This window comes from Acomys russatus, chromosome 21 (assembly GCF_903995435.1).
Source record: "Acomys russatus chromosome 21, mAcoRus1.1, whole genome shotgun sequence".
NCBI classification, from domain to species: domain Eukaryota; kingdom Metazoa; phylum Chordata; class Mammalia; order Rodentia; family Muridae; genus Acomys; species Acomys russatus.
In genome coordinates, this window is record NC_067157.1 from 29,539,706 (window position 1) to 29,665,405 (window position 125,700).

At 43.0% G+C, this 125,700-nt stretch overlaps 1 protein-coding gene across 1 annotated transcript; it reads left to right on the top strand.

The window, feature by feature from the left end:
- Positions 1 to 8,837: 8,837 nt before the first annotated feature.
- Enpp3 (ectonucleotide pyrophosphatase/phosphodiesterase 3) lies at positions 8,838 to 80,971 on the top strand. Its single transcript, XM_051164311.1, has 25 exons — positions 8,838 to 9,050; positions 12,878 to 12,953; positions 16,828 to 16,950; positions 18,339 to 18,464; positions 22,733 to 22,793; positions 28,116 to 28,213; positions 35,903 to 35,982; positions 37,864 to 37,983; positions 38,544 to 38,653; positions 39,665 to 39,730; positions 41,257 to 41,329; positions 47,725 to 47,833; positions 48,774 to 48,902; positions 49,236 to 49,267; positions 52,606 to 52,733; positions 56,957 to 57,023; positions 58,502 to 58,589; positions 62,271 to 62,449; positions 65,372 to 65,423; positions 66,933 to 67,087; positions 75,321 to 75,456; positions 76,213 to 76,293; positions 77,140 to 77,272; positions 78,830 to 78,986; positions 80,758 to 80,971. The coding sequence occupies exons 1-25, from the start codon at positions 8,973 to 8,975 to the stop codon at positions 80,926 to 80,928; spliced, it is 2,628 nt and encodes an 875-aa protein (XP_051020268.1). The 5' UTR covers positions 8,838 to 8,972; the 3' UTR covers positions 80,929 to 80,971.
- Positions 80,972 to 125,700: the final 44,729 nt, after the last annotated feature.

The following is a 125,700-nucleotide window of genomic DNA, read 5'->3' on the forward strand; positions in this document are numbered from 1 at the left end:
TGGAAGCTTCTAACCTCCGTACAATCTAACCTAGGCCTAGAATGTTTTCAGCCTGTGAGACTCACTGCTTAATGAGCTCACCCTTACTTGTTCTTTCTGAGCTCTGGGCTGTCTGGTTCAACTCAGCTGTACTGGCTCAAACTCTTCTCCCAGCTGACTTATTCAATCTGGCTTCTCTCTTGGCCCAGGATTGTTCTGCTTGGCCTCAAACTGACTCAGCAATCTACTGTAATCTTCTGGCTTCTTCTCATTTTCTAGCTCATTCCATCTTCACTTGAGTTCTGCCTCTGCAGCCTATCTCTCAAAACTGGCTCTTAAATAGATTCTCTTTCCTCTTTCTTCTCATAAGAGTTGGGTGTATCCTATTCTTGGAATTCTTCTCTGATTTGTCACTTTTTTTTCCCACTCAATTAGACATCACTTTCAAACATGAGTGCTTCCTTCTACAAACCAACTTTACCTTCATTGTTTGGATTTAAAGGCTTGTACTACCACGTCTGGACCTAAGCTTTTCTTTACCTGGTACTTGCTCTATACCAGGCCAGCCTTGAACTCATCTGTTTGTTCTGTCTCCTGGATTAAAGGTATGTTTGTATTCCAGCTGGATCACACAGGTCTAGAAGATCTTTGGATGTGATCTCTTGCCAGAACAGCCATGTTCTGAATTAACATTCCTCTACACAAGAGTGTGGGCTCCATGTATAGGTTGAAGATTATCTTCTAAGAAGGCACTGTTCTACTGTCCTCTTTCTTTTGTCATGGCTACTGGGGAATCCTAAACTCTTGATTCTAGATACTTTACAGGTACCTACTTTTATTCTTGGCAGAAGCTTGGAAAATCCAAACATCACTACACAGTGTTTTGGTAGATATCTGTATTTTATTCATTAACTGGGCATGCAGTGGCCCTCAAAGCCATCAAACACATTTCCTTTGGTTCTAGAGAATTTTCTTCAGCTGTTTTGTGGGTGATTTCCCCCTTTTTACTTCTGTCTCACTTCAACATTTATTACTCTGATAGAGGCTAAACTCTGTGTGTTAAAATTCCCGATGTTTGTTATCATATGTATTGGTTAGTTTTTGTCGACTGGACACCAACTCGAGTTACGCAGGAGGAGGGACCCTAAAGTGAAGACTCGCCTCCATCACATTGGCCTGTGCATGTCACTAGGGGGCATTTTCCCAATGAATGATTGATGTGGGAGAGTGCAGCCCACTGTGGGCAGGGCCACCCTTGGGCAGATAGGCCTGGGTTGTAAAGGAAAGCAGGCTGAGTGAGCTGTGAAGAGCAGGCAGTAAGCAGTGTTCTCCTGCTGTTTCTGCTTCGAGCTCCTGCCTTGAGTTGCTGCCTTGGCTTCCCTCAGTGACAGAGCATGGCCTGTAAGAGGAAATAACCAACATCTTCACCAAATTGCCTCCGGTCAGCGTTTTATTGCAGCAGTAGAAAAGCAAATCAGAGTACCAAGTATCTAAAAGACACTAAATTTTTTTTCTCTAAAAATCCTCCCTATACTTGTTTTGTATTTTCCTTCCTTCCTTCTTTTTTTCTTTCTTTCCTTCTTGACAGGGGATCATGTAGCCAATGCTGGCCTCAACTCAACATGTAGCTGAAGATTATCTTGCCTTGAGTGTCTTGCCTTTTTTTCCATCCCTAGTGATTGATTACCACACCCTGTTTATGTGGTATTGAGCATTGAACTCAGGGCTAAGTGCATGCTAGGCAAGCACTCTACCAAGCAACTTACATCCCCGGCCAAGAATCCATTAATTCTTCATGTGTTTGCTAAATTGTGCAACCATTAGTACATTTAGGATTTTATTACATGAATACGTATCACTAATAAGGGTAGAGAGTGTTTCAGACCCGGGACAAACAGCTCCAGGTTCTCCCAGCACTCCTCCGTCCCTATCTGCTGCAGGACATGGCTGGCATACCCCGACCTCTACCCTGAACTTTCCAGGGCAGGAGCCAAGAGCTGCTTCCAATGAACCTACGTTTATATACTTTAACTTTACCTTGCATGAAAGGCAGTCCAACAGCCTCATTTTTTTTAATTATAGAAAAAGGGAGGAATGTTGGTATATAAGTTGCCTGCTTCTTGGTTGCTTAGCAACCTCTGACATCATCGCCTGCCTGCCACCAGGTGTGGGCCCAGGATATAAAAGGACAAACCCCACTACCCGTCACTCTGCTCTCTTACTTTGTCTCTTTCCTCTTGTGCTTCTGTCTTGCACTTTCTCTAAGGGCGCTCCCTTTTTTTTTCTTCCTCTCTCTGTCTCTACCCTCATGGCCCACTCAGGTCCTAACTCCTTTCCCTTGCCTTAAATAAATCTCTCTGTATCATATCAGTGTCACGCCATCTCATTTTTACCCCTAACACAGCCCATTATATTATAGCCTACATTACTCATTTCTTCTGTAAGTAAATTCAGAAGGTCAACGTTCTTGTTCCTGCTAAGTCCCAGAGCAACGTCTGTGGCTTAGTGGCTCTCATGTTTATTATTCATTACTCTAGACAACACAAAAGCCTTCAATGTCCCTCTATTTCTTTGACATAGCTTCTTCCAAAGTAATAGTTAGTTCTAGAATTCTGGGTGTCAAGAAAGATTTGGATCACTGACCAAATTATACGTACTAATGTATTGCAATTTCATTCATTAGACATTTGTGTGTGTGTGTGGGGGGGGGGGGGCTTAGATCTCTGAATTGTTACTAAAAATATTTTTTAATTAAAAAAAAATTTAAATTATTATTATTATTATTTTTGAGATGGTGTTTTTCTGTGTGGCTTTGGCTGTCCTGGACTCATTTTGTAGACCAGGCTGGCCTTGAACTCACAGAGATCCTCCTGTCTCTGCCTCCCTGAGTGCTGAGATTACAGATCTGTACCACCATGCCTGGCTGTTACTAAAACTTTAAATAAATCTTCCTTGGAAGTTGTGTAGGTAGGAGGCAGCCCCACAAATGAAAAGCAGAAGTGATTTGATTCCTGTCACCAAATAGTGGGCATGCCAGAAAGAAGTCCCAGGATTGAGAAGAACCACTCAGCTCATCCCAGGTTTCAAAGGTGTGACTGTATGTGGCCCATACCTTAAACCACGGCATGGACTGCCCTGGGTGGGGGTGGGGACTGCTCTCCAGTACTGTGGAGCACTCAGTCAACACGGTGTCTCTAGACTATTTCTCTAGGAGACTTTACTAGAATTTGGGTCATTCATACCTGTGATAGGAGACAGTATGATATTGTCTTGCTATGATAAAGGATTGCTTATAAAGCTTTATGTGGAATAGGCAGTATTACACTCATTTCACCCACAGTAAAAATATTAGCAAAAATGAATTAAGAGACATGTGAATGGAGGATGGTCTTCCTTCCTTGGTCCTTGGTTAGCTATTCTTACAGTTCTCTTCTGCTTGACTGTATTAGTTAGACCTGCTAGAGAGGCAACACATTCAACCTTGGCCTCTATCATGACCACTAATTTTTCTTTAAAAAAAAAAATGAGACAAGAGGAGATGTTGGGGGCACAAAGGTTCTATGTCCACAGATCACTAGGGAAAGCAGGGATATTAAACACGCAGGGGCCTCATCTCAACAGAGGGCGTATAATACCTGATTTCCTGACCAGAAAAACGGGAGTGGATTTTGTTAATGACCTGGTGACCTCTCTGTCATCTGTGGAGGCAGACCTCACCCACATCCTCCAGACTCTTCCCTCCCTGAGCTATTTCCCATCCTTAGGGGTGCTGTCATGTGTACTTTATGGCCTGCTGGCCTATATGCTATCTCAGTCAGGGACCACATCAGATTCTCGGCTGTTTCCATCCCATGTCTTTGCAGGCTCAGTTTCCCCGTCTGACACCTGCAGGGACTCCCTCATCTGTTTGGTATTGTTTACGCTTCCAGAATATAAAAAGCTCCTCCTCCTCTCTTTGCTTCCCTGCCGGCCTCAGGAGGTGAAGAGCTTCTTTTATCAAAGCATCTTTTATGTGACCCAAAGTCACAAGACTGACTGGCATGGTCAGAAACCCCTGGAACTAGGAGATAAAATAAACCCTTCCTCCTGAGGTGATCTCAGGTACATTGTGACAGTAGCAGAGAGCTAACAGAGAGGATGAGACTGGCAAGGAGAAAGGAGGGGTCTGCAACATGGGGTGGTGGTGGTAGTTAAATGCATTATGAAAACATGGAGCCGGAGCCAGTGGGGTCCTTTGGAACTGAAAAGTAGTATCCGAAGACGTTGCTGGGGTCTCAGAATCAGCAAGCACTTGGGGGCAAAGGCGTATGGAGTGCCAAGATTGGAAACTAAAATCAAGGCAGTGGTTGAGAAACCTGGAACACAAATCCTCATTATGTTTAATGAGACAACTTTGCTTCGTTTAAACATAAAAAAAAATAAAAAATAACTAATTGGGAGCAGGGGAAATACAGGTGTCAAGGACTTGGTTCACTGTCCTGGAGGGTGGTATGTCCAAAACCCACAGAACTGACCAGACAGGCCTGCTGGAGAGCAAGCTGAAGCTACCATCTCGAGATCAAATATCCTATCTAGTAAATTCTTGCTTTTACTCCTTTTCCCCCATTTATTTTGGTTTTGGAAGACAAGGTCTCATGTAGCCCAGGCTGGCTCTGAAGCCCCAGTGTAGCTGAGAACACTTCTGATCCTCTGGACTCCACTTCCCTAGTGAACTATAACGAGTGTTTGCCACCACAATGCCTGGTTTTATGTGGTGTTGAGAAATGAACCTAGGGCTTTACAAACCCTTGGTAAGCACTCTACCAAGTGAGGTATGTCTCCGTCCCTAGGTTTTACCCTGATCACCTCTGAGTGATGAACAAAGGACCACTGTGGTGGTTTGAGTGGGAATGGCCCCCATAGCCTCCTGTGTCTGAATGATTAGCCTATAGGGAATGGCACTATCAGGAGGTGTGACCTTGTTGGAGGAAATGTGTCACGGTGGTGGTGGTGGGGAGGCCTTGAGGTGTCCTATGCTTAAGCTATGCCCAGTGTGACATACAGTTCACTTCTGCTGCCTGGGGATCAAGATGTAGACCTCTCAGCTCCTTCTCCAGCACCATGTCTGCCTGCACGCCGCCATGCTTCCCGCCATGAGGATAATGGACTAAACCTCTGAAACTGTAAGGCAGCTCCAATTAAATGCTTTCCTTTACAAGAGTCTGCCTGGTTGTGGTGTCTCTTCACAACAATAAAACCCTAACTAAGACCACTTACATCACCACCACCACCACCACCACCACCATCATCATCATCATAATTTCAATATTTATGTTTATTTATTTATGTGTATGTGTACTTATGAATGCAAGCATATGCCAAGTGTGTGCAGGAGACCACAGAAGCCAGAAGAGGGTGCTGAATCCCCCGGAGCTGGAGTTACAGAGATGGTTGTCTGTCAGTAGCCTGATACAGGTGCTGGGAAGCAAACCTAGGTCTTCAGGAAGAGCAGCAGCCACCCTTGGCCACTTGGCCACCAGAGACATCAGCAGCCACCCTTAGCCACTTGGCCACCTCTGCAGCCTTTACTTACGCCACTGAAGGTGATTTCTTTAAAAACTAAACTGATTATAGTAGTTACCACAGCTACAAAATACCATCACAATAACATCCTAGAACAGGACTTGATCCGATAACTGGACTTTACAGCTTCTCTAAGTTGAACATTAAAATTAACCATCACAGATGCAAGCAAGAGCCTCAAGAATGCCACAGGTGGCTGATGTTTTCAGAACTCTGAAGCCTGCAAAAGTTCAGGCCATATGGCAAGTGCTTATGTATTAACACTCAATTGCTCCCCATTTTTAAGGCACACGCTGTTACAGGTTCAATCTTTCCCCAAATCATTATATTGTATCTCATTTATGAGATATCTCTGGGCAAGTGCTCTTGGGTGTATAGGAAGCCAGGATGAAAAAGCAGACCACTAAGCAGCACTCCCCCAGGGCCTCTGCTTCAGTTCCCGCCTTGAGTTCCCTTCCTGATTTTCCTTAAGCATTGGTTGTAAAGTGGTAAGATGAAATTATCCCTTTCCTCCCCAAGTTGTTTTTGATAGTGGTGTTATCACAACAATGGGAAGCAAAATAGGGCATCTACTATCTTGTTAACGAATTAAAAAACACAACAGACAGTTTGATGGCAGATGACTAGATAATTTTGATCCTATAATTAATGGGTCACACACACACACACACACACACACACACACACACACACACACACACACACACACACACACACACACACAGACAAAACCCAAAACAAACAAACTAAAACTCCAGTGCCCAGTATGGAATACTTCCATGGAAATTGTTGGTCAGGGAGGCTCCAAAGGCCCCTCCCTCAAATGTAGGCTTTTGTAATTTTACTTGATTGTCCACTGGAAATAGATGAGAAGAGTCTGTTGCCAGAAATATCTTGAATACAAAATATAAGTAAACCAAGCCGTAAATGAACTAACTTCCTTTTTTGTTAGATAGCTTCCATGGTATCTGATGATAATATATAGCCTGTTGGTGTGTGTGTGTATGTGTGTGTGTGTGTGTGTGTGTGTGTGTGTGTGTGTGTGTGTGTGTGTGTGTGTGTGTGCGCGCGCGCGCGGTGGGGCTGGAGGTATAAATTATCTTACACAGCTCTCAACACTGTGAACTAATATGCCCACTGGTGCAATAGTGGCACAAGTATTATGGTGGTAATTAACTACTCCTTGATTTGATTAATGACCTACACTACAAGAGGGAATCCATGCTCAGATTGTAGGTAAACCCAGTGAAGAACTCATGACTGCAGAGCTCTTAGGCTGTAGGGGGAAGTCAACTAGTGTTACTTGGCTAAGTCAGTGTAGCATCAATCTTCCTTACAAATATCTGCATCTATACCTGCAAGCAAAAGCGATTCTTAGCCTTCACCAGAGAATCTTTTGATTGCAGTGAATGGAGATGAAGGTAGAGACCAATGGCCACCCACTTATACCTTTGTACCATCTCTTTAAGGCTCAGGGAACATTGCAGAGGGGAAGGCAGAAAGTGTGAGCCAGAAGACAAGGTGAAGAGTTGTGAAGTGTCATCTTCTAAGCATTGCATAGCGCTTTACTTACTTGTGTATACGTGTATGTGTGTATGTGTGTGGTATATGTGTGTGTGGGTGTTGTGTGTGTATGACCACAGGAGCTCTTGGAGGTTAGAGGCTGAAAATCCCCGAGAAGCTGCAGTTACAGGCACTTGTGAGCCTACCGAAGCAGGAAGTTCATTCTGGAAATCCTAACGGAGTCCTGTGAAAGAGCAGTATAAACTCTTAACTGCTGAGCCCTCTCTTTAGCCTCTTCTTCTTCTTCTTCTTCTTCTTCTTCTTCTTCTTCTTCTTCTTCTTCTTCTTCTTCTTCTTCTTCTTCTTCTTCTTCTTTCTTCTTCTTCTTCTTCTTCTTCTTCTTCTTCTTCTTCTTCTTCTTCTTCTTCTTTCTTCTGTGTCCCTAACTGGGACAAATATTTCTTTCTATTTTTTTTTCTCATGCACTTTTTTTAAATTGAAAAAAATAAAATTATTCATATTACATCTTAATTGCTATCCCATCCTGTGCATCCTCCCATTCCTCCCTCCCCCCTCCTGCTTTCACCCCTTCCCTACGACTGTGACTCTTATTTGTGTGTTTGTGTGCGTGCATGGGTGCTAGTGCTCTTGGAGCACTGTGTGTGTTTGTTTGCATGTGTGTGTGTGTGTGTGTGTGTCTGTATATTTGTGTGCATGCATGGGTGCTAGTGCTCTTAGAGCACTGTGTGTGAGTGTGTGTGTGTGTGTGTGTGCACGTGTGGGTGCTAGTGCTCTTGGAGCACTGTGTGTGAGTGTGTGTATGTGCATATGTGGGTGCTAGTGCTCTTGGAGCACTGTGTGTGTGTGTGTGAGTGTGTGTGCATATGTGGGTGCTAGTGCTCTTGGAGCACTGTGTGTGTGTGTGTGAGTGTGTGTGCACGTGTGGGTGCTAGTGCTCTTGGAGCACTGTGTGTGTGTGTGTGTGAGTGTGTGTGCACGTGTGGGTGCTAGTGCTCTTGGAGCACTGTGTGTGTGTGTGAGTGTGTGTGCATATGTGGGTGCTAGTGCTTTTGGAGCACTGTGTGTGTGTGAGTGTGTAGCTGTGTGCATACATGGGTGCTAGTGCCCGTGGTAGCTAGAGGAGGGCAGCAGATCCCCTGGAGCTGGAATTGCAGGCCCTCCTGAGCAGCCTGAGCCTGAGATGCTGAGATCTGAAGTGTTTCTCTGCAGCCGCAGAACACAGTCATAACTGCTGAGCCATCTCTCTGCCCCCCCCCCAAGCACTTTATTAAATGCACTAGTTTTCAACTGCAACATGAAATCTATATAAATGTACAAACTCCGTGTCACAGGGCTTCTTGTCAGCACTTGGAAGACTGAGAAAGGAGAGCTTTGGAAACTTGAGGCCACCCGGGCTACTATGGTATAAAATCCTGCCTAAAAACAAAAACAAAACCCAGAAAATATCGAGCTGGGGTGGAGTTCAGTTGGTATGAAGCCCTGGGTTCAATTGCCAGCACTTCGTAAATAGGACATGGTGGCACACGCTGGCTGTCATCCTCGTGCTCAGGAGGTAGCAGTGACATGACATCCTGCCACAAACAAACAAATAACCAGATTTTAAAAGGTTTGATTAACGTATTATTCTTGCTATCTACATATCCTGGTTCCTACAGATGATTTCTTCTAAGGCTGTAAAGATCAGCTGTCCACAACGTCTGAGAAACGAACTTTACCCTGTGGACAATACTGTTAGACAACGGCGTGTCCCTACCGATTGCCCAATCGCTACACAGCTCCGCTTTTCGCCTGTATTTAAAAGGCAGTCACAGCTGTGGCAGTCAGGACAGTTTCCTTTTCCTTGACTAGAGGGAAGAAAAGACCATTATTGTTTTCTGGCTAAACAGGTTTGCAAAGCCAAGGGAAGAATGGATTCCAGGCTAGCGTTAACCATGGAGGAGCCCACTAAGAAAGACAGTCTCAAGAAATACAAAATCCTGTGCGTGGTGAGTGCAGTTGTTAATTTTAGTCTTACAAGCTTGGTGGCAGATGTGAAGTGCACGCCTTTCCACTCAATGTTTGTTTGTGTTGCTATTCAGGTTAAAATGTTAAGTAATTGTGACTTTATCATTTCTAACTGTAATGCAAGCTAACATTATTAATTACATTCCAGCAGAACTTTTAATTATAACAGGTTCGTACTCTGCTAGACAGAAATCTATGAGGACGCTTTGCTGATTTTTTTTTTTTTTCACCATGTGTTTATAATTAGAGCTCAAGACATTTTTGATTGTAAGAGCAAGGCTTACCGACGGAAATCACTTGGCACCTATGTTTTAAGGAACTGTTGATTTTTATCTTATTAACCTTCCACTTGCATTTATCTTACTTTGCTTCCTTCCTGCTTTTCGTCTTTTTTTGTGGTTTATCTTCCTTGTCTCAAAATATAAATGTTAAAAAGGTCTCCTTGGTTTTATTAGTCTGTTTTTATCCTTCATCATCAAACAGGAGAACTGGGGGACTCTGTCCAGCACCCTGATTTCTCATGGCACATGCAAATGTGTGCTCTGGTTTTCTTTCCCCATAATGACGAGTTCCTTTAGCAGCAGATCCACCTCTCCCTGCCTTCCAGGTTCCAATTGAATGTCCCTAATAACAATACAAGGATGTTGGAGTTGGTTTGTTTTTTTTGTTGTTGTTTTGTTTTTGGTTGTGTTTTTTGTTTTGTCTTGTTTTTATGTTTTCTCCCCTTGCTTCCTTGACAATATTGAAATGCTCATATCTAAGACTTACTTGCCTTTTGGCTGACTTACCTTTACCTTCGTTGAATGTTTCTCATTTCCTGACATCTTATCTGATGGTCTTTTCTTTAGGCAATCTCTGTGCTCTCGTGTATCACTAAGTCATACCTTCCCCCAGCCCAAGGCACAATCTCTGACTTCTTGCTGGGACATCCTTAACTTCAGCTGTCTCCTGCCTGACTACTCACCGGCATCTCAAGCCCAAAGCAAATGCAGTAATTTTTCACATCTGCTTTGCTTGCAGCTTTCCTCTGACTACACCAGGCTAGCACATCTCACTACTCCTCAAACAATGCATGGGCCTTGAGCCCAGGGACTACAATAAACTAAACCTTCAATAAATCCCCAGTGGTTTATCTTTCTAGGAATTACAGAGACTCCTTGCCGCTTTCGTGCTGTTATCTATGTCATCTTGTCAACTCAAAGAATCAAAACACCTTGGGAGCCAAACTTGGATTCTTTGTGTATTTTTCTGTGTTTCTTTTCCTTTTCCTTCTGAGATACCCGTGGGTACCCACACAAGCTTAGGTTTTATCTCATAGACACGTCTGCCTCATTTCCTTTTCTTTTCCTTTCTTCCTTCCTTCCTCCCTCTCTCTCTTCCATTTATTTATTTATTTAGTTACTCAATCACTTCCCGGTCTGATCCCAGCCTCCTCCCTCCTCTCCTTGAGACAGATGCTGCAGCCACAGGGGTATTTCCCTGTCTTCTCTAGCAGTGCACATCAGCAGGCCACATTCTTTTGATTTGGGTTCTGGGAATTGAACTCATGTCCTTGTGTTTATAGGGTAAAATCCTTTGCTTACCAAACTATCTCTTTAGTCTGGGGATTTAAAAAAAAAAAACTTTCTGTCATTTTTTTGTTTGTTTTGTTTTTTGTTTTGTTTTTTTTTTTTCTTCTTCCTTTTGTATTAGGAAGTTTGCTAATTTAAAACCAGATCTCAAAAAGAACCCTAATGGTTCCATTTCTTTTCTTTTTTAACAAGTTTCAGTTAAATTTTTGAAGGTTTCAGTGGGTATTGTGGTGCATGCCCATAATTATGATATTTAGAAGGTAGAGGCAGTAGGGTCAGAAGTTCAAGGTCATCCTCAGCTACAGATGCAGTTTAAGGCTGGCTGGCCTGATGTCCAGAAGACCGTAAATCAAAAACAAAAAACAAAACAAAACACATTTAAAGGTTTCTATACATTCCTCTTATACTTTATACAGTCCAGCTGATGCCAAATGTTGGGTTCTCAGAACCTTTCGGAGTCCAGAACATTTTTATTCCTACTTTGTGTTCAGCATAAGGTAACTTAAGATGCATGTGGACATCAAGAAGGTTTAAATAAATTACACACTGAAGGAAGAAAGGAAGGAAAGAAAACACAAACACCTGATATAAGGACAAAAGCCTGAGAAAATATAAATTTTAATATTACAAACATTTAAAGCATAGTAAGGATAGACAGTGACTTTTAGCAAGTTTAATAGAAGAAAGCACACGAGGTGTAACAGTCTGTAAATCTATAATACACTTGGCTTACCATAAAAAAGCCGCCTTTTATGCTTTCTAATAATCCTGGTAGGGGCTGTCTGTGGATCCTGGCCACTGTGACTGGAGTTAACTACTAATGATCTTTTTCTGATGCTGCTGGTCTGCTTTTCGAGCCAGGGTTTTCTGGTGTACCCCTGGCTGTCCTGGAATGCACTCTGTAGACCAGTCTGGTCTTGAAATCAGAGACGCACTTGCCTCTGCCTCCGGAAATGCTGGAATTAAAGGCGTGCACCACCACTCCCCTCTAATGCTGTTCTTAAGTAGTTGTTTCCACTCAGTGCCCTTCATTGAGCAAATATGCATTCGAAGATCTCTCACTGATAATTGGGTGCAATTTGAGACTTCTTGGGAAAAGTTACGGAGGGGGACACATCCCTGCCGCAGCACATACACAGAAGTCTGAAGACAGAGTACTTTGGGGACTTTGTTTTTCTCCTTCTACTCTGGGACCCAGGGATCAAACTCAGGATATTAGGCTTGGCAGCTATCAACACACACACACACACACACACACACACACACACACACACACACACACACACACACACACCCTGTTACCAGTCTGTACAGCTTACACAGCCCCACTAGCTAGTATTCTTATTGCTTGGATTCATGGCTTAGGTAAAAGAGAGAATCTGGTCACCCCACATTTGATCTGATTGAAGCACCGAGTCTCCCTGCTGCACAGCTTTGTCAGACAGTAGTGACCCCAGTGACCAGAACAGTCTCTGGTCAAGAAAAGCCTCCAAATCATGTGACGTCATGTGTGTGAACCGAAGAGCAAAGTAGACTCTCTCAGTTAATTGCTCGTACACTGTATGTTGACAAATGTTAATCATTTTTCTGGTCTTTGGGCTAATTAACAATAAGACATTTAGGGATTGCACAGTTCTACTGGATGTCAGAGTAATCTCCTACAAGTACTCTCCAAAGGGAAGCCTAGTCAAGAAAAGGGGGGAAAGTGGGAAAGATGAAGGTAAACAGCGTCCATGGGTTTAATTCCTGCCTCTGTCTTAGTTTGGAGTTAAACTTAATGCATTTGAATTATGAAAATGTGTCCATTTGGATGTCTATAATAAGTGAGATATAAAACATTTTCTCATGGGGCTAGGATGCATGTCACTCACTTGTCTGGCACACGTGATATCCTGGTTTTGATCTCCAGGCATGGTGGCAGAGGCCTGTGAATCCCACCCGTGGGGAGGCAGGATGGAACAGAGTTTAATATCCTCCTTGACTACACAGTAAGCTTGAGATTGGCCTATGCTACATGCGAACTTGTTTCAAAAGCCAGATACAAATCAAATTAAATAATTATTTCCCCAAATCTCTTTTTATCCGACATTAAGTATAACAGTTGTTGCATCTGGTCCCTTTTGTATTTCTGTAGTTCGTAATTAGCATGTTGCCTGCCCTTGAAAAGTACTTACCTGTTATTTTGTTTATAGTTTTAAAAAGCCACAGAATGAATGACTTCTCCTTCTCTCTAACAGGTTCTTCTTGCTTTATTGGTGATTATGTCGCTTGGATTAGGCCTGGGACTCGGACTCAGGAAGCCTGAAGAACAAGGTATATACCCCAGCAGTTTTAAACAAACAAACAAACAAACAAACAAATAAACAAAACACCAACCAACCAACCAACCAAGAAAAAAAAAAAATCCCAAGCCAGTCTCTTCTTTCTTCTGATTTTAATTCATTCAAACTCCCAGTCACACATCCATTTAAGAATTGACACAGTTCTTCCATGCAATATGGGAACATGGCAGAGATTTTTTTTTAAAAGTTAGTATTAGCTGGACAATTCCTATCATTTTGTGGTCATAGCCTGCTGTATCTCTGGGGGCCATTACTGTTTCTGCTGGAGTGAATGTTGGCAAGCTGTTTTAGTGGTATCCTTCTGTGGTTGAGGCATACAAGTGGGCAGCATTTCTTGACTATCCTACTCTCTAAATTGCATAAGTTGACTTCAAAAGGCTAATCTCTGAACAAAATCTCCGATTGTCTCAATCTTTTCTTCCTTTCCTTATTTCTTCACGCCGACTGGCTGGCTTCGCAGAGCCACTCTTCTTCCTTCTCTTCCCTTCATCTCATGTTCTCAGCTCTTCTAGCAGCAGCTCAGCCTCTGTCTGCCAATCAGGGCCTCTTCAGCCTTGTTCAACGTGTTCAATATTCCTTGGCATGTCGCATACTCAACCCGTTTATTATCCGTTCTTGTGCCTCATCTCTTCTGCTGAACCCAAACCCTTACTCATTTGCAATGTAAAATTGCAATGTGTGGATTTTTAAATTGTATACGTATTCTTGCAAAATTATTGTCATGTGTGCACTTCTTTTTAACTTGCTCATTAAAAATTTAATGTTGACTTGTGTTCTGTGCTTTTCTAATTAGTATCTAGTGATGAAGGAGACAGACAAAAGTCCTTTTAGGAGTGTACATTTCTAGGCTGAGGGTGTAGCCTCATTGGTCCTGTTGGTCCTGTCCTTGCCTAGCATGCGTGAAAAGCCCAGGAGTTGGTCCTCAGGACTGAACTAATTGGATGTGACAGGGCATAACTATGGTCCCTGCCCTGAGAAGGGAGTAGGTGGAGAGATCAGATGTTGAAGGCCATAGTGTGGTGGAGGAGAGGGGGAGTTTCAAGGAATCGATAATGAGAGAAACCAAGAAAAAAAGAAATGAACTGTTGTCAGGCTGGCATGTGAGAATGCATGTGGCTGTGAAGCAACTCCTGAATTAGGAGCTCAGGGAAGTGAACAAGTTGGGTCACTCTCCAAGAAGAATATTTTAGGTAACCAGAAACAACAAATAAAAAGGCCTAAACCTAGGGGCTGGAGAGATGGCTCAGAGGTTAAGAGCACAGCCTGCTCTTCTAGAGGTCCTGAGTTCAATCCCTGGCAAGCACATGGTGGCTCACGACCATCTATAATGTGATCTGATGCCCTCTTCTGGCCTGCAGGTGTACATGCAAATAGAGCACTCATATACATTTTTTTAAAAAGAAGAAGAAGAAAAAGAGGCTAAACCAGGAGAATGGCAGCTGTGCTCCACTGAAGGGGTAAGAGGAAGGGCATGAGCTGGGCCTACCAGGGCCAGAGGGAGGCAACCACGGGATAGGATCAGCCAGGTAGAAAAGCGAATCCATAGAGAGTGGCATATCAAAGCTTGGTCTTGGATTTGGATCGGAGAGTTCGAGTTGAGGAATGAAATAAGCTGATTTGTTCCCAGCTGTATCGTGAGCTAAGGCTGCTGTGTTCTGAACATGGAAGAGTGAGTGTAGATGCAGAGGGGACAGTTACCACCCTCCCAAACCTCGTCTCGAAGCAGTGGCAATGTATATTTGAATTCTGGAACCATTTGCATGGGTTAGAGCTCATATATTAACAAATGGGGTATAAAATGAAAATGAGTTTACTCAAGAATGACCTTATTTGTTTGTTTTGTTTGTTTGTCTGTTTTCTGTTTTTGCATGAACATCTGGAAATACCAAGCTTTCATACTTGAGCTGGGGATTGGGTGGAGGTGGGGCTTTGGGCAGCACTAGTTTGTATAAAAAGATTCAGTTGCTCATTTTTGAACATGTTAAAATTGACATTTTACTTAGATATCTGAGTGGAGGCATTGAGAAGGGCATTGATATGTGAGACTGGCTTCAGGGGAAACTTTTGCCTAGACACACACTTTTGGTGATATCAGCTTCCTCCAGTCACATGACTGGAGGAAATGAACTTCATCATCTTGTCTTCCTACTTTCCTTCCTTTTCAAACTTTTTTTTTTTTTTTTGGATACATTTTTAAATGAGTAGTCTAGAATACTACCCTTGACTTACCAAGGCATTTATATTGTTTGACTTCTACATTTACTCATTTTTATATACAACTGGCTTCATTTCTCCCTCTGCAACTGATCAGTTGTCCTAACATAAAGAAGCTCAGTATTATTTCATCAGCACCATTTGTTTTAGAAATCTTTTATTAAAAAATAGAAATTTTTTATTAATGTAATATATCTATGGCTATGTCTCTTTTTCCCACCATTTTACTCTGATACACATTACAATGTTTGAAAGATAACAAAGCTAAAAGATCACTTTTGTGTGCTGGGGCTGTAGCTGGTAGACTGCTGATCTTGTATGCTAACGGCCATGGGGTTTAAGCCCAAGTATGGTGGCACATGCCCCAGTAGTTGGGAGGACTAGGAGTTCAAAGTTACCCTTGGCTGTTTAGAGTTTGATACCAGTCTGGGCCACATGAGATCCTGTCTCAAAAATATAATTTTGAGTGACAAATAAATAAAATTAAAATTATGTCATGGTTTCCAAGGAATGGAGATAATGCTGGCAGAACTGAATTCACCCAAACATGCTACTATGTACTCTTTGCCTTCAAGTGACTTTCTGGGAATAAAAAGCAGATAAGGAAATTGTAGATAATAAGCATTTAGTTAGTCCACACTCAATCTACAGTCAAGATAAATTATATATAACTTGTCACATACTTGGCTCAGGAAACTTCAAGGAGGAGGGGCAGAAGAGTCGTTAGAATCAAGGTCGGGGATGACTGTGGGGAAAGTGTCCTCTGGACCCACAGTGGCTGTTGAACTGCCTAAGAGCTGAGCAAAGTCACAACTGTCAACAGGCCAGGATGGGCTACAGAAGGGAGGGAGGCGCTGGGGAGGGGGTGTGAGTCCCCACTCCCAGCTGAGAAATTATTGACCACTGATGGTTGATAAGGAGGGCTTACGGTGTTCAAAACCCTTGCCCTGCATGCTGGGAGTCCTTCTTAACTCTTCATGAAAAACAAAAAACAAAACCAAAAATCTTTTCTCAAAGTTTTCTTTACTTTTTCTAGATTGTATTTGTGTCTTCTTTGTGTATACTGCTGTTACCTTCCTTCCTTCCTTTAGACTCTGTCTGTCTGGGTTCGAATCTCCTGCTGGATTTGAAAGTTTCCATCCACTCACTCTCTGGCACGTATTATCTGAAGCAAGTTTCTAAAATGCAAATCTAAGTTGCTTTTTTTTTTTTTTTTGCGTGCCCTGTAATGACCTCCCCTTAGCGCAGCTGGGCCTCAAGAGCACCTGTCCTCAGACCTTTAGAACTATTCCTGTTAGCAGCTCTAAACTACACATTGGCCTCCTTTGCTTTGCTAATTTGCAAATGCCCCGCCCCTTTCCTGATACTCTGTGGGGTCATCCTACTCCTTCCCCCCTCCCCCTCTTCCCCTCCCCCTCACTAGTTTTGTTCTACCCGGTGGCGATCACACTTGTGTTTATACACTCATGTCTCTAATTCAGCGCAGCAGCAGCAGCCACACATCCTCCATCTGTAGACATCCTCCATCTAGTCTTAGTCTGCACGAACTGCTTCCGTGTGGTTCTCACCTTCCAGGGATGAAAGGCTGGCCGACCTCTAAGTGCTGCTGTTGTCTGCCTTTCCTTTGACAGGCAGCTGCAGAAGGAAATGCTTCGACTCTTCACCCAGAGGATTGGAGGGTTGCAGGTGTGACACAGGATGCTCGGGCCGAGGAGACTGCTGCTGGGACTTTGAAGAAACCTGCGTGAAGTCAAGTATGGGTTTTCACTGTCCGTTCACTAGTGTGTTAGTTATGCAGCCGTCATGCTGGCATCATGACCTTCCACCACGTGTTAGTTTCCAGGGCTACCGTAACAAAGTACCACAGCCCAGGTAGCTGAAAACAAAACAAAACAAAATAACAATAGCAACAACAACAAAACCCCAAACAACGTCCTTTCTCTCAATTCTGGAAGCTAGAAATCCAAGATCCTAACATTGGCAGCACTGACTGAGGGACAAGGGTCTCCAGCCTCGTTTCTAGGGCCTTGTTGGTCATTGGCAAGCTTTGACATTCTTTGACTGGCAGTGTCACAGCTTCAGACTCTGTCTTTAGTGTCACAGGATTTTCATCTCCTCACATAGCCTTCCTCTCTCTGTGTGTCCCTCTCTCCCTTTTGTATAAGCAAATCAGATGAGAGCGTATCTGTAATCCCAGGACTCAGGAGGCCAAGCAAGAGGGACTGGGCCAGACTGGGCTCTACAGTGAAGGCTTATCAAAGGACAACAGCAGCAACGAAATAGAAGAAGGGAAAAGAGTAGAGAAAAGGAAGGGGAAAAAAAAAAAGCCAGCCATTGCATTGAGGATTGTCTTACCTACTTCACTTTTCTTGATTCTTTGTGAATAATTTGCACATATTTCCAAATAGAATCATATTTGCACAGAACAGAAATTAGGTCTTCATGATCTCTTAAGAACACACAGTTCTGAGCTGGTGTGGCGGCACACACCTTTAATTTCAGCACTCGGGAGGCCGAGGCAGGTAGATCGCTGTGAGTTCAAGGCCAGCCTGGTCTACAAAGTGAGTCCAGGACAGCCAAGGCTGCACAGAGAAACCCTGTCTCGGGGGGGCGGGGGGGAAGAATGCACAGTTCGACACATAGCATCTTTCTGGACATCTACACAAGGTAAATTATTATCATAATTAACAGTGCACAACACAGGAGTCCACTTAGTTTGACTGCAGTCGAGGGTTATCTGTACAGAAAGTGAAATGGGGTTTCCATAGAATTCTAAGATGCTCCTGTCACTTCTGCCACAGCTTTCTTTTCTTTATTGGCTTGTCCTTAGACAAGGTTGCGTTAGTGCTGGTGAAGCCTCACCGTGTGCAGTTCCTACACTTGAGCGGGAATAGGATCGAGGCTCAGACCATCCGCAGACTCAGAGTACAAGTTCAACATGTGTAGCCACATTTCTTTCTGCCACCCATACAAGGAAAGGGGGCTGCAGCTTCTTTTTGTTTTGTGCAGTGTATTTTCATGTATTCAATCAGATGAATCAGGGGTCTGACCGTATTGGAACAGCACAGGGAGGAATACGAGGCATTTGTGGTCTTTGTGTTGTGCGCCTCGGCACTCAGAACTGCACTGCACGCTCTTTCAGCTCAAGTGTGGACGTGCAATTCGTTTCGTTGTGGGGAGAGCAGGCTGGAGAGCAGCCTCTGCTCCTGCGCGGAAGACTGCTTACAGAAGATGGACTGCTGCGCCAACTACAAGACCGTTTGCCAAGGTAAGCGGGGGAGGTGCTGGTTACCGCAACGCTGGCTTTCTCAGGGCTATCCTGAGCTACAACGATTATCTTAAGGCAGGAGAGGATAGTTAGCTCATAGTCCACACAGGGGTGAGATGAAATGTGTTGTTTTTAAATTACCAGGACGGCCTAATAATTGTTTATTATCAGGCCTATAATTATTATTACTTCGGTCAACCCCCCTAGCAATCAATCAAGAGACAGACACCTGCTATATTTTAAAATAGCCTTAGTTAACCTGGGACAAGGCAAAAAATTAATCCTTTTGGGTTTGGTTTTTCAAGACTGGGTTTCTCTGCGTAGCCTCGGCTGTCCTGGACCCACTTGGTAGAGCAGGCTGGCCTCAGACTCACAGAGATCCGCCTGCCTCTGCCTCCCTGAGTGCTGGGATTACAGGTGTGCGCCACCACTGCCTGGCTTCCTGAATTTATGTTCTTAAACAAAAAGAGAGAAATCAAATTGGATCCCACGTTCTGAAGCAAGAGATAGAAGTCAGGGTGTAAGTATTGCTACAGCTGGGCTCTCTAATCTAAAGATGGAAGAAACAAAATATGTCTCCCATAGCCACAGGAATTTGAATACAAACCCAGTTTGTAGTGCTCTGGTGGTGGTGGTGGTGGGAGGCATGTCAGGAAGTGTGGCCTTGCTGGAGGAAGTATGTCACTGTGGGTGGGCTTTCAGAGCTAAAATCCCTTTACTACTTCCAGATTGCTCTCTCTGCCTTGCGTTTATAGTTAAGGCTGTAAGCTTTCAGCTTTCTGCTCTGGTTGCCATGTCACTTGGGTTTAAGCCTCCCTGCCACAGCAAATCCGTATCCCTCTGGATCTTTAAGCCCAAATGAATCATTTCTTCTTGAAGCCGTCTTCGTCGTGATGTTTTATAGCTCTGACAGATTACAAGCAGAAAAGCATGGCTACCAGAGAAGCTCCCATCTAGATGTCTTGGGCGAGCAAGGGGTTTTGACTGGTAGAGCGCCTGGTCCCCACTGGCCCATGGCTGAGCTCAGCTTTAGGCAGCTTATTGGTCAGCAGTGACTTCTAGGACAAGCCACGTTCCAAGAAGCGTATTCTGTTTCTCCACGAGTGGGGCATGTTTGTAACTGTTGTGTGTTTAACACAGGGGATGGAGCCATGCCCGGGACCCTTAATTAAGTCCTTATTCATGGCTTTTCTGTGAAAGCAAAAAAATAAAAAATAAAATAAAAAGGGGGGCGTGTAATCCTTGGGGCTCCGTCCTAGCATATGACCATTTTGTCCTTCATTCATGTGACTCTTACCTGTCTTAGAAACATTACTCAGTACAGTCCAGGAGTATTGGTATTGTATTGGTATATGAGTCATTTTATATGAAAAATGATTTAAAGTAACCAAAACCAGGATTACTAAAAAAACTGGCCTGAGTTGGAAACAGTTTCCAAATACTTCTTAATAGTGACAATTGAGTCATAAAGTTTTTTGTTTGTTTGTTTGTTTGTTTTTGTATTTAGAAAAGCAAGTATGGTTTCTGGCTGGCTTAGCTTTCCAATTCCACTGAGTGTACTTTTTATTGTCTTTATATTCTCCTTTCTTTTGACCCAGTTTTGTATTTTGGGTTGTAAGCCTAGCCTTTAACAGCTGAGCCATCTCTTCAGCCCCTTGACCTTGTTTTGTAACTTTAATATTTTATCGAAAGGCTTGTGCTGAGGTCATGTAAATTTTTTTTTTTTTATCTGAGTTTGTTGCTTGACTGTAACAGGAGTAGCAGTTGTTACAAATATATTGAAGTTTAGCCTTATATACATTCATTAGCCTTCTGGGGCTGACCGCTTGTTTATTTTCAAATTAAATTTAATTCCTTCTCATTCTAAAGATATAGATTTTTAGATTAAAAAAAAAAGTAGCTTCAGAGAAAAGTTTGAAGGAGTTTGAGTGATTTTGGAGTAAGAACCTGCTTGTAGCTTTTATATGTTGGCAAATTTAGAAAGCTTTAAAAACAAGGATTAATTTCTGTCAAGCAGAGGTAGAGAAAATCAACTGGTGTTTTCCTCATGTCTGTCCATCACTTATTTTCATCACGTATCATTTCATGGCCAATCCCATCTCATGCTGACAAAGCATAATTTTTATAAAGGTAGCATGACCTGCAGATAAGTGCAGACTGAGCAAGGGACAGGTTTGCTGACTCAGGAAGATAAGCAACTGGATTGTAAACCTGCTTCAAAGAGATGAGCGTATGCATAGAGTATTGGAATAAAATCACCGAAGTTGTAGCCTCTGGTAGGGTTCAAATTACTCATCTGCCTACAGGGCAATTTCTTATTTATTTGCTATTAGCTAAGAATTCTATGTTATCTCCATCTGTTCTCTGCTAGTTGACTGTTATCTTGAGCTGTAAAAGGAGAGACCCAGATAGATTTGCATTTATCTAGGTAATTGAGGCATAGACCGGCCTCTTAGATGATTACCAGTGTGACACTGGCATGGAGTCTAGGACCATGATCTGTGTATCTCCATATCTTTTATTTCCTTCTCTTTTTCATTTTAAAGTCGTTTTGTATGTATGAGTGTTTGCCTTCATGTACGTCCACATACCATGTCTGTGCCTGTTCTCTGAGAAGTCCGGAAGAGAGTGACAGGTCCTCTAAGACTGGAGTTAAAGATGGTTGTGAACCTCCATGTGGGTTCTGGGGATCAAAGTCTGCTCCTCCTCAAGAGCAGCTTTTAACTGCTGAGCCATCTCTCCAGCTTTGTATTTCCTGTTTCCCCTTCCAGACAGGTTTCTCTGTGTTCTGGAACTCACTCTGTAGAGCAGGCTGGCCTCCAACTCACAGAGATCCACCTGCCTCTGCCTCCTGAGTGTGCCACCATGCCTGGCCTAGTTCCTTTTTTGTGTGTTTTGGTTTTTTTTTTTTTTTTTTTTAACTATACACATCATTTTCTTGTCATCTTCCTTCTCTTCGTCTCTGCCTCTCTGTCTCCATCATTGTCTCTCTCTGTCTCTGCCTCTCCCTCTACTTTTTCCTCTCAAGAGTTTAGATTATTTCAAAACTTGCATTTTGCTCAGGAATACTTTCAATATGTGTCTAAAAAAGATAAAGATTTAATAACGTTATAATGCTAACTATAAAAATCATAATTACTTCTAATCCTCAAATCTATGTTCAATTTTGACTCTTTGTTTCATAATAGTTTTTAAAGGATTGAAGCAAAATCCAGTAGGTGCTAGTTGTTACCACTGATTGATATATTTCAAGCCTTGTAAAAAGCTGTGTTCCTCCTGTTTGTGCCTCTGACATCTTATATGCTGGAGAAATGAGGTCATTTGTTCTAGAGAGTTTCCTAGTCTAGGTTTTGTTGTCTGAGTCTTTTGTGACTTAGGTAATTTATAATTCTATATACTTCCAGAAATTCCAAAGTCAGAGCCATAGCACTTCTGAAACAATAATATTTATTTATTTATTTATTTATTGCAAATTCTACTTTTAATGAATGGTGTTTCCTTCATCATGATGTGTGTCATGTTGGTTTGTACCTTCTGTGGAGGTGTCACCAGAAGTTTCCTCCTGTATCCTCTGTCACTTCTACTTTGTTAGTTAGCTAGAATGTTCTGTGAAGGAAACCATTCATGCTGCAAACTTTGTTAAGATTTAAAAAAAAAAAATTGCTTATTTATTTATTATGTGTACATGTATACCTTCAAACCAGAAGAGGGCATCAGATTACATTATAGATGGTTGTGAGCCACCATGTGGTTGGTAGGAATTGAACTCAGGACCTCTGGTAGAGCAGCCAGTGCTCTTTACTACTGAGCCATCTTTCCAGCCCTGTTGTTAAGATTTTTAGTTCAGTATTTTCCATTTGATACCAACCATTCCAGTTAGCCATTTCTTTTCTTCCTGGTTTTCTTTTTCTCGTCTCTAGGTTTTGCTTATTCTATCTATTATTATTACAGCCATTGTGAAAAATCCTTGAGGTGAGAGTGTGAGAAAAACAAACCCATTAATAAAGAAATATTATTTTCCCTCGAGAACTATGTTTTTCTGGATGGGGTGGCTTCGCTTCCTGGCACTCTGCAGTGCAATCACTGATCTCATGTCTTTAGAGGACACTGCCCTTGTCACCATGTGAGATGGAACACACTGTGTCCTGGAAGGAGTAAGTCATCAGAGTGGCAACAGTTAAGCAGCTGGAGAAGACACACCCAGCAAACGCTTGCTTCTTTCTGTTGATGTGGCACAGCTGTCTTAAACAGTATGGTCTCCTTTGCAGGAGAAGCCTCGTGGGTGACAGAAGCCTGTGCTACATCCCAGGAGCCCCAGTGTCCAGAAGGGTAAGCACCAAGGGCATGAGTGAGGCTTCATCTTCCTTTAATAGGAGGAACATGATGCTGTAGTGGGGAGGCCAAATAGAATTTCCACACTTTCCTTTCAAAATATAATTGTTAACAGAAGTCTGGACTCCTTGCAGAGTCGCAGTCAACATTTATTTGCTTTGCTGTTGGCAAACTACCTTTGTGTATTATCGTGTTATGTTCATGCCTCACAATGACTTAGCCCTATTTGCTGGCATATACCAACCTTCCCAGGATCCTATGGGCAAGACTGGAGTTCAGACTAAATTGGCTCCTGCCAGGATGCTTTTCAGCCACTTAGCATCCTTACAGTAAAAGCATCTTCCAACTGAGGGGGGGGGGGGGGGGGAAGGGATTCATGGAAGGAGAGGCTCACGGTGACAGGAGGATCTTAGCTGGGCATGCCTCCCCTCCCATGTGGATGACCATTGCTCTGCTGGTGTGCAAAACCATACGTGACTCCTGTTACTCCCCATCAGAACAAACTTCCCTCCCCTCCTTCCCCCATGCCCCCGCCCCACTGCCCTCACTTTTCTGGGCCCACTAGTTAGGGTGGCAGTAGGGTGACAAACGATGAAAAGAATGCCTGGCTTTATGAGGAATAAGCATTTTAAAATAATATCATTTTAGCCGGGCGGTGGTGGCACACGCCTTTAATTCCAGCACTGGGGAGGCAGAGGCAGGTGGATCCCTGTGAGTTCGAGGCCAGCCTGGTCTACAATGTGAGTCTAGGACAGCTAAGGTTAACACAGAGAAACCCTATCTCGAAAAACCAAAAAAAAAAAAAAAAAAAAAAAAAATCATCATTTCATTTAAAAATATTTATAGATCCTGGCACATGGTATGTCAACATAAGTACTCCAAGCCACTAGGGAGGCTGAGGCAGGAGAATCACCTGAGCCAAGGAGCTGGGCCAGTTGGAGCAACATAGAGAGATGATGTATTTCTCTAAAAACAAACCAACAAAACCAAAAAAACCAAAACCAAACCAAAACAAAACAAAGAAACAATAACCAAGCATCATACTAAATTACAGCTCTTCAGATGGACATCTTGGAAATAAAAGGTCTACATTGGTAGTTACGAGCCCAGAAAGACCAGGTACTAGGATAAGAACCCACAGCTTTCAGCAGCAAAATTAGGTAGAATTTTGAAACACTTCAATGGTTCAGAGGAGGGAGCAGGGTATATTTAATATACAATATATTTAACTAACGCACAAACAACACAGAAAAATGGAGGAGGCAGAGATAGGATCTGAGTTAAGTTTATAAAATTTTATTAAGTATACTAAAAAACCATGGTAATAGGTTTCATGTTGACGTTTCCATACATAGACATACTGTATTTGGATCATATTCTGTTGAGGTCACAAAGGTCCCACGTCCACAGATCACTAGGGAAAGCAGGAATATTAAACACAGAGGGACCTCTCCTCCTTGGAGGGGATACAAGACCTGATTTCCTGCCCATAAGGCTGGAAGTGGAATTTCTTAATGACCCGGTGACCTTTTTACTATCTAAGGAGGCAGACCTGATTCACCCTTTAGCTCCCAATTAAGAGAATCTGTCATTATGGGGAGATGTCACCTCTTCCTTATAGCCTGCTGACCTCTTTGCTAGTCAGAGACCACCAGATTCTAGTGCCTTTCACTATAGGGCACTCCTCTTTGTGAAGGAATTTCTAAGTAGTCGTGCCTTAAGCTTTATTGCACACCAGGAGCTGGAACAATTCTTGCCTGGAAACCTGGAGTGTGACTGTTGCCTGAAACTCCCCCCCCCCCACGACCCCCTGCCGGAAATTATGCTGCAATTTAAGTATCAGTGAGCCGCCTGGCATCAGACAGCCTCCCGGAATTTGACCCAGGTGGACAGAGCCAATCTGAATGGAGTTTTCATTCTCACTTCTTCACGGTTTGCTTCGCTGCAGAGTCTCCCTTAGCATCCATGCCCTCTTGTCCTTTTCCTCCTGCTAAGCCAGGTTTCAATGTCTTTTGTGTGTATGCCTGTGACCCAGTCTCATTCGCACTGTTTGTAAGAGCGTAGGTGGGACTTGGTTCACAAGAGCTCTTGCCCTCGCTTATGCCTACATCACTGAAGAAAACGCCTTTCCTTTCCCATCAACCATTATCTGTATCTATCCTCAGGGGAGGAATGAGGCCCAGTGAGCAGCTCACCCTCCATGCCAGGCCTGGCCTTATAGAGTTTTTGTGAAGGTCATCATGTCTGCTATGAGTTCAAGATTGCAACAGCCATGTCTGGAAGTCAGTCTCCCTCTCTGTCTGTTTGTCTGTCTGTCTGTGTCTGTGTCTCTCTCTGTCTGTCTGTCTGTCTGCCTGCCTGCCTGCCTGCCTGCCTGTCTCTCTCTCTCTCTCTCTCTCTCTCTCTCTCTCTCTCTCTCTCTCTCTCTCACACACAAACACACACATACACACACACCTACCTTCATTGGCTTTTATACTGTCTTTCCTCTTTGCCATGATATTCCCTAAACCTTGGGATTTGTGACTAAGCATTTGAAAATTTATTCTCAGCACTTTGACCAGTTATGAGTCTCTGAGTTAACTGCTGACCACTGCAAAAAGATGGTTCTCTGACCAAAACTGATAACAGCGCTTTCTATGGACAACATAAACATGCCTACTTAAGACGATGATTTTATATACGTGTCATGCCCATTTATACAAAAAACATCACCTTTCCCTACATTCAGAAAGACCAACGGTCCTTTTGTTTTGGGCCTGCTACATCGGTTAACATCCCCATCTCTTCTCCCTTCTCGTGATTAGGCTTAGGGAGACCCTCACTGAGGGATAAAGAGTCTGACTGTATGTCATGCCAACTCTTAGCTTCCCTAGCTCTCTTCAGCAGCCAATGAAAGAACAGCAAGGATGTACAGCCACGTTTAAGTACTGACTTTGTCCATGGGCCTTTGCATTAGGCACTTCTCTGAGCTTTTCTTATAAAGCCAAATAATAATGATATCAGGCAGGAGAGGTGACTTGTGGTGGCTAACGTACTTGATGCTGTTTTAGGACACCCAACTCTGGTGCCCAGCACCCACATCTGTCCATCTCAAAGACTGCCTGTAACCCTAGCTCTAAGCGATCTAATGCCCTCTCTGTCCTCCACAGACACCAGCAACATGCAAAACACTCATGTACACATAAATAAGCATAAAAATATGAATGTTGAAAAATAATGGCAATTCCAAGTTCAGAAGGCCTTCTGTAAGAATTAAAGGATTTAAGGAAGGGGAGAACATTTGCTACTGTAATACAATGTACATAATGAGAGGTGAGCTGATATATTTCCCCACTGAGCCCTGGTTTGGACTTTCCCACCAATGGCGACATGTACATCCTCTCACACTGCCTTTTCATGGTTGAGGGAAATGTGTTCGAGCCTCATGCATGTGTTTGCAGGTATCAGCTGTGTCTGGTACGTATGTGTGCAGGGTCCTGCCCTGTTTGGACCCTAGTCCTTTCTCTTGTGTATTTTCTGTTGGTTCTTTAACAGCCACGCCTCCTAGAAATTCCGGTCTCATTTTACAGTGATTTAATCTGGCGTCCTTCTGTGTGCCTGACTCTGTACTGAGTGTCATCCCTCTCTCAGTTTCACTTCCCACAACTGTGACTCCTTCATACCATTAGACTCAGCATCTGGCACAATATCTTACTTGAAAACTTGTTGTTAATTACTGTGCAATACATGACTATTCTAAGCAGCCAAACACTCTGTCTTTCTAGATTCCCTTTATGGCTTCTTCACCACACCAGAGCAATAGTCAGTCATCCTGGTAACTTTTCTAGCTTTACTTAGCCATATTGAGGAAGTGGAAACCATTTTCTTTCCTTCCTTCCTTCCTTCCTTCCTCCCTTCCTTCTTTCTTTCTTTTTTGATTTTTCGAGACAGAGTTTCTCTGTGTAGCCCTGGGTGTCCTGGAACTCACTCTGTAGACCAGACTGGCCTCGAACTCACAAAAATCCACCTGCCTCAACCTTCCGAGAGATGGGACTAAAGGCTTGCACCACCACTGCTCGGCTGCCATTTTCTTATTTCACCTGGCATCAGGTTTCCTACCTTTGTTTTCAGTCACATTTGGGTAATTTATTAGAATTTTAAGGATTTGCCCTAACCAAATCTCTTTAAAAGGTATGTTTTTTGTTAACAGCGGTGGAGTACACAGCTGCTTGAGCACAGATGTGAAAGTTGCTTTGTCATGCCCATTCTTAAGGCACTATATAATGAGAAGCAAATTTACTGTCTTCATACTTGCTTCATAGTTCATGAGAAACCCACATCAGAAACACCCAAATGCCTGTGTTGTGATTCACTCATGCACTGGGAGGAACCAAACTGTTGTTACAAGAGATGTTTTATAATTTTAAGTCACAAGATAGATAAATCTCAAAGGCAAAGAATGGCAAGCAAAAGATAGCGGAGCCCACACAATATACACTATGTGATTTAATTTGTAAATCTCTGTATCAAAGTAGGAACAATTATTCTTAAAAGTCAAGGTACTGCTCATTCTGTTGGGGATAAGGTTTGCTGAGCTCAGTAAAGGGGATGGTGGGGGCGTGGGGTTGGGGTGGGGGTGGGAATCAGGGCAGTTTCTGGGGGTATTAGTCACGTTCTGTTTCTTGGTGTCAGTGATGGCTACATGGCAGAGTTCGGCTAAGAAAATGTCTGTGTGTATGTATCTGTCACACATAAATATGCATAATCATGGAAGCAAAAGTCAAAAAGCAAAGATAAATATAACAAATTTTAAAACTACAGCCTATGGCTGTGACTCCAAAATTACAGTTGATCATTTTATGCTAAATACTGGTCTGAAAGAGCTTTAAAATGTGTGGCTAGGGGCTGGAGAGATGGCTCAGAGGTTAAGAGCACTGACTGCTCTTCCAGAGGTCCTGAGTTCAATTCCCAGCAACCACATGGTGACTCACAACCACCTATAATGTGATCTGATGCCCTCTTCTGGCCTGCAGATGTATATGCAGGCAGAGCACTGTATACATAGTAATAAAATTAAAAAATAAAAATAAAATGTGTGGATACATGTTAGTACCCTAAGATATGAGTATAAAAAAAAAAAAAAAGCTTTAGAGTAAAGAACACATCAGATACTAGTTACCAAGTCTGTCATGGAAGCATCCAAAAGACGCCGGGGTTCAGTGACCCCCTGCTTGACCCAGAACTGTTTTCTTATCGTATTTTTAAATGTTTTTCTCACGTAGAGAATGGTTGACTAGTCCCAAGATGGTGGTTAAAGTGTCTGTTTTCCATCTCCAGGTTTGATCTGCCTCCTGTTATCTTGTTCTCCATGGATGGCTTTAGGGCTGAGTATTTACAAACGTGGGTCACTCTGATGCCGAACATCAACAAACTGAGTGAGTGCTGACAGCCAGCGGGTGATGGAGACGCTCTCTGCTCCCTCCTTAGGAGGAGGCCTTGCCCTCTGGCACCCTTGGTGGTTTGTCTAAGCCCTGGGTCCTCAAGACCCCAATGACTTACTCCTGTGGTCTATATATTTTCACTAGGGAAGCAGTTTCCTCCGTGTTCGCACTCCTTGACTTTTTCTTAAGTAGCGAGCTCACCCACCGTGTTGCTTGTCTTGATGGGTTGCTTGCTTGAACGCAACTTCTGAGCTATGGGCATCTGCTGGGTACACCAACTCAAACGTGATACTTGTCAGGACTGGGTTGAGCCTTGACGGGCGAGGTGGCTGTGACTCGGGAAGACAATGGCCTGAAGAAGTCTGGGTAGACCTGGCATCTACTAACACTCCAATGAAGGCTCCATCTTCACTTATGGTATCAGATTGCTTAGAAAATGGCTCCGGCCACTCACAGTGAGACCTCAGGCAAGAAGGTTCCCCTCCCCCTTGAAAGACCAGTTTATTTGTAAGATGGTCATTTCTCAGTGGATCAATGATGCATGCTGTTCTCATCATCGCCTTTATCACAGCGCTATGCTTCTGTGTTAGGGCACGTGGCTTTCATGAAACTCAACACAATAACCATAAATAAAAGCAGAACACTTGGGGTCATAGCCTGAGAGGGAACTCTGGGGGCTCCTAGCATTCATTGCTCTGCAATCCGGGTCTTTCATTTCCTTTTGCCCAGATTCTCTTTTATCTCCAAAATTCTCAAATCCAATCACAATTTTATTGTGTTTTTTGTTGTTGTTGTTAATTTGTTTGTTGTTGTTGTTTTGATTTTTCTTCAAATTATTGGGAAATGTGACTCTTTGAGCCCGAGTAAGCCAGTTAACTTTTCTGGACCTCATTTTCCTCACTGTTAAAACGAAAAGACAGGATGTGATGATTTCTTCAGTTAATCCCATGCCAAGCCGACATGGAAAGGCAGGCCGTCTCTCTCCGCAGCATGGTGGGCCCATGCCTTCAGCGCCTCCCTCATTTGGACAGACCTTTGGCAAAGAGACTGAAAATTTTTCCAAGTGCAGGACTTGCCAGTCTTCGCTGAGCCACTTGGGTCTGGAAAGTTAACAGATACCTCTCCGCTTCCACCTCATTATCGAAATTTATTTGGGTACATAGCTATGAAGTCCTATGTTCAAACAGAAAGCTGACAGAAGGCCGAAGTGAGTCTGTTTTCATGTGGAGTTAGTTGAGTCTCTTGTCCTACTGAGAACTGGAAATGGCATTTACAGGTATTTCAACCACAGCTTTCCAGTTTCTGCTTAAACCACATTTTTAGTCATGTAGATACCATTTTGTTAGCAGTGGATCAAAACCTTACTGCTTGAGCCAACCCAAACTGCCTCCTTGTTATCTTGTAAGGTCCTAGGGAACTGGAGCACTTGTGTTTTGAACGCTTGGGTCTCAGCTGGTTTTATTGCAGGACGTTTGGAAACTTTTGCAAAAAAAAGTTTGGAGCCTAGCTAGAAGAAGTACGTAAGCAGGTCCTTGGAGTGCTGTTCCCAGCTTCTTCTTGCTTCTTCCTGACCGGCAGGAGGAGAATTTCATCTATTACACATTCCTGAGTGCTCTGCTCAACCTCACTGAACCCAGTAGCCGAGGCCTGAAAGCTCTGAGCTGCCTGAAAACATAAGCCGAATTAAATCGTTAACTCCTGCTTGCTGTTTACCCAGGTTTTGGTCACACTGGCAGAAAGCTAATCTGTGGATTGAGATCAGGTGTTCTGAAATTGGATCAGCATTATGGTAGCATTGAGGTGAAATAGGTGTCACTCTTGAGGAAGTCTAGGTCTCTCCCATCAAGCTGCTGAGGGTTGGAACTTCAGCGGCTGTGGAAACTGAGCATGAAGGCAAACCACAGAGCAGTGAGTCATATCAGCAACTACTGAGGGAGGAGGATAGGGCTGCCAGGCTCATACTGTGGTCGACTTAGGACATTAGTGCATCTTAGCGTGGAAGGCTGTAGACAGATGGCTAGAGACAAGACCCGGAATGTTTACAGTGAGATGGGATGGATCTAGTTGGAAACTGCCTTCCTGGGAAGCTAAGTCAGACAAAATAAGGCAAAAATAAGACTATGAGTATCATGTAGACAGTAAAAATTCAACTGATCCCTTTTGCAGAACTTTCTGGAGACTCAAGTTGTCAAGGTTGGCATTCACAAACAGTAAGGCTCTTTGGTCTCTGCAGCAGGCCATTGGCTTCTACCATCCCTTGTATTTCGATAAGACACTTGGCACTAGATCTACCGTTACACGTGTAGGAGACAGCGTTGTCTGTGAGTACACTGTTTACAGAGTACCTCTGAGTGCACTCAGTTTACATAGCAAGTTTTGCATGTATTGCTTTTTCCATCCTACCTGTGTTCTTAAATCTAAACCAAGTCTTGCAGTTAACATACACTTGGGTTGGGGATATATATATATATATATATATATATATATATATATATATATATATATATATATATATATTTTTTTTTTTTTAAACTACTCTTTTTTTTGGGTGCTTACATTTGATGTAATCAGTGATACGGGATGATTCATCGCTGCCATTTTATCCATTGCTTTTGTTCAGCATTAGTTTTCTTTTTCCTCTTTTCTAATATTTTATGCTTAGTTTTTAAAATATGCTTTGATTTTTTCATTTTGTTTTTCTGTAATTTCTGTAGATCTTTTCTTTGTGGTTATCATGGCACGCATGCACACACACATTTATCTTTTGATTATAACAATCTAGTTTACAACAAAAAACTTAATTGAGTACAAATCTCAGTACTTTCCCCCCAGCATACAACTTACATCGCAGTTTACACCTAAGCATATTGTATATTCATCTTAGTTACTTACACTATTTCATTTCTACCTTTTATGTTGGAACTACATGAGGTTTACTACCACTTGCACAGAGTTAAGACACTCTGCATTTGTCTGGATGCTTACCTCTGCCCCATGAGCTTTCTTAACTTCTTATGTGACTTCATTTCAGCACCCTTTTCAAGACAAGTCTTGTCTTAATGAACTCAGTTTCATCTGGAGTCTCTCTCTCTCTCTCTCTCTCTCTCTCTCTCTCTGCCTCTCCTTATTTCCATCTCTCACTTCCTGTTATCTTTATCTTTCCACAAAAGACATTTTCTAGATACACTGTTCTTGCTTGGTAGATTTTTAATCTTCTTCTTTTAGCACTTTAAATTCATTATTGAATGACTTATGATTTTCTTATGAAAAAAACAAGCTACTTACAGTCCCCCCACCACACTCCCTCATTCATTCTAGGCCACTTTTCTTTGATGCTTTCATTTCTTTTTATCTTTTGAACGTTTTATTGCATGTACAATGGCGTACCTTGTTTGTTTAGGTTCGTGTCTTTTGGATTTCTGCGATGTTCTAGAATGGGTTGTATTTTCTCTTTGCCTGATCTGGGTGTTTTAGCCTTCATTTCTTTGAATAAACTTTTTAGCTCTTTCTCTTTCTTCTTCTTCTCTAAAAACCACATGGTGTGTATATTGTCCACTTAATGATGTAACGCAAGACTCTTCATTTTTATCTTCTCTTTGCCATTATTGCTAAGTTTCGTTATTCTGTATGAATAATTTCTAGCGAGATCCTTGAGCTTTCTGACCTTTTCTTCTTAGTCTAGTCTGACTTGCAGTTCACCTTCGTGAAATTATTGCATACTTTGGTTCCGTGATTTCCATTTGGTAAATCTGAAATACTGTCTATCTCTTTTATGAAGTCCTGATTTTGTCTATGTATCAGTAATGAGCATCTTTGTAATAAGGTATCTTTAAACTATCTGGTTGATAAATTATACTTTGCTGCTTCACTAAGGCTCAGCTTCTGAAAAGTTGTCTTGGTCCTTTGTTTTGAACTTGTCCCCTTGTTGTTCTCATCTTTCCTTTATTAATTATAGGCTGTATTCATGTCTATACTTAGACAGGACAGTCGCTTCTCTTGTAGACTTGGCTTTGTACAAGAGAAACTTACCAACAAACCTGATTGTCTCTCTAGAGGCCTCTCAAAACCTCATGTTAGGTTATTATTTCTGTTTTCTTTGTTCTTTGGAGGGTGGGGGGAGTGCCAATACCAAATATAAGCCAGATCTCATCAGGGCAAGGAAGACCGAAACACAGATTCATCATTAGACATTTCTCTAACTCTTTCCAACCCCAGAAAAGTAAGTTGGAATCCTGGATTCTTTGCCCACTTTCTGTGATTATGGAGACAGTGGGCCAATCAGTATAGCCGTACAGCTGATGTGTCTTTTGTCGCCCGTCAACTGGCTTCCAGGTAGGCAAGCTGGTTTCTGTTAGCACAACGAGGCAGGTTGATGATTAATCTCAGTTGTCATCTCACTGAGACGTAGAACCATCTGGAAGCTTGGTCTTTGGGCATGCTTGGGATTCTCTTGATCAGGTTAAACTGAGGCAGGAAGACAGACATGAGAAGGGCAGTAACATTCCTGGAGATAGAATCCTGGACTGTATGTAAAGAAAAAACAAACAAACGAACAAACAAAAAAACTGAGCCGAGCAAAAGCATTGGGCATTCTCTGGTTTTTGTTTGTTTGCTGTTGTTTTTTAACTTTGAATACTATGTGGTCAACAGTCTCTTGCTGCCTTGAATCCCCCACAACAAAGGACTGTGCAGTGCCAAAATGAACTCCTTTCCCCTTCAGCTGCATTTGTTGGGTATTTTATTTTAATATCCTGAAGAGGAACTAAGACAGTGGGCAAAAATGGAAGCCATTCCTCTGAGGGAAGCCTGAGAACGCAGGGCTGAGTCATAATCCAGGAGCAGCCCTGACCAGGGTGCGCTCCTGCCTCACACTGAGCTCAGTCGGCATGAGGAACTGGGGTGAAGACCAGGTCAGTCCTTCTTGTTCTCTTTGGTTCTTGGGGGTTAGTATGTACCACTTGGGCTTTAACTGGGAACTTTGGCCCCTGCATGTGCATCGTAGTTCTCATCCTCTGTGGGGGAGGCTGGGATCTGGAGGTCCCCAGCGGATCATATGGGGGTGCTACTGTGTCGCATGAGAAGGAATTACAGCGGTTACCACATGGCCGTCTTTGAAGAGGGCTCTGGAGCTCTCACACATACGAGGAGGTTGAGTCATGTGTTCTGAATGTCTGTGTGATGGCGAGTAACAGGGCTTCCTTTTTTGTGGACCTCCTAGCATTGCTCTCGCTCTCTCTCTCTCTCTCTCTCTCTCTCTGTCTCTCTCTCTCTCTCTCTCTAATCCTTTCTTCTCCGTGGGCTTAGACACTTAGATCAACACCCTCCAGGGCTTCCGGATTCCACTGAGTCAGCCACTTGGCTAGTCTTTCCAGAGGGCACACGAGATGTGAAAAGTGAAAGGCACACATCTCTAGTCTGTGGCTGTATCATCAGTGTGTGGCAATATCTTAGTCCATATTTTATCAAGACTGCCCTTAACCTCCATTCTACACAGTCTTTGACTTTGTCCCTCATTTAGTTTTCTCTCCTTATACTCGTAGGGGCTGTAAGCCTGGTTACATGTACTTCTCCAGCTTACATTTTGGAAATTATTTTTTGTTTAGAGTTTTCTTTCCTTTCTTGTGTTAGCATATGCGCTTATGTGTTTGTGTGTGCTGCGCACACTTGGGCTTAGGCTTGTAGAAGCAGAAGTTAATATCAGACATCTTTGTCAATGTAATTCCATCTTATTTTCTGAGATTGGGTCTCTAGTTGAACCCGGAGCATGTCAGTTCACCAAAGCTAGCTGGCCAGTGACTTCCAAAGATCTACGAATCTCTGCCTCCCCAGGCCTGGGGTTAAAGGTACATCCAGCCACTCCTGGCTTTTTCTGTGGGTGCTCAGGACCCAAACTCAGTTTCTCATTCTCATGAAACCAACTGAGCCATCTCCCCGCCCCTAGACTTTTGTTTCTCTGAAAATGTTTCTATACGTATATGTATATAGTTAATATTTTAGGCAACATTAGAAAGTATGTAATCAAAACAGCACTGTGCCTTCCTTTCCCTGACAGTGACCCCTCATGTCCTGCTAGAGCCTTTCTATTGGGCCATGATCTAGATTCAGAAGAGACACTGCTCGGAGGCAGCGCTTTCTGCAGACTGTCCTCTAGTGTCCCGCTTATAAAACAGGACGCAAAGCGGTAGCCCTAGTCTGAAGACAATCACAGGTGTGTCCTGTTTCAGGCATCGTAGCTAGGGTGGTGGCCATTTAGTTACACTTCATTTACACCCAGTTTTGTTAGGCACTTACAAACAAGTTCTCCCACCCATGTTCTAGGGAAATGAAAACAGAAACTGACCATTTCTGTTCATTGTATAGACTTTTCTCTCATCTCATTATTTTAGTGCTGAAAGTAGATTAGAACTCACTCTATTTTATCATAAAACTTCATGGTAATTTGAGTTTATGGTGTCTGAAGCAGGAGACACCACCATCTCTTCTCTTCGGGACAAGGGCCTCACACAGTGGACTCTACATGGGTCTCCAGGAGATTCTGAAAGAGGAAACTTCTGAATTCTCTTTTAAAAAACACAAACAAAGGCTGGAGAGAGAGCGCGGATCACATCCGTGTCTGTTTGGGAGGACATTGTTGCCAGCTGCAGAGCCTGTAACATTTTGGCCACCTACCAATCTCGCTTTGTGTTTTAAGGTAAATAGAATGTATTGTGGGAGCGCTGGCTTGCAGAACCAGAGGTCATGAGACCTGGGTACGGATGCATCCCAGTGCTTCATGGCTGCAAAGGAAATGGCAGCGCGCTCCAGACCTCCTTCCCATGGGGTTACTGCTGAACAGAAGAAGAACAATGGAAGCACAAATAGTGCCACACTTTGTGAAAAACAGCTAGCAGGAAGCTGCGTAGATCAAATGGAAAGGGAGCCAAAAACAGCAAGCAGTAGAGTGAACTTATTTTGCAAACATTGCTAGGTGGCATGGGTTTTTGTAGCTGTCCTCCTCAAACGCCTCTTTGGGTGTGTAGATGGGTCTGGTGGTTTTTGTTATGCTGAGTATTTTAAACATAGGATCTGTCAGCTGAAAGCTGTGTGGAAATTGTTCCCATAATTACCAGATACATAAAGAGAGGAATCAAAAGAAAACTATGCCGGGAGGGTATAGTTTAGGGTACTTTGTATCTTAGGGTCAGCAAGCCGGGACTCCTGAGCTAATTCTGACTTTAGTTCATTTTGTCCGATATATGCTAAGAATCGGGTTTATTATTATTATTAATGTTATTATTATTATTATTATTATTATTATTATTATTATTATTATTATTAAGAGAAGACAGTTTTGAAGCATATAAAATTATATAAATTTCAAATTTTGATGTCCTTTGATAACATTTGCTTTATCTTGGCCATACTCCTTGTGTGTGGGTTACCTGTGGTGGGGTGGAATAAAGCCAGAGCTGAGATGCTGCAGGACTGCAACAACCACATGGCCTTGCAGAGTCTAACCCCACAGCTGCCTGGATCTTCCTAAAACTGGACTTTTTTTTTTTTTTTTAAAGTAATGGACAAACTCTAAGGGCCAGAATTCCAACCTCTTCCCATTTTTTGTTTTCTGGGAAACGTGTTGAGATTTAGCCATGCAAAATATTTCTGAGAAATGCCCCTCTAACCTCTTACTATATTTTCTTGCAGAACAGTGTGGAATCCATTCAAAATACCTGAGAGCCATGTATCCTACCAAAACCTTCCCAAATCACTATACTATTGTTACGGTAAGTGCTTGGCCCAGTGGGAAAACTGCCAGGAAACTGACTACATTACATGGGCATTGTAGAGGAATGTTAATTCAGAACATGGCTGCTCTGGCAAGAGATCACATTCAAAGACCTTCTAGGACTATTTGATCCGGCTGGAATACAAACACGCCTTTAACCCAGGATACAGAGGCAAACAGGTGTGAGTTCAAAGCCAGCCTGGTATAGAGCAAGTTTCAGGTAAAGAAAAGGGCCATGCATGGTGGTACATGTCTTTACTCCCAAACGAAGGTAAAGCTAGTGTGTAGAAGGAAGCACCCATGTTTGAAAATGTTATCTAATTGAGTAGCAGAAAAGGTGATGAATCAGAGATTTGACAGAATAGGATATGCAGTTTTTCAGAGAGAGGAGGCAGTTTTTACCAGGACAGTAATGGAGAGATGGGTTGCGGGGTGGGGGGGGGGGGGAGGGAGAGAGAGAGAGAGAGAGAGAGAGAGAGAGAGAGAGAGAGAGAGAGAGAGAGAGAGAGAGAGAGAACTCAAAGACAGAATGAGCCACAAAATGAGAAGAAGCCAAAAGATCAGAGCAGATTGCTGAGTTAGTTTGAGGCCAAGCAGAGCAATTCTGGGCCGAGAAAAGACAGATTAAATAGGTCAGCTGGGAGTAGAGTTTGAGCCAGAACAGCTGAGTGGAACCAGCCAACCCAGAGCTCAGAAAGAACAAGTAAGGGTGAGCTCATTAAGCAGTAAGTCTCAGAGGCTGAAAACATCCTATACTCAGGTTAGATTATACAGAGGCTAGATGCTTCCAGAACTAGCTAGGCCTAGGCCAGCAGAAGGAGGTGGTAAGCATCCCAGACAAGAATTGAGCCAGGAGACTAAAAGTTACTCTTACAGGGCATGGGCATACTGAGTAAGAACTGGGCAACATGCTGGAAAGGCATGGCTCAGTGTGAGTCATTAATTAACCACCCATGCCCAGCGTTAGGCTAAACTCACCTTTGTGAGGTCCTGGCCACTTCTGTCACGTGAGAAATACCTTTCTCCTGGACTTTTTGGTCACCGTTTACTTAAATGAATGTCAGCTGGGAAGGGAGGCAATACATAAGGACAGATACTTTTATGTCGAAAATTCTGGACTCTTCTAGAGTTGTGCTGGTTATTTTGTTCATTGAGGTGACAACATACCTGACAGAATGCAATTTGAGCAAGAAAGGAAGGGCTTCTTCTGCAACACAGGTTGAGAGGATGCATTCCCTCATGGCAGACGGCCCAGTGACAGGAGCTCGAGGCCAGCGGGTCGAGTAGTCAGGAAGAAGAGAAAGAACAGGAAGTAGGGCAGGGCTATGAAACTCCAAGCCTGACAAGATAGCTAGCCAGTAAAGGTGCTTGCCACCTAACTTGACAACTCGAGTTCTCGGCTCAGGACCCATGGAGTGAAAGGAGAGAGATGGTTCCTGAAAATTGTCCTCTTACCTCTTTGTGCTTGCTGCACGCACAGATAATAAATATATAAACAAACAAACACACCCCATTAGCCTCTTCCCACTTCTTCCATCGAGGCTTTGCCTTCTAAAGGTTCCACAACCTTCCAAAACAGTGCTACCAGCCAGGAACCAAGTGTCAAAACAACTGACCTTCTGTGGGGCATTTAACAGTGAATCCAGAACAGCAACCAATACAAACCACCTGTTTTCTGTCGGCCATTTGCCACTGAAGCCAAGAAATAGGCATATCTGGTAGGAATCTGTGTATCTTCTTGATATTTAGTTTCGATCTGGACAGTTAAATTGTAAAGTATGTGGCATTTCTCCCAGTACAGATCTGTTGTTCCTGCAACTTGCCTGTATTTTACTAAGGTTCACTTCCTCATACTCTCATTTTGTGATAAATATTATAGGGCTTGTATCCAGAATCCCATGGCATCATTGACAATAACATGTATGATGTGCACTTCAACAAGAGCTTTTCACTTTCTTCAGTGGAGAAAAATAACCCCGCCTGGTGGAATGGGCAGCCGGTATGTAGCACTCCTCTTGGCCTCCAAGCCTGTTTTCACATAATAGCTCAATCTTCTCAGTTTTCCCTGAATTTCTCGTCGTCCATGTAGTTTCTAATGGCTGAAAATGTGAAGGTTTCACTACTATTTCTTCTTCTTCTCCTCCCCCTCCTCCTCTTCCTCTTCCTCCTCTTCCTCCTCCTCCTCCTCCTTCTTCTTCTTATTTTCTGAATTTTTGGAAATATCCCTGGCTGCTTACGCAGGAGGTTTTATGTTGAAATTTGGGTATAGTGTCATCAATAGACAAATACTCAACTTCTCTCAGAAAGAGATCTGTTGTTCCCTCATGCTGTTTTGCAGTTTCTTCAAAGGTGAAGAATTACACAATCTTATCAGTGCGGAAGGAACAACGAACGGTTACTCTCTTACTACACTACTTTTTTGAGGCAGATTGACTGATTATACATTTTAATTTACTGTATAGTATAGATGAGAACACATTCTCAGTTAAAATAGTTGTTAGCAGTAGGTTATGGTGCTGGTGCCTAAACAGTTACTCTATTGCCTCTCACTCCCTGTAGATCTGGCTAACGGCAATGTATCAAGGTTTAAAGGCGGCTGCCTACTACTGGCCTGGATCAGATGTGCCTATCAACGGCTCCTACCCTACCATATACAAGAATTACAGCAGGTACTAGAAGTGCCTTCAGATAAGGATCCAGCTGGGCAGAGGTCTGCAGGACCCGTTTCCTTGTTTATTTATTTGCCTGAAAGATTTTTCCATGTGTTTATTTGGTTGAATAGTTGGTGTGCATGCGTGCATGCATGTGTGTGTGTGTATTGCACTCACCTGTGTCAGAGAGCGTATGTTGAAGTCAGAGCACACGTTTTGAGAGTCAGCTCTCTTCTTTTATCATACGAGTTCCAGAGATCAAACTCAGCGCCTGGCACCTTATCTGCTGTTCTAGTTTTGTTTTTGTTGTGGTAGTAAAATACCCTGACATAGAGCAACTTGTGAGAGAAAGGTATTTATTTGAGCTCATGTTTGTGGGTTAAAATCTGACGCCGAGGGGTGTCACAGAGGTAGGAGGACAAGAGAGCTGGTCACGCCGTATCCATAACCAAGAGCTGAGAGAGAATGAATGCTTGCTTTCATACACGCTCAGGTCCATCTGCCTAGGGATGGTTCCACCCACAATGGACTGTGCCCTCTTACATCAACTAACGATCAAGAAAATCCCTTGTATATATACTTATGGGCCGACCTGACATAGACAGTACTTTAACTGAGAGCCTGTCCACGTGATTCTAAGTGACAAGCTAACACATAAAGCCTACCATCTTACTATGTTGGCCAGAGTAAAAAAAAAAATCTTCAAGGCCTCTCACTCAATGATTTAATTCCATTTCAAATAAATGTACACTGTCTGTCAACAGACAGCCAGTAAGTGTGAATGCATGGGTTAACTTGTGGATAATCGATGGTTTTCAATTAAGCTGCGGAAAATTAAAGGAGAAATGAGTAAGTAAGGAGGAGAGAACACAATCTGTATCTGTTGATGATGGAGCCATTTGAGTTTGCCACCCTCTCAGCATTTTCATCACAAACCGCAGAACATATACCTAAAATTAGTAACTCCTCTCCCTATGGAAGAATATATTGAAATTATTTGTTTAAATTTTTTAAAAATATTTTTTTCAGTTCTGTCCCATATGAAAGGAGAATCTCTACATTGTTAAAATGGCTGGATCTGCCCAAAGCTGAGAGGTAACAGTCTTCCAAAGAGAGCGCCGTTGTGTAAACCAAACATTCTGAACCATCACGGGTGCTTCCTTAAAAACCTTGGAATTCCCTGTTTGTCTGACTGTCCTTCCTTCCTTCCTTCCTTCCTTCCTTCCTTCCTTCCTTCCTTCCATCCATCCTTTCTTTCTTCCTTCCTTTTTCTTCTCTTTCTACTCTTTGTTTTCTTCCTTATTTGTCTATCTTTTCCACACTCATATTCCTCTTTCCTCCTTCCCTTCTTTCTCCTCCAAACGCCTTCTGGTATTTGAGAGATTTAGTCCTACTAGCCTAAAACTCACTATATAGACCAGGCTATCCTGAAACTCACTATATAGACCAGGCTAACCCTGAACTTGCAGTACTCCTGCCTCTGCCTACTGAGTGCTGAGGTTACAGGTATGAACAGATGTTTCTAGAAAGAAGTTCCTTTTTTCCTTCTGAAACCTTCTCCAAATCTGATTAACTGATTGGTGCTAGTGTGGAGAGCCGGGAAGGTCTAGAGCAAATTACAACTTATTTCAGGCCACATGTAGCCCAACGGATAGCCTATTCTTGTCCATCTCTGTGTCACATCTAACATCCCGTGACTAACATGGAAAAATCCTTTCAGAATACATTAACTTAACAAAACCCTAGTTTCCACCAATTGGGGGGCTAAGAATGTCTTTAATAAAGTCTAGAGCCAATAGCACAGTTGCCCCAGTTTCTGATGTTCCTAACAAATATATTGAAAGTGTCTTGATTCATGACTTCCTCTGCTCTGTTACTATAAAAGCCCCGTGAAGATGCTTCTGTGTGGGGAGGTAGAATTTGAGGTGATTTCAGCCCCCCAATAAACTTTCCTATCTTCTTTGAGGTGAGAGTTGCGCTTGGAGATGACAGGGCCTGTGCCACTGTAGCAGCTATTGGCATTGCTTCTTAATGGGTGCTTTTCAAGACTTATTCCTGAGAATAGGTGCTCTGGGGGGGGGGGCTTGTTGTCCTTAACACTAGACATAGGGTTGGTCCCCAAAAGGAGAGGCAGATTTCACAAGATATTGGGGCAGGAGTGATAGAGGCACTTGTTTCTGAGGACAGGCTTCTGGAGTTGGAGGGGCTGATGCAAGGCTGAGGCCACAGAATTTGGTCAGAGCGTATTGAAAGAACGCATCAAGTAAACTCCATTTTAGAAACCAGCGCATGATAGAAGAGCCAGACATAGAGCAGAGAATCAGCCAAAAGCCAGGCACCAGGAAATGGAAAGGGCTGGGCGCATCAAGAGAGGTCTTAGCTACCAGAGCAAAGTACGTTTCATAGTTGAGCCACAGTCGTGCGTCTATCCGAGAAGGTGTCATTTACTTCCGGTTAGGAGCCGTGTCTCTACTCAAGCCAAGTGTATCCCCTGGCCTGGATGAAGAGCTTACAAGGAAAAGGAGGCAGGAACAGCCAGTATGGTCACGATCCACAAAGGGCCAAATCCACCCTTTCATGCAAATTATTGATGTCTTCTCTTGTTTCCGTTTTACCCCTAGACCCAGTTTCTATACATTATATGTGGAAGAACCTGACTCGGCTGGACACAGCGGCGGACCAGTCAGTGCGGGAGTGAGTCGGGGGTTTGGTGGTTGTTGTTTCCAAACAGATGGAAAATAATCTAGGCCTAACCTGCAGCATAAGACAGGATTTAAAAAATCTCTACCAAGAGCTGGGCGGTGGCGGTGTATGCCTTTAATTCCAGCACTCGGGAGGTGAAGGCAGGTGGATTGCTATAAATTCGAGGCCAGCCTGGTCTACAAAGTTAATCCAGGACACCCAAGGCTACACAGAGAAACCCTGTCTCAAAAAAGCAAAAAAAAAAAAAAAAAAAAAAAAAAAGAAAAGAAAAGAAAAGAAAAGAAAAGAAAAGAAAATCTCTACAGAACACACACACACATTTAAGAAATGCACGAGATCAAGTAGTTAAAAGCCTAAAATCAGTGTTTTAGTTTAACGGTTTAATCACGCATTGTTAAATTCTGGGAAGGATAACTGCCTAATTAACTGTATCTTAATTCTTTTGATCAGCAACCCCGATTGAGGACTCTGATGTGACAACATTAATTTATATACTAAAAACTCAAGGCCAGATACTGCGTGGCCACTCAACACTGTAATGTGGACAGAGTGAAACCACCTGCTGGTCTCTTGTGGTGTGCCCCAGCTGTGCACCACACACACAGTGCCACACTCCCAGCCTTCACAAGCATCTCAAGCACTGATTCTTCTCAAAGGCCTCAGTATCTCTGGAGCGGCCGCTAATATCAACTTCCTCACTAGCCAGGCCATTGTTGTACAACTTTCCCACGCGACTATCATCCTTAAATACTGCTTTCGACACGCAAAGCCATTCTGTCTTTTAACCACCCCACCTCCCCTGAAGCGTGTGTTGTTTTTGTCCATAACGCGAAGCTCTAAAGCTCCTGGGATTAAGATGCCCTGTGGAAAACTCACCTAACAGCTGCCTGCTGCTGGCATGGGGGCATGCTTGCTTGGATCTCTTCTTCTTTGCTATTTACCAGTAAAGTCCTTTTTCCTTCTTCCTTTGAAGGCCATGTGGGTCCCAGTGCAAGGCCCTGCCCACTTCTCACCTGCTGTGGGCCTCTCAGCCCCTTGGTACCACTCTGAACTTAATGGGAAAGTTTACACTTACTTTGGCGGCTCTGAGAGTGAATGACTCACTGAGCACACTAAATGCTGTTTGTGTGCATTTTCTAGTGTAGCTGTCACCTATGTGACAGCTCTCTCTGTGCATGTTTGGTAAGACTCATCATTTGAGGAGGAACACAGATAGTCTTCACGTTCATCTGCCTCTGTGTCTGACTTAGACTAGGCACCACTAACTTTTTCTTTTTCTTTTCTGTGATGTAGTTTTGGTTTTGTATTTGTTGTTTTGTTTTGTTTTGTTTTTTGGTTTTTAGAGACAGGGTTTCTCTGTGTAGCCTTGGCTGTCCTAGACTCATTTTGTAGACCAAGCTGGCCTCGAACTCACAGCGATCTGCCTACCTCTGCCTCCTGAGTGCTGGGATTGAGGGATTAAAGGCATGTGCCACCATGCCTGGCTCCATCTGTGATGTAGTTTTAAAGGCATCTAATTTTAAATTTTAAGAGTGATTATGAAAAGTGCTGCAAAACCTGAGCACTCAGAGGTGTCTCTGAAGAGGTCTTGCTTTAGTAGATGTGTGTTGCCGGGAGAGCGTTTTGGTCAGGGTTCTCAAGAGAGGCAGAAAGAAGGGGATGGAGAGTATACACGCACACACACATATACACACTTGTATATATGCATCTGTACATACATATGTATACACTTATACACACACACACACATATAGTTTATTAGGTGAGCTTTAAAATATTAATGGCAGCCAATTCACACCCGAGGACACCGAGAACTCAGTGTTTACTCTATCCTTGAAGCTGGTTGCTTTAGTCACTGGAATAGTCTCTGGATGGATGGCTGTCTCTTGCTGGGGAGCCACAGCTGCCAGCTACTCTGTCCAGAGGGCCAACTGCCTCAGTGGTCCCAGTCAGGCACCAACAGGGCAAATATACTCCTTGTAGAAGGGAGGGCCGGACAAGCAAAGGGCGAGCTGCTCTTCCTTCTGAAGCACCCCTTTTGTGTCTGGCCAGCCACCAGCAGGTGCTGCCCACCGTCACGGTGGACCTTCCCACATGCATCGGGACACACCTCAGGTCAAGCTTCCTACTCAGACACCTCTCATTTGAGCCAAGTTGACATTAAGACCAGCCACATTAGAGACTGTCCCCTGAGTAACAGAAAGGAGACAGACCTGGAAAATGGCCCGGCAGGCAGATGAAGGAGCTGAGTACGTAACCACAGGAACACACAGAAGGGCCACATGCAGACACTACTGGCTTCTTCCACAAGCAGACAGCACTGTAACGGTAAAGGATGGTGATGGCAGGCAAATGTTACTGTGAGCTACTCAGTGTTCAGTACTCTTTGAAGTGCAGTGTGAATAGTATTGGCATCCTGGACTAGAGCACTGGGCGCCAGAGAGAAGGCCATAGAGACACTCAGGGAGTGAGGCAAAGCGAACCATGCAGATCTCTACAGGCCACAGCAATGGTCAACAGACAACCACGCCTCCATAGAGAAACAGGAAGTATTGGTCAACAGGAAGTACTGAGGCCCTGCCATTAGGAGAGTGGAATGGCCAGGCCCATGTGTATTTAGAGATCATTTTGGGGGGGGGGGGGGGCGGAGGCAAGAGAAGGAAGGAGAAACATTAGTCTCTGCAGTAGTCCAGAATAGAGAGGGTAGTCTTGAACCAGGGAGGAGGCCAACAGCAAGGATGAAGAATGATGTATTTGAGGTTCAGCTAGAGGATGGATATGGCATGACGTGACAATGGGATGGCTAGGGGTGGGAGAACAATGGTTCATTGCTGTTCTATGTCATATGCAAATGAGGAAGGGATGGTAGTTCCACTGGCATTAATAAGCTTGATGCAGGGGGATGGTTTGGGGGAGATGCTCATCATACAAGTAGGGTGACTGCAGTGTCCAAATGAGTGTGCTTCCAGATGGCAATTGACTATGTTTGGAAAGCTGAAAGCAGGTAAGGAGCTGGAAGTTGGAAGCTTAGAGATGTGCCCTGAGTGGGGAGTGAAGAGTGACAACAAGACAAAGCCTAGGGAAGACTCACAACAAACAGGAGAAAACGGGCAGAGGAAGTTTGAAGGCTTTGCAATTTTATTATTCTTATTTGTAATCACTTTTTAGCACAGAGGCCCTAAAACCTGTGAATTAATAAAACAGAACCTATCTTACTGTGCTTTGGCTCACACACTAAGTTAAAAGCTCAGTGATTTGTTCTAGATATCTCACTCATCATTTTCCTGTGCTGCTCTGAAGAGTGTCTGGTGGGTCTACATGCTAGGCAGTCCTACGTGTGGGGAAGAGAACGCCTCAGCCTACAAAGCCATCTTGAAAGAATAAAGAGTAACGAGCTAATGCCCCTGGATTTTTTGCTCTTAAAGAAAGCCTTCTATATTGGGATTTTTTATTTTAATTACTGAAAATGTGAAAGCTTAAACGATTTGTAATGGAAAGTCACACTGAGAGAGCTGCATGAAATCATGGTTTAGAGGGCGCTCGATTTGGCCAGAGAGGACACCACAGGAATCTGGAAGCTTCTTTTCCCTTTCTTCCCACCTTCTCCCCTTTCTTCCCCATCTCCCCTTTCTTCTTCTCTTTCTCTGATCTGCTCTCCCCTCCTTGTCCTTTATCTTCTTTCCCTTCCTCCTGTCTTTGCTTCCTTGCCTTCCCTTCCCTTTCCTTGCTTACCCTTCCTGCTCTTCCTTCTTGTTTCTCTTCTTCCTTCTTGTTCCTCCTCTTCCTTCCTGCTCTCTTCCTCCTCTTCCTCTTCCTTCCTGCTCCTCCTCTTCCTTCCTGCTTCTCTTCCTCCTCTTCTTCCTCTTCCTTTCTGCTCCTCCTCTTCTCCAGCTCCTCCTCTTCTCCTGCTCCTCCTCTTCTCCTGCTCCTCCTCTTCCTCTTGCTCCTCCTCTTTCTTCATGCTCCTTCTCTTCCTCTTGCTCCTTCTCTTCCTTCCTGCTCCTCTTCCTTCCTGCTCCTCCTCTTCCTCGCTGTTCCTCCTCATCCTTCCTGCTCCGCCTCTTCCTTCCTACTCCCCACTCCAGTTTCTCTCTCTCTTTCCTTCCCTTTTTCTGCCCTCTTCCCACAGAGAAACACTATGTAATTCAGGCTGTCACTGAACTCTCAATGCTCTTGCCTCCTGAGTGCTGATTTGTTGTCAGGATTGCTTAGTATGGAAGACAAAACACTCACAGGCTGGCCTTCTTCATAAGTCAGTCAGGGTCACCTGACACTCATTATCCAGTAAGGAATCATCTTCAGTAGAATGGGGAGTTGGGGGAACAAGTCTTTCTTAGAGACAGCCTGGTTTCAGTGCTAGTAATGCTCACAGACATGGCAGAAATTCAGAGCCTGGGTGAGCTCTGGGAGAAACATGTGGAGGCAGGTTACATCTGAGAGGATGCTGGGTCTTTGGGAAAACTTGACTGTGTAGAGCTTCAAGCCAGCAGGCTCATTTTCAGCCTCCAATTCAGTTTTATAGGGAAGAAACTATTGCTCCTAAGCACAATTGCTCACTCTAGTCTTACCAAAAATTAACCAATTATACCAGAACTTTATGCACCATTCCCACAGTGTCCACTGTGAAAGTCAAGGCTCATGATTCCATGCAAAGCAGAATTTCCATTTTCTTTTCTACCCCTGGTGCTAGAAAACCAGTGCCCTGCATTTGTCTGCAAAAGAGAAGCTAAGCTCTAACATCCAAGCCACAGCTATACACATGCTGTCCTTTTTCATGAGTGTCACTTCCAAAGCTGACAGAATATACATTCCTAAAAGATGCCAAGGTGAGCTAGTATATGTGTGGCAAGTCCGTGAATATGGTCCCCATCCTGCAAGAGCTCACGCCGACCTTGGGGTGGGAAGAATACAGGCATGAGTGGTTTCAAGGTCATGGGATTGCCAGTGGCAGCCGTGTTTCAGGTGCTGGGAGAGGAGAGAGGATGAGAACCAGCTCTTGGTGTGCTTGGACGGTAGGGTAGGATGGTGATGTGGAAAGGGATGCTGGAATCTGGCGCAGTGATGGGCACACTAGATGGTTAACGCCCTGAGGCTAGGAGTCAGGCGAGCATCTTGGAGTTGGGGGTAGATTAATATAAGACAGGTGGTGGCTGGGTTCACTTCTTGTCTCTTAGTAACTGTGGGCCCGTGAGCATCCTAAGGTTCAGAGGAGCACATTCCAACAGCAGGAGCCACACCCCACGAGTGTTTTCTGTGAGGTTTGCATGTGTAAAGTGCTGATGCCCTTAGCTCTACCTGATTTGCAAAGTTCTGTCTCTAAAGAAAACAAGGACAGTAGCTGCAATGTATGAGAGACAAAATGCCATGATACCTCCCTTTTCACTTAAAAAAAGAAACTGAAAAATTACAACTTTGAAATTTCATTAAACTTTAGGTCAGTTCAATGTCTAATATTGGAAGAGTAAAGAAAGCTTGTGAAACACAAAGACTAAACAGCTAAATGGAAATGAACCCCAATTCATTAGTCAGAGACAAGCATTGTTTATATAATTTGACATATTTCTGCTAATTTCTTTTTTTTCTTTTTTCTTTTTTACTTAGAAAGGATGAGATACTTATATATAAAACCTGGAGTATGTAATATAAATGGCTGAATTTATAACTTGATTTTCTTTTATTGTTTGACCTGCTATTATGAATAGTTTCCTATTGTATTATTTTTTTTTGTAGAAATGTTTTTATGGGCAGGCAGAGTCGTTCAGCTTGCCTACCGTGTTTGTGGCTGTCAACTTGGGCTCCAGCAACAACACACGCGCACACGCACGACACACACATTGTAAGGACTATAGTGTATGCATCTTAAAATGTGTGCACGATTTATTTTTCCTAGAATTAAAATTACAAGTCAATAAGATATTAGGTTCCTTTGCATGCAATATTTGCATAGAAACAGAATCATTTGGTTGTGGAATATGCTGGAGTGGAGTCCGGCTATTACTGTCACATGATCTTTCAGAATGTGTGCAACTCTTTGGCTCCTTTAGAGGCACCCAGACTCATGCCTCTACCATCAGGCACTCTTAGGGAAACACCTACAGCTGAGCGTTGTTTGTTGATATACAACGTCTTTCATACGTTATAACCCTTTAGTCAGACTTTCTTTATAGGAAGCATGGTTCCGCTTTTGCTGTTGTTACTTATAGACGCCAGGGGAATCTGTCCTTGGTCACGGGTGGTGATGTAGGTGGCATCTCTGGTGTTGTATTTCAAATCCCAACAATTTTAGAGAAGAAAATATGTCTGATTTTTCCCCCCTCCTGATTGGGTAATTATTTAGTTAACTGCAACAACTTAAATGACGACTTCTGACTCTGATTTCTTTTTAGGTGGTTAAAGCCTTGCAGCTTGTCGACGATGCCTTCGGCATGTTGATGGAAGGTCTGAAGCAGAGGGGTTTACACAACTGCGTCAACATAGTCCTTCTGGCTGACCATGGTATGGCGCCTTAAAAGCTCACGCTGAGTCCTCGGTTATGCTTTATAGATGAGACAGGAGCCATGGTAACATGTTTTAGGCCTGAATTTCCAGCTGTAGGTGGCACCGAAGAAGCACAGAATGGAGTCTGTGGTGGAGCATGAGGGAAAGAGAGAAGAAGGTTTAAAGTTTCTGCCTTAGTTATTTAATAGCTCTGAATGTCCGTCCATACGCTCTGCTTTCTGTGACGTAGCCCTAAGTAGAGTTAATAGTCGTGGACAGGACACAGTTTCTTTGCAGCAGTTGCTGGATCGGCTGCTACACGTTACCGCATGGGAGGCGGGGCTTACCAAGCTCCTTAAATTATATGGAGAGGTGGTTGTCAGCAAGAAGCACCATTCTTGTCTACCAAAGACCTATCTCCTCTCGAGTCCCAGCTCGAGGTCAAGTCTTGAATTTGCTTGTTCTAAATAGTTAATGTAGGCGAGTCCCCCTCCCTGCGCGCCACGTGCTTACTGCGCAAACTCCTCCTGCTCCGCTGACTCCCGGGGTAAAGTGCCTTGAAACCACGGGCCGAGCTTTTTATGTACGTTTTAATAGAGGGAGGTGTTAAAGTTAAGCTTTTAGAAGAATTCATTAACACCTGGCTCTAGAGAACATGGTGTTCATATGAAATGAACCCCCAAAAGAAAATGCTTTTGAATCCTTTAACTCATCTGCTTTAAACAGGTGAGCTGCTTAATTCACTGCCGAGTCTCACTTCCTGAACATGGTTCTTCTGTCCACTGCCTCAGTTTTCAAGTTCTGCCATTTACAGAATGACGGCAACGGAATAAAGTTTACAAATTCCCACCTTACCTGTTTTGAGATTTGTAGCATAAAACATCTCCTGTTTGACATTACCAAAGACGGACAGTTGTTGCACATCCAGTGAGGGTTTTCATTTCATTTTCTACCTCAGGAATGGACCAGACCTCCTGTGAAAGAGTGGAATACATGACAGACTATTTTTCTCAAATAAACTTCTATATGTACCAAGGACCTGCCCCCCGAATCAGAACTCTTAATATACCCCAGGACTTTTTTACTTGTAAGTATGAAGAGGACAAAAGGGAAACGCTGAGGGAGCGACCATAGCCACCACGTTCTGAGAGCATGTTGACCTCTGATGCACATGAGAAATGCCCATGGTTCAGTGTGGTCGATCCACGTGGCCTGTGGTGCTCTCTCACACTGCTGGGCCAAAGCTACATTCTACTCCGGTCTTTAATTCTAAAGTAATTCCTTGATTTAAGTAATTTTTTTTAAATCTCACTCCTCAAGATTGTTGACAATAAGTGCGTGGGTCAAATTGCAGAGTTGCGTGCGTTTTCTTTGGCAGAGATTTGTTTGTAATGTGATTTCTCCTTTTGTTTTGAAACAGTTAATTCTGAAGAAATTGTCAGGAACCTCAGTGTAAGTCCGTTTTAGAAATTTTCATGATGTATTTCTATGTTTAAAATCTATTAATGTATTATTAGTATTATTATTGTATTTAAAATATGGTGGCTGGTATATTCCTATTGTATGGAATTTATTAGTTTATTATCACTAAGAATGACACTAAATTGTTTTATGGGTGTCAAGCAGTCAGAAAAAAAAAGCCTGGAAGATATAGTGTAAACTATTGAGGATAAAGAAACACTGACTACACGGTGGTTGTTGTCACCTGGAACCTTAAGGCAAATTCAATAGGGTGCTAGCACAGAAATGCTTCGGAAACTGATGAACAACCTCGCCCCCTCCTGGTGAGCCTGTGAATTGCATACATGCTGTGCTCAAACAGGGTAGCCTGGTATTTCAAAGTTTCTTTTCTTTCTTTCTTTCTTTCTTTCTTTCTTTCTTTCTTTCTTCCTTTCTTTTTTGTAAATTTTCTTTTTCTTTTCTTTTTTTTAAACATAGATATTTATTTTGTTACACATGAATAAAACTACATACAGCAGGGAGAACCATGAGATGAACATGAGTTATATAAATGTTACATTCATAGTGATTTGGCTATTTGTATTTGTCAAACTTTAAGTAAACATCTTTCCTATTTTGTTGGGTATACATTTCTGAATGAAATACAATATCTATCATATCTCATCTCTATTAACTTAAATCCTTTATCTTGATCTAAAAGGATCTTATCCTCTAACCAACTAAACTTGATTGTAAAAGTTAAACTATCTGGTCTTTAACACCACCACCCCACCCCCACCTCAGAGACTTGAGAAGGAATAAAACTTAAATGCCTGAGTGAACCAGTAGTGCAGGTTAGCAGCTTCCAAAATGAAAAAATGACTGAGACAGTTTACGGCCTGAACAGTCACCCAACACTCTTCTGTAACATTGGAGCCTCATCTTCGGCCTTCTAGCCTAATATCTCTGCCAGACTTATTTGAGAGGCAGGAACTATTGAGGACTTGCTTACCCTATCTTGGCAGAGTTCAGCCGTTGACTCTGCCTGCATTTAAGCTTGCCCATTTTTAGGCAGAATATTGCCTGTGGCAGAAACGAGCACATTTTGCCCAGTGGCTAGTTTGCCATATTTGAAGCCAACTCCATAAAGAAGTTCTTTGATGCTCATCATCTTCTTTGAGGCAGGCTGGGTGTCGTCAGGAGTTAACTTGTCTTGTTGCCAAAGAATCTTTAGAATAATAAAAACCTCTTTAAATGCCATATTCTGTGGGTCTCTGAGGCTTTTGAAGACCTTATTTAACTATTTTACCTTATATGTCTATAGAATCATATTTATCTGTTAGACTTAGGATATATATTCTTTTTTTTTTTTTTTTTTTTTTTCGAGACAGGGTTTCTCTGTGTAGCCTTGGCCATTCTGGACTCACTTTGTAGACCAGGCTGGCCTCGAACTCACAGCGATCCGCCTGCCTCTGCCTCCCGAGTGCTGGGATTAAAGGCGTGTGCCACCACGCCCGGTTTAGGATATGTATCCTTTTGCTAAATAATCCATGTACTGTTGTTTCTGTGTTCGATCACTTAATGTGTACACAGCTGAAGTTCTCTTGGCAAAGGAGAGCGCATCTCTAACATCTGAGTGGCTCAAAGGGTTGAGGAATGCAGGCTTTGGGATCCTTTTCCAAAGCGTCACATGTGCAGGCTGGGCTGCGGGCTGAGGCTGGAGCTGCTCAGCCTGGGAGAGCCGGGGGCTGCAGCTCTCCGAACTGGGCCCTGACTCATGGGAAAACGCAGCGGCGCACTTTCAAACATTTTAACCTTAAATCTGATGTCTTTGCACCAAATTCTCAAACACAAAGAATAAGCACGCGCTTCCTGGGAAGCGGGTGGGCGTTCTAATCCCGGCGTTCTCTGGATCCACCCCAACTGAGCACCCTGAACACCGGAGAAAACGTGTGATCAGTGAAATTACCGGCTGCTCTCAAGCGAGCTCTGCCTTCTTGTGGGAAGGTGTGCTCAGCATCGCCTGCCAGCGAGTGACTAACGTACTGAGGTAGAAAGTAAGAAGTCTGGAAAAGATGCCAAAATAAGCAAATAACAAACAAACAGACAACAAAACAAAACGAAACCGGTGGAAATGTGCAATAAATACTCCCCCTCCTCTTAGATTTGGTAATGTCTCCTTGCTCTCCCACTGCCTGGATTTCTTCTAAATTCTGTTTCTATGTCACAGCTCATACACAGTTCCTCATCTTTCTCCTGTAAATTGCCTGAGATAATAGTGACACAAGCTTGCTAATAAAGATGGGATATTATGGTTTAAAATATATGAGGACAAGAAAGAGAGGAATTTTCGTTTTCTCATATTCTTACTTAGGTGTTTTATTTTTTTCCTCGTTTTGTTCCACATTGAGTTTATGAAAGTCCCTTTGCAATCTGTTCCTCATTTCTTCGTCTTTATTTGGCATGAATAGACGCTAGTGTGTTTTTCACTTTTAAAGTTTAAAATAGTGATTATTGAATGGCTTTTAAGTAAAATGTTACTAATGTGTGATGAACTGGTAAGCTTTTCACAAATAAGAGAGTGTATTTACTTTCAAAGGCTGTTTAAGTGATTTGAAAGCTAAGGAAAGGTTGGATAAATCAGTTCTGATCAGACTTTTGGTACAACTCAGCTGGTTTATGTATTTGTGGCCATATCTACTAACAGATGTAACGTAGACTCAAGGTTAAGGTTGTCAGTATACAACTGCACATGCTTGACTTTCTGTCAAAAAAAAAAAAAGGGGGGGGGAGGGGGAGGAGAAACTTGTAGTGACTTAAGATAAATACCCAAGAATACAAATTTAAGAAAGACACAACACTTAACCAAAATACAAATTTCAACATAATGATTACAGTAATGATAAATATGATTATTAAATTTGGCTGTGTGAGTAATATCAATAGCAGAACATTGCTAGTTGATTAGCTCATCTTAAGGGCACTAATTTTAAATTTTTTTATTTTAGTATTTATTTATTTATAACTTACGTGTATGGTTTTCTGAATGAGTATATGTGCCCATGCACTTACAGGATGCTGAGTGAGCCAGGAGAGGGTATGGGATCCCCTGAACTTGAAGTTACAGGTAGTTGTGAGCCTCCATGTGGGAGCTGGGAACCGAACCAGGTCTTTGGCAGGTACAGCAAGCGCGCTTCGCCTCACTGCTGAGCCACCGTCACTCCTGCCCACATCCACTTAACTTCTACAACTTGCTCAAGTACTTGCCTTAGGTAGACTTTTCAAAAGTCACTCTGCATGTTTGATGTACTGGGAGGTATCATGCTCTTTTTTTTTTTTTTTTTTCTCAGTGCCGGAAACCCAATCAACATTTCAAACCCTATCTGACTCCCGATTTGCCAAAACGACTGCACTACGCCAAAAATGTCAGAATTGACAAGGCTCATCTTCTAGTGGACCGGCAGTGGCTGGCTACGAGGTTTGTGTCTGCGCAGATGCTCCCAGCAGAATTCTTGGACTGTGCGTTTGTTTAGCTTCCCCTCCAGTGAGGGGCGAACGGCTCTGACCTCTGACCTTTCCTTGGCCGTTTCATGTCACCCAGAGATTGTTCACTGCCGATATTTTTGTCAGATGGTTTCTGTTAGCATCTTAGTTTTCATAATACAGAGCAGAAGGTAGAAGCAGGTTGGAGACATGGGCAAGAGCACACTCCCCCCCCCCCTCCGTCCCCCCCTCCCGCCCCGCTGTGCTGCCTCTTAAGAGACAGATAAAAGTTAATTAAGAGGCAGGTGGTGGTGGCCCAGCACTCCGGAAGCAGAGGCAAGTGGATCACTGGGAGTTTGAGGCCATCCTGGTCTATAAAGTGAGTCTGGGACAGCCAAGGCTACACAGAGAAACCCTGTCTCGAAAAACCAAAAAAAAAAAAAAAAAAAAAAGAGTTAATTAAGGCTTTACTAACATGTAGGCTGAAGCGACGGATGGAATGGTTAGCTGGATCTTTAAGATCATTGTCATCTTCCTGGCTTTCATAAAAATAACTTTTAAAAAGTTATTTTCAAAAAAGATTTATTTAGTTTCATTTAATGTATATTGGTGTTTTTCCTGTGTGTAAGTTTGTGTGAGGGTGTCAGATCCCTTGGAACAGGAGTTACAGACAGTTGTGATCTGCCATGTGGGTGCTGGGAATTGAACCTGGGTCCTCTGAAAGAGCAGCCACTGCTCTTAACTGCTGAGCCATCTCTCTAGCCTATAAAAATAGTCTTCGAATGGCCAGGGTCACTGATTGGTGGTGGTGCTTATTTCTTTTTTAGTGTAAGTCATGATGATCACTGAGCCTTTGTAAAGTAGAAATACTCCAAGAAAAGATAAAAGCACCCGGATCCTCCATCCTAAACAACCCATGAGTCCCTGGACCCACCCAACTGTCCACTGTTGCCTGTGTGGCCAGGCGTTTGGGACACAGACACAGTTCCTACTGCAGAGACCAACTTGGCAGGAAGCATGCAGATCTACTTTCTTGTCCATAAGTGATTCTGATTTTTGTTTTGTTTTGAGCCAAAGTCTCACTATGCAATCCTGGCTGGCCTCAAACTCAGCATGGAGACCAGGCTGGCCTCCAATTCGTCTCAGCAGCCGCCTCTTTCTTCTCAAGAGTCCTGGAAGGAAAAGTGTATGCCACCACACCCATCCTGATTCTGATTTCTAAAATACCATTTTAGTATTTTTTTCTGTATGCATGAATGCCTATAAACAGAATCAGTGTCATCCTGTATTTTTTGGCATAATGGGTGTTTAGTGCCGTATAACTACACTAAAGAAGATGTAAGTGGCAGGGGAACAAGGGTTAAAATACATGTCCAGCAGGCAGATATCTGTGAGTTGGAGGCCAGCAGATGTACAAAGTGAGTCCAAGACAGCCAAGGCTACACAGAAACCCTGTGTCGAAAAAACAAAAACAAAGAAAAAAGAATGGAAGTTATTTTTTAAAAATACATGCTCAACAAAGAAAGAGAATAGGGGCATTGGTCTTAATATGTGTGTGCAGGAAGAGAAATTGGGGGCTTTGGCTGAAATTTTTAAATTAATTTATTCATATTACACCTCAATTGTTAGCCCTTCCCTGTTTCCTCCCATTCTTCCCTCCCTCCCGCTTCCCTCCTTCTCCCCTCCCCTATGTCTATGATTGAGGGAGACCTCCTCCCCCTATATATGCTCTTGGAATATCGAGTCTTTTCTTGGTAACTTGCTATCCTTCCTCTGAGTGCCGCCAGGCCTCCCCATCCAGGGGACGTGGTCAGAAAAGGGGCACCAGGGTTCGTGTGAGAGTCAGATCTCACTCTCCACTCAATGGTGGAGAATATCATGTTCATAGGCTAGGTCTTGGTAGGGGTTCGAAGTTTAATGCCTATATTCTCCTTGGCTGGTGCCTTAGTTTGAGGAGGACCCCAGGACCTAGATCTGCCTGTCATAAAGTTCTTCTTGTAGGTTTCCAGGACCCTCTGGGTCCTACTATTTCCCCTTTCTTCCATGCTACTCTTGCCTAAAGTCTCAATAGGATGTCCTCTCCTCTGACCCACTTTCTTTCTATTAAAGTTTTTCATGGTACGTATCCCTTGAACTAGTATTTTGATATAAGTGAGTATATACCGTTTGTCTCTTTTTGCTTCTGGGTGAACTCACTCATTATGATAATTTCTAGATCAATCCATTTGTCCACAAATTTCGGGAATTCCTTGTTTTTAATAGCTGAGTAGTATTCCACCTTGGCTGAATTTAATCTGTAAAAATAACTTGGAAATGCAGTTTGACCAGATGACTGAAGTTCCCCACTTTGCCACTAGAGGACACTAGTCTTCCCCTCCAGAATGGGTTTCTTAGCCAGTCAGCTTTAGAGAAAGGTGGTCTCTAATACTGTTCCCTGAAAATATGTGAACCAAATTGAACTACTAATATTAAACACAACATGTTAGTAATCTGACGTGCAGACGTGTACGCATGTGTACAATTATGCCAGGCTTTTATATGAGTCCTGGAGATCTGACCTCGGTTTCCCACGCTTGTGCGGCAAGCTCTTCACCAACTAAGCCATTTGCCCATCCTGGAAAAGTTAGTGTTTGTCTTAATCAGGGTTTTATTGCTGTAAGGAGACACCATGACCACGGCAACTCTTATAAAGGAAAACATTTAATGGGGCTGGCGTGCAGTTCGGAGGTTTAGTCCATTATTGTTACGGTGGGAAGCATGGCAGCATGCAGGCAGACATGGTGCTGGAGAAGAAGCTGAGAGTTCTGCATACATCTGGATCCACGGGCAGCAGAAGGGGACTGTGAGTGAGTAGACTTGAGCTTCTGAGACCTGAAATCCCATCCAGTCAGTGACACCCTTCAGACCACACCCACTCCAACAAAGCCACACCTCCTCCAATAAGGCCACACCTCCTAAGAGTGCTACTCCCTGTGAGCTTATGGGGCCATTTTCTTTCATATCACCCAAAAGTGAGCATCAGACACACTGGGACTGGAGTTACAGACACTCGATGAGCCATAGTATGGGATCAAGGTTTGAACTCTTTAACCACTAACAATTTCTCCAGTGCCCAGAGTCAGCTTTTTATGTCATTAAATTATTTCCCTGCGTTCAGGGTCAGGGTCAGAGGAACATCGTTACACAGAGTCTCTCTCCTTCTCCCTCTCCTTCCTCTTCACTCTTCTTCCCCTCGCTGTTTGTTGTTTGGGACACAGAGAGAGAGAGAGGAATCAGATGACAAGAACCCTCCCAGGGCATTTTTTGAAATTAAAATTTTCTTCCCTTCAGAGACCAAATATGAACCGGTTTAATACTGTTTTAAGGAAACCTAAGTTAATTTATTGCTATTTTTGTCTGACTAGCTGTATATAAAAATAGTAGCACTCATTCCAAATGCTAAAATATTAAAAAGTTGTCAAAAGACAAATTGATTAAATTTGAAGAGTTATTTAACTAATGAAGTAACTGCTTATGGAAGAGATACCAGGAAGTCAAAAATAAACACTGACCTTAGAGAGCATATGGTCTTCTTACATGTTATGAGCAGCTTGACCGAAGTGTTCTTTGTTCATGGCTTCCTAGTTACTGTTCTCCTAGGCATCTCCACTGTATGACAGGAACCACTATTTCCCCAAGTTTCAAAACTTAATTGCTAAATTACTGGATTCTCAATCGTGTTGAGCTTAATGTACAAAAGTGAGTTTGAAGGTGAACTCTTACATTTTAAAAAATTGTACCTCATGTTTTGTTTGTGTATGTGTGTAAGTGAACATGTGTGCCATGGTGTGTGAGTGGAGGTAGAGGTCAGTTTTCATGAGCTGGTGATTGACCTGAGTTCAGTCAGGCCTGGTGACAAATGCCTTTATCCGCTGAGCCATCTTTACCCACTCTGAAGGAAAAACCTTCAAACCTGTGCCTGTTATTGTTTTTCCTTTGTCAATGTCCTAGAGCCAACAATCTCTGAATTCTCTTTGTGAAAGCTAGAATTCTCACTCTCTTTGTCCTACTGTCCCATTTATCAATGGTGGTGAATTTGAGCATGAAAATATACGTATTTGGTTGTCAGAAAATTTTCTTCGAAAACAGAAGCCATATAACCATCCATTAAGGCTTAACTTAGGGTAGCATCTCGCATGAGCACACTGACTGGTGTATAATAATGTGACCTCTTCACAGGTACAAAACAAATTCGGGCTGCAGTGGAGGCACACATGGCTACAACAATGAGTTCAAGAGCATGGAGGTAACATCCTGTACCTTGTACAAAGAAACAAGTCAACAGCGAGATAAGAAATAACTAGAACAGCAGGCGTGTGTGGCTCAGCACGGTGGGCTAAGTGCTATGGGGGTACAGAGAAAGAGTAGAGTCATGAGGTGCTGTGGAGGGTTGGCCTTAGGTACCTTTGAGGGTTGTATACAACTTTAACTAGTGTAAAGAGCTGGATATCCCGGGGCGACATTTGAGCAGAGACTTGAAGATGCAACATTTAATTTTTCCAATACTAAGAGAACAATGAGTGTCCTATGCAGAAGAAATAACCAACTCAGAGGCCCTAGTTTGGGGCTCATCAGTTTCTTGGGGACAAGGGAGCCTTGACAAACTACTGAAAGGCATTCTAGCATGGCTGCTGCTGATTTGGAACAGGAGAGCAAGGGAATAAATAGGTGGGCATATGAGTCTGAAGCATATTAAATGCGCAACAAGAGATGCTGAACAGCAGTCAGGAGTCTATGCTAGAAATAAAGACTCAAGTCTTAAAGTAGAAGCTGTTTAAAATCTAGCAGGTTAGGTTTTATGCTCGGGAGTTGAGGAGAGAGAGAGAGAGAGAGAGAGAGAGAGAGAGAGAGAGAGAGAGAGAGAGGAGAGGGGGAGGAGGGAGGGGCTCAGTGCAGGGGACCTCCATATGAAGGAGCTGTGGAGGAAACGGTTACAAGCAAAGAGACGTAGACATGGTGATATGAGGAAGAAAACAAGGACCTTGTGATGCTCTGAGCCCAGGGAAGAAGCCGTGCAGAAGAGCCACAAGAGAAAGCCAGGCCCACACTCCTCCTCTGGAGCAAAGCCTTGTAGTTCCTGCGACCTGATTCTCCTGCCTTTGAAAACCTAGTTGTTGTGACTGGTGCCTTAACTGGAAAGAATTCTGTGTTTGTTACTTTACTTTGGTTGTTGGCGATCTTAAGTCACGAGATCTGCTAAATGATGCCATCTTAGAATTGATGAATTAAACATGAAGAACAGTATTTAGGCCTCTCTATTCCACAAGTAAATAAAGAGATGTCAGAGGAACAGGTGAGTGGGGAACGTGTGCCCATGTCTAGTGCTCAAAGCATCAACCTGCTCCCCCCCCCATGCATTAGCATCTTTGAGCAGTGATACACAAGAAATATGGAGAGTGCGTAGTGTGACATGATGAATTTTTATGGGTGTCCTCTAGATGTAGGTGTCCCACCTTGCTTGCTTCCTCCTAATCTGGTGTATGTGAGATGTTGGGGAAGTGGGCTGAGACAGAAACAAATGCAGTTGGGATCCCAGTGGAGCGGGACTGGTGCAGGTTGCAGGTGGAGACTGCTTTAAAGGACAATGCTCATCCCTAAAAGAAATTCTTAAAGAGGCCTGAGGAACAAATAGAGGCCCTCCCAGGAAGGAAACACATGCACGTCTCAGTCTCCTACTTCGTGAATTTGATGCCATCTAGTGATAATTTAACTCTTGCCATGCAGGCAATCTTTTTGGCACATGGACCCAGCTTCAAACAGAACACTGTTATCGAACCGTTTGAAAACATTGAAGTCTATAATTTACTGTGCGGTGAGTATGCCTAAGTTGGCCCATGGCAAAGGGGTAGAATTTTTAATAGGCTTCTAACTTCAAATTGGGAACACACACACACACACACACACACTCAGCCAAAAAGCGTTTTCATGTAATTACAAAGAGAAACCTTCTGGAAGTAAAAGGGGTAATAAATTCTTATTTAGAGAGACCATTGTTATCACAATACATGTTAAAAAAAATATGTAGAATTAGTGTTTCAGGAAGCAGATCTTCTACATGCTTGCCTTTGTCTGTAGTATCAACAGCTCATCTGCTTAGACAACCCAAGACAACCCAAGAAGGAAGCTAAGGTTTTGCTCTCAGATGGACACGGACAAACTCTGTGTGTGTATGTGTGTGTGTGTGTGTGTGTGTGTGTGTGTGTATACACACATATATATAATCTTGCTGCTGGCTTGACATCATTGAATATGACTTAGGAGAACAAAACAAGGTGGGGTGAGACAAGGTGGGGTGAGACAGCTCAGTGAGCAGAAGTGATGGCTGAGTTCAGTCCCAGAACATACACGATAGAAAGAAAGAACCGATTCCCACAAGTTGTCCTCTGGTTCCTACATGCACACTGTGGCACATGTACCTCTCCCCCATCACAATAAACAAAGAAACAAACAAATACATGCATGCATGCATGCATACATACATACATACATGGATAAGAAATACATAAATGTAATAAAACTTTAAAGACAATTTGTTACAGTCTTAATGAGAAACTGGCCTTGTTGAGATGGTTAGAAGAAACTGCATAGGACTCAGGAGGTCGTAGATGGTAGAATGTGTAGGGAATCTAAGGTTCATAGGATTGGATGCTCCACAGAAAAACCAAATTGAAGAAGTCAGTGGAACGGAGCTTGTTCATTCAAACTAGCCCCAGACACGACAAAGGAGTCTCTGCCTCATATCTGTACCTATATCTCGGGGACTTTCGGGTTCAACGAGCTTTTAGGGGTGGAGACCACTCAGAGAGACAATGGGCAGAGGACTCTATGCGCTGGGTGTGGGTTTTGTTCTAATGGGAGCCCCTGCAGTGAGTAAGCTTTGTCTCTCTGCTCTCACCAGTCAGTTGTCTGTGGTTGAGGGTTCGTTAGCTCTACCTAGGTGGAAATCCTGGGAAGGCAGAAGGAGCTCTTCAAGCACTAGCTTCTGGAAGCTTCCTGTTCCTACCAGAGTTTGGTGTGTAGCAGCAGCAGCAGGTATGTCAAAGCAGCAGCGAGTGGCGCCCTCTGGTGTCTCAGTCCTCACGCAGGCCTTGCGTATCAAGCCTCTTGGCGCTTGGCAGCAGGCATGTTACAGCTCTCAGGCAGGTGTTTTGAGACCCTTGGTTGTGAGATTTGACCATCCTCTGGAACTCATTTGGTGGTCAGGGCCTGTGTGTTTCTCTTCTTTGGCCCCATAGAGCCATTTATGCTTTTGCTTCTTCTTCTTCTCCTTCTTCTTCTCCTTCTTCTTCTTCTTCTTCTTCTTCTTCTTCTTCTTCTTCTTCTTCTTCTTCTTCTTCAGTATTTCCTGTCCACTCTCTCGCCATGTGTATCCTGGTCTCTGTCTACCACCCTTACTGGACCAGGCTGCGTCTTCCGCTTGCTTGGTACTGGACTACCCAGGGTGGCTGCTTCTGCCAGGACTGTTTGGGCCATCTAGACAGGTTGCTCAGGAGGCTGGGGTCCTGCTGCCGTTGTCTTCTTCAGCTGTCAAGCAATCCCCTGCCTCAAGCCTTTCACGGCCTGGTTTGCGGACTGCTCACTTCTATTCTGTCGCCTCTGGAATTCCGCTGTCCCCTCTATTGCTCTGTGACTGCTTTCTTTGTGCTACAAGCTCGACCTGCAATGGTGACGATAGACAGAAACAACCACTCATGCAAGCCATCCTTTTCAATGGGCCTGATACAGGAGACTATCTCCCAGCCCATTCATGGAGTGACCGCAGCCTCTTTGGACCAACTCACAGACATTTGTTTGGATCCATCACACATCTGCCTCTTAGCACCAGTCACAGTGTTTTGAGACTCGTGTCATTGTGGCACTAGTCATGGCATTCTCCCTGTTAGAAAGCAAGGGATGTGGCACCTTTCTGACCCAGGTGTGGATGAGTGCAGGATCAACTGCATGGTGACTTGTGGCAATGCAAAGTCCATTAGGAAGTATTTGAAGTAGCCTGGCTGCATCTCCGCCTTTGGGAGCTGAGGAGATCAGCCACTGCCTTTGGCAGGAAGTATATCTGTGGAGTGCCTGAGATAACGGGTGTTGGCATGGCAGCAATTGTGCTGGCTGTTGGAATGAGTCCTTTTGCTCAAGGCAGGGAGGCCAGCAAGAAACAGTCCAACAGATGCCAATTGGGGACCTGTATTTTCCTCCCTTCCCCACTGTCTTTGCTTATTTAGAGGAAAAACAAATAATTTATTATCAATACCAATAGTGATTTTTAATAGATGTAAACAACTTTGACAGTAGCTACCTGCTCAATGCCTAAGAGAAAGCTGGTTCCCCTCGTCTCACTAAAGCTAGTTAGCTGGACCTGGGAAAGAGCCTCTCTTCACTAAAAAGGGTTAGTTACGTTTCAAATGACGTCACTACCATTTGGAGCTCCTAAAAAGACAATGACTATAAAATATTTGATATAATTTGTCTTTATAGGGAAAATAGAAAATGTTCATTAAGTAAAGAACAAAATTTACTGCTTAATTTTTTTATTGTGCCGTGTGTGTGTGTGTGTGTGTGTGTGTGTGTGTGTGTGTGTTCCACAGAGCACCTGTGGAGGTCAAGGGGCAAATTAAAAGAGTCATGTGAGTCCTGGCGATCAAACTCAGGTCATAAGGCTTGGCAGCAAGTGCCTTTCTCTATGAGTCATCTCACTGGCTTCTAATTTAAGTTTTAAAGAATACCCATCCTTAGAGAATTTTTATGTAATTGCATAAATAGAATATAGCTAAGAGTTTAACTTCAAGAAATGTATTTTATTAAATAGGATAGCTTTTTAAATGAAGTTTACTAATTTTTATATGTGCGTCTACATGAGCTTTTGTGTACCATGTATGTACAGATACCTACAGAGAGACTAGAGGGTGTTTGGTTTCCCTGGAACTGGAGTTAGAGGCAGCTAGGAGCAGCCATGTGGGTGCTGAAAATTAAACTAGGGTCCTCTGTGAGAGCAGCAGGTTCTTCTAACCACTGAGCCATCTCTTCAGTCCCAAGAACAGAGTGTTTTTTCTTTTCAAGCATGGTGGCACATGCCTCTAATCCCAGCACTAGGGAGGTAGAGGCGAATCTCTGGAGTTCCAGGCAAGCCTGGCCTATACAACTAGTTCCAAGCCAGCCTGAGATCCTGCCTCAACAGAAACAATAACAAACAGCCAAGAGGATAGCTTTTTAATACCGAACACTCATGGTATGCTTAAGGGGCGAAGCGAGTGCTTAAGCAATGACATTCATGCCAGTTCGTCACGGAGATGGTCCTAGTTGGACAGACTGACTAAATAGAGGCCGGAGACTTTGGGGGATCAAAGTCGGTAAATTAAGTCACATCTGTAAAGTGTAACCACACTGCAGAAGAATTTATAGCAGGCAGTAAGGTGTGGGTGCCTTTGTCCCCCACATCCCACAAAGGAGTCGTTGCCTTCCGTTACCAAGCTACTTCGAACTTTTTTTTTTTCCTACACAGATCTTCTACACATCCAACCGGCACCAAACAACGGTACTCACGGCAGTCTAAACCATCTTCTGAAGGCGCCTTTCTACCAGCCATCTCACGCAGGAGAATTGTCAACGCCTTCTGGCTGCGCCTTTACCACTGCTTTGCCTACGGACACACTAAACTGCCTATGCCCCATGCTACAGCCTGTGAGTAACAAGTTCATTTCTTTACAAGAACACGAAGCGGCCATCAGGTTTGAGTTCTGGCTTGGATACTTACTGAGTAGATGCCTGTGTCTTCCCTGAACTTTATCGGGAAGTGAGAGATTATGGTGCATGCACCACACGGTTAAGTGTGTGCGCATGCTCCGCTCTCCTTAATCATTCAAAACAGCAACCTTGGCGCTCTCTCTGAGCTCCCTCTTAAAGCACTCAGATGATAACCTTCAAGATGTTTAGAATAGAGGGGGCAGGGGCTGTGATCTGGTTAGATACACTGTGTATGAGCTGTGCGGCATCTTTTGAACAGTGGTGCAGGATCTATCAGGAGGCAGTTGAACTGGGCACGGTGGTGCACACCTTTAATCCCAGCACTCGGGAGGCAGAGGAAGGTGGATCGCTGTGATTTCAAGGCCAACCTGGTCTACAAAGTGAGTCCAGGAAAGCCAAGGCTACATAGAGAAACCCTGTCTCGAAAAACAAAACAAAACCAAAAACAAAACACACACACACACACACACACACACACACACACACACACACACACACACACACATACACGAGGCAGTTGAACACTGTAAAAATGGCAGTGTGCACCGAGACGGTCTTTTTAATAGAGTAAACTCTGGGTTGAGTCTGAAGTGAAGCTTCCGATCCCAGGAGACTCTTGATAAGGCAAAATTCACAGGTAGAAGAGACCCCAGGACAAGGAGTCAGAAGAGAAACTTAGATATAAATGGTACAGGTAGGAATTGGTCCTCATCGCTAGGGATGCAGACTTTAAAGGACAGAACATCCAGGAAGACTTCTCAAAAATTGCTTTTTTTTTCAAAGAAAATAAAAAATAGTTTAATCAAGAACCAATTTGAATAGCCATATCCCAAGAACACAGATTTAAGTTAGCCCAAACGCCATGTTCCAACATGGGAAGAGTTTTGTGAAGGTTTTAAAGTAACAGAACAACAACAACAAAAAAGTCATAAATCAAGATGCATTAAAAATGTTTTGGTGGAAGGGCTAGAGAGATGGCTCAGAGGTTAAAATTACTTATTGCTCTTGCAGAGGACCTGGGCTTGAGTTTTAGTACCTACATGGCAGCTTACAACCGTCTATCACTCTAGTTCCAGAGGATCTGACACCCTTTTCTGGCTTCCATGGGCACTGCCTACACATGGTACAGAAACATACATGCACGTGAAATAGCCATCACATAAGATCAAAAATAAAAATACATAAATCTAAAAAAAAAATGTTGGTGGAACTAGATGTGATAGTGTACACCTTTAATCCCAACACTCAGGAGGCAGAGGTAGGCAGATCTCTCTGTGAGTTCCAGGGCAGCCTGGTTTACATAGTAAGCTTCAGGCCAGCCATGGCTACAAGGTAAGAGCATGTCTTTAAGAACTGATAGGAACATACCCCAGGAAATAGCAACAGAAAAGAGAGGGAATCTCTTTATAGACCTCAGATGTTATCTGATGGCATTGAAGCCTTCAGGTCTATGGAAGCCAGGGATCTACTTGGACATTTCACAAGGATGGACATTAGGTCAATGGTACAGCTGGGTTTCTTTATTCTGTTATATTGTATCCATTTTAGATAAGAGATAAGTTTGGTTGTATTGTATCTATTTTAGATAATAGATAAAGGATAAAGAGTCTTCTAAAGTTGCCAGAAATGTTCCTTTTCAGAATTGTCCCAAAGTACTATCTCTGTTCCTGCTGTAACATTGAAAGGGAAATGCGCATTTCCTTCTTTCCTTCCTCGTCCACTTTCTTCTAGAGATATGGCCAGAGAAGTTGACAGGGTCAAGAGACTGTTTGAGCTGGAAGAGGAAGCACTCAGGCAAGGTTTTTGGAGGAAAAGCATCCTGGAGTGTTTTTATAGCATGCATGCTTGGTGTGCCTTTATTTTTATGTCCCACCTACGGGCAGCTAACCCAATCCCAAGTTTAACAACAAAAGCCTAGTTTTAAAGGCATGGAGAAGGCCAGAGAAATGGCCCAATGGGTAAAGTCACATGCTACAAAGCCATGGGCCTACATGGTGGAAGGAGAGTTGTCCTCAGACTTTCACATGCCTGTCTACTTGTGTGTGTGCACACACCCACCCAACCAACAAAAACAAAGAAACAAACAAACAAATAAAAATTTAGCAGGACATGGTGTCAAAAATTGTAAGCACATAGGAAACCATCCTAGTAAGGGTATGGAGTTCTTTTCTGCATACATAGCTTCACACAGAGATTTCTTACATCCTGTTCCAGACAGCCTCGATGGAACTGCTAAGAAAAACCATTACCGATATAAAGTGGGTAATTTGTTCCATATTTTAGAGATAAAAGGGGCCCAAGAGAAGTTAGATGTACTATCCAAGGTCGTACAAGCATAGTCTATCTGACCACAAACCCAGAGTCTCTCTCTGTAAAGAATGCCTTGTGCAGTTCAAATTGTGGTCTCAGAACTAGCTTACGTATTTCTTCTAAGTCAGAAAGGCACGTGGAATCTCAAGCCATCCCCCAGGCTTGCTGAATCAGGACCTGAGCTTTAACAAGTCCTTCAGGAATCTATACTCACAGCAACATTTGAGAAACACGGGGATGCAGTCATCCCAGCTTCATTCCAGCTGTGATCAAGATGCTTTTTCCCATTAATAATATCTTTGCAAACACGCATGTGTGTGAGCAGGCACACACACACACACACACACACACACACACACACACACACACACACACAAATCCCTCTGTGTTTCTGAGAGATGACATAATTGAAATCTAATCTCAAATTAGCCTGGGTTCTTTGTTCAGTACTAAAACATTTTTTGTCATTGCTGCAAAAAATAATCTCGGTCATTTTTTTTTTTTTAAACACCAACTTATTTCTTTTCTTTTTTCTCTCGCATCTTGCAGACTGAGCAGCAGCAGCAAGCAAACCAAAGACTAAACCTCACTGAAGGAGACAGTAAGTCAGTAGAAGCTGGGATGTTTAGGTCTAATAATATACAGCATTGCGCTTTAGAGATTCTCCAAACTAAAGCCACAAAGACTTTTGAACATGGATTTTATGAACAACATGTAAGAGGGACAAGCAAACAAACACAGAATTCTAACAACAGAGTAGCTGTCTTGGTGCCACACTGTTGCCAGGAGCATCCTCATAGTGGCTGTGCCACATGCGTGTGTTCTACGCCCTGTCTACGATATGAGCGATTACAAAGGTGGCCTTGTCCCTGTCCTCTGTAGCTTTCCTACTGTCTAACCTCTTCATCCACAGTAGTTATGCTGCCCTTGTGTAGGTGGAAAGAGTCTTAAAATCCAGGGAGAGAATGTACAAATGTTTCCTTGCACTAGTGTGTCTGTTATGTGCTATTTTGTAAGTACTCTTGTATTAAACTCACAACGCTACAGTTGCATCATGTATAAAGCAGAATGCAGTCACCCCTAATGTCTACAGAGGACGGTTTTTGGGCCCCTTGTGGATACCCTGGATCTAAGGACACTGAAGTCCCTTATATGAAATGGTGTCATATGTACATGTGACTTCTGTATGTCCTCAACATAAACCCTTTTAAAATTATTTATAATAGCCAATAAGATATAAATATTATAAGACTAGTTATTATAGTATATTGTCAGGGGATGAATGATAAGAAAAATTTGCATATGCTGTGTTAAAGTTTATTTTTTTTCTAGATATTGTCAAGCTGTTATGGTTGATTTATATAACAGCATATAAATACAAACACAGATGATATATATATAAACACTCTTCAGGAGATTAAAACAATGTAAACATGGTGACTTAACAACATAAATTTACTTCACAAAGCTCTGAAAACTAAGTTCAAGGTCAAGGTGACAGCAGATTGCACGTCGGCCTCAGGCCTGCCTTCTGCCTTCTCCCTTCTTCCAACCACACAGAGCAAAGATGGATAAAGACTCTCTCTAGGGTCTTGCCTCTAAGGGTCAAATCTTGTTAATGAGGGTCTCACTTCATACCCTAAGTCAGAATCTCCTTAAAGGCTTCACCTCCAATCCCCATCAGTCACCCTGGGGGATGGGATTGCAGTGTGACTTGGGGGATGGTATAAACATTCCGACCAAAGCAGACATACTTTTTAATGACACTCTAATATTTTCTCCAGGACAGTTACTAAGGTGGATCATGTGCCCTGTAAAATGTGCACTTTTGATTTTGAGGGTTTTTTTTTTTTCCTCTCTCTCTTTTAAGCTATATCTTGTGAGCTCTTAACTGATAAGGAGCTATAAAGGAGGTGGGCTTCAGGTTGGCCAGGTTACTTATCTGAACTTTCCTTTTGTGATTGGCACAGTGAGATAACAACCTGCCTCCTAGGGCTGTTGTTGTAAAACGTTAGCCCAAACACCTCACATAGACTACACCATCGGACAGCGGTAGTGCTGTGTGCCACTTCAGCGGGCTCACACATGTTTCCTGTCATTTTTATTTTAGAAGCAGCAACAGTGAAAACAAATCTGCCTTTTGGGAGGCCCCGGGTGACGCAGAAGAACAAAGACCACTGTCTCCTTTACCACAGGGAGTACATCAGTGGGTTCGGAAAAGCGATGAAGATGCCCATGTGGAGTTCGTACACCGTGCCCAAGCCGGTAAGTCCAGTGGTCAGTGCACGGGGGGGGGGGGGGGGGGGGGGGGGAGGTTTTAATTCTGCAAGGGTTGAATTCTGTCATGCTGAAGAGCTCTCAAAGCGAGCGCAGACTCCCCGTCACAAGAAAATTCTACAGTGGTGATGGAAAGGTCTTTTTAGGTGATTTGTGGGTACAGAGAAGGGAGGCATCATGCTCTGCCTGGAAGAATTGGAAATAGCAATGCAGGCCAGTTCGCTAAGTGGTGAGGAGGGAGAAAAGGCCATTCCAAACAGGAGCAGAGGGAGGATCCTATTATCCGGTCCTTCCTGGAGTAGGAGGCAGGTGCACCTTAAGGTGATGGCGACCTATGTAAGGTTTCTTGTCTCTGGTTGTTTAATAAGCACGCTGTCCACTGGGAGCTGTGAAAGGCACACTGTGAGCGTGATCTGACTCTCCCTCGAGGGCTCTAGCATTCTAGTGTGTCCTACAAACACACGTGGGTGTTACAGGTCTCTCTGGCCTGAAACTGAGAATCCACTTATGTAAATCTCCTTCTCTGTTCACACTCTGGCCAAACTCCCGCTTCTCCAAGTGGTGCCAGGATAGCTGGGTACCCGTCATGAGGAAAATGTTAGATCCCTGCCTCGCACTATACACAAAGTTAACCTGCTGGCAGACTTACGGTCCTAAATAGGAATAGCAAATTCTATTTTTTTTCACTTATATTTTTATGACATTGGGTATTTTTGAAACAATGCTAACAAAATTACAAAAAATTTTAATTATACCATATTAATGTTAATGTGTGTAGAAAAATCGTAGCCCCAGATAGTACATTTGCATTGCTTATAGAAACAAGTGACAAATATCTTGAATAGTAATTAGGGTCTAAGACCGATAACAACCCCTATACATAAACAAGAGAATGACAAACATCTTGGTAAGTAAACATTTAGAAATGACTCAAGTTATTCAATCTCATTAGCAATTAGGAAACTGTAGATGAAAGCGAAGTCTGCCCCAAGTCCATCCATAAACCCTGTTAGGGGAGTGTCTTAGTCAGGGTTTCCACTGCCGTGAAGAAACACTGTGACCAAAAAGCAAGTTGGGGAGGAAAGGGAATATTCGGCTTATCCTTCCTGATCATAGTCCATCCCTGGGGAAGTCAGGACAGGAACTCAAGCAGGCCTGGAACCTAGAGGCAGGAGCTGATGCAGAGGCCATGGAGGCTGCTGCTTCCTGGCTTGCTCCCTGTGGCTTGCTCAGCCTGCTTTCTTACAGAACCCAGGACCACCAGCCCAGGGATGGCACCACCCACCATGGGCTGGGCCCTCCCCCATTGATCACTAATTGAGAAAATGCCTTACAGCTGGATCTCGTGGAGACGTTTCCTCACCTGAGGCTCTGTCCTCTCTGATGACTCCAGCTTGTTGACATACAAAACCAGCCAGTACAGGGAGGGAAGGGTTTTATTTCCAGTCTACAGGACAGTAGCACGGTCTGAATACTGCTAACTAAATGGTATGCCTTGGGTGAGTTAGTCTCAACATTTTAATAACAAAACTCTCCCACCAGGCAAAAGGGAGAATAAATAACCAGGAACCTATTTTTGAGGGGGAAGGAAAAACAGAACATTAGAGGCAAGAGCCAAGAACCATAACAAGCTCTAGTTGTTACTGTTCGAGCTAAGGGCACATCTTTAACGAGATAAGGTAACTGACTGTATTTAATTATCTACTGTTTTTGGCCTAAGTAAGGGAATTTGGAGAAAAATAAGCGTTTTTTTTTTTTTTTCCCCTACTACTAATTAAAACTGTCTTCACACCCAACAACGGTTGTGTGGCACTAACAGAGCACTAGTGTTTGTCTCCGTGTGGGTAGACATGCTACAGTTGCCCGAGTTCCTGTGTAGGCTGGTGGCCTCGTTATTCTCTTAATGGCCACACTATTCAGGTGTTCGTGTTTTTCTTCACCATTCCTTTAAATAATCTCTATTTTGTGTTTGCTCTGGGAGGACCGGCATGTTCCCGGTCAGTCTCTTTATCCAGTTCCTGACCATGAAAAGTCTGGGCGAGCAGGCAGAAGTTACCTTGCATGGAGTTCAGGGGGATGTTTGCGTTTTTGATGCCTCCCCTTGCAGTCTGGCATCCCTGAATTCTGCACGAGCATTGGGGGATGCCAGAGATGGAGAGATTGTGACTGTGCTCAGGCTACCCTGATTATTTTCTAAAACTCATTTCTTTATTACCAAAGACCCTGTCCCGTCCTCTGATCCCACAGAGGTGCCTGTGTGGCTTCCCCCTGCATGTGACAGGATGGAATTCTAGCAATTGTCTGCTCTCTCATTCAGAAATTACTCTGCCTGTGTGTTGTGGTTCAAGAAAATTACATAGAAGGATGTTTGGAGATTCACATAAAATATCAGTCCCCGAGCCTGAGAAATCAGGCTTTAAATACGTGCTCTGAGCATGGGTTCAATTGGCCTGTCTTTAAGTTCTACGGAACTTCTGTTTCTCTGTGGTTTGGGTGGGTGTTGTAGTTTCTGTTGCTCTCTTAAGAGAGTTCTGGGGGAGGAATTGTGACTTGAAGTCATGGTCCTTCTACAACTGTGTCTGGAAGCAATCAATCTGGCCTGATCTTATTTGGATGGTGCTTCTGAGCCCACTCAGTAGGAGGTACTCAGGGACTTATCTAATCAGATGAAAACCTGAAAACAAAGCAAGAATTGTGGTGGTTGTTTAAAGGAGATACTTCATTTATTTAGCATGAAGTCAAAAGACTTTTGTTGATAAAAAGTTAGCTAATATTGACAAGTACCTATCATCCTACAATATATTTAAGTACTGTATACGTAATATAAAATATACATTCCATAGTATATACACATATCTTCCACGTCATAAAGAACTTTTAAAATATGTATGTATGCATATTCATGTGTGTGTGTGTGTGTATGTATGTCTGTGTGTGCATGTGCGTGTGTGTGTGTGTGTGTGTTCATATTTATAAGTGTGGATGCACGTGTGGTAGTCAGAGGATGACCTTGGGTTTTGGTCCTCACCTTCTGCCTCATTTAGACAGAGGCGCTGTTGTGCATGGCCTAGTAAGCCCTGCTAGCTGCATCTCTGACTTTCAGAGCCTCTCCTGCCTTCACCCCAGCTTTCCGCAGGAATCCTGGGATGACAGACACCCACTGTAGTGCTGCGCTCTGTGTGGCTTCTGGGGATCAGAGCTCAGGGCCTCACACCTGCTTCAAGTACCTGCTGCTGAACCAGCTCCCTACTCCTGAGCCGGAGTCCCTAAAAGCCCTTTTGGTTTCTATACATTCTGACCTAACCATTATTTGTAAGACTTTGAAGAGCTAAGGATAATGTGTATAGAACATATATAAGCCTATATATATTCTAATGCATATGTCATCCATATATGCATGTGTATAAATGTGTGTGCATATATATTATATCTACACATATATGTTCCAGACATTTTTTTTGACCTACAAAAGTCATTTTTCCATAGGAAAAAATATTTGGTCAGTCAAATACTCAAGCTGTGTATACTTGTTGATTTTACCATAAGACACAACTATAATTTTTGTGTGCAGCCTACAGGAGAGGGGCGGCTATCTCTTCAGTGGAACTATTTCCACTTGCTGATCAGGATGTTTAGCCCCCACACCAGAAAGGAAAGAAAGAGTTTCTGACTACATTTTCCTACCTCTACTTGGGGTTCAGAAATCCCAGGGTCTCTGGAATAACAGTGGGGACTGAAGTCTTGCAGTGCTGGACAGGTGTGGGGTAGAGATGGTGAGGGTAGGGGAAGCCCATCACCGTATCTGAGAGAGGCCGGGGTGGAGGGGCATGGCTGAACTCTGAGTCTTACCAGTGCTGGGCTGTCTCTCGCTTCATTCCACTTACAGAAAGTGGCCATGTCCTGATCCTAGTCTTAATGCGTGCCGATTTGTGGGTTCAATTTGATAGATGAAAAACAAATCAGTTAGCAGAAAGCGTGTGACAATGTTTTAATACTTTTAGGCCTTTAGTCTTCCTGATCCATTTCCTTCAGCCCAATGTGTATTCCACTTTGCTAATATGGGGAACACTCGGGCTGACTGCATTGTTGGTGTACAATTTTCAAGCCACTGTCTCCTGCATTACCACAGCCTTGCCTCATTAACATGTTTTATCCTCCTGTGTATATCTTCACCCCCTGGCTGCCTGGATTACAGGCAGGTGCTACCACATCCTGTATGATGGGAACTGAACCCAGGACCTCATGGATGGTAGACAAGCTCTCCACAACTAAACGTGTTAGCCCAAGGTGATACATTTTAGGGACTATGCATATCTCAAAATGTTTTTATTCTGTCTGTATATTTGGTTTGTGGCTTAGCAGGCTTTTCAATTTCAGAAGATTTTTTTTTGTAAACATATAGGATATATTAATAGGTTGATATTATAGTTCCCTACTTTCCTCCACCTATTTGTCATTGATTTCACTTTTTGAGATGTATTTTAACATCCTCTTCTACATCGTACTGTGTATTTTATTTCTGCTGCTGTGTCTTTAAATGCCAAGAATTCTTTGTTATCTTCTTACATTCTATTTTTCAATAGACACTGTATATTCTCATACTTCTGACAATGTTTTCTTTAGCTTTCTATATTGTCTCCTTGATTTCTCACCCTCATCAATTTTTTTTTTTTGGTCCTTTCTTGGCTGTCAGCTCACTATAAGAATGAGGCACTGAACTATGTGGTTGGTGCTTTCCAATTTACAAGATTCCACTGTTCAATTAAAGAGAGGAAGAGTCGTTTTATCATGTACTTCCAAGCATAAATATTAAGTTTTTATTGTTGGACTAATTTTTTTCCCAAAGAAAGAACATCTCTGATCCATCTCACTGGTGTATGTGATTGATGGTCCACCTGGGGCAATGGGTGGCGGTGGGGTCTGTCACTTATTAAGCAGCATTTCCATACTGTGTTTGTCAAGGTGGTATGTCTGCTCTCTGCTCTGTGTAGGCCAGTCCCCTTTACTATGGCATTGAAGTGCTCACAAGGTAAGTGTTCTATTCGCCCCCCCCCCCCGCCTTTGTAGATTTTAAGCTCCTCTCTTGCTTTCAATCAGTTCAGAGAGGTCTACATATTCCTGTGTTTTTAGGAGACTTCAAACTCTACCCTTCCGGATGTCACTTGTTTTCATGGTTTCCTAGCCTCTGCTGTCCGGTTACTGTCTATCTGCTTCCTAGCTTCTGTATATTTTTCTCTCTACCTCATTTCATTTTGTTTTCACTGTACATACTCACTGTACATGGTGCTGTGTTCATAAAGACACTCTCACACACACACACACTGTCTACACAGCATCCTCCTGACCTCATACTGCCCTCTTCCTTGGGTTTCGCCCATCCCGTTACTTTTCTTCCCCCCCTAGACCAGTGGTTCTCAACCTCCCTAAGGCTGTGACCCTTTAATATAGTCCCTCATGTTGGGGTGACCCCCAACCATCAAATTATTTTGTTGCCACTTCATAACTGCAATTTCGCTACTGTTATAAGTTGTAATGCAAATATCTGATACACAGGGTATCTGTTAAGCAACTCCCCAAGGGGTCATGAATCACAAGTTGAGAACTGCTCCCTAGACAATTTGGCTCCTACTTTCATGTCATACATACGTAGATGGTTTTATGTATCTATATAAATCTAACAGCCAGACATAAGAGAAAACATACAATATTTGTTTTCAGAGACTTCCTCAGTTTGCTTAGTATAATTATTTCTTGTTGCATCTACTTTTCTTGCAACACCATATTTTTTTTCTTCTTTGTGGCTGAATAAATTACATTGTGTATATGGAGCATGTTTTCTTTATCTATGCCTCTGCACAGCTGTAGTGATTCATACTGCAGTAAAAACGGTATTTAACCACCATGATCTGTAGGCTAGGTGTACCTTAGGTAAAACGCCCAGGACTAGAGCAGAGTCATAGATGGCAGGTCTAGTTTTTAGTTGTTTGTCTTTTAAAGGAAGTTCCATCCTGTTTGTTTACCCAACTCCTGAATATGCATCGTAATTTCTTATGTGTTTTCATTATTAACGCCTATTCACGAGCTTTAAAGAAAGCAAAGACAAAAGTCTATATCTAATCAACATGAGAAACATACTGAGCTCCCAGAGCTTGCTTTCCTACTGGATAATTGCAGTGTTCCAACATTCCCCAGTCTCTGCCTAGCTTTCCCTGGCTTCCGCATCCTCAACTCTCACCTGTTTTAGACCCTTGGCTTTGCTCTTCTGCATGAGAGGACAGCGAAGAGTATGCATGGCCTCTTCTGTTGTGAACTGATCTCACACATATTATATAGACAGTGTAGCTAACATTTGGTGTACACGTTGCACAGTGACTAAGAAACCGGACACAGCCAGGCATGGAGGCGCACACCTTTAATCCCAGCCCTAGGGGAGGCAGATGCAGGTAGATCTCTGTGAGTTCAAGGCCAGCCTGGTCTACAAAGTGAATCCAGGACAGCCAAGGCTACACAGAGAAACCCTGTTTCAGGAAGAAAAACAAAGAGAGAGAGAGAGAGAGAGAGAGAGAGAGAGAGAGAGAAAGAGAGAGAGAGAGAGAGAATCAGGACATATTCAGCATGATTTTCTTTATAAATAAACTATTTCAAGTTGTTTTCCCAGGAAAATATCCATCAAGTATAGTACAGAATAAATACATCAAAGCCTCTGAAAAAATGGAAGCAAATAACATATATTTTACTTATTTTAGAGTTCATCCAGTGTGGTGACCACATAATTCATTGCCATTGTGAATGTGGAGGCCGAGCCTCAACCACTGTCAATCATATTTTCAGAATAACCCTGTGGATGAAGTTCAGCATTAGTCTTTAAATGTGATTTAAAAAATTAATCGTAACTTTAAAATCTACTTCATGATTTATTTAACAAACTTATTTTACTTTAAAAATAAGGATGTTTGTGGGCTGTGGATGTGGTTTACTTGGTAGTTCACACCCAGTGGGCATGAAACTCTGGGTTCACCGTCCACCACCATATAAACAAGACTTGGGGGAATAGACCTGCAATCCCATGGAAAGTGGAGGTGTGAGGGTGAAGAATTAAAGTAATTCTTGGCTGTATAGTTCAAGGTCAACCTGGTGTACATGAAACCCTGTCTCAAATATATAGCTACATATGGTATTTATTATATATGTTATATAATGTTATTTATGTTATATATGTGTTATGGAATATAATATAAATATGTATTTGTAGGTATTATATGTTGAGATAACTATAGCTCTTCGAATTAATTTTAGGCTGATTAGAATTTTTTGTCCAGTTCAAAAGCAAGGTAGCTAATTTTTTATCTACAGGTAATTTGTTTATAATTTACTTTTCATTATTAAGACAGATTTATTTTTATTTTTATTATTTTTTTCATTACTTTAAAAAAATTATTTATTTATTATATATACAGTGTTTTGTTCACAGGCCAGAAGAGGGCACCAGATCTCATTATAGATGGTTGTGAGCCACCATGTGGTTGCTGGGAATTGGACTCGGGACCTTTGGGAGAGCAGGCAGTGCTCTTAACCTCTGAGCCATCTCTCCAGTCCCTTATTTTTATTTTAAGTATATGAGTGTTTTTGTTTTGTTTTGTTTTGTTTTTTGTTTGTTTGTTTTTGCCTGCAGTTGTATGTGCGTACCATATGTCTATCTGGTGCCCACAGGGTCAGAAGAGAGTGTCAAATTCTCTGGAAGTGGCATTACAGCCAGTTTTCAGCTGCCATGTGGGTGCTGGGAACTGAACCCAGTGGCAGCTGGCGCTCTTAACTTCTGAGTCATCCCTGCAGCCCCAGCATTTTCCCACCCACTTCTTATTTGCATGTACAACATATCTCTACAGGAGGGGAAAAAAAATCAATCCTGAAAAAAATTTTGTTTTTCAGTAATAGCTCCTATTATTCCTTTGCTCTCAGTTCAGGTTTTATTCTACAAATGTTCTTTTCCGGGGTCTATTTGATTTGTCCTCCCAATGTCCTCTAACCAGAAGAGAACCACAGAGGAAAACATAGCTGAATACATTCATTCCCCTTGCTGGCCTAGACCTGATTCACTAAAAAAATAGGAAGAGGATAAATGAAAAACAGCCTAGGGAAGTCAAAAACCAAATAAGGCAATGGCTGAGCCACAGCTGTGGGTGTAACTTTTTTTTTCTACCCCTTTTCTCTCTTTTAACAGGGAGACACATCACCTCTTCCTCCCACAGTCTCAGACTGTCTGCGGGCTGATGTCAGGGTTGCTCCTTCTGAGAGCCAAAAATGTTCCTTCTACTTAGCAGACAAGAATATCACCCATGGCTTCCTCTACCCGCCTGGTTAGTGAAACGCTTTTAGAGTGGCAAGGAAGCCCTCAAACAACGGATGTGGCGTGTACGTTAAACATATATTCCCCACCCAAGCGGCCCTCAGAGGCTTCGGTGGTCATGGCCTGGCCCGAGTGCCTCAACGGCTGGCTCAAGGCTAATAAATTTTTCTGTGGGACCCACACAGTAGCTCTAATAGGGCCCAGCTGCGCAGAGAGTTCAGCAGGTTTAAGTTTAATTTTACAACTGACGGGTATTTGGAAAGTGACACCGGCATCTAAGAAAACATTATCTCTGGCCTACCGCCTGAGCTAAGGTCCTCGGGAGAATGCAGCTGCTTCGTGCGAAGAACGGGGCCAGGAACGCTGTTCTGTCATCCTGGCTGTGTGTCCGGCAGCTTTGAACTATAAATTAAGCAGCCAAATGAATTCCATTGCTGTTTTGTTTGTTAGAGGAAGGATCTCTCCTGGGATCAGCTGAAAACCAGTTTATTTTTTTTTCTAAAACTCAAGCCTTTTTTTTTTTTTTTTTTTTTCCTGTTCATCAGAGAATGCCATTTTCATATTTTCATAAGAATTTCAATGTCAAGGGAATGGGTTTATGGGTTTGTTCCTGGTATGTGACTCTGTGACTCTAGTTTTTGTGTTTTTGTTTGGTTTGTTTTAAAGACGTTCATGATTTAGAGAGTTACAATAGATAAAGGCTCAATGAAATCAAAGGATGTGTCAACTGAAATCCTATACTTAATAAAATTCATTTGCTTTACAGCAATCAAAGGAACTTCAAATGAGAGTCAATATGATGCTCTAATTACAAGTAATTTAGTCCCAATGTACGAGGAATTCAAAAGTAAGTACCTACCCTCCCCCACTGTACTCTGGCCATTGGACTTGGCACCTGACATAGGCTGGACAAGCATCTGCCCTGACTTATAACTCTGCCTTGACCCACGTACATGGACCTATATGCTCAGCCTGTTGTTATTCTTTATTTGGGATAGGGTGTGGATAAACAGACCAGGCTGACCTTTAACTCACTCTGTAGTCCAGGCTGGCCTTGAACTTCTTATCCTCTTTTCTAATCCCCCAGAGTAGCTGGGGTTGCAGGCCTGGTGGTGCATAACTATTAACTTTGAATTAATTAAGTGACTCCGTGGACTGCCAAGCTAAACTCATGTTGTATTATTGCAATTTGTTATTGACACTGAGTCATTTTATTCTGTTATTGTAAATACAGGTACAAAACTCTTGACATAGTTTCTTTTCAACTAACTACAATTTTGACTTGTTGCTAGAATCTGATAATTTTTAAAAGTTTCTTTTTAACTCCTACCTGTTGAGAGATATTCATAAAGCTACATTTTACTAATATTCATCGTAAGTGAAAGAAATGTAAAAGTTTGTTTACAGAATAATAGTTAATAAGACAATGTGTGTAGTCTGACTGTTGTTAGCGTTCACTGTTGAAGGAATTTGGAGACATAAATTGTTCTAATTTCAAGTATAAAGCTAAAAGTGTTCTCATTAACATGGGCTCATGTTTGTTGCATGAACCACCTGGAAGAATTAGTTATCCAGACACTGCCGACAACTACAGAAGTGGAATGAGATGCTTGGAAATGCACCAATAATAAAAAGGAGTTTCCATGTTCAGTAAAGTCAGATATTTTAAAACACCTCATTGTTTCCTGTTTAGAAATCTGGGACTACTTCCACAAAGTTCTCCTTATAAAATATGCTGTAGAAAGAAATGGAGTGAATGTGGTTAGTGGACCAATATTTGACTATAATTATGATGGCCATTTTGATGCTCCAGATGAAATCACACAGTAAGTAATTTCACTTTTCTATTTAGCAGTAGAGTATTGTAAGGGGAAGATCTCCCAAATTTAACTAGACACAGTATAATTTCCACATTACATAGTATATACATAGGAGTTCATATTCAGTTGCTATTGATGCCAATTTTCAATGTAAACTCCCTAAATATTTAGAAAAAAAAATCACATGACAAAAAATTAAACTAATAGTTTCTAGGAAAAGCTTAATTTTTTTATTGGAAAACTTATGTTTGTGGATGAAGGCAGGATGAGATTTTTTTTTTTTGAAGGGGATGAGTCAGAGTAATATCAATAAATATAGAATCAAACCAACTGTAATTCAGTAAAATCAAGTAAACACTAAGTTTACCGTAATAAGTTTCACAGATACAGTGGGAAATGCACAAAGTAGTCTCCAATAGAGAATGCAAATAGATTTCAGTAGAAAACCAGCCCAAACAAACTGTACATCCTAATGCTAAACCCATCACAATGGGTTGTTAAGAATTACCTTCCCACTTTAGTGTGTTTCAGCAATGGGCAGGTTTAGAGAGAAGTCCCTTTACTTTTTTTCTTATCAAAATGTTAGAAGGACAAAAATAACCAATCACAAGTTGGTCTCACAGTGAGTGTGTAGCCAGCTCCTGTGTGTTTCCTGCTCTTTCATTTCACTGGTTTTTTTATTTGTTTGATTTTGAGGTAAGGGTCAAATGTAATGCAGGCTGGCCTTGAACTCACTGTGTTGCTGAGGGTGTATTTGAACTCCTGACCCTCTCCTGTATCCCAAGGGCGGGGGTTCTAGATGTGTGCCTGACTTTTGTTTCATTGTCTCGTGAGTTCTACTTCTCATTGTTTGCTGACGCTAATAAATATTTCGAGAGCTCTTTACCACAGACTAGACAGTTTTCTAAGCATTTGCAGCGGCTTTGTTTAACCTACAGAACAACTCGATGTTAGGTTCTCTTAGCCTCAAGTCGGAAGTGAGGAAACCGGGGCTAAGGCAGATTAAGTATCTTGTCTAATAGGTTTTTCACCTAACAATTGGCCAAGACCAGAATGGAAATTCAGACAGTCTGAATCCAAACCGGGAATGTGTTGCTGCCCACACACGTTCGTAGACTTCTTCTAGTAGACTCAACTACACTGTGCCTTTATTTTCACTCGGAACTTTAACATGTGCATCCGTGTTTGTTAGCAAGAGCACAGCCACAAGAAATGGCTCCCACTCCACTAGAAGACACCCCCTTGAAGTATGACGCCAACAGACTTGGGCTACAGAGGAGGCAGAGTCCCATGGGCTTTCCTTGTGTTCTAATATTTTGTATAATGTTAGAATAGTGGTACTTTAGACTTTGACTGGAAATTTCTGGCTCACTGAAGCGGATGTGTATGATAAACTATACTTTCCATACAATCCATACTTTTCACTTATTCCCTTTATCAGGTCTTCACCTGTGTGTGTGTGTGTGTGTGTGTGTGTGTGTGTGTGTGTGTGTGTATACACACACACATATATATATATGTATAATCTGTACTGAAGCCAAATCATTTCAATTATGCTTTCAGATATGTAGCCAACACTGATGTTCCTGTCCCAACACACTACTTTGTGGTGCTGACAAGTTGTAAAAACAAAACCTCCACACCAGACAGCTGCCCCGGGTGGCTGGATGTCCTGCCTTTCATCATCCCTCACAGACCCACCAACGTGGAGAGCTGTCCTGTGAGTATGCCTGGAAGAACCTGGGGCCCAGGAAATGGTCTCTCGTGTCTCATCTGGGCTCTCATGAGCACGGCTGTATATAAAACATATGTGCTTTGCGGGTAGAGTTTGCTTTTCTGTGGATGTATGATCTGTGGAATTAACATCAAATAGGAATCAGCATGTGTAAACAAGTGTGTGTGTGTGTGTGTGTGTGTGTGTGTGTGTGTGTGTGTTTGATACTCACTGGGGTAATATAATTAGGTTGTTTGTTTGTTTGTTTTTGTTTTGTTTCTTTGTGTAGCCTTGGGCTGTCCTAGACTCACTTTGTAGACCAGGCTGGCCTTGAACTCACAGCGATCCGCCTGCCTGTGCCTCCCAAGTGCTGGGATTACAGGCATAGTTTTTTATTCTGGATACAAGCATTGAAGTCCTACAGTGAGGTTGACATTAAATTAACATCTCCCTAAATGACTATGTAAATACAATTTCTAGTACCTTGAAGCATGAAATGTTAGATTCAATTCACATGTATAAATGCCTGCATGGGTGCATGAGTGCGTGCACACACACACCGAGACAAAGGGGGGGGGGTAGGAAGAAGAGGGCACTAGAATTTGGAACATAGTAATCTGGGTGAGAAATTTATAATGATAATTGTGAGTGTGAAGAGTTAAAACTAATGTGATGGTGGGTTTAAAAACAAAACAATGGCGACTTAGGTTAATAACTGTTATTTCATACTCACAACTGGATATGGGACATGGGGATCATCTTCTGCTGCCTGCAAGAGTGTAAGTTGGTATAAATATGTTAGGGAATGTTATGCCTCGTATTTTGTAGTGTTATAATTACATGTGTTCAATAACCTAGATATTTCATGTTCTCAAATCTATGCTCTTAAACATAAGGAAAGCATCCCAAGTTAATGCTCATGGTATCATGTGTAATAGTGAAAACACCAGCTTCTATCAGCTTGGTCATTTTGAAAAGTTGAGTTAAATTATAATGAAGAAATTCCGGAGACTGCAGCTAAAATGATTCACCTAGATATAGAGCCATCATTGTGGATAAAGTACAAACTTTGCCATGAATTAAAAATAACTGGAAAATAGCACTTACAATGCCCTTGCTGTAAGTTTGAAAACACAAGCCAATGCTACATACCATATACTGACATGTAGTAACAGACTAAAGACTGTGTAGATTCACATTGACTTACATAAGTTGGTAATGTTAGCTCTGAACCTAGGAACAAAAAGATACTACCTAGACCCTATTTATTTCAAAAATACCATGTCTAGGGGCTAGGGAGATAGATCCACTGATAAAGTACTTTCCAAGCAAGTGCAGTGACCTGAGTTTAGATTGTCACCACCTGTGTAAAAAACTAGACGGTGCTCTGTACACATGTGGTCCCAACACTGAGAAGGTTGAGGCATGAGGATCCCCGGGGGGCTCGCTTGCCCCAGAATAACCAAATCAATGACTTCCTGCTTCAGTAGGGACCCTAAAAAATAATGGAGAGAACACTTGATGAACATCTGGTCTCCACTTGCATGTGCACACATGCACACAACTTGTGTTTGAAGCAAGTACATGGTAGGCATGAGTTTATGGTGGCTGGTATTTCTTTTAGTGCTTTTGTTTGATTAGACAAAGTTTAGTTGTATCACATGAAGAGCCAAGGCAATTAAAAAAAAAATCACAAAACAGAATCTAAGTGATAAAATATCCTCATGTTGATGAAAAGGTACACTGTGTGGAAAATATTTTGTGTTTCATTTCCCAGGAAAACAAAACAGAAGATCTTTGGATTGAAGAGAGATTTAAAGCACACATTGCCCGGGTCCGTGATGTGGAGCTCCTTACGGGCCTTGACTTTTATCAGGAAATACCACAGCCTGTCTCTGAAATTTTGCAACTGAAGACATATTTACCCACATTTGAAACCATTATTTGAATGACTGTATAAAGCCATTTGACAAAATGGATTTTTTTTTGTTAAAAAAAAACATAAAATAAAAGTTTCTATTTTTCCTTAATCCTTAGAGTCATATTACACATTTCATTAACATATATCTTCTTCGTTTCTATAGACATAGTTATTAGAATTTTTTTTTAGAGTTTCATTTTATTAATTCTGCCCCCCACCCCCAGTGTGTATATACCCACCTGTGTGCTAGTGCCTAAGGAGGCCAGAAGAGGGTGCTGGATTGCCTAGAGCTGACTTTGGAGTGAGTTGTAAGCTGCCAGTGTGGGTGCTAGGAATGGATCTTGGGTCCTTTTCAAGAACAGCAAGTAATCTTAGATACTAAGCTGTCTTCCCAGCCCTAGTTTAAGTTTTTATGTAGTGGCAGTGACACTGTAAGACTCTTTCCATAGGTCATCAATGTGATGACATTCTATATGTAGATAGAATCCCTTCCATAGCCCTCTGTTCCAACGTGGCTCCAGTATAGATGACAATTTCTGGACTTTAGACTGTCTATGCAGAGATACGTGCTGAATGTTTACAACCCTGAGCTGTGTGTAGCCCTGGGAACCCAGTTTGATTACAAGATTCTCTGCTGCTTAACCTAGAAATAAAAGGGCCAGTCTGAGAAAAACTAATCTGTTTCACCTAGAGAGATTATAATGTTGTACCTTCCTCCTGTGGCTCATTACGCCATTATAAGGAGACATGTAGGCCAGCCGGGAGGTGTGTGCTTCTTTAACCTGCACTTGGGATGCAGGGGCAGGAGAATCTGTGAGACTTGGAGGCCATCCTGGTCTGCTTAATGAGTTCCAGGAGAGCCAAAGCTACAAAGTGAGCCTTGTCTCATAAACCAACCAAACAAAAACCTCAGAGATGTGTACCGCCAAGCTGTAGCTCTGCGATGATAGTGTGCTTTCCTTACTCTGTGCAAGGCTCTGGGGCCAGCCTCCAGCAGTGCGAGGAAACAAAGAAACAAAGCAAAAAAGAAAAGGTGAGAAAAGAAGAAAAAAAGAAGCAGGTGAGAGCTACTTTGAAGGAGTGAATGCCACCATTTAAGGGACCAAGGACTTAAAGGGAATTGCAACATCGACGACAGTTTTCCATTCTACAAAAAATTTTACCTTTTAAATCTAAAAAACGCTAAGGTTAGTTACAATAATTATTTAGTAAAACTATCAAATATATGGGAAAGCTGCACAGAGAGCATAAAGCACTCTTGTATAATCTTCCTGTGAGCTTCACCAATTGTGAAATTTGCACTATGTGTGTCTATGTATTGTGTATGTATATACGTTACATTAATATGTGTAGCTATGTTAAAAGTGTTTTTATGAAACTATACTGCGGTCATCTGACCCATTCACTCCCAATACCTCAGTCTATGTTTCCTAAGAACGAGGGCACTAACACATTCAACCAGGACGTTTTAAAAAACTGTACTGACATGTACTTTATTGACGTATGCTTTTAATCCCAGCACTCAGGGAGGGAGAGGCAAGCAGATAGCCCTCAGCTCCAGGCCAGCCTGGTCTACACAGCGAGTCCAGGACAGCCACGGATACACAAAGAAACCCTATTTCAAAAATCCCCAACCCAAATAAATAAATAGATGAATGAATAATAAAAAAAAGGAATTACAATGAATTATCATTGTAGAGAGAGCACTGCCTAACACAAAGAGGTCAACTAAGGTCTTGGGAACAGAGTTGGAAGAAAGAGAAACTCTAAAAGTTGGCTTGTTTTCTAAAGTTAGTTCAAGTTTTGAAAAAAAAAATGTTTTTTAGTGCAATTGTATCTTTACCAAAAAACAAAAACAAAAACAAAAAGGTCTTCCAGGAAGGGTTTTCAGTGTCACAGTTTGAGGGGGAAAAAAGGAGTCTGCTCTCTCACAAAGAATTAGAAATAACTGCTATTGTTTTCTGACCTAGTAGGAACCACTTTTCCCTGATGTGTGTGGCTGGGTAGACAGGTAAGGACAGCTGGGACACCTGGTCACATGACAAAGTTCATCTTCAGCCACTAATGTTATTGGAATCAATGTAGGAATATCCACTAAGGTGTGACCATTTTTTTCAGGTAAATGGAATTCCCAGGGGCCAACCGTGATGTCTACTCCATCTGGCACTTTTTATTTCCAAATTAAGTTTTAGTTTGCTTAAAAAAAAAAATCTTCTTGCTGTAGGGAGATCTCTTTTCCTTCCCCGCCTTCCATCACACCCCCACAGCACCATGGCTTGCTGTCTATTTACTTTTGGAGGACAGGGTGTGGGAATGAAAATGGGTTATAAACTGAAACATTTGTCAAAAAACACAAACAAGGCTCTTGGAGGAAATGACTTCCTCTTTACACTGTGTCCCTGGTGGACCACAGTCACTCCCTCAATCGGGGATTGGAATTTGGATAAACATCTGGACAGCAGCAAACCTCAGCCTTTCAATGACAGAGAATCGGGGCAATTTAAACTCATCCCAAACCGGCAGGATGGATGTAGCTGCACTAACAGCTAGTGAGGCGTCCCAGTGGATGTGGGGGTTAAAGGGACTCCTTTATCCTGACATTTTTTATTTTTCTTAGTGTGCAAATTAAGACGCACAGGTGTCCGTCTGGGGAGGCCACTTAGTTCTCTGAACTCTGGGTAACTGCACTTTCTACAAAGGATGATGAAATATAGGGCAATTAGTTGATTTTTTTTTTTTTTAAGTTAAGAAAATTTGCATGTGGACCATTGCACTGAATCCTGTTTTGTCTCTTTACTATGATGCTGATAATCTCCCAAAGGCTCCTCTAACACAGTGTCTTCACTTGAATACCACACGTCAGCAGTTTCCGGAAGCTGAGACCCATTAATACAGCTCCCTGCTGGTACGTCTCATGCACACTTCTTACATTCTTCCGCTGAGTTTTCTCTTTTCTACGAAAGGTGATCACTTACTTCACAGGGAATGAGTCACTAGATACAGACTGGGGACCACAAGGCAGCGTTGCAGAGGTATCATTGACAGGGTATGAAGCTCTCGTAATTAACCAGGAAGTTGCTTTAGCTTGGGTTAGGCACAGGGTCGGCAGATCTGGGGATGGTACCTGTTGCTTGTTGCCTCTGGTTTGGAAGTTGGACGCCCCCTACTTCCTGCAGAGTGAGTCAGTCACATTAACAGTGTCCTCTATCCTGTTTGTGGTTGCCCTGAGCTTTTCCTTTGGCCAACCTCGGTGGCAATCCCGATTCACTGGTATGTCCTTAAATCTTAGGGGTGAGTTAAGCGTTTACATTCTTAAGATAGAGAATACCATGGCACAATTAAGCCTCTTACTCGAGCTTACTTAAAACAAAGCTAAGAACGCATGCTGGATCAGGGACAGTGGTTCAGCCAGACCAGCCGTAGCAGCCAATTCAGATGATGTGGACCAGAGATCAGAGAACATCGCTTGTTCTGCAAGGATTCCAGCAGCTGTCCCCTCCACCCCAGGTTCTGCCTTCAGTCTGACAGTGTTTAAACAGAACTCTTATAAATCAAGAGCACCAATTTAGGCTCACATCTTCAGTCTATGGCTACGGTGTGTGGGAATCCATCCAAAGACTTTGGGCTGTCTACCTCACCACGCCTTCTTGCCTGGGGTCGCTTGCCTCATCCATTTCTTCGGGCCATGTCTAGCCTAGCCAAGACTTCATTGCATCCACTGTTTCTTGTAGTGTTTATTGAATCTTTTATAGCCTGGGCACTGGGGGATTTAAATGACCATCATACGGAGCTGGAGAGGATCTGGGAGGTTTTGTAGGAAGGAAAACCATGATCAGAATTCATTGTATAAAAAATTATTTTTGACAAAGTATGAAAGGAATAGTGCTGAGGGACATAAAAATATACTAGAAATGAGGCAAGTTGGATCTTAATGTAATTTCATTAGTATGATGCACACTTCTGGGGAGATTTTTAAATATCTTCTGGAATTGTCAAAGTGTATTGTTAAAACTTTTGTAGACTGACAAGAAGTTAAAAAAAATAGGTCAAAAGAGCCCAGGTTTTCCTCTGAGCAGCTTCCCCCATGTGCCTACTATGTGCCTATAGTAAAGAATCAAGTCCCAGAAATGCCAGTACTGCTAACGGTTCTATGGGCTTCGTGCAGAGGCCAAGGGCTGTGATGCACATTCACGAGGCTTTAGCATCTAGCATTTACACACTGCAGTTTTCTACACAACCCTGAGAGACAGTACAGTTGCCTTAAGTGAGGTTCAGAAAACAGAGGACCATGGCCCAGCCTGTAGCATCCTCTGCTGAGTGTGTGATGCCCCAAAAGCAACTTGATTCTGTTGTCTTGAAAGCTTTTTCTTCAGGGCTCTTAACTTCCTGGGTAGGGTTTACAACGTTAGAGTTCTGTGTGGCCTTTTGGAAATGCATATATTTTTAACTAATTTCCCTAGCTCTTACTCCAACACCCCAGGTCAGATGGACAATAGGTGCCCAAGGGTCATGGAGAGATCTGTAATGAGAGATAGTACCAGTTGGGGGAGGAGCAGAAAGGGTTACTCAGGGAATATGAGAGGGGAGTTGTATTTCTGAAGACTGTCTGCCAGGTGTGGTGGCGCACGCCTTTAATCCCAGTACTCAGGAGGCAGAAGCAGGCGGATCCCTGAGTTCGAGGCCAGCCTGGTGTACAAAGTGAGTCCAGGACAGCCAGGGCTGTTACACAGAGAACCCTTGTCTTGAAAAACAAACAAACAAACAAACAAACAAATAAACAAACAAACAGACTATCTGGAGCATCCAAGCAGTTTAACTCCCACTGCCTAGCTGGACTGGTTTTGAGAAGCAATGGCTAATAAAGAAATTAAGTGTCAAAATCTAAAATGTGCCTTTATTTTACAATAAGAGAGAGATAATCTGTAAGCATGTATCTTGAAACTCCAAAGTAGCAAGGATGAGTATAGAAGAAAAAAGCAATGCTGTGTTTCTAGGGCCAGTTAGGGGAGGCAGCACAGTGCACCCAAAGACCGGAAGTTCCCGTAGGTGCTGATCGCAGTGCCAAGACTGGGAAGAAAGTTTCCATATAACTTCAATAATGGAGCAGAGTTAGGATGACTCAAGCCCTGTCTGCAGCTCAGACATACTTGGTGGAAACTTTGCAGGGTAGGCTTTCCTCCTTGGCCACCCTGACTTTACAAGCCAAGGCCCACATGCTTGGAAACAGTAACCGGGAAATTGCTAAATGGTTGCCGAGTGATGGCATAAATAGCTGGAAAAAAGCTGGAATTTGGATTGATGACAGCCACATGGTAAATCTTTCTGCGTTTTTCTTCTGCATGGTTTTAGATGCTGCTTGGGCCTAGAGTTGTCGCAGATGAGAGGAAGGGGTCTTGGTGTTTCTAACTAAAATTCATCTTGATCAGCCAAATGAATTATACAGCAGTATAGGATTTGTTTTTTAGGGTTTCTTAAAAAATAACTGTTTTGAAAGGTTCCACGCGTTCTAAGAGACACTACACTGTGTTGTGTATCTTTAAGTTATACGGCGTATTTTTTGAGGTATGCATACATGGTGAGAAATAGTCACATAGTCAGGAAAATTAGTGTCTTCATCATGTTTATAGTCTCACATGGTGGCAGTGTCTCAAATCTTCTTTCTTTACAAAGCTCCTGAGTTTCGGGAAGCTGTACTGGAGAAGACTCCTACACAGAGGTGGCTTAAGTTAGAAAGCCCCTACCCCCATCACCCAGAGCTCTTGAGCTGCCAGCTCCAAAGTTCAGGGCAGAAGCAGTCTGAGGGCAGAGTTTAGAGAGTCCTTGTCCCCACTTGTCCCTCTTCTCCTTAGTGTCTGTCCACGTGTGTTTATGGGTATACTACCACCTGTGTATTTATCCACTCACTGAAAGTAATTTTCTCTTAACTTCAGATTTTTACGCTTATAACCACTGTTCACAGAGAGAGATGCAAACACAAACACCAGATTCAGCACATACTACATATACACATACAAATGCGCACGCGCACACACACACACACACGTACTCACACTCTCACACACACTCACACATATTTTTCTTTAATTTAAACTTACATTTTTAAAAATTTATTCACTTTACATCCCAATTATAGCCCCCTCCCTAGTTTTCTCCTGCTCCTATCCCCTCCCCCTTCCCCCCTATTCCCCTCCCCTAGTCCTCAGAGATGGGGAGCCCTTCTCCCCTACCAATTGACCTCAGCCTATCAAGTCTCATCAGGACTGCCTGCAGCCTTTTCTTCTGTGACATGGTAAGGCTTCCCTACCAGGGGGGAAAGATCAAAGAGCAGGCGACAGAGTCCATGGTAGGGACAGACCCTGCTCCCCTAAATAGGGGACCTATATGGAGCCTGAGCTGCCTATTGGCTACATTGAGTGTGGGGGGGGGGGCTAGGTCTTCTCCACGTATGATGCTTGCTTTGTGCCTCAGTCTCAGCAGGCCCTGCTGGGCCCAGATTTGTTGGCTTTGTTGGTCTTCCTATGGAGCTCCTGTCCCCTCACACATGTATTTTTACAGCAACTATTTTTTTTTTCTTCATTTTGTTGCCCTTCCCTACTCATTTTTTCATAAACTCCAGGGTCAGACTTGACTGACAGAAAAGGTAGTCATTAGTGAAGTTATCGTTGCTTATTTTTGCTGCAGTTTTGATGGGAGTTGTTTGTGAAAGACACTGTTGGCTATCTATTTGGCTTTCTTTCTGGTAGCTGAGGAACTTGAGTGTCAGAGGCTGGATTTGAATTTTGTAACAGCAGAAAAGATTTTCCTTTCTGATGGGAAGGAGAGAGAGAGAGAGAGAGAGAGAGAGAGAGAGAGAGAGAGAGAGAGAGAGAGAGAGATATGAACTTTTCCTAAATTCTCTTGGGTGAATCAGTGTGACTTATCTGCCTCGCCCTCATCCTTCCTAGAACTCTTCAGGGGTTCTTGGTGTGACTTACAGACACACAGAATGTTGGCACTGTTTTGGAGATGTAGCAAAGTGCCGAGTTTGGCTTCGGATGGCCACCTGGTGAAAGGAGTCACTACCCAGGAAGTTCACGCACACCTAGATCCTTAGGTGTTGAGCCAGTGTCCAATTCGTCTTCACTACAAACGCCCTTACGTTTATCTGGGCTATCTGCCACACATCCATCTGCTCTGTGTTTTAGGAGATGACTACTTTCCTAGTTATTCTTTATCATACCTGCTTTATCTTATCTGTGCCATTAACAGACATTCAAACGCATGTTTAATTTTTTTTTAATGAGGAAATGATACACATCACAAATGGGTGGTGGTGGTGAATAATTCAACCAATGGGGTAGAAAATTAGAGTTAAAAAGAGACGAATTTAGACACCTAGATTGAATTTAAATTGTCATCTTAAAATCTAAAAGTAACATTTACAAAGTTATCATCATTATTATTAACCAGAAGTACGCAAGAGTCATGTCACAAAAGCACAGCAGGTCACTACCAAGAGCAACATGCACATCTTTCTGCTCCCACTGTGTCACTATAAAGATACCTACTGTGTACCAACCCGCTTTGGCATATCAAGTGGGACTGGGCCATCTTCTTCGCCTCTGCTGTTAGAGGTCCCACATGACGACCAAGCTGCATGTGTGTTAACATATGTGTGTGGGGAGGGGGCGTGGATCTGTCCCATGGATGTTTTCTGGCTGGTGGCTCACCTATGTGTCCAGGTTAGTTGATTTTGTAAGTTTTCTTGTGATGTCCTTGACTTCTCTGGCTCTTTCAGTCCTTCCAGGGAGGGGATGGGAAGAGAGGAGGGAGGGAAAGTTCTGATCAGGATGTAAAGTAAACAAATACATTAATTGCTGAAAAAAATAAAGTCACCAGAAAAAAAAAAAGCAACACCTAATGTAAACACCGTGGCTTTAAGGAGCGGCAATGCTTCTTCATCATCTTAAAATCTATTAACAAGTTAAATCTCTACAGACATCCAGGGTATTCAGGACGTGTGCAGTGTTTTTGCCAAGTAAAATTGTTAATGGCAACAACCTATGAATTATGAGTCACCTCCTAAGTCAGCCTTTCCTCTCTTGCTCTACCCCGCCACCACCTCCATCCCATTTCCCTGGGTTTCCTTACACAGACGATTCACTCTTTCTGGAGAATCAAGTGGGTACCCTAGAAGAAGATAGGTGGTGAAGAGGAGAACTTGAGAGGAATAACAAAGATGTAACAGAAAGGGATCCCTGCTATTTTATTTATTATTATTTTTGAACTTCCCAGTGTGTTGTCTTCATTTCCTGCTCTGTGCTGGGAGGCGGCTCACTGCAGTACAAGCCAGCAGAAACTATCAGAACCAGTGGAAGTGGAGTCTTTTTAAGCAGCTAAAGTTTTACATGTGCCCAGAGGCTTGCCTTCTAAGAAACAGTCTTTACAAACCGCATGGCCACAATTGAAGGACTGCTTTATAAAACATATTATAGCCTTTTCTCCTCCTTTAAATTGGCTGTTCCAAATATACCCAAGAATTTTGCCAAAGACCCTGTTCATTAACATAAGCTTATTCTGCCTTTTGTTTAGTCTCCCACTTTTTGGGTTTTTCCCTCCTCTGTGCACTCTGTTCTCTGTCTCTGTCTCTGTCTCTCTCTCCTTTCTTTCTTTCTTTTTATTTCACTCCTGCAAGTATACTTTCTCTTTGTCTTGGGTTGGTTGGGTGTCTCTTTTCTCCTTGCTTTCGTTTGTTTTATAGCCCTTGCCTCTTAATTTTCTCATTTCCGTGGCAAACATTCTGCTACAGGCTGAAAACTGTTTCCATCTACTTCCCTACTTTAAAGTCTTAATCAACAGGACAGCAGCCTGTGACTGTATTTAGATACAGGATCTCTACAGGGGTAACTAGGGACCATGGGCTAATTATGGTGGTCCCAATCCAGTACAACTATTATCTTATAGAGAGAAGTTGGGCATAGATGGCAGGCAGGGGGAGTGATAGATGACTCAGTACAGCTACTGTCTATTTATTTTACGTATACGAGTGCTCTGTTTTCATGCACACTGGAAGAGGTAATCAGATTCCATTACAAATGGTTGTGAACCACCAGGTAGTTGCTGGCAGTTAAACTCAGGAGAGAAGTTGGACACAGATGATTTGGGGGTGGGGGAGTGATAGCTGCCCTAGTGCAGTTACTGTCTTATAGAGAGAAGTTGGACATTGGTGGTTATAGATATGGGGAGTGATGGACGGCAAAGCAGTAGATGGCATCTACAAGCCAATGACGCAGGTTTGAAACAGGTTCTTGTACCCTGGGAAACACTGACCCCGCCTGCAGCTTATCCCACAGTGCCTCCTAGAACTGCAAGAAAAGAAGTTTCTATTATGTAGGTGAATCCGTCAATAATGCTTTAACGTCACAGTCCTAAATAACCAATACAGACTATCTTAGAAGTCATATGCCAACTTAATGTCATGAGAGTGAACTGTAAGCAGACTTTGTGGCATAGTTCAAGAATGAATCTCGCTGGGTGTGGTGACTCACACCTTTAATCCCAGGAGAGGCAGGTGGATCTCTATGAGTTCGAGGCCAGCCTGGTCTGCAAAGTGAGTCTAGAACAGCCAAGGCTACACAGAGAAACTCTGTCTCAAAAACAAAAACAAAAACAAAAGCAAAAAACCAACCAAACAACAACAACAACAAAAGAATGAATCTCCTCTGAGTAGTTCTGGCTTTAAAATCTGAATAGTCCCTTCGCATGTGCTGGGATTCATTCGAGAATTTTTATATTCTATCAGTGCATAGCTATTGGATCTTTGTACTTGCCAGTCATTGTATCAGAGGTAACAAGGTGAAGAGAAGCCACAGTCCTCATGGAATTTGCATTGCTGATTGTGGAGGCAGCAGTGTAGAAAACTAGTTGCTGCAAAGCATTACAAGCAGATAGGACGGCAGTGTGGACCAAAGGAAGGCGTGAGTACTTTATTAAAACCTACTTACAGAAATGACTGTTCTGGAGCCCACGAGGGAAGAGAGAGGGAGAATTGAATTATACTCCCCCGATTTATACATCAAAGCCCTAACCCTCAGTTGATGGTATTTATAGTTAGGCTCATCAAAGGCAATTTGTGAGAGTAGGGCCTTAGGGATGGCATTCAATGGCTTTACACAAATCGATAAATTCCTGGCATTGAGAACACAGAGATGATGTGGCCATGCTTCTCCTCAGAAAGTGATCCTGCTGGACCTTGAAACAGGACTTTAAAACCCCAGAACTTGGAGCTAATAAATCTCTGCTGTTTAAACTGCCCAGTTTGTGTCGTTTTGTGACGTCAGCCAAGCTAAGAAAGAAAAGAGCAAAAGCTCCAAAGGAACTCATACCTGTGGGCTTGACTCTCATCACTTTGTTTATTCGATTACTCCAGCCTTTGTTCATTTATTTTTCTTCATTCTAATATTTACAAAACATCCACTCACGGTCAGAAACTGTTAAGTGTGGTAAGGTAGTGAGTGGATAAGCAGGCCTTGGTTGTATACAATGTACACTTTAGATAATAAACTGGTATGTCATCAAAGTGCCACGAAGAACAGAAACGGGTACATGGTGAAGATTCAGGAGTCGTAGAGAGAGAACACATAGGGTGGGTCTATCAGAGGAAGACAGTCAGCTAATCCTGAAAATGAAGAGTTGGGTGGCCAGTCACTTGTGGATCTGGGGGAGTGGTCAGACTAGATGGGACCTGCAAGGTCTAAGGTACAGTAAGCTCCAAACACTTCATTAACAACAGCAGTTGTGTGGTTAGAGCCCAGCGAAGGTGCGACTAGCCAAGTCCAAAGGGCTCCACATGCCATCTCAAAGAACTTACATTTCACCTTGTGGCCAATGGGGACACTTATAACATACTGAGAAGGGGGTAATATGGTAAGTTCTGTTTGCTCACCTGGCATTTCTAGGCTAGGCATTGTGGCACACATCTTTAATCCCAGCACTTGGGAGGCAGAGGCAGGGAGATCTTGTAAGTTAGGTCAAGGCCGGCCTGTTCTACACAATGAGTTCAAGGGCAGCCACAGCTACATAGTGAGAGTCTGTTTAGAAAGAAAGAAAGAAAGAAAGAAAGAAAGAAAGAAAGAAAGAAAGAAAGAAAAAGAAAAGTGAAAGGAAAGGAAAGACAAGACCACTAGAAATAAATTATGGGTTGGTCATGCAATGTCTAGGAAACACTAATAAGTTATTGGTTATTTATTTGAAATGCATATGTAAGGAAAATTACATTTATTTGTTACAGTTGACACAGTAACAGATACGGGAGGCTTCTGTGATGGCTCAGGCTGGGGATGATGAAAGCCTGGAAAGGAATGAAGACAGAGATTAGATAGATGAGAAATGATCACAGCAGCTGTATGAAAAAAATGTGCCATGAACATGCAGGGACATCCTACGGAAGTGTGGCCATATTAATTGTCATGTCTCATAAAAATAGATCCCAGAAATAACATTGAAACTTTTAACAACGATGCTACTGAAAAAGATGTTTAAGAGTACAGAAGGTTAAATATCATTAATTAATATGTATGCAATTAATAAAAGGTGTAAATCATGTGTGATAGAAACATCATTTCTGGCGAGGGGAGAGAAAGAAAGGGGTCAAGAGGTGGCATATAAAAGTTTCTGTGATATTTATACTAGTTTGTACCTTGATGAAGAGTTAAATGCTAGGAAGCAGCTTAGTGTATGAGGTTCTGGTGTATAAAGACTGTTCTAACGAAATACCATAGACTGGGAAACAGATACACAAACAGCTTCCTCAAAGCTCTGAGGGCTTCAAAGTCCACAGCCAAGGCGCTGGCATCTGATGCCCTTGAGGGCCCCACCAGCATAGACAGCTTTCTTCTCACAGCCCCACAGGGTGGAAAGAGCTACAGGTGGTCTCAGCTTGTCTTATAAAAAGGACTGAGCCCTCATTTGTGAGGCCTCCATATCTGCCTTGAAATGTCACTTTGGATGTTAGAATTTTATTTTTTGCTTGTTTGTTTGTTTGTTTTTTGAGACTGTGTAGCCTTGGCTGTCGTGGACTCCCTTTGTAGACCAGGCTGGCCTTGAATTTGTAGAGATCTGCATGCCTCTACCTCGCTGAGTGCTGGGACTGAAGGTTTGCACCACCACCATCACTGGAAAGTTTGGACATTAACATCTACATTTTGAAGGGTTCAACATTCAGATCATAAAAACTACAACCACATAATGAATTTTAAGGAAAAAAAAAAAAGGTGGGAGTGGTACTATCTTGTTATCTGGAGTCCAGAGGAATGTAGGGTCGCAGATGGTAATTGTGTACACAGGTGCACAGGTGTGTGTTGGGGGGGTGTTGGGGATGTGTGTGCGTGTGTGCACATGTGTGTGTTTTTAGGCTGAGAGAGCCTCAGGCTGTTTTGGTAAGTAGAGTAGAAGCCTGCCCAGGTTCACTTATGTGAGTGGGCACAACACTGGGTTTAATTTCTCTACCAACTGCAGAGAAACAAGAAACCAGATGGCTTGGGTTAGGGTGAAACTTAAAAGCAAATTGTATTGCCCATGGGCTAAGAAGCTGACAAAAGTTTAGAAAAAAAAAGCAGGGTCTTGAATTGTGGAAAAAAATTTATTGTATGGTTGAATTTCAAATATGTGTAGTATTGTGTGTGGGTGTAATCGATCTCCCTCCATACTTATGCCTTTTACTATATCTGTTTATCTCCTGTTTATCTCTGCATGATTTCCATGCCAGCTGCAAGCTTACAAGGACAAGTGAATATGGATGGAGCTGAGAGTAGAGAGGAGATGTCATGTAAGCGACTGTTCTCAGCTCCTGGATCCTGTTCATTGAGCCCCCAGGACCTTCATACTGGTTGCTCTGCGGACTGAAAGGTATGACGTATGTCAAAGTCTCTTGGAAATTGTAAGATCTTAAATTGCCCAATTCTACTTGTTGAAGGGGGCGGGGGGGGGGGGGGACCGCATCTTTGCCGGAAATGGAATAGCTGAAGTGGGTGACTAGCAGATGAAGCCGGGAGCAAGCTGGGTACAGGGAATGTCTTGTTATCTAAGGCTATTTTAGTTATTTTGGGTATGAAGTGGCTTTTTGTGGGCAACAGTTTGTTTTCTTCATGCTTTCTGTGGCTCTCCCAGTGGGATAGTGTGCTTTCCGGCTCACTGGAGAACAGACTAGTCAGTATCCCTGGATGTGGGCATTGGTGAGAATCACTTTAGTGTGATCAGGACAGCTCGTGGGCAAAGCAGCTTTGTGGTTACACCCAGGGACTCCAACAATGGACTCAGCCTTGCCTGCAAGAGACAGAATCAAAATGGTATCTTCCTTATTATAAGATTGCTATGAGAAATTTTGAGATTTATAAGTTACTTGGGCAGGATGCCATTTAAGAGATGAAATTTGACCATCGATTCATATATAAGTCTGTACCTCGGACGTGTGGGCTCTTACAGCACATGCTAGCTTTGTCTGGCTTTCTTCCTATGCTCCACAGGGTAGCAATGTTGTCCAGACCAGCCTGAGCTCACCACTGTCTGGGATATTAACCGTCTCTACCACAGTCTCACCTCACAACTTTGAGATGGAGACAACAGAAGGGTAATTGTTTACATTTTCTGGTGTGAGTTATTAAGAGTCTGGTTATGGGGAGACAGAGATGCCCCAGCTTGCTGGCTCTCTTAGGATTATGTGGGGGTGGGAGGGGTGAGGGACTTTTCAGGTTGTTCTCTTCTTTTGGAAGGTCTTTCTGGCACTTTCAACACTGCTAGTGAAACCATTAATTATTGAGCCCCGTCTTTCTCAGTAAAGGAATTTCCAAAGCCTTAAATTAGTGTTTATTTTGAGCTTTGGCAATTTGCATTGAGGAAACAATTGGCTTAATGCTGCGTGAATGACACTTGTTGAGATGTGGCCGGAAGTGACAAGGGACCTGAAGATACAGGATGGCAGCCAGGTTCTGCCATCCATGGGCAGCAGCCAAAGCAAGTGTGTGATTTTTTGGTGTGAAAGTCCTTCGTGATGCGTTCTTGTCAAGTAAAGGCCATATGCAGAATTTGTTCCAGCACCACCCCCAACATGTGTTTAAGTGTTTATGTTTGAATAGTAGATTAAGAGTAGGTGAAGGAAAAAAAAAAAAAAAAAAAAAAAAAAAAAAAAAAAGGAAGCCGGGAGTGGCGGCACGCGCCTTTAATCCCAGCACTTGGGAGGCAGAGGCAGGCGAATCACTGTGAGTTTGAGGCCAGCCTGGTCTACAAAGTGAGTCCAGGACAGCCAAGGCTACACAGGGAAACCCTGTCTTGAAAAACTAAAAAAAAAAAAAAAAAAAAAAAGTAGATGAAGAGCTAGAGGTATTGAACAGCTGCCGAGAGGCGAATTAAGCTTCCCCAGGAATCAGCCCCTTAACTGGTTAGCCAGTACCAACTGGATATCTAATACCAAATTGTCAGCCCTGTAAACAGATGCATATGAGCAACCGTAAGCAGACTCAGCAGGTTGTATTTATATATCTATATGCATAAATATTTAAAGAAAAAAGCTGCTATGAATTTGAGAGGGAGGGAGAAGGAGCTTGGGACTACTTGGTGGGAGAAGAAAACTGTGATATAGTACCTATATGTGACGTTAAAAATAATACATTTAATAAGATAAAAAATACAAGCTTTAGAGATATAAAAAAAAATCACTAATTGTAATTGTCTTTGATTTCAAATACCCTGCTTTTGATTGCGTGTGTTTTCTGTATCTTCTGTAGTAATTGTGAATAAATATATAAGAAAAAGAGGTGAGAAAGTGCTATGAAGAAGAATGTTTGTTGGGCTAGTTTTGGACATCAAATTATTTGAGGGGCAGAGTTTCCACTTACCACTTGCCGTGAGGGCCTGTGATCACTGCACTGTCCTCAGCTCTCCAGTGAGGGAGAGTGTGAAGGTGAAGGGTGAAAACACATGCTGAAAACGGAACAACAGGAGCTCATATCTCCCCTCCCTCCGCCTCCCCCCCCCCCCATCATTCTCAATGGGGAGAGAGGATATCTGTTGTACTGGGGTGGGGGGGGGGCACGGAGTCAAAAGTACTTGGCTATCTGAGGCCTGCAGAGGGAAAGAAGAAGGAGACAACCACGCTTATCTTAACCCAGCAATCAGTTGTGAGCTCTAAAACCACAAGGGCTCCTTTGTGCTAAACCAATTATCTCGGGAGGAAAGACTACCTTTGAGTAAGGCACAACAGATGTGCCTCCTTGATCCCCATCGAGTTTGGAGCTTTTGGCTAAGGACTCCTAAGGCTGCTGCCAGTATACCTCCTAAGGCTGATCTAAGGCTCTACTGGCAGATTTCCAAAGCCCAAAGAGAAAGAAGAGGAAGGATGCTGTCCTGCTTTCAGCACACTGACTGACGCAGCCCGAGTTCGTCCAGCCTGAACCTGAGCTGCCAGCTGCGGCAGCAGATGAATCACCAGGGAGGCTTGATGTCACATCTGTGGCTTATGAGTCCCAACACGGGTTTCCCTTCATTTCCAGTGGCTAGACAGCCCAGCTTCCAACCCTCCGTTTCCCGGCCTGTGATTTCCTCTTTCCTTAAAATTCCACAGAGTGAGCTCAGCTCCCAGGTGGAGCGTACGTAGAAGACCCTCAGGTGAGAGAAGCATGTGAGTGTGTGAGTTGAACTTCCCAGGATAAGACAACAAACAAACAAACAAACAACATTCTACAAGTCTGATAAAAACCAGTGGTTGTATAGAGCGGTTGAAGGTTTAGAGTCAAATTATCTTGAGCTCAGCCAGGGCTCCAAAGAGAAACCGTGTCTCAAAAAACAAAACGAAACAACAAAAATATCTTGAGTTTAATTATTTTTAAAAAAAGCAATTTCACACATACATGTAAAATGTATTTGAGCACACCCCATTATCTCCCCTTCCACCAGAGACCCCCTTCCTCCTTACCATTGTATCTTGATGTCTTTTGCTTGTTGTTATTTAAGAGTTTCCTGCACAGGCATGGATGGAAGATTATTTACTTGAACAAGGTCAATTTACCAGGGACCACATCCACCGGGACTATTGACTCCCACGTTTTCAGCAATCGCTATCAATCATTAACTTCCTATGGCTCCTCAGAGAAGTGTTTGGGCTTTGTAATCTCCTCCACCACTTACCCTGAAATACCGCTGGGCCCAGTTTTGTGATGATCCTGTGTGGACAGCCCCTGATGCTGAGTCCATGCCTAAAACAGGGGCCATGTCCAGAAGACAGTGTTTTACAGTATCTCTTCCTGTCCTCTGGCTCCTACCTTCTTTCTGCAGCGATACCTTTAGTCCCTCAGTAGTTATTATTGTCCACCACCTATGTATGATCTAACATCCTTGTAACTATTCGGAAAATTCTAATGTCACATGTAAACAGGGACCTTAGGTTTTCCCAACCCAAAGACTGAGAATATCATCGAGGTGACATCTGAGACCTACAGTCGGGACTTCCTGGCTTGGCTGTAATCCACCTACCTGACTATTTTAGCTCCATTTCTATTCCTGTGACAAAATACCATGATTAATGCAATGCAATGTATAAATGAGAGTACTAATCAAGCTTATTGTTTCAGAGGGCTTCAGAGTCCACAGTGGCAGCCGGAACAGCTGAGAGCTCACATCTTGATTTGCAAATGGGAGGCAGAGAGAGAACACTGGGAGTGTGGGAATAATGTGGGCTTTCAAAACCTCAAAGCCCACCCCCAGTGACATACCTTGTACAAGGTCACACCACCTAATCCTTCTGAAACGGTTGTGGAAACTAGGGACAAAGCATTTAAACAAATAAGCCTATACAATACGCAAAAGTAACCTGTAAGTCTCACCCACCCAAGGACCTGGTAATTTCCTGGAAATGCTGGGAGTTGTAGTTTTTAAAATTAACAACACCTTATAGTAAAGTATGGCCTATAGGTTTGTTCTTTTTGTTTGTTTGTTTTTCTACATGGGGTTTCTCTGTGTAGCCTTGGCTGTACTGGACTCTCTTTGTAGACCAGGGGGTGGCCTCACACTCACAGAGATCCGCCTGCCTCTGCCTCCTGAGTGCTGGGATTACAGGCATGCTCCACCACGCCTGGCTTATAGGTTTGTTCTTATAAGTGTCTGCAAAACATGTCTCAGGCCAGTCAGCTGGAAGTTCCAGGGAGTGGTCCTCCTGACCAAAGTTCATCTTGGTCAGTATTTAAGAACACTTGCTCAAAATGATGGAACTGTTTTTTCCTCTGGCCAGGGTTAGTTATGGAGCCATTCTCATTCAAACCACTGCGTTGACATTTCCACCAATGTGCTCTTTTTAAAAATGCCTTAATTTGTGGTTTTTGCTATTCTGTTAGTATGAAAGTTCCATAAAACTATTACTATGTTGAAACATTGTATCTGGGATAATCCCAGTCTGTGTTCCTGGGCGTACTCCTTCACATTTGGCTCCAAACTCTTATTCCCTTTGAAGTGAGAGCTGTGTTTGCATGGATAGGCATAACAGTGCCAGGGTCTCAGCTTGCATCAGCACGGAGCAATCACTGTCTAAGCAAAACTCCTGGCTTCATTCTCTGCCCCTATAGAAATGGGTGGGTGGGTCGGTGGGGGAAATGGTACCCACTTCAAGAAGTTTCTGGGAGTCCTGAATTTGCATGTGAAGCTAAGGCACTTAGCACAATGCTTATTTATCCCTCAGAAGTCAGCATCAGCAATGAGCAGCTTTGGAGCGCCGAGGGGCTGGCTGGATGCTGGTTAGGCACCTTGCAGAAGTGTGGGTTGGGTGAACTTATGGCCAGATTCTACCATGTTGGTGTTAGGCCTCAGGAAGTCCAAACATCCAGAAATGAGTTCAACCCAGACTGTAGGAGGCTGCCTGGCAGTTGGGTAAAAGCCAGCATTCCTCAGGAACTTGTGAAATCACTTTCCATGTGCCAAAATGTCATTTCCCTTACCCCTGGCCAGGAGGGATGCATGGGCCCATTGACATGTACATGCAGCTGCACCGCAAAGCTCACGCTAGCTTCCAGCTCCCTCATCCCTACTCACAAGCATTTGTTGGTACATTTTTAAAGACCCCACTCCAGCCCCTTGACCTTCTCGCCTCCACAGCTTCCCTCTTCCTAGATTTCCTCTTTGCTTGCCTTATAATAGTTCTTCCTCTCACCTCTTCTGGTTTCCCTTCTCTCACAGATAGATGGGCCCGGCCGTATCCAGTCAGTTCTCTCTTCTTTGGACTCTTCCAGATGCCTCTGGATATTTTCCTCTCTTTTACCTACAATACGAACCTTCCCCTTAACCGCACCACGGAGCGGTCGTGTCAGCAGTTCCTTTGCTCTGCCTCTGTGCACGTCTGCTGCCAAAACTCTCGCAGACGGCTGGAAAATGTGATTCTGTTCATCCACCTCTGTCTAACAGGGGCCGTCTAGGCAGTCACTTCCTTAGCAAACACGAGATTTTCCCATTCCATACCCCCCCAACCCCAAAGCACAGGGTTTTAACAGCACTGCCATTTAACAAAAGTGATGGTTAAGTGTCTGTCCTCTTAACTGTGTGCCCACAGGCTCCCTGACACGCAGAATCTACCGGAAAAGTTAGCAGTGGGAAAGAGTGTGCTTCTTGTGTTGTTTTCTTGTAAAGGGAACACCAGAACAATCAGGATATTTGGTTTATTTGATAATACTAGGGGAAAAAGGGAACTGTTATAAACTAAAAATAAAGCTAAGCCATCCAATTCATGCAAACTGATCATTGCAGCCAGCCGCTCATTGGAAGGCAATTCCCAACACTGTGGCTTTCAAAGAATCTTTTCATATATTTCCAGAGGTCTTTCTGAAAGGGTTTCTTTCTTCCCGAGCACTCCTTCTGGGGAGGGCTCTATCAACCAAAACTAATTAGAAGATAAGCATGCTTTTTAAAGGCACAGACACTCAAATTCAAAAATGTTTATTGGCATGGAGTAATCGAACTGACTTTTCTCATTCGGATATAGCAGGTTTCCCGCTTCCAAAGTTGCAACAGGCATTGGAAAGTTCTGGTATCCTGTTTACAAAAGCAGCTCCCACGTTGTGTGCTGTGTCATGCTATATTTTTATGAGACTGGGCCACCACAAGTGACATCTATAGGGTTCACTCTGTGTGCTTTCTTTTCTTTTCCCCGTCCCTCTCTGTCCCTCCTTTCCTCTGTTAATCCAGAGATCCAGCGGAGAAATACCAGCTCCACCATTTGGCCCAAATTAAAGCAAGCTTTATTAAGTATTAAATACTGACCAAGAGATGGGATTTTGATCAGGATTACCAATAATTTCCCAGCTAAGAATGGCTTCCAGCCATATGTTGAAGGGGTTCATAAGGCCAAACTTACAGGACACCATACTTTCCCATGAAAGGGTTTGTTATTTTCTTTTTTTTTTCTTTTTCTCTTTCTTTCTTTCTTTTTTGTTTTTTGTTTTTTTGTTTATTTGTTTGTTTGTTGGTTTTTCAAGACATGGTTTCTTTGTGTAACCTTGGCTGTCCTGACTGACTTTTTTAGGCTAGGCTGGCCTAGGAACTCACAGCAACCTGCCTGCCTCTGCTTCTGGAGTGCTGGGATTAAAGGCGTGCACCACCATGCCTGGCTGTGGCTTTGTTATTTTCTAAGAACTACAATGCCCAGCATTCCTGGAAGTTAGCTGGTTCCTGGGCAGGTGGGGCTTACAGGTTATTTTTGGGTATTACAACCCCACCCTTCTTCCTCTTCCTCCCCTTTCTTCTCTTCTTGCTCACTTGGACCACCGCCAGGTGCTCTACCACTGAGCTGCACTCCAACCGTGATGCCCATTCAGTTTACCAAGTTACCCGTGACCACAGGAAGTTGGTTCTGCGCCTCCGCCCCTTGGGTACATAAGTTTCCTCTGGGGGCAGTTTATTTCTTTCTCTTCTCTCCCATGAGACAGGGACTCTCATGTGTCGTAGAGTGGCTCAAAATTGTGACGTAGCAGAGTCTAACTTTGTACTCCTGACCTTCCTGCCTCCACCCTCCCCGCTGTGTGCCACCACACCTTGTTTTACGCAGCCTTAGGACTCTAACCCAAAGCTTTATGAATGCGAGGCAGGGGCTCTACCCGTGGAACCTCAGCCCTAGTGCAAACCCAGCCGTCTTAACTGCTCTAAACTTCCACATACACTGAAAATGAACTCAGAGCAAAGCAGTTGTACGCAGCTCCGGGAGGTGGGTCTGGATACACAAGAGAGACAGATTTCTAGGACGTGTGAGCTTTAAGGAGCGGTAGTTCATGTCTTCCCGCAGCACAAGCGATGCGTTTTGCAGAGTTTGTCAACTTGAAAGCCGATGTGAGGATAACACACCTGAGGAGTTCCTTCCTGAACCAGATCTCTGTAAACATTCAGCTTTCTCCACGCCATCCTGAAGCATTTTTGTTTGTTTGTTTGTTTGATTGATTTTTTTTTTCCTGGAGACATAAAGTCCTCAGTCTCTTTTTTTTTCTCACAGGGCAAACATACCTGGGCTTTTCTTTTCAGCTATTCTTCCTAGGTCGGATTCTCAGTACTTGGCGTATTCGCTCTCTAGGTCCGTTTGGCAATATCGCTTTCACTTCAGTCACCCTTTGAGCTGACCTCTGCTCTCTGGAGAGAGCTGCTGAGGTGGCCTTTGAACCTTCTCTGAACACAACTTCTCACACGCAGACCTGAGTCACCTTCATGGTGCATTCACTGTTCTCCTGATCTACGGGAAGTCAGCCAAGTGTCCTCCACATGTCACTGGTCACCGGCCAGGGGTCTGTTATTTGACAGGTCAGGGGAGAAAATACCAGCTTTTGCAGACCCAGCCTGACTGTAGCATTGCCTTTACTTAGTGTATGCCAGAAAATTTCCTGGAGCTATTTATTGATAGAGTAGGAGAAGAGAGATGTAAAAGAAAATAGTAATAATAACAATAACAACAATAATTCCCTCTCTAGATCAAAGTAAAGGCTTCTATGTTCATTTATTTTAATATATTTGAAATATATACATATAATTACTTATTTATTCACTTTACATCCCTGTCATAGTCCCCTCCCTCCTCTCCTCCCGGTCCGACCCTCCCTCCTCTACTCCCCAGAAAAGGAGACACCCCTCCCACAACCCACCCCAGCACATCAAGTCCCATCAGGACTGAGCACATCCTCTTCCATGGTGACCTGGTGAGGCAGCCACATCAGGGGAGAGTGATCAAAAAGTAGGCAGCAGAGTCCATGACAGAGACAGCCCCACTTCCCTTACTAGGAGACCCACATGAAGCCCGAGCTGTCCAACGGCTACATGATATATACTCACTTATAAGCAGATTGTAGCCATATGGTAGCCATAAGCATACTACAACTCACTGACCCAAAGAAGACAAGGGACAAGGAAGACCCAAGGGAGGATGCTTAAATCTCACTCAGAAGGGGAAATAGAATCAACAATGGAAATGGCTAAAGAGAGGGAATTAGGTAGGTACTAAAATGTGAACAACTTGCCAGAGGCTACAACATGGGCCTCTCATGGGTCCATGTGCAGGTCTACTGCAGATGATCATGGCCTATGGGCTCATGAGCGAGACGGCCATGCCATGTCTAGGACACAGCATTTCACAGTACTCCTTCCCATCCCCCGGTGCTTACAGTCTCTGTGTCTCAGCTTCTGTGATATCCCCTAGCCTTTTGGGAGGGGTCCGTATAGATGTCCTGTTTATGGCTAAGAACAGTCACTTATTCTTAGCACTTTAGCTAATTAAAGGTTACTGTACTGATTTCTGTACATGGCAAAAAGAAGCTTCTCTGGCCAAGGCTGAGGACAACACTAATCTATGCATGTAAACACAAAAATTTAGAAAGCAACCTATGTGGTTTTTAATTAATGCACACGTCACTAACTCCATGGGCTTCTGTTATACCCTCTGATCAGCTTTAAGTGATTTAAAGCTGAGGTCTCTTGACTTGCAATTTAGGACACCGCTGCTACAGCTTCAGCAGCTCTGCTGTCACCTTCTGCTCCTTGCCTGAACCCATCTTAGTCCAGTTAAAAAAATAGCAACTGGGGCTAGAAAGATGCCCCAGTGGCTAAGAGCACTTGGTGGCTCCCAGCGCCCACATGCTGGCTCCCAGGGGGATCCGACATCCTCTTTTGGCCTCCTTGGCCAATGTGTATGGTTGGTGCACATGCATACATGTAGGAAGCTGCTTATACATATGAAAAGAAAGAGAAATAATTCTTTTACAAAAGCCTTGGAAATAACAAGAGATGGAGCCGGGCGACGGTGGTTCATGCCTTTAAGCCCAGCTCTCGGGAGGGAGAGGCAGGCAAATCACTGAGTTTGAGGCTAGCCTGGTCTACAAAGTGAGTCCAGGACAGCCAAGGTTACACAGAGAAACCCTGTATTAAAAGAAAGAAAGAAAGAAAAGAACAAACAAACAAACAACCCCCCCCCCAAATGAAATAATAAGTGATGGGCCTGAAATCTAAAGAGCACAGTCCTGGGTGCTCCCCTCTTTGATCTCTTCCAACATTACATACTTTACTTTTCCCTCACTGCTATTAAAGTTTGTCCTACTCGTTTTGGCCTGAAGTCTGTTCTTCTCAAAATGAGGCTGAAAAGCAAAGTCGACCACACTTTCCTCCCTGCTTTCTCTGTTATCTGTCAACATTGTATACAACCTGCTTCAAGGAAATGGCCCTGCGTCCCGTTTCTCCAGCTTCGACTACTGTCAGTGACACCAGTTCATTGCTGCAGGTACTCGTGACTTGAGCATCTGTTATCAGGTGGTCGTGTCTTCCTGCTACTGTCACTTTCTAGGAGTTCCTTGAGCTGCCTGGGCTCTCTTGGGGGTTGGGGGATGGATCTGGAAGAATCTGGAAGTCCATGCAGTCACTGAGTTTTGCTGATGTGAATGGCAGCTCTTGAGTAAAGTGAGAATCATTTTGAGTACTCAAAATACATTAACTTGTAGAAACTGGTTTGCAAAAAATGTATAGCATTTCATGTTTTAGACAATGATTTCACATACAAATACTGTTTTATAAGTAGGTGAGGTATAGCATACCTGTAACCTCAGTGCCCGGGAGCTGAGGAAGGAAGGATTGCAATTGTTTTAGCTCAGCCTAGGATACATAGTGAGATTCTGCATTGTAGATCTGATATCTGTACCTACAGTGCTTGTACCACACTGGGTGCTTTAAATGTAGTTCACATAATAGCACTATTTTTTCTTTTTTTGAGACAAGGTTTCTCTGTGTAGCCTTGGCTGTCCTGGACTTGCTTTTTAGACCAGGTTGGCCTTGAACTCACAGCGATCCACCTGCCTCTGCCTCCCGGGTGCTGGGATTAAAGGCGTGCGCCAAGTGCAGAGTATTGCTTAGGGAACGAGGCAAGGACAACTATCTACACTTAAAACTTTTTCTGGGTAGTTTTAACCCATGCTTGGTGGAACCAGTAGAGGGAGAGGCTGCAGACATAACTGTCCATCCGATCAGCCAAGCCTGTCGCCTGCCAGTGCCCCAGAGGAACCAGGCTAAGTATGTCTTGGAGCTGGGCAGTGTCTCCTACAGGGAGGGCTTCTGGAGTCTCACCACCCTTCTCCAGTGTCGGCTGTGGTTGAGAGAAGAGTCATGCTCATCCTGAGTCAGGAGAGAAAGATGGATCGCGGAGGAGTCTCACCACATATCACAGCTGTGCAATCGCTAGCGTCTCGGCCCATTCAGCTTATTTCCATCATTTTCCCCCAGGGCACAGAATTCTGAGCTTCTTGGTTGATACTGGACTCAGTAATGGAAAAACTGAAATAATGTGTCCTGATCTAACTTTACAACGCTCTCAGGCCAAGTGGCAGCAGCTATTAACCCCCTCACCGAGGCCAAGATTTGCTATAGCTTTGCTGCAGTCACCAGCTCGCCAAGGAGATCGGAGCCCTCACCAGCCGGGACATCCATCGGGATCCAGCAATAGTTCCACTGATGCCATCTGCTTGTTGCATCTTAGTGCTTGGCTGTGTTCACCCGGGTGTTCTCTGAGCCTCCTTCTGCAAAACAGGTGAAAATGCATGCCTCTAACTGTATGCAGACACGGTGCAGTGCTTAGGAACCCCGGGGACGTTTCTTTCTTTCTTTTTTTTTTTTTAATTTATTCTTGTTACATCTCAGTGGTTATCCCATCCCTTGTATCCTCCCATTCTTCCTTCCCTCCCATTTTCCCCTTATTCCCCTCCCCTATGACTGTTCCTGAGGGGGATTTCCTCTCCCTGTATATGCTCATAGGGTATCAAGTCTCTTCTTGGTAGCCTGCTATCCTTCATAATGAGTGAGTTAACCCAGAAGCAGAAAGAATCAAATGGTATATACTCACTTATATCTGCATACTAGCCCAAGGGGCATGTCCCATGAAAGCCTTCACTTACCAGGAAACTGGGACAGAGGGGAGGACATCCTATTGGGACTCTAGATGAGAGAAGCATGGGAGAATAGCAAAGTAGAAGGATCCAGAGGGTCCTAGAAACCTACAAGTAGAACATTATGATAGGCAGATTTGGGCCCAGGGGTCCCGCTCAAACTAAGGCACCAGCCAAGGACAATACAGGCGGTAAACTTTAAATCCCTACCCAGATCTAGCCAATGAACAGAACATTCTCCACAGTTGAGTGGAGAGTAGGATATGACTTTTACACAAACTCTGGTGCCTCATATTTGACCATGTTCCCTGGAGGGGGAGACCTGGTGGCACTCAGAGGAAGGATAGCAGGCTACCAAGAAGAGACTTAATACCGGGGACGTTTCTTAAACATCCAGACACCACTGTTTTCTTCTGTAAAGTGACATGATGTTACCTCAGAGGCTGTTTAAATAAGTTAGTACACATGAGGAATTACTGCAAGCCTCACGCAGTGTCCATAACAGAAGAAAGTGCTCTCCACAGCAGCCCCTAGTGTGGACAAATTTCACGAAGTGTTTGTCATTGTAAAGACAGTAAGGCAGGCTTACAGCCCATGGATCATTATGGTCTGTCTTTTAAACTCGACATGTGTGTGTGTGTGTGTGTGTGTGTGTGACACAAAGTATTCTAAGGCCCCTTCCTACAGGCGTATGCAGCCTATAGCTGACAGTAGTTATGAATGTGGCCCAGTTCAAAATCATAAGTGCACTTAAAACATTATGTGCTTTTGTTTTGAGTGTGTAGCAACTTGGTTATGTGGTTGTCAAGCATGAGCTATGCAGATGACAATGTTGTTTCGTAATGTCAAAAGGACAGACACACTGGGATACTGCCGTGTTATTTGAGTACAGTGAAATATGGTGCAGAACACATCAAAGTGGTTTGTCAGGTAACAAGTCTTTTTATTTTATTTTTTTTTGACAAGACAAGAGCTGGTTGCGTTTCCCCAGCTGGCTGGAAACTCTTGGGGCTCAAGTGATCCTTTTGCCCTGACCCTCCAAGTTGCGATAGTGTGCGTTCTTCCACATGGATCAAAGCAGCAAGTCTTAACTGCTAAAGGCTACTGTTGTCTTCAGTTCACTGACAATCATAATGGCTGTGAACATCAGAGTCACCCCCCTGTCACAGATTAAGTGCAGTTGTCCTGCAAATCCATAGCTTGCATCTTCCCTGGGACTGTTATCTTATATTGGTAGAAAAGTACTTATCTCTAGTTGTAAATTCTCCCAGGCCCTTCCCCTGCCCTTGAATTAACTGGCTGAGAAAACCAGCAGCAAACACTTCTCCATAAGCTTCTATCTCCAGAGCAACTGAGGGCAAGTAATAAAACTTGTTTAAAAAAAAAAAGTAACATCACTGCTCCTGAGGGAACCAAGACATAAGTTGCCTTAAATGGGAAGAGGGTGGAGTTAGGGGAGACCAGCTGGGTAGGAACAGTGAATCCTCTGGCTGCTCCCGAGATAAAGGACAGGAAGTCCTAGAGGCTTCTAGTAGGGAGAGTCCTGAAGACATATTTGGAGTTTTAGATTTAGAAGGAGGAAGGGGGTAGCCAGGCTCTTACTCCTTTCACTCGGAATGTCTTCCAAGGCCCAGCCTCTTTATCTCTTTCATCTTATCTGTCTGCGTTCTGTCATGCCAGCCCACATTCCTCACTAACTATCTGGTTGCACTGATCGTCCATGTGGGCCTTTGGCAAGACCAGGCTGGCTCCGGCCTTAGAGGCTGTGCACCTTCCCGTAAGTCTCCCACTGAGCCTCCCTCGCCTCCTTCATGTCTTTATTATTGCCTTCTCATTCCTGGGGTCTGCTGAAAGCCATGACAGAGCGCAACCATCTCTACCAGCAGCCTTGTCTCCCTCCCATTTCAATCCATAGAATTTACCCACTTGTATGATACGTAGTAGGTTTGTTTTTTGTTTGTTTTTTTTTTTTTTTTTTTTTTTTTTTTTGCACACATCTCCTCTTCCTTCTACGTGGTCAACTGCAGCATTCTCAATGTCAGTCAACGCTAGGCTTCTGTCGTTTATCTGTCCCGTGTATGGTTAGGAACAAACACAAAGACCACGCTGGCGAGAGAGGCCGCAAGGTAGCAGCATTGAAATGCTGAGGATGCGCTTGCTGGGCTAGGTGAGGTTAAAGCCATTTCCCAGCCCGCTGGTTCTAGACTGGAGACAGAGTCGCTCTAAACTGTAAACACGTTACACACCAGTCAGCTCCCTGTGTCACCATGTCACCAACGCTGAGTGAGAGCAACTTTAAAAGTACCCTGAGGCGGACAACCTAGGAGGACAAGCTCTTTGGGTGCAGGACTCCAGGTTGTTAGAAGGAAGGCAACACAGTCTTTGGGTGGTAGGTGGCAGAGAGAACAGAGGATGCGGGAGAAACCAGGGCACCTGGCCAGTTCAGGAACTTGGGGCACCGTTTCCTAGATATCTGTGTGTTCTAAGAGTGGCTCTTGATCCTTCTTAGGACACTTTTCTCACGACGACCCACTACAGGCGCCCCTGAGACCCCTCTCACTCACCATTTGCTTCTCTGAAACGCAGGAAGCCTGGGTCATCTTGTTTATCAGTTCTGGTTTCCATTGTCTGGATCACTACTGTTATTCTGAAAGGAGCAATGCTGCAGGATGTTTGATCACATTTGTGAGCCCCAAGATGGTGAACTGGAGAAATCTGTTTCTAACTGTGGTGTGGTTCAGCCTTTGATCCTAGAGCCTTTTTGTTTACCGGAGACAAGTCTTTACTTGTGGTGTGGTTCAGTCCTAGCACACACTATAGACTTTGAACTCTTACAAACCTACTTTATTTGGGGTTCTGTAATGCTTACACCTCCCTTCCAACACCCCTACCCTAGATAGGAGAGAGAAGAGGTTAATGGGGACAGGAGGAGTAGACCTTTTTAGACTCAGTTCCTTGGAGCGATTCCACTTTTTGTCATAGGGATTTCAGCAGACCCTTTCTGGAGAGACGAATTGTCAAATGATGGGATATATATATCCTCTCAGAGTCTGTACTAGCATGTTTATCAGTAGGCAAAGATCATGCCCCCCCTCCCAAGAGGAGGTTCCTCTTCTAGTAGACAAATGCCACCTGTCAGTTTCCAGAGGACAAACACTGCACACCCGCACACAAGTCCCACACTTGGGATCAAAACAAAAACATGTTTGCATCCACCACAACACGCCTTTAATCCAAGAGCTAAGTAAAGTCAACCATAGGTCAAGAGCCGGAGCAAGTTACCAGCCAATGAAGTAAACAGAAAGGAAGGACATTGAATCGAAGGTATTTAAGACATCATGGAAAAGGAGGAAGAACTTTTTCCTTCTGAGATATAGGCTGAGTAGGAAGGTCAGCTGGGTGCTTTCTCTGCCTCTCTGAGCTAGCAGGCTTTCACCCCAGCATCTGGCTCCTGAGTCTTTATTGGTAAAAATCAAGTGACTGGGATGTAGTTTTTTAATAACACATTTCCATACCCCACATTTTTGCGCCCCGACATTTTAGGATTACTAATGGGATATTGGACTCTACCATCTCAGGCTTGTAGATCTTGGCCAGCATGTACATAGAGGAGACGAGGCCAGCCTTGGCTAGGGAAGTTAAGAGCTGTCCTTTTTGAGGTTGGCGGTCTCTATGCAGTAGAAACATAGTTTCTAATTACAGAATATAGAGGCTGTAGCGTCACCTCTAACCGGGGACATTTCAGCGTTCATTAAATATTGGCTATAGACAGATTTAGAGCTCTATATTAAAAAAAAAAAAAACAGCTCTATATGATTAGCTAACGAATCATCCCTTTTGTCAATTCTAATGCAGAAACTAAAGATGTCCATCTTGCTTCTCCTGCAATGAATGATCAGACTCTAGAACATATAAAATATATAGAATATAGAATGCATGGGCCTATCATCCCTAGGCTTCTGAGCAGATGTGGTTTCCACTTTCCTATGGTTTTCTGAGACGTTTGTACATTCTTACTCACAGGACTTGCTTTCCGGGATGCAGAGATTAAAGAGTGACTAAACAGTGATTAATCCTGCACAAAAGTCTCTGAGTGTAGCAATGGAATCTGGTTTTGATGTATTTTTTTTTTTTTACACAGATACTTAGCAAAAGGATTGCATGCTGACGAGTGTGAGCCAAGTCCTCCTTCTCCCTTACTTTCCCTCCCTTCCCTCTTCTCTTGGGAGACTGCCACATCCTGGGAGGGTCGGCCTCTCAGTATCTGGAGTTTCCTCAAATTATTCTACAGGTACATAGACCTGGTTTCCTGTGTGACCCATCAAGAAGCAGGGCAGGGGGGAAATGTGGGACACAGGTGGTCAATACAGACCTGAGCATTGGGATAAAAATCAAGCAATTCTCACCAGGAACTGAAAGGAGAGAGAGGAAAAAAAAATGTAGATAGTATTTCAGTGTTCCAAAATCTGTCTTCTCTTTCAAGCACAAGTCACAATAAACAATTTGAAATTTCAAAACAAACGTTTTTATTTAGTTTCTCAAAGGTGAAACTGTATTATATAAAATTATTTTTTTCTACAAGCATGTAGTCCTGCACACCATCCTTTTGGTAAGTCTAATACACGTTAGTGTACATGGGACTGTCATGATCTCAGTGTGGCCCTAGCTGCCCTGGGATCCTGGCCGTGGGAGCGGATGAGGACCGCTTGCCAGCTTGCTGCTCTGCATTTGACTCATCTTTATTAACTCATGGCGTTTGGGTCCTATTACAAGTGTGTGGGATGCCAGCCAAGAAATGGAGTTGGCAGTCTCACCAATGATTAGATTAAGGAGAACAACCAACCAGAATAATTCAATTTGATACACATATTTCCTTTCCTCCATTTCCGTTTGCCTGCCGTTTGTTAAATAAACCAGACAGATCCCCAAGTCTAAACCACATAGATACGTTGTTTCTAACACTGTGGAAATTTGTAGATGAGGAGGATGCTACGCAAACAGAGATTGCGCTTATGCTTAATTATTTCCCATTGTAAACCTCTTTTTAAACTATGTATATAGCCTTTGTCTAAGTGCACATGTGTCTGCACGTGCATTGTGTTGAATGTACACATGTGTAGTGGGGACCAGACAACGATGTCAGATGGCCTGCTGTGTACTCTCTCACAGGGGTCTCTTACTGAACCTGGAGCTAGGCTGGCAGCCAGTACATGAGGGCTGGGGATTTGAACTTATGTCCCCATGCTCTTTCAGCAAGTGCTTTTACCCAGAGAGCCACTTCTCCAACCTCATTTTTAACTCCTCATGTAAGCAGGAGACTCATTTCAAAGTGCCATTTCTTTAGCAAGATGGTGACTTTCGAGGACTTCTTTCTCCTCCAAGCCAAATAGTTGCTAGCTATTCACAGTAATGATAGCAGCAATAAATCTATTATTATTATACTTGACATACATGTCACATGATAAGATCATCTTTGGGAAGAAGCAGAGGGTAAAGAGAAGCAAGGGATGTGAGAAATTTCTTTAGGAAAGCGTATTTGAACATTGCTTATTGTCTGAAAGTTCTACATGTTGTAGACATGGTAGTACATGTCTGTAATACCAGGCTGAAGGCTAAGGCAGTACTGAGAACCTGAGACCAGGCAGAGCTAATAGCAAGCCTATGCCTCAGAGACGAACAGAAAGCTGCACCAAAACAAGCCACAATGCATCAAGGAAGGAAAGAGAACAAACAAACATACAAACAATGCTCTAGACCACCTCAGAATGACAGACCACAAGGAAGTGAGAATAGGCCAGGTTGGGGACACAGCCAGACAGTCAAGCATCAAGCAAGCCTTATGTGCTTTCTTTAGGACTGAAGATAATTACAGTGTGTGTTTGGCATGGCTGGCGGGGAGGGGGGACAGCTCTGTATTGCCACCCAGGTCTCAGAAGAAAGCATTTATTTATTTATTTTTAATTCAAACACTTTACATTGAAATAAGGGATTATTTTCCTGCCTAGCGTTCTGTATAATTATACGTTTACTTTGGATTTCGGAGGAGAAATGCCAAATCTACACAACTATCACCTCAGGGTAGAGCTGCAGTTTAGAGCAGTTTAGAAAAACCAGTTCTCCTCCTCTGTTGCTAGAATGTGAAGCCGGTACAAGCAGGTGTGGCAGCACAGACATAATCCTTGCACTTGGAGGGTGGAGATGGAAGGGTCAGTAGGTGAAGGTCGTGCTCAGCTAGGACAGCATTTTCTCTCTTTCTTTTTTTTTTTTTTTTTTAACTTTTCATAGCATGAAAAATAAAAGAGCATTGGTTTAGATTACACAATGCTCACATACTCCATTTGCCAATGTTTATTTAGTTTGAAACATGACCAAAAAGAAAACCCAAAAAAACAAACAAAAAAAAAAATCTGCAAGGACTTTCAGAGGAAACCGATGCCAGTCCAGAGTCCTCCGTGCCAACTCTAGGAATCCCTTGCCTTTCTCTTGAGCGGCCCACTAGTAGTTCCAACAGGAACTCCTTGGCTAGTCAAACTGACTCTGAAATTCACAAATTGCAGGGCAGGGGGCAGGCTCAGTGAAGTACCTTCTGTGCAAGCACAGGGACTTATGACAAAGCTAGACAAGGTGGCTTAGCCTCAGGCTTCGGTGAGAGGTCTGCCTCAAGAAACAAGTTGATCGTTGCTGAGGGATGACACCTGAGGCTGACCTTTGACCTCCACATGTACCCACACACAAAATTTACAAAGTACTTTTATATACCCAGGCAATTATTATTATTTTTCTTGTACTGTTGGGGACCTAACAGACCCTAATGTAACTGTGGTTGCTTGCACAAGCTAGGTAAATGAATGCTTTAGTACTGAGGTACACCCCGAGAATCTTAGCTAGTCTCAGTTTTAAAATGTGGAATGCAAGGAAAGAATGAACTCAAAGGTCTCGGTTATGGTCTTGAAAGCTGTTCTATAGTATGGAGGACTTAACCTCCTTCCAACTGCAATTCTTACCACACCGTTGCAACTCTTCCTTTACCTACAACATTATCAAGGAAACCCCCAAAACAGCAATTCATGACAACTGGAGCTCAGAGGCACCAGGAACATTGCCCACACACCCTAACAGCACTTCTCTCCCTTACTGAACCCATGTCTCCTCTATTCCCCCTCCTGAGACAGAATCCTCTAATGAAATGCGTACGACCAGGCCACAGTGAGATGGCTTAGTGTAGGGGTGCTTGGTGACCCTCTCTGAGTTCAGTCACAGGAAAGGGTGAAAGAAAAGAACAGAATGTTGTCATAAGTTGTCCTATGACTTCTACTTGTGTGCCCCCATATACGCGCGCGCGTGCGCGCGCACAAACACACACACACACACACACACACACACACACACACACACACACACGTGTACAAATGGAGACCTCTGAAGGTGGTTAGTGAAGCGTGGTGTTCCCAGAACCAGGGAAACAACAAAAGAAACCAGATCTGAGCCACAAAAGAAGCCAAGGATGAATAGTCACAAGGATGAGTGAAGGCGCCTAGACGCGCCACATTGCCTGGAGCTTCCAGATCCAAGTGAATTTTCAGAAACGCAATTCACCGGCTTAGAGTTAAGCTTGGTCTTTCTTTTAAAATGGATTTTGATCACATCAGGCCTGTGCTCCCACTTAATTTGTTCCAGACCACCTCACCTCATCTCCTTCCATTTTCTGTTTATAACACACTTATTCCAGCCAGGGCTTCCATATATACATGGTCATCTACTGGGCCAACCTACCAGGTGCCGTGTCTCTGGAGAAAATTGAACCTACCTACCCCAGAAACTTTCAATTGCCAAGGCGCCTCTCCCATCCATGATGGAATTTTGACTGGCTTAGTCTTGGCCAGGAAACCACGGCTGCAGTGAGTTCATGAGTACAGTGGATCCATTGTGTCTACACAACACTGTTTTGATGAAGTCTTCCCCAGTTTCTGGTTCTTAAAATCTTTCTGCCCTCCTTTGCCATGTTTCCTGAATGGTGAGGACTGGCAGGTCCCATTTAAGGTTGGCACTCAACAGTTACTTTTGCTCTGCACCATGACCAGCTGTGATTTTCTGTATTCATAACCGTGTACTACAGAGAGAATCTTTCCTGGTGAGGATTGAAAGCGGCACCAATCTATGGGGTACACAGATAGATATTTAGAAAACTGTTTGACATTATGTGCATTTAACAAAGTGATTGCAGTAGATTTTCTTCTAGGGTCTATGACTTCCCAGACATGAGATCTTCATCAGCTTTTTAGTATTAGGCACAAGTTTCATCCTATGGATGCTTTAAATTAAACCAGAAACGTGGAAAGCCATAGGTGGTGGGACATTCCTGAATTCTGGGAGGCAGAGGCAAGAACATCTCTGTGAGTTCGAGACCAGCCTGGTCTACAAAGCAAGTCCAGGACAGCCAAGGCTACACAGAGAAACCCTGTCTCTGTGAAAAATAAAAACAAATAAATAAACAAACAAAAAAGTTAGAAAGTGGTTGGTTGTCACTCTCCATAGCATTCATGCCACTGTTGCACCAAGGGAATATTCTGCCAAGCTGGGCGTTATTGTAGCTCAAAGAGTTCACAGCTGGATAAGAGTGTTGATGACTTTCTCCTTCATAACAACTTCTAGCAGTAGGTAGAAAAGAAGCTTTCCTATCTGCACCGGCTTGATTCTGTCCTGTGACTTAAGTTTACTGTGAATTCAACAAGAGAGTCACTGTCTGTCTCTGTTTCTATGTGTGTAAGTAATTTTTTGAGATGGTGTCTCTCATTGGCTTCGAGCTATGGTTTTGCATAGTCGTCTTCTTGATAAAAATATAGCCACTTACTCTAGGGAAATGGAAGCACCTGGGTATTCCAAAACCAGTCGAAGCTAAGTCTTACTTGAGCTGCTATCCCAGGATCCATCTCTTATCCTGTCACATCAAGTCATTGCCATCGAGCAGAGATTACGATGCCAAACAATAAGTGGGGTCCTGGCCACGTTTGACTCATGGGACCAGTGAATAAATGGAGTAGATATTTGCAAGTATTTTAAGGTTTAATGGGTAAGAACAGATGTGGTTGTCCCATAATGTTCATGTGAGCTCAGCTTAAACAGAGAAAAACCATCACACAGTTGCAAGGCTAAGCAACAACCCTGGAAACTACATATCTACACCAAAATGGTGCACAAAATATTATGTAATCTTTCACAAAAATGGTAGAAATTTGTAGGGGTTACCCTGAGAGCCAAAGGATATCTGGGTAGTGGTCTCTTGCTGGCCTTGACTGGTGCATGAAGTCCATGGTCCCATGTAAATAGATAAAGCCTAGTACAAAATATTCCCAACTGTGTTTGCTGTTTTAATTGGATGAGTAGCTAGTTTGGGCTCCTTTGGGCACCTTAAAGGGAGTTGAGAGAGATTAATTGAGAGGACAAGAGTATTTAAACGTAGGACACCAAAAAGACCGCATGCATCCACCATGACAAGACGATGATAGATATTCCAAAGAGTAAAATGTAGAAAGTTTATAAAATAAATGGCATAACATTGGAGAACTGAAAAATAAATCAGAGGGAAGATGATTTTTGATAAAGTGTGATATAAAAACACGAGGCCCTAGCCGGGCATGGTGGTGCATGCCTTTAATCCCAGCACTCAGAAGGCTGAGGCAGGTGGGTCACTGTGAGCTCAAGCCCAGCCTGGTCTACAAAGTGAGTCTAGGACAGCCAAGGCTGACACAGAGAGACCCTGTCTAAAAAAAAAAAAAAAAAAAAAAAAAACAAAAACAAAAACAAAAACAAAACAAACCAAAAAACCAAAAAACCAAAAAACCAAAAAAACCAAAAAACGAGGCCCTAAAACTCAAGATTGAAAAGTATGACCACGCAATAATGATGATGATGATGATGATATATCACTTAATAAAAAAGGATACATAGAGAACAAAGACGTGTGTGGATAGAATCAGTATGTCCAATCTAAAGAGTCATTTCAGAAAGACTAGCAACCTGGTAGGAAAATAGATGAACAGCAGCCCAGTTCTCAGAAAGAGAAATGTAAATGCTAGCATGAACGTTAATCTTTATTCAATGGACCCAAAGGACAGTGTGTGGGGAACCCTCTCCACCTGCCAGTTAGGCGATGGAAATACTTGAACAGGGTAACAATAGATTTTAAGGCGCTCAGCCTGGAGTTTGACACTCGCTAGACCAACTCATAGCATCACCCTGGACAAATTTGCTTTCTAAAATTGTATTATGACTATCACGATGGGTGTGTGCATATGTTCCGTGATACATAAGCAGAGGGCAGAGGACCACTCTGTGTGGTTGGCTTTCTCCTTTCGCCTTTGTGTAGGTTTAGAGAAACCATCTCAGCTCATTAGGTTCGCACAGTCAGGTACCATGTGCCTTTACCTGCTTAGCCATCATCTGGCACTAGAGACAATTTTGACAATTTTGTCAGTTTCCTCATCTATAAAGTGATGACGATAGCAAGTTAATACTGTACCTATTCCTCAGATTTGTGGTTGGGGGCGGAGGGGAATAACGTGATTTAATGGCTATAAGCCACTTAGAATAATTACCATGACATGGAAAGCACCAATGTTGCCATTGTCATATTGAAAGACTGGGTGCATGTCCCAGAAACCCTTATAAAAAATGTAAATTCATTATATATATATGGCTGTTTTCTTTAGAAATTAAAAATATGAGTGACACGTCTAGTTGAAAATGTGGATGTAACTACAGCGGCCACACATGTAGGAAAGGCAGTGTGCAGAGGGGAACTCATTCTACCACTGTACTCCCAAGGTTAGGAACAACCTATCATCCAAGGTGCATTGGCACAATGGGCTATTGTGACACCACTGAGGAGTTCTTAGTGTCTGTATGAGATGATGACCTGTGCTTTGTGCATAAGGCTGATAGCCGCTGTGGCTGTTGCTGATGACGCTAAATATCCCCAAACAAGGTCTCATCGCACAGCTCAACCTTAGTGTCTTGTAGGTGCCTGAGCAAGTGACAGCTGTTATCATTTTATTATTTGTCATTATCCTACAAGTCTCTTGGGGCATTCACGGTTGTTTGCATCCAGTGCCTATTAATGTCATCCTTGCCTAAGGACTTTGCTTCAAAACAACAGCTCCGTATCTTGCAGCTGCTGCCCAGACTGGCATCCCACCAGTGGCTGCTTTCCAGCCAGCCCAGTCACGGCTCAGTGCCAGAGAGCATGCTTGAGTGAATCCTTCGGGGTTTTTTTTTCTGTCTTTTTCCGTCATTGTTTACTTCCCTGTATTTCCAAGAGGCACCGGCTGAAGAGCTGCTTGCGCGTTCCTGCATTGGCCCTCTCTCTGAACTGGGAGGCAACTGTTGCTGTGCGAGGGAAAGTACCCTAACACTGGGACCTAAATTCTCTACGTTCTATGCTTTGAGAAGCACACAAACATTTTATTCTAGATGAAAACAGCAGGATATTCCCTTCAAGGAACTGGGCCAGGCAAGAACGTTTTGAACAAAACACCAATAGCACACAGGAATTAACCCAAGTGTCAACAGAGTGACTACATGAAAACAAAAGGTACAGAAAAAAAAAAAAAAGTCAGCAGCATAAACAGACACCCCACAGAATGAGAGACGATCTTTGCCAGCTACACTTCAGAAAAGAGGCCAACACCCATTTACACTGGGTCTGGGGGGCGGGGCACACGTCTTTAATCTCAGCTCTTGGTAGTCCCAGGCAGGTGTACTTTTATGGGTTTTAGGCCAGCTTAGTCTACCTAGTGAGTTCCATGAAATCCTGGGTTACCCAGAGAGATCCTGTTTCAAATGAACAAACAAACAAACACAACAGCAGAATTTAAAAAGAATCCCTGAAACTAAATACCAAGAAAATAAAACTGCCAATTAACAAATGTGTAAGTAAACTGAATAGTCAGCTTAGAAAAAAAAAAAAAAAAAAAGAAAGAGGAAACGCAAATGGCCAGTAACGATTTTGCAAAGTGTTCTATGTGCCTAACTATCAGGGAAATGCAAATTAAAACCACTTTGAGAAACCATCCCATCCCAGTCAGCAAGACTGTCGGCAGATGTGACAGTAAATGCTGGGAGGACATGGCGACAAGCGAAGGAACCTCACTCACTGTTGGTTTAATACAGCCATTGAGGACATCAGTGTGAAGATGTCTCAAAAAACTACAATAGAGCTGCTATGTGACCCAGCTGTCTTGCTCCTGGGCATATACCAGAGAACTCCATACCATACCATACCATAGAATATTTCCATCCCCACGCTCATTGCTTCCTTACTCATTATAGCAATGAACTCATGAACACGTGTGTGTATATGTGTGTGTGTGTATGTGAATACTATTCAGTGCAAGAACAAATTTTCTGGAAAATAGATGGATTTAGAATGTATAACAGTGAGGTCACACACTCTCAGAGCGACAGTACCCCATGGTCCCTCCTATGTGGAATCTAGCCTATAATATATTTACATATGCAATCAAATGCAAATATGAGAGCAGCAGAAAAGAGAGCAAGAAAGGCTAAATATTAAAGGACTAGGAAGGACTGAATAATGGGCATGAATTGCAGGAGTATATATAAAACTAACTGATTTTCTAACCCTGCGACGGAGTTGTTGTTCCAAAACCTAATCTAACTGTACAGACTTTGAATCTGGTTAATTTTTGTGTGTGTGATGATTTTTATTTCCAAATACTTTTAATATAAAGTTAATTAAAATCATTAAAACATAATTTTGATGCATCTCACAGTTTGCAACCTATAAGATTTAAATGTCTCCGTTTGTCTAACTTTTATCATTGGGATAGTCATTGGTTTCAAAATGCACATTCTACATAGATTCATACACAAACCCCATTTTTCATCGAATAGATTGAGTTTACATGTAAATGCACACTTGAAATACATCTTTAGCTGCAGTGACAGAGCCCAGTTTTCAGTGTTCTCCTTCAAGATGGTGTGTAAGCAATGTGCTTTCTCTAGGAGTCTCACCCACATGCACCTGTTTTCATTTTAACAATGGTGTCCAATAATTGCTTGCAATGTTCAACCTTATGATAGTGCAAACTAACATGCTTGCTCCAAGCCTGGCTCTGGTGGGCTAGAGTGAGCTGTTTGGTGGTTAGGTGTGTTGAGCCCATTTTTGGTCACAGTCTTTTCAGTTGGCAGTGGTTGCACAGGGATACAGATGTCTAACCAGCCACTTGTGCCTGAAAATGATTCACAGCTATTCTCAAGTGTGTGTTTTACATAATGTCATGGTTTTGTTGCCATTTTCAACGTGTATAATCTGAATCGCTTTTCAAAGGTGTCTTATCATTACCAGCCCTGTGAAGTATGTATACTGATAGGTTCAAATGCCTTCTTTCCTTGTGATTTCCAATCTGTTCCTGGAAGTGTTGGGGTAGGGAGTCTCCTGAGTTGTTCTTATGCGTGAAAGGGAAACTATCAACAGCTGGGTGGTGGCGGCGCACACCTTTAATCCCAGCACTTGGGAGGCAGAGACAGGTGAATCTCTGTGAGTTCGAGGCCAGCCTGATCTACAGAGCAAGTTCCAGGACAGCCAGAGCTACACAGAGAAATTCTGTCTCAAAAAACAAAAACCAAACCAAACCAAACCAAAAAAAAAAAAAAAAAAAAAAAAAAAAAAAGAGTCAGGGCTAAGATGTAAGAGTCTTCAGTTCATGACTCATAGCTAATGTGTCTCACTTTTCCTATGTGCAACTCTTGAGTAATCAGCAAAAGCCACATTTCTGAATAATTCGTGCCTGTAGTCTTGTTTCTGCTTCCTCTACTCAAGCCCTGTATGCCACTGAGACCTTGCTTCAAACATCGCTCCCGGAACCACAGTCTACCCTGCAGAGGTACGTTGACCCTGACACTCCTAAGATACACTTCTGGCCCACCAACTTTCTCACCATAGTGCTGAAGCGTGTGAACTTTAAAGCTATGTTTTCTATTTATGAGGTACTCTCTTTTCAGTGTGCTCCAGTCTCATCGCAGGGCCGATGTTCCCTGTGTTGTATCTCAAACCTGAACAGCTTTCAGCTTATCACACAGACTTAATACACGTTCGGTGCACAGCTGATTTTAAAGGTGAAAAGTCAATGAATAAATGAATGAGACTGAAGTTTTGTTCAGCAAAGCAATAGCTAATATGACTGTTAGTTTCTATTCTACATCTGCTTGTGTGATGAGAATTCAAGTTTCTTGAGCACGTGGCTATGATTTCAGAAACTGAAATGATGTACTTCCTCAAGCATTCCCACTGCCATATTATTTCTTAACGTTTGATTTTTCTTCCTATTGTGTGAAATATAGATGGAGAAAGAAAGATGCTGCATACGTTTATGAATATGTCTGAATATGTGTTTTCATTTCATTTGCATTGCTGTGAGCAAATACCTGAAGCAAGGGAGGGAAGCTTTTATTTTAGCTCACAGTTTCAGAGAGATTTCATCCCATTATAGCAGAGAAGGACCTCTGTCCATGGCAGTCAGAGAGTGTGGTACCCAGATCTTTTGGTGGAAATTTCCTTACAAGGCAACCAACAAGAAGAAGGGAGGTAGAGAGAAATAGGACCACTTATTTCCATCCCTTCAAAGCCTGAACCCTGTCCCACTTTCCCTAACCAGGACATACTTAGAGAAATATTTAAACTAGCCATTTAACAGCCATTTAAACTAGCAATCCACTTGGGAATAACTATTCAAAACATAAGACTGTGAGGACATTCTAGTGTCAAGCCATAACCATATGTATTTTTAGAGAATAAAATTGAAACATTAGATAGAAAAATATATGAAATAATTTTCAAAAATATTATCAAGTAATATTGTACATTAAACCACACATTTCCCTGAGTTTATTTTCTTTTGCTAATTTAAATTTTTACTCTGAAATGTCTGTTTTCATATGTGTGGTGTCTGTATACATTTTTGTGGGTATATATGAACGCTGATGGTTGGGATCGTGTTTGTGCATGTGTGTAAGACCAGAGGTCAACACTGGTATTTTTCTGTATTACTCTTCACTTTATTTTGAGACAAGATTTCTCACTGAGTCTTCAGCTAATGGCTTCTTCTAGGCCACTTGCCTAGTAAGTTCCAAATACCTTTTGTCTTGGATTTTCCAGAGTTGGGGTTACAGACACTGTTGTGCCCCTGTGGGTGCTTGAGGATTTGAAGTCAGGTGCTTGTGCTTACTGACTGAAGCTGATTGGACCTCTTCTGTTCAACTCATGGTGTTAAAAATCCCAATGTCAGCCATTGAACCCCACTCAAGATGGAACAATGTTTCATGGGGGAATGAGAGGGTCAGATATTGCTAAAGGGCCCATGGCTAGATTTAACGTAGCCTCCAGGAGCACCAACCCACCTCCACAGGCACCGGCCAATTCCAGTTAGAGTCAAGTAGCCACAGATAGTATTTCCCTAGAAGCTTTTAAAAGAACCTGCAAGCTCCTCCTCGGGGTGGCCGCCATTTTGTATGGGTGGTTATGCAGGCTGTTTCTGCAGAATAAACGCTTTTTGTTTTTACTTACTATTTGAGTCTGGGGTCTTCCCTCAGTAATTTTTGCACCATTACACTTACAAGGTAAGGACTTTAGTGACTGAGCCACCTTCCCAGCTCTTCTTTTACAAATCTTAGTAAGCACACCTTTACTTTCAGTGCTCAAGGGCCAGAGGTAGGTGGTTCTCTGTGAGTTTGTGGCCACCGTGCTCTCCATAATGAGTTCTAGAACAGAGAGGACTACATAGTGTGAGCATTTCTTAGACACCTGGCTGGAAACATTATCTTAATTGAGATTTCTTCTTCAATATTTGATGCCTAGTAGTCACATTCACCTGATTCTAGATCTCCATAGGTAACTTGAGACCTGAGAATTATCATCGTTCCAATTACCTTATATTTAATAATGATAATTTGAAAACTTGTTTTTCCTCACCAAGATAACTTCCAATATGGACTATTTACTCATGGTGACACTGAGTCAATTTTCTCGTGGTGTCAGATGATCACAGCTTACCTTGTCTTTTCATTACTTTATCAGACTTTTCAGAACTTGTAATTTAGTTCTTGAATTATAGAAGGAGATGCGTGAGGACACGAATGGCCTTGTTCTTCTGCCCTACTCACTCTGTTCCGGGTGCCAGCTGCACGGCCTGGGCTCTCTATTAAGCAGCAAAGTGCTTTAACTCCAGTCCATGTAGGCTGTGCAAGCCTGGGGAAGCCATGCTGCCTCGCTCCTGAGTCTCCATGCACGTGCTCCCTTCCTTGCACTCTTTGACTAACTCTCACTAGCTTTTCAAATTTACTCAGACACCACTGCCTTTGGGAACTCATCCATGAGCTCTGTTGTAATTAAGGTTTTAGTATGGAAGGAATGCAATCCAATAAAATTAAGCCATGGCAAAATAGAAGGGTATGGCTTTAGGAATCAAGAAACAGGAAGATTCAAAGGCAAGCAGCAGCACATCGCTGTGAGTTCGAGGCCAGCATGGTCTACAAAGCAAGTCAAGGACAGCCAAGGCTACACACAGAGAAACCCTGTCTCAAAAAATACAGAAAAATGCTCCCCAAAACAAAAAACAGTGGCAAGCAGCAAGTTAGAGCTGAGTCCTGCAGGACTTGGCCTGCAGCACTAAAAAATCAAGCTCTCTTCGTTCCTTTTTGCACAAAGAGTCCATCTGTGCTTTCTGTCCTGTGTATGTGAGGCTCTTGCTGACTCAGCACAATACTGTTTTCTTGTTTTCTACATGGTCCATTTTTAAATATCACTTGATAACTCCTGTTCCATTCAATGACTAAACTCATACAGCATAGCACCCCTTAAAGTGGACAGTTTTTATATGTGTGGTAAAATACTTATAAGCTCAGAGGGGAAAGACAATACTCTCTGTCATTCAGTCTGTAAAAGCATTTGTTTGAACGGAACAGGAGATTATCAGGTGATTTTAAGTAACCACCCCCACTCTTCTTCTTCTTCTTCTTCTTCTTCTTCTTCTTCTTCTTCTTCTTCTTCTTCTTCTTCTTCTTCTTCTTCTTCTTCTTCCTCTTCTTTTTAAATACAGTTATATTTTGTGCATGTGTATTTAAATTTTGGTCTTTCAAAAGCTTATTTTGTTATAAAGTGTGAGAATGCCATTCCCTTTTACATTTTGTGTTGGCAATTTTTTTTTTTGAGATGCAGAGTGAGGGAGGAAATTGAGTCTTTACTCTGTGTGGTGTGCAAAGGGGACAAGTGAAAAGAGCCCAGTGAGGCCCTCAGTCCCGCACTTTTATGGAGTCTTTAAGGAGGATGAACTGTAGATATGGGGGTTACTAAGTAAGTTGACCAGAAAGCCAGGGCTGATGCACTTTCTTCTCTTGTTCTGAATGTGCCCTCCTGGAAGAGCCTGTGTTCCTGTCATTCATGCTGCATGGTTGCTTCCAAGTAAGGTTCAATGGTGCAGTGTGGTCTGGTGATTCCTGAGGCAGCATTGGCTGCTCTATAGGAAGAGAAGAATCTAGAAGTTCCCTCGTGTGTTGGAGGGTTCAGAATGCTCTTGAGTCAAGAGCTTGTAGAATAACTGTCTTAATGTTCTAGGCAGTGACTTTTTCAACTGAGGGACAAACAGGACCTCATAGTAGGAGGGTAGGATGAAGGATGTGGCTTTACTCTGAAGCACCTGCAGCTTTTCCATAAACTTAGGGGGGAGTGTGATGACTATAAAAGATTTCTGAGCCTTGGTGGGGCCGAGAAAACAAGCCAGTGACTACCAGAAGCGTCTCAGAAGATACAGGGGCTATTACATCAGACCAGATCCTGTAGACCTGAGAATGCATGTAGACCGTGGGATCTGAGGCGAGACGTAGAGAAATACATAAAGGAGTAAGGAAAGGACGTCTAATAATGAGTTAGAGCCCTGTCCAGTCCTTGGTAGGAAACAACCTAACACACGGCCACTGTAGAAGCATGAAAGCCAACAGGAAGGACAAGCGTATCTATCTCCCCGGGTGAGTTACTCCAAAGATATCAACAGATCTGAAATAGTGATGCAACCCCTAACCCTGGTCTCAATCTCTGGTGATTCAGGAGGACAGGGTTTAAAAAAATGGCTCTATTGGAGGCAGACTTCTTAAAACTTCAGAGGATTTCCAGAGGAAGAGAGGCACAGCGCCCACTACAAGTAGAAAGAATGGTCCTCTGCTAGCAACTTCTTGTCCCAGGTAAAGCTGCCCATGGAGATTGAATTATACTCAAAGAATTCTGACACTGAATAAGGAGCCATAGAGATTATAGATGACACTTGTTATCTTTGTTATCTAGCATGAAACTCTCATTGTTCCAGGACAACACATCAATTATACAGTGGAGAACTAGTCCTCCCCAGTCATCTCTGACCGTAACTCACTTCCACGCACTTGGTTGTGTACTTTTTATCTGAGTCACCCTAAAGAGACAGAAAGTGATTTCGACAATGCGATTCTGCCTTTACAGAGTGGAGGCTGGTGCTGGCAGAGAGCTCCTAGCCTAGAGCTCAAAGCAAAGGGACACCAGTGTGTTTCTCTGCGGGTCCACCTGGTACATCCGCAGGCGAGTTTGCAAATTGTGAATCTGGATCTGTCACTGGCTGTCATAGTACTCTTTGTGGCCTCCGTGACATTTTAAAAGTATTGTCTCAATTTTGACTATTTAAAAATTGAAACAAATGTGCTGCTGGGCACAGTGGCGCAGATTTGTAATCCCAGCACTCAGAAAGGTAGAGGCAGGTGGATCTCTGTGAGTTCAAGGGCAGCCTGGTCTACAAAGTGAGTCTAGGACAGCTAAGGCTACACAGAGAAACCCTGTCTTAAAACAGAAACACACAAAGCAAAAATTGAAACAAACATAGGAAGCATCTGATTATCAACATGTAAGTCTCTATTGTGGATTTCTAACTACACAAGTATTAAGGGGTCAGCAAACTCCCCCAAATCCAATATAAAATTGGCCAGTTCTCTCAATAACAACTATTTTCCCTTCTACTTTATATTGCATTCACATTTATATATACAACATATGTAATGTAATAGAATGTATATGGGTACAGTATAAAGTCTATGTTAGAGGCAATGTATAGCTACAGGTAACTATACTTATGAAATTCAAGACTTTTTTGTTTTGTTTTGTTTTTCTAGACAGTGTCTACTGTGTAGCTTTGGCTGTCCTGGACTTGTTTTGTAGACCATGCTGGCCTCAACTTCATAGCGATTCGTCTGTCTCAGAATAAAGCCGTCCTTTTGTTGCTTTTGTCAGGTCTTTTCTCACAGCAATAAGAAAAGCAGGGAACATGCTGAGTCTTTCTAAAAGTTAAAACACATTTGACATCAGCAATCCCATTTCTAGTCTCACTTATTTACTCAGCAGAAGTGAAAGTACCAATTCTCAAGGACGTATTGCGAGTATCCATGACAACTGGGAATCATACACATATTCAGTGGCCGGTGAAAAGATACAATGTGGCATATCCATTCAACTATATACCTCTCAGTAAAGAACCAGTGACATATGTGTATGCACAGACGGATGACTAAAGGTTCTGCTAAGTGAATTAGGCCAGACACAAAAGATCTTACTGTAGCATACCATTTACGTGAATTTCATATGAAGCAGAAGCAGTATTTTTAGCTTTATTTTTATTATTTTTAAGGGTGTCTGTTTTTGTGTGTGTGTGTGTGTGTGTGTGTGTGTGTGTGTGTGTGTGTGTATACATATAAGTGTCAGTACTCTTGGAGGCCTGGAGGCCAGAAGAATTTGGTCCACCCTGGAGCTGGAGCTACAGACAGAAGTCATTTCAAAACAGAACTTCAGTTCTCTGCAAGATCAGCATGTGCTCTTAACTCCTGAGCCATCGCTCCAGCTCAGAAGCAGGTCTGGACTTCAAACATGGAGGAGGAAACCTCTTCAGATTTCTAAAACTGAATATGTCAGTAGCTCCTCAACTGTATGGATGGAGGCTTATAGCATACGAATTAGTGAAACTATTATGAGTAAGTTATAGGTTAATAATCATATTAACATGAGCCAATACTTTTTTTTTTTTTTTTGGTTTTTTGAGACAGGGTTTCTCTGTGTAGCCTTGGCTGTCCTGGACCCGCTTTGTAGACCAGGCTGGCCTCGAACTCACAGCGATCCACCTGCCTCTGCCTCCCGAGTGCTGGGATCATAGGCGTGCGCCACCATGCCCGGCTGGGCTAATACATTTTATGAAGTCAATAGATTTCAATTATCTAGCGATGGCAGAGGTTGTTTGAAATGAGGGAGAACGGGGATGGGAAGTTGATGGTGGCGAAAGATTAGACACAGTCCTACCGCGAACGTGAA

What these genes read in the sequence shown, in the direction of transcription:
- Enpp3 (XM_051164311.1), top strand. Translation starts at nt 8,973, where the DNA reads ATGGATTCCAGGCTAGCGTTAACCATGGAGGAGCCCACTAAGAAAGAC. An exon ending in CAGGAAGCCTGAAGAACAAG is followed by an intron (nt 12,954 to 16,827) that starts GTATATACCCCA and finishes TTCCTTTGACAG; the next exon opens with GCAGCTGCAGAAGGAAATGC. An exon ending in AATGTACGAGGAATTCAAAA is followed by an intron (nt 76,294 to 77,139) that starts GTAAGTACCTAC and finishes TTTCCTGTTTAG; the next exon opens with AAATCTGGGACTACTTCCAC.